Raw genomic sequence first — 144,179 nt, 5'->3', positions numbered from 1 at the left:
AGGGAAAGAGAGATTCTGGTACTCAAAATGTCAAAATACAACTTATTTTTACATGTTAGTGGGAAAAATTAAACATTACTGAAAAATTTTTAAAAGACACTATCCTGTATCAGAGCTAAAGAGATTATAAAGAGATTCTAAAGTACAGGCAAAGCAAGAATTCCTTAATCAATATTCATAACTATTAGATTTATTGATTCCATCAGATTATAGAAGCTATTTAGGATTGCATAAAATAAACACTGTTAGAACACTGGATTTATAGGCAGAAGGCATGGATTTGAATCTCAGTTATTCTATTTACTATCTTATAGGTAAGCCACTTAACATCTTTGACTCTGTTTCCTCATCTGTAAAATGTGTAGGTTGAGCTATTTGTTCCCTTAGACCCTTTCTATCCTTAAATTCTACAATTCCTCTGGATTATTCATAGAATATCGCACTCAAAAATACCCTGGTCAGCACCATCTCTATATAAAACTTTTGACATGGAAGACAAATAATTTGGCTTATTCAAAAACTAATTGCAAAAGGCATATCTTGCTCCAGGGCCAGAGGTTTTCTTGATTCTAATCGAAAGGGAGAAAAACATTCAAACCTACTTCCAAGTGTCCTTGATTGGATAAATTGCAGGTTAGTTAATCTGTCAGGCCCACCTTTCCAGAGAAACAAGAATTTCATTACTGAGTTCAGTAGTCACTATTTCCAGTAGGCAAATAACAAGACTCTTTGACAGGGGCAATTAATGCAGATTTGTTTATTGGGCTGTGAAATTATCATAGTGCGTGCTTCTCATTGTGTAGATATACTTTAAAAGTACAAACACAGAAACAGCCTTACTGGAATGAATGCTATCAGCATGAATTTCATAAATACAAAAATATTTAGAAAGTAATGAGTTTATAAGGACCTTTCATAGAATTCCTGTTCCTCTGCCTCGTCATTTTAATTATATGATGCTGTGTTCTTGAACACTATGACAGTAGCAAATAAGTTTCAGTTGGCTCTAATTTGGAAAGTATTTAGGTTTCAAGACCACAATAGATTATATCCACTATGCAAAGACCATTTTACTGTAGTTCAGAGACATTTAATTCAGTTGCACATGGACACTGGGTCATGGTGCTTTTGCTGGTGAGAAATATAAAACACATGTAAAAAGAATGGTCCTCAATCCTGTGCAGACTCTTTCTGTTTCTTCTTTGACAAAATAATAGAAAAGGAAAAAAGGCTCTAAAATCACATTTCTTAGCCCGTTTGCAAACAGCAATTTACCAGTTGGCACCCTAATGTGAAATTTTTCATTAATGAAGAATTGGTGAATATATCAGGAAAAGACTGATCACGTCTATATAGATGTACTCATAAATGAAAACATAAGAAGTAAAAAATACCTTACCTAACTGGCAGTATCACATAGATTCATCTTAAAGAAATGAATAAGGGAGTTGATGAAGTTTGTATACCCACATGCACAAAGGCAATCAGTAATATTGCAGGGACATTTGATCAACTTACTTGTTATAATGCCCACTGACAAACAAAAATAGTCAATAGCATTTGTTAAGTGTTTATTATGTGCCAAATCGTATCCCTGGATGAGAACTAGACCAGTTATTTCATTAAGGTAATGAGCTTCCATATAAAAGAAATATCTCCACCAATGCAGACTTTTTTTTCCTGTCATTTATAAACTTATAGTTTCATAGAACACTAGGTCATTAAGTGATTTTCCCAAAGTCACACAATCAGAATATATGAAAGGCAGTATTTGAATTCAGGTCTTCTGGCCATTTTTCTAGCCACTAAATCATGCTGCTGCTACTTATTAGCCATGAACATAATTACAGTTTATATACCAGTGCCTTTTGTAATGAATGAATCAATGAAAAAATACAATGAAAATTTTCTAAGGTAATAATAACTAGCAGAGGTAGGTACTTTGGGTATTACTGTCATCTCTGTTAATGAAAGGGAGATTCAAAAAACTTAAATGATTTGTCCATGATCAAAAACTGCATAAGTGTTGGAATTATAATGTCCTGATAATAATAATAATAAATCAGCCTGATCACAAATCTAGCACTCTGGATGAAAATTTGACAAAACAAAGATATAAGATGTAGTGTTCTATATTGGATAGAAATCAAGAAAGATAGGGAGATCTGAAGTTAAATTTTTCTACTGATCATAAGCAAGTAACTTCATTTTTTATTGTCCTTGGTAATTCTTTAAGGTTATAAATTGCAGAGAAGGTGTTGACATACATTGGATTCTGGAATTTTCTTACTATAGATGCTCTATATGAATAGGTCTGTCTGATCTGTAATAATGATAATAAAAATTGTATCTATATGCTATGTTTTGAAAATATTTCACATATACTATTTCAACTAAGTAATGAAAAGACTATGATTTAAGTACTTTAAATATTATTGTCCACATTTTATATATAAATGAATTTATGCTCAAAAAAACTAAATGATTTGCCTCAAGTAACACTGTCAAAAAGTGATGGCATTAGGATTTGAATACAGGTCTTTTTGAGTTTATGTATATAAATCTGTATATTGTATCAAACAGTTTCTTAAGAGTTTCAATTAAATCAACATATCAGCTTGGTACTCAGTATTTCATGTGAAGTTGAATATAGATATAATGATAAAAATATGTTGGAACATGTTATTAAAAGTAGAGAAATGTAAGGTCAAATACTTTCCATTTCCCTTCTAGGAAAAAAAAAACAGAAGGATACATGATGCATAGTTGAGACTTGTACCCTTCTTAAAAGTCTCAATTGTGCATCATGTATCCTTGTGAATATGAATATGAATAGAATATCATAGATAGACAGAGACAGAGACAGAGAGATGGAGAGAAGGAGAGAAAGAGAGAGAGGAAGAGAGAGAATTGACTGTATCTAAGCAGAAAAGACTAATTAACTATATGGGAATCATTTCAGAGTCAGCCAGCTGTGTGCATAGTCACAGCACTGTCTGGTTAGAACATAGGTTAAAATCAATAACAAATTAGGGAGAAAAGAAAACAATGAGCTGAAAATAATGTATAGAATTATACCTGCTTCAATCTGATGGGTTCAAATAAGTCATCAGTCTTGAAAGAAATGGGAAATGAGTAAAAGTAAAGAAATTACTTCCATCAACATTTCTTAGAGATATCTCATTCAAATGAGTCCTTATATTAGGAATTTGAAAGAGTCCAGGAACAAGTTGAGCCAGTAAATACATGTTCTATTTGTCAAGTAAAGATATTTTGTCAACTAAAATAACCACCTGTTTAAAGAAAAAGGTCATTTCCAAACATTTCAGAGGATGATGGAAATTTTGAGTGGTATTTCCTCAAAATACAATAAAAGGCAGTTATGAGGAAAATGACCCCATATACTTGATGTAAGACCCAACTAACATTGATTATCTATGTGGCAAAGAATCACACTGAACTAAGATACAGGAGAGACCACTATTCAAATTCAGTTCCCTCATAAAATGTTAGAACATACTTAAATACCTATCTCATGCTGTAAAGAAAGCACTTTGTTGACCTTAGATTGATAAATAAATGTGCTATTCTAATCTAAAGGGAATTTATAGATGTAACTAAAACAACAAAGAGCTGAGAAATGGAACAAACCTGTTATGGTTACTATAGTGATTATTTCTTTTGGTGATGATAACTGTATCTCTGCTTTTCTACCTAGGTGCTTGTTAAGGAAGATACAATTTCACTGAAGAATATGGTGTTAGAAAGGGTCACTAGACCTGACCAAACACATAAAAAGGTTCATTTTGAAGATGACACAATTTTAACAGTATTCAAGGATATGTTACCAAAATATTGTAAAGAGGAGAAGATTTCAAAGAATAGAAAAAGATTATAGACAGTATACTTTCAGGAGGGAAAATATAGCTGAGAAGACAGTTACAACTTCCCCATGAGCCTACTTTTTCATCTCTCTATTTTTTTAATGTTCTAGGAATAAAATAAGGCTATTCTTAAAAATAGGACAAGAGAATAAGGAAAAATTTCATTCGAAAATTTCTATGGAAGTTCATATCATTTAGTAATCAAACAAGTGATTGAGAGCTATAGAAAAGTGAAGAGACCTATGTCTATTTTTTACTTTAAAGAAAATCATTTGGGGGGCAGCTGGGTAGCTCAGTGGATTGAGAGCTAGCCCTAGAGACGGGAGGTCCTAGGTTCAAATCTGACCTCAGACACTTCCCAGCTATGTGACCCTGGGCAAGTCACTTGACCCCCATTGCCTAGCCCTTACCACTCTTCTGCCTTGGAGCCAATACACGGTATTGACTCCAAGACGGAAGGTAAGGGTTTAAAACAAAAAAAAAAAGAAAAACGAAAATCATTTGACTCAATAGACAAAGTGCATTATTACTATTTTTTCAAACAAGATGCACCTAAGTTATATCTTAAAAATCATCCAAGGTTCCATAATATACAACTACAGAGGTTAATTTTAATAATGTATTAAATATAAGCATTAAAAATGACAAGCAATGGAGGTATAAATTCACAAAGATAAGCATAAAGGAAGATTTCCTGAATAAAGACCAAATAGAGGAAAACTGATTCCTGACTGAAGAATATATGCTCTAAATACTATGTCAGATGAGAATTTGTTTGTTCCCTGAAACACTACTTATTAATGGAATCCATAGACTTTTAAATTTTGTGTTATATATATTTCCAGATTACACGCGGATACTTCCTCACCTTTGCTGGATAGACTAACAGGCCCCAAAATAAATAAATGACAAATGTTGGAGGGGATGTGGGAAAACTGGGACATTAATATGCTGTTGATGGAACCGTGAGCTGATAAAAAACAATTTGGAGAGCAATATGGAACCAGGCTCAACGGGCCACAAAACTATGAATATCTTTCGATCCACTAATAGAGATCAGAGATAAGGGAAAAGGATCTACCTATACTGAAATATTTTTAGCAGCTCTTTTTGTAGTGGCACAGAATTGGAAACTGAGGGGTTGTCTGTCACTTGGGAAATGAATGAACAAAGTTGTTGTATGTGATTGTATTGGAATATAAGTGTGGCATAAGGAATGATGAACAGCAAGGATTCATAAAACTCTGGAAAGACTTATATGATATGATGCAAAGTGAAGTGAGCATAACTAGGAGAACAATGTATACAACTGCATAAATATTATATGATGATGAATTGTGAAAACCATTATCAGCAAAGTAAGTCTGCAAGAGGGAGTCTTGATGAAAATGCTATTCACAATCAAAAAAGGGAACTATTGGAATCTGAAGATTCTTTGGCATGCCATCTTCTACTATATGTCCTACATGAGATTTTTATTATTTGTGATATGTGTCTTCTTTAATGATATATAAATATTTATGACACGAAAGTATGGTATAACCTATATCAGACTATTCACCACTTCATGGAGATAGACAAGGGAGGGAAGGAGAAAAATCTAAATTTTAAAATGACAAAAAATAATTTTCAAAAAACTGTTTCTACATATAACCAAAAAATTAAAAATGGGATAAATGTGTGAATGCAAAGTAAGCAGATACAAGCCATCTTTGAAAATATCAATCATAAATAGAACAGTAAGGGTATAAATATGTTGATGAAAATTCTTTTTGGCATAAGAAGTTGTACCTAATATATTTATTAGTCAATGTGGTTACTTCCCTCAATATAACTATCCCTTTTCTGTCTAAATATCCTCTTTCAAAAGGAAGTATTTATTCAGACTGTGTGAAATATCAAACATGTAATTGGATGAGATACATGTTGTATTAGGCTAATAGCACATATATATAATACATTCAAATAGTTATAGATTTGCTGTGATTGGTTCATGAACAACCTATTTATATTTTTATCTTCAGTCAAGTGAACATTGATTAAATTCTTAATATTGCCAACATCGCACTATGTTCTGGAGAATCAGATAAAAGCAAAAATTTGTCTGTTTTTTTTTTCCCCTCAAGGATCTTACATTATACCAAGGCCACAAAACATAAAAAGAAGCTGAAAACCAGGGGCATAGTAGTGAAAGAAGTTCAGAAAGTAAGAGTCATGCGTGGATATCAGAGAGGAATGAGGAAATGATATCTGGCTGTTCTAGATATTTCCTTAAAAAGGGAACATTCTGAGGAAATACCAACTAAGAGGAAGCAACTGTAAGAGTGGAACATCTTTGAGGATGGGAAATTCACAAGGGCAGAAGAATATTCTGGGCTAACTCCTCTCAGGAATAGTAGAGAAAGAAATCTAGACATAGTTAGTAGAGTGTAGAGGGAAGAGAAGGTGTGAACTGCTCTAATTTTGTCTATGTGGTCAGATAAAATCTTTGCAAGGTTCCACCAAAAATGTTGACAGCCTTTTTCCAGATCCCTTAATAGTGGCAAGAATTGAATGAAGTTCATATAATGTCAGCTAATTCTTCTTCATTACATGACTGTCTCACCTCTCACCTGCCTTTCTAATCATATAGTTGCATTTACATTATCTTTACACTACTGCACTTCAACAATCCTTCATTGAAAATATGCATCTGCTTGATCATTCCCATAAGAAATGTCTCTATTGTCATTTCAGTATCAATATTTATAAGAAATTCTCCCTTTTGGATACTTCAATAAATGTACTTCACAACAGTGACAAACATATGGTGAATCTTTATCCCCCTACAAGTATGTCTTTGATTTCATAGAAATAAAATGCGACTGAAAAAAATGCCTCTATTTCTATCATTCAAAGAATTTGTAAGATTTCAACATAATGATCTGTGAAGAAAAGTATTAAGTATTAAGGCAAAACTTACTATAATTTTTGTTATTTTATAATCCACAAATGCCGTGCACAGCAGCATCATTCATTGTCTATTACAGCTTCAGGTAATTTTGTAACTCTAAAGGTATATTCCACTCCAGATTATTATTTTGAAAACCTGTATTATTCCCTTCTCATATTATCATCAAGGATGCCTTCAGTATTTGAGTGAATTATTTCATATAGATGGAAGAGGAGGAAAGTAGTTATTGATATGGTAGTTACTGATATGTTCTCTTAATAAATAATACATCTGGTAGTTATTGATATAGTCTACTAAAGAATAGATTTATGTATATATTAGATAAAACAATGTATTATATGTCTGTATGCATGTGTGTGTGTGTGTATACAGTGTGAGGGAGAGAGAAAGACCCATTGATTCATAGAATATAGATTTTAATAGGCATTTCAGACAGACAGAGAGCTGTACTAAAATGAAGAAGGAAAGGAAATTAGGACAAATTGGGAGACTATGCTATATTTCAAAACTTCCAATATATTCACTGACACAAAAACCCACTACAATTTCCCTGATTCAATACAAAGCATATATTAATAGAGAAATGGTCTGTCAAGAGACCTGAATTCAAATCCCACTTCTACTTGTATGATCTTTGGGAAATAATTTAGCCTCTTAAAGCTCTAAGCAACTTTCTAATACTAGAAATTTCAAAGTATTTACCAATCTACATTGATAAAGGTTATTTCTTCATTAAAAGTTTATTTCAATAAAATAATTGATTAAATTCAAAAACTCCAATTATGTGTATGTATTGATGTGTAGAATATTATTTTATTCACATATGTGTTCATTAGATTTGGAGGCAGGCATTGTTGATAAAAAGCATGGAAGTCAGGAAATTCTGCCCTCAAATTTCTTTCCTGACATAGGCAGATTTTTGTGTACCTCAGCAAGGCTTTTATTCCAAAGGGCACCAGACAAATCAGTACTTTAAATGGTAAAGAAGATGTCCACTGGCATTGGTAAGGAAATATTTCTTACCCTGAACTTCCCTAAGGTAATGTCCTGAATATTTAATACTAAATTCAGACAAACAGAAACACACACACACACACATACATGCACACAAGAGAGAGTTTCAGAAGAGTCCATTTCTCAGACCACCCAAAAGGTCAACGGAAAGACACATAGCATTATCATGGAATTAGTTAATAAAAGAAATCACCAAGGACATGAAAGATACATGGGTTCATAATGCATTTTGAATTAAATATAATATATGAAAGTTTGAGAGTCATTCTCTTACCTACAAAATTTTCAAAGAACTAGGTGAAGACTGGCTAACTTTTGTGTAAAAATTCTGTGTAGGATTTGTGGGGAAAAACATGAAAAATTTGCACAGGAAAAAAAGAAGCATGGAGTAGTTATATTGTGTGCTTGCAAGGGAATATTAATGTAAATTAAATGAATCATAAATCAACACTCATTTATTAAATTTCTCTTATGTGGCAAACGCAGTCCTAGGTGCCGGGGATACAAGTACAAAAACTGAAACAATCTTAACTTGTAACTTCTATTCTAACAGGTCAACAAGAAATACATAGGCAAGCATCTATGGAGAAGAAATTAAGAAAAATAAATACAAAGAAGATAACTACAATTTTGTTTGGGAGGGAGAAAAATAACATTGAAAGGAATCCGTAAAGGCTTCAAGTAAAAAGTGTTGCTTGACTTGAGCTATGAAGGAAGAGAAGAATTTTATGAGTCAAAGATGAAGAGTGAAGACAAATTAATGCAGGGTGCTAGGTAGTGTGAGGTTCAAAATAAATAAGATATGGTTCCTGCCCTCAAGGAGTTCTTTATCAAATAGTGGATATAAAATAATAGCCAACATTAACATAGTTCTTACTATGTGTGAATAACTGTGCTAAGTATTTTACAAGTATTATCTCACAACTACCTTGGGAGGTAGTGCTATTATTACCCACTTTTTATAGATGAAGAAACTGAGGCAAAGCATGACTCAGCTAGTAAATATGTATATAAAATGTGTGTTTGATGGAACAGAAAGATCTGCAAAGCATTTTCCACTTATATGAGAAAAAGACTGGCATTTATTCTGTCGTTTACAAGGAAAGGGGGAGAGGCAGCTAAGTGGAAAAAATAAAGCAACTTTCTCCCCAAAGTTTCATAACTTGGTTCAAAGGACTCATTGAAATTCTATGAATAGGGATTGTCATTTTCACCCAGTCAGGCAATCTACTAAATAAAAATAAACATCACCTAGTTCTTTACCTGTTAAAATTTCATAATAATGTCCTTCCTGGAAATAGATGATGCTTCTGACCCAATTGCCTTCAAGATTCTATCTACTTTGATTTGCACAACACTCAAGTGAAGTAACAAAAGGTACCAAGAACCTCAGAACATGAAGATTTAAGATTTCTGGGAAAGATTTGCAGATGTGTGCAAGCTCCATAGCTACTGTTTCTATGGTTACCACAAACACTACTCAACCTGTTCACTTCTCTCCACTTGCCCTGTTTCTTTTCTTCTTAAGTATAATTTTGTTCAACAATAAAGATTAATAAATCTAAAACTTTTTTATGAACTTGTGATTCCTGTGGATGTATTTAACCTTTCTTCAGTGGTCATTTAGTATAACAATTACACAGTCACAGTTAGCTATCTCAGAAAAGCCAAGGAAGTTAATTATTACTCTTCTTTTTCTTATTAAGAAGGAGTCAATTAAGGGAAATGTTCAGCCATCACTTTTGTAAATTTACCCTAATCTTCACCCCTGCCTTATAGTCTCCCTAGCTTCTTTCAAAGCACAGATCAAGCACCTGTTCCTTCTTTGAATCTCCTTTCTAATTTGCTCAGCTACTATCCCCATCCAAATTATCTTCAGTCTGTGAATACATATATAGGTGTGTGCACACACACATATGTATATATAAATATATATGTAGTATTTGCTTATAATTATACATGTTTTCTCTCTTGATACAATGTAAGCTTCTTGATGGCCATGATGGTTTAAGATTTGTCTTTACAGCCTGATTATTGAACATAATTCTGAACACATTTATTAAGAGATTCACGATTTCATTAGTGTAGGAAGTTTCCAGTGAGAAATACCAGCCAATGCAAAAACATCATCTTAACAGTTTCCTGAAGCACTTTGAGTTGCCCATGATACGTAGCTAATATATGTCACAAATGTGACTTGAATCCAAGTTTTGCAGATTGCAGTCGACTCACTATCCACCAATCCTCCACTCCCCTTGTGACTGAAACATAATAGGCACTTACTAAAAGTTTGCTGATTAATTTATTTGGAGAATTCTTCTTGCTCAAATCACTCTAGTAATAAATTGGTTACACATTGCTTCTCATTTGAGGAGAAATGAGGACTGTGAGAAAGTGAATGATATCATTAATATGCCATCTTTCCTTAAGGGATCTTCAGAAGGCAACTATAACAACTGTTGTATAACTGTTGCTAAATTGGAGTTTTCTAGACAGATTTAAAAGAAAACTTACAGTATGTTGGTAGAAACATAATGCATGAACACCTTTTTAATTGCCACACAAGTCTTAATGGTCTTGTTAATGTTAGACATTTGCAAATCTTTAAAATGTAAAGTATGGACTATTTTCATTAAGGGTTAATTTCATTTGCTAATTGAAAAGGGTAGCTAAAGAAACCTTTGTTCAGCAAATGGAAACTCTCCACTGAGAGTCAAGAGATAGGAATTTTCAGTCTGTTACATAATCAGTGCTTACTAAATGTTTATTGATGTGATTGATTAATTTCAATTCCAGCACAAATTAACTCTATTATGACTTTGAAGAGCTCAAATCATTTCATTAATTCCCAGTTTCCTCCTCTGCAGATTTGGGATTGTTGCTCTGTCATTCAATCATTTCAAACTCTTTGTGACTCTCTGGACTATACTCCCCATGGGGCTTTCTTTTTGCAAAGATACTTGGAATAGTTTGTCATTTCTCCAGTAAGTTAAGGCAAACAGAGGTTCAGTGACTTTCCTAGGATCACAAAGCTAGTAAGTGTCTGAGATGAGATTTAAAATCAGGTCTTCCTGAGTCCAGATCTAGCACTCTATCCACTATAAAGCTGCCAAAATTTTGGATTCAATAATCTTTAAGGTCTATCCCACCACTAACATTTGAGTCTTTAACATGCCTTCATGGGAAGACCAACCATTTTATAGCACTAAAGTTAGATCACACAGGTAAAAAGCAGGATGATGAAATTGTCTTGAAGGGAGATCTGAATTCATATGTAATCTTGGGTATTAACAATTGTATGGACATGTACAACTCACTTAAGGTGTTTGAGTTACCATATCTACAAAATGGGAAAAGTAATAAAAATATCGGTATGGGTATGATGAGAATATGCACACACACACACACACATACATGTGTGTGCAAAGAGGGTCAATGAAATAATCTATGTAAAGTACTTTTAGGATGGTAAAGCATATAATATATATATACACATATCAGCTTTAATAATAATTCTTAGAACAACACTACATGAAATAGCCTATATTGCCAAGCCTCTCAAGTATAGGGAATTCTTTATGGGAAAAAAAAAAAAACTCCACTCTATAAGTTTACAGTGGACCAGAAAAACGAACCTTCTTAATCTTGTGTCTGCTATTTCAAAAGTTGACTAAACAAATACCGAATATATGCATTAGCTATATAGTGGATGATCAATAATGAAAAATGCTGGTTAAATGATTCTGATTTCCTAACATTTGGCTGACTTTCTGGTTTTCAGGAAGAATGAATATTCTTCCATTTATGAAAGCAGCACCATGGAAAACAATTTTCTAACTCAATTTCTCTCCTGTCTTCCCTCCCACCCCTGGAGGTGTAGCTTTCAAGGGCTTATTTGAAATATTGGACCTGATTCTCATTATCAGCTGCTAATTACCTACTGTGAAGAATGTGTTACCTGATAATGACACATTGTAAAACATCTATTCCAGCTTTCTTCAGCACACAAGGATAACAGTGTGAAAAATTTTGTTTTCAACTTTTAAAATTGGCACAATAACTTTGAGGAAAGTAGGACTGGGTGCTTCTAGTTATTTCTAGGAATAGCAAAGACAATCTACTACCTCTTACTTCCCCCCCAAAAAAAAATAATCTTCTACTATTAGGTCTTAGTGTGGCAAGAATTCTGAATTTGGAATCAAAAACATCTATCAGCAATGCAAGGATCCAGGAAAACTCCAAGGGACTCATGATGCAAAAACTGATGGAGTCTGAATGCACATTGAAGCATATCATTTTTTATTGTATTTATTCCATGAATTTTTCTCTAGTGTAAGCAATATGTGACGTTTTTCACAAATGACAAACATGGAAATAAGTGTTGAATGATAACACATGTACAACTAATTTTACCTGCCATTTGGGTAGGGGTGGGAGAGAACAAGGACTGAAAATGTCACAAAACTACTACTAAAAATATGAACATATTTGTGGGAAAATTAAAAGCTTAAAAAAAGAATAGAAAAACCTAGTTAACTATGTTCAAATCCTGTCTTGAATATTTATGGGGTGTATGGCACTAAGAAAGTCATTTAATCTCAAGTAAATGACCTTATTCAAGAGGTTACCTCTCTGCTCCTCACTTCATTTACTGGGTTAGAATCCTCGGAGGTCCTGTGATTCTAGAATCCTATGATTATCACTGCAAATCAGCTTCCTCATCTGTATAATAGAGATTATAATAGCACTGCAGAGTATAGTGATGAACAAATGAGATAATGTATACAATGCATGTAAAATGCTATATAAAAGTAAGTTATTGTTATTATCTAGAAATAAGGGATTGCTGTAGGAATTTTGTATTAAGCATATCCTTCAAGATAGTTATTAGACATATAAAAATATAAGAATCTGTTAAAAAAATTCCCAGTTAGAGTCTCATGGAACTTAAATAGGACACTATCCCCAAATATATGCATTGTATTTATGGATCTAAATTAGTATATTTCAATATTACAATGCATTTGTGAAAGCGGAGGTATGCAAATTCCATCTAATAGCATATCTCATTCTGTTAAACTCTGACTCATGATCTCCATATTAAGGGGATCCACCCAGAATTCTGAAGGATTTTCTGTCTCCTCAAGAATTATCAATCCAGTACACAGACTACTTGTTTGTTATTCCTTATTTCTCAACATGAATTGATTCACCTTTTTTATAATTTTTTCTTAAATAAGAAATTCGTCATATGCAATATGCTGAAATCAACTTACCCTAGCTATCATGCTTCCATTCATTGATTTTTTGGGAAATCCACCAACGCACTAAGAATTACACATTTTTGGACCATTCTTTATACTGAATAGGATAAGGAATAAGGAATAGACCTGAGATATTAATATAGAGAACTCTCAGATGAGGAAATTCCTTTGTCTAATTCAGTTCAGCACATTTTCTGAAAACTTATAGAGGATTCTTGAGCACTCAGAGGTTATAGACTCAACCTTGGTCAGTAAGTATCAGAAGCATAATTTGAATCCAGTTCTTCCTGGATCTAAGGTCAGGTCCCAATACCCTATAATACCCTACTTAAGCTTTAGGAAATCAAAATAGCAAATTTTCACCAGTAAGGACGCTGGCAGAATTCATTTGTTTAAATTTGTGCATGGCTACTGATTGATTCATCAAAAGGATTAATGCAATAGGCTATGGACTGGGAGTCAGAGATCTAGGTTTAAGAGTTAGGTTCACCATTTGTTAGCTATATGAATTTGGGCAGACATAAAGTTCTCTCATCTATGAAACAATGAGTCATACATAATTTTCCTACCAATCTCACAGGCTAAAATAATGAGACAAAATAAAAAAATATATTTTAAAAGATTATAGATAATTTATTGGAATACATAGAAGAGAATTTTCTAGAAAAAGAAGACAGGGAGTTGTCTTCATGAGTAGGGAGAACATTCTTAGTAATGAAATCATATAATCTCATCAACACTCTTCAGAATGTCATTTGACAATCAAATGATTTTATATATGTGAAAATATTTTATAACCACAAAAATGAAAAGTTAAAGATTGTGTTGCAATTACTTTGTTTCTTTGTTGTTGTTGTTTTTTATCTTGGTTTCACTCGTGTATAGCTCAATGAAATAAATATAGTAGATACTTTAAAATATCTGATGAATTAACTAGAATATAGTTTAATAAAGTACTAAAAGAAATACATAGAACACAAAGAAATATATAAATTATTTTCATTGTTTTCATTCATGAATATATAATTTAATATATATTTATATCATTTATTATTATGTTATATGGGGTCAGATCTTGAATATGTAATGCATAACTGATCTAATTTCTACAATAGTTTTATTAGCATCAGACATAAAGCAAATTTATTGTTTTAATGGTAAGATAAAATTACCAACAGAAAGCCTAACAGCACATGACTAAGTTTTATAGGATTACAGGATTCAAAACTGGAAATGGTATTAAAGCATCATCTTGACCAAATCCTCATTATAAAGATTATAAAACTGAAGTACAGAGGATTAAAATGACTTACCTAAGGTAATGTAGCTAATAAGTGACAGATGCAGCAGTGTGTGGGGAAACATTTAACAATGCCTATCTAGAAAAAAAGTATATATCTGGGCCTTTTAAATTTCATCTATATTATGAACACATTCTCCATCACTTTAAGTATAGTTATAAGTAAAAAAAAAGAAAGAAAATCAATTAAGCTCTGATTTCTAGCATTTGTTGATTTTTCAAGAGAAACATTTTTACTATAATTTTTTTAAGTTGGCTTTTCCTAATGTGAACAGATATAATCTGGCTATAATCCTTGGAGTTGAGATTTCAATCCAGGTCTCTAAATTCAAAATCATACCTAATTCCACTGATATGGAATCCACTCTGTCTTTAAAACTCTTTCCTCATGACATCACTATAATAAAGGTGATCCAATGTTAATAAATCCATTTTTCAAGTTAAACTATCAAGGTATAGAGAAGTTAAGGAATCTATATGAAATCAGGCCACCAATATGTAAGGGCAAGACCCAAACCTGTTTTTCTGCCTCTTAATCTAGTTCTTTATCCTCCCAAATATAATCTCTACTAAGAACACTGACAGTAAAGTTTATCGAATCTTAAATCTAAGAAATCATTTCAGGTACATTTCTAAAGACTTTTTTCCAGAGACATTTAAATGTCAAATATGTAAATTAAACTGACCAAATTTAATTATGTCAACATGAAAGAAAGAGTAATACTATAAAATTTAAAGGATTATTGGTATAAGCAAAATCTCCCAGGCATGAAGTAAATGCAAAGAATTACAGGAGAATACCCAAACAACTTGAGTTGGTGAATGATGACCTAAAAGCACAACGGTTCATAGCAAGTTGCTAGATATAACACTTTAGGAACACACAGAAGCTTATTGAGTTGTAATCACATAGGAAAGTGTGACTGTGAACATTTGAGAGACAGTAATCACAGATAGACCAAAAGATGCATAACCATGTAAGATGGGCAACTGAGCTGAAAGATGAGCGGGCTCAGAGACAAACAAGTTGAATACTGTAGCTGCCCTTTGAAATAGCAATTATTACCTTCACCTCTGTGACAATTGATTGAATTTTTAACACTTGCAAGTGATAGCTTGGTTCTCTGATTTGAATAGCAAAGAAACTCACGGAGACAGGAAATTACCACAAATAATTATTTAATATAAAAATTTTGTTCTTTTATTTAAAGATACAATTTTATGTACTTATTTTAGAGGCTTTAAATATGTTAGTTCATTGTAGTGCATTAACAGTCATGTGGGCATATTTCTTGCTTCCATGTGCTCTTTTCATCATTCACAACACTGCCAGATTACTGTTCCTATTTTGTTGCTGTTGTTCATTTGTTTCAGTTTTATCTGACTTTTCATTACCTTATTTTGAGGTTTACTTCGCAAGGATACTAGAGTGGCTTACCAATTCATTTGGCAGGTCATTTTACAGATGAAGAAACAGAGGCAAACAAGTGTAGGTGACTTGCCCAAGGTCATGCGATTAGCACATGTCTGAGATCATATTTGAACTCAGGAAGAGACTCTTCCTGATTTTATACCTAGCACTCTATCTACTATGCCACCTAGATGCACATTATTTCTATTTACATACATCTTTATTTTAGGTAATGTAATTTTAGGTAATGTAATTTTAGGTAATTCACATTTATGTACTTTACATAAATGATCTCTTGTCAGCCTCAAAATTTTTATAATTTTAATGTAATTAATTTGTCTATCAAAGTCCAAAATCTGAAATTTCAGGACCTCCAAAATTGGCATCCCTTAATATCTTCTATGCCTCGTGCTACACTACTCTTCTTGGTGTATTCAATATGCCAGCCAACCCTACAAAACAGCCTGCAATTTTGACCCTCCTTATCTTTTATCAAATCTGTCTGTACTCTTTATATGATATATAATAACTAACTCCATTACTGCTTTTTGACATTCTAGCTAAATACAGGCTCAAATAAAGTAGTATAATGTTCATGAAATTTTTCTTGATTCAAATTGGATGAGAAATCTTATCACATCGAACACCATAGCATCTTATTTTTACTTCTATAACTCATCACAAAATTTATATTATATTTTTGTATGTGTTCTTTATTAAAAATTAGAAAATTATGTATTTAGTGACAAGGATTATGAATTAATTCTTGTGTATCCTCAATGCTTAATAAATATTTGTTAAACAAATTGTTTAAATATATTAAAACCTTATGTGACTCTTAACCAAGATATTTTTGTTATAAGAGATTGATGGGACAACCGAAAATGTACTGGGCTTCAAATCAAATGACCCATGTTTGAGTCTTGATTATGATGCTTATAAATTGTGATGATATGAACAAGCTAATGAGTCTGAACTTCAGATTGTGCTCATGTCTGTGTGACTTTATCACAAATTGCGCACCCTTACTCTGTATGAAAACCTATCTTTATTAGTATCAGCCCCACCCCTTCACTATCTGTCATGCTGGCATCCTGGCATACAGAAAGGGTGTACATGGGTGCCACAATGGGTGGCATGGCAAAAATACAGGACTCAGACCAGGCTTAAATTAAGTTTGTCCAACAGAAAGTCCCAGGAAGAACAGTAAAAACTGGATTTATAAGGGAGGAGACAGAGGAAGCTCTCTCTCTATCTCAATGGACACTCCTTTCTCTGTCTCTCTCTCTGTCTCTCTCTCTCTCTCTGTCTCTCTCTCTCTCTCCCCCTCCCCTCTCTCTCTGTCTCTCTCTCTCTCTGTCTCTCTCTCTCTCTGTCTCTCTGTCTCTCTCTCTCTCTCTCTCTCTCTCTCTCTCTCTCTCTCTCTCTCTCTCCCCCCCCCCCCCCTCTCTCTCTCTCTCTCTCTCTCTCTCTGTCTCTCTCTCTCTGTCTCTGTCTCTCTCTCTCTCTCTCTCTCTCTGTCTCTCTCATCTCTAACAATAAATAATTATGAATTAATTTAGAGGGACCTTCCATTTCTGGATCCAAGATAATGAAGTAGAAGCAGGGAAGCCCAAAACCACCATGAGAATCCCTTCCAACCAATCTTAAAATAACACCACAAAATGAATGCAGGAGTGAAAGAACCAACAAGGAGACAGAGTGAAGCAACTTTCAAGAAAATGAAAGCCTAAAAGGTAGGCAGAGAACATCTAGGGCAATGGAGTGAGAGGGAAGCACAGCCAGTAAGAGGCTCCAGCAAGGAATAAGGAACAAGCCAAGAGCAAGCCTCCTCTGCCCCATCTCACATCTGCTCCACCAAATTCTGAACTTGAGCCCAAAGCAACAACACTGTGATCCTACATGGGTAGATAAAGGTTCAAATGAATGCACAGGTTCTAAGCAAACCTTCCATGGGGTCCAGAAGTTCAGCCCAGGGCAATCTGTACTAAAGCAGCCTGATCTGTGTGGACCCAGAGTGAGGCCAAGAGTCCAAATCAAAGCCTATGGCAAGGATATAGTACTAGTTTGGAGTAGTTGGTGGACACAAAGCTGGACCCTTTGGGCCTCTCTTCAAAGACTCAAGGGAAGGTCACTATGCAGTGTGCATGACCTGATCCAGCCCAGATTGAAGGGTTTAAAGTAGACAACTTTAACTAATCTATCACTCTTTGCAGATGATATGATGGTATATTTAAAAAATCCTAGAACAATTAACAACTATAGCAAAGTGGCAGGGTGCAAGATAAACACATAAATCATCAGCATTTCTATATATTTCTAACAAAATTCAGCAGCATGAGTCTGAAAGAGAAACTCCATTTAAAATCACTCAACAAAATAAAATATTTAGGAATCTATTTACCAAGACAAACACAGGAATGATATGAACACAACAACAACAACAACAACAAAAAAACACTTTTCACACAATTAAAACTAGATGTAAATAACTGGGAAAACATTAATTGCCCATGGTTAGGATGAGTTAAAATAACAACAATGACAATCTTATCCAAATCAATCTACTTATTCAGTGCCATATTTATCAAACTATGAAAAAATGTTTTAATAGATTTGGAAAAAATTATAACAAAGTTCAGCTGGAAGAACAAAAATAAAGAATATCAAGGGAAATAATGAAAAAAAATGTGAAGGATTGGGGCCTACCAGTACCAGATCTTTAATTGTTCTATAAAGCAGTGGTCATCAAAAAATTATGGTACTGACAAAGAGATAAAAGGGAGGATCAATGGAATAGACTTGAAAAGTAAATTACCTCAGCAAGATTGTGTTTGATAAAGTCAAAGATCCAAGCTTTTGGAACAAAAACTCTATTTGACATAAAGTGCCAGGAAAATTGGAAAAGCAGTATGAGAGGGACAAGGTTTAGATCAACATATCCCACCTTATATCAACATAAATTCAGAATGAGTAAATTACTTAAGTATAAAGAGTAAATAAATTAGGTGAACATAGAATAGTATATACCTGTCAGATGTGAGGGAAAAGAAGCAATTTAAGACCAAGCAAGAGAAAGAAAACATTACAAAATGTAAAATGAATGACTATGATTATATAAAATTAAAAGGGTTTTGTACACACAAAACCAATGCAACCAAAATTAGAAGAAATGCAACAAACTGGGAGAATATTTTTATAAGAAAACTCTCTTATAAAGTTTTAATTTCCCAAATATATAAGGAGCTAAGTCAAATTTACAAAAAAATCAAGCCATTTCCTAATCAACAAATGGTGATGGAACAGGAATATGCAGTTTTTACACGATGAAATAAAAATTATCACTAATCACATAAAAAAGTGTTGTAAATCTCTATTGATTGGAAAAATGCAAATCAATGGTGAGATACCACCTCACACCTAGCAGGTTGACCAATATGAAAGTAAAGGAAAATAATAAATGTTGGAGGGGATGTGGCAAAATTGGGACACTATTCCACTGCTTGTGGAGTTGTGAATTGATCCAAGCATTCTGGAAGGCAATTTGGAACTATGTGCAAAGGGCTTTAAAAGAATGCCTACCCTTTGACCCAGGCATACCACTGCTGGCTTTGTACCCCAAAGAGATAATAAGGAAAATAATTGGTATATATACATATATGTATATATACATGTACCAAATTGTGGTGTATGTTGGTGATGGAATACTATTGTACTGAAAGAAATAATGAACTGGAGGAATTCCATGTGAACTGGAACGACCTCCAGGAAGTGATGCAGAGCAAGAGGAGAAGAACCTAGAGAATATTGTACACAGAGATGGATACATTATGGCACAATTGAGTACTACTAGCAGCAATGAAATGATCCAGGACAATATAGAGGAACTTATGAGAAAGAACACTACTCACATCCAGAGAAAGAACTGGGGGAGCAGAAACACAGAAGAAAAACACATGATCGGTCACATGGTTCAATGGGAATATGATTAGGGTTATGTCAAAAGACCACTCTACTGAAAATATGAATAACATGGAAATGGGTTTTGAACAATGATACCTATATAATTCAGTGAAGTTATTTGTCAGCTCTGGGAGGGGAGAGTGAAGAATGGAGAATGGGGGCAAATCATGAATCATGGAAACATGAAAAATATTCTAACTTTTAAAAAATAAAAATAAAAATAAAAACAATAATAATTAATTAATTTGGAGTCTCCAGAAAAACATAAAGTCATAGAGGATGTTAATTAAATACTGTACACACCTCTTCTCTTAAAAATCCAAGGCTAGAAACTGTGTGTGAAGCAAATATAGAAAAGGACAAACAAAAAGAGAAGCACGAACCAAGTAGAAGGCATATTTCCAATGAAGCAGCAGAGGTTAAAAGATGTGGATTTTTTTTAAACTATTTTCCCATTTTAAGTCATGTGTTGTTAAATAATAAATGCATTTTAGCCTACCTATTAGTGGTGTTATGTGGGTTAATTGAGAAACTGTAGAATTTTTTCAAATATTTTCTTCTTTCCCTAAGGCAAGGGCAGAATTTCTGGATCATGAATTGTTTCATATGCACATTGCCACCTAATCCAATTTCATGAAACTAATGAATACTCTATTTCTGCTATTGCAAAAAATCTTTTTCTGGCAACATAACCCCAAATTCTTCTGCCCCTCTTATGGAAATAAGAGTTATAACCGAACCAAAGAATGGGCAAAAATTGGTGGCCATATATTCCTGAGAAAACTACTTATAATAGTAATAAACAATAATAAAAACATACCACTGCCCAATATAGTTCTTTGATTAATTAGCATAAATTAGAACCATGATAAGAATCCGTATCTGAAGATTTAATAGTGAGATAGAATGGAGAAAGTATTTCCATCATATTAATGCACAGCTATCTGCTACAAATCCATCACTGAGCATTTCTTTTTATTCTAAACTTAAATATTTTTCAAAAAGCACTTTCATATGTACAACAGAACACAAAAAGGGAATTCCACATGAAAATATATTTCCATCTCATGCTACTTGCTTTACATTTTAAAAAGGTATAAGATGGTCTTTGTTATTTTCTAAAAGTGATCTTGTCTATGTTCCTTATGAAATTCCTTCTGTTGCATTATGTGCATTAAAAAAATAAATTACCTTGTTTGGGAGGGAGCAGCGTTTCAAAACTCTTAATTCTTGATACTCTCCCAATTGAAAAAAAAGGAAGGAGGGAACAGAGGAAAGAAGGGGGGAGAGAGGAAGAGAGAAACGCAGAGAGAGAGGGAGGGAAGAAGAGTAGGAGGAAGGGAGAGCAAAAAGGAGGAAGGAAGGAAGGAAGGAAGGGAGTTCTTTTAAAAACTGGCACAGTCTAACAAAGTGAATTGACATGGTGGTCATGTCCAAAAAAAAGTTTTTGTCTCTGCAGACCTTGATTCCATAACCTTTCTATTCTAATATGTTTCATTTTTAATAGAAGCTGCCATATTTATGTAAAATTAATGAGAGTTTTGTTTTTCTTGAAGTGATCCATCTGGGATATTTATGCTATTTATTTATATTTATTTATTTTTTCTTATAATGGAGCTCTGGATCTTGGTTGTGACATTACTGGACTTTTTATCTATGAAAGATAAATACTGTATTCTTTCTATTTTTCCCTCCCTAGATATTAAAAATCAGGGCAGTTTTTTAGTTATGATCTCTTAAAATACTCCATGCCTTTTTTAAAGACCTGTATATTCCCAGTGTCAGTTGTTTATGGTATCAGATATCTTACACTTTCTCCTCCTTTTCAATTTTTTATTTTGTTTTAATGATTTAGGTTCTAGTATAATTGAAATTATAGAATTTAATTTTCTAATATATACTTTATGAAGTCATTGATTTCTGCATGTTCTAATCTAGATTAAAGGGTTATCTGTTTCTTAGGTAAGATTTACCACTTTTAACAAAATTTCCATTCTCTAAACTATTCTCCAATTCTTTAATCTAGAGCTTTTATTTAATTTTATTTTTTCTCGATCTATTGCTATCAGTTACTCAGTCATTATTACAACAGAGCCAGGTTGGTAGTTACTAAAGGCCTTCTGTTTTCTAAAGCCAGATTTGAACTCGGATATTTCTGCCTCAAAAGTAGTGATTATTAAGTCCCTGACCTGATACTTTCTGAAATATAATTTGCTGGAATTTTGAGATTACAGACATGTAAAAATATTGCAAATACATTTCAAGAGTTTTTGAGTTTTAAATTCAAAATATTTTGACTTTGTTGTGTATTGTTACTGAAGAAAACACCATGAAGAATTTTACTTTTTTAAAAAATTACATTTATTTGATTGAATTTTACCCAATTGCAAGTAAAACACTTGACATTAATTTTTTTTTAATTTTGAATCCCAAAACTCCCTCTCGCCCCTACCCTCACCAGACAAGGCAAACAATTTGATAGAGATTAAACATGTGAAATCATGCAAAACATATTTCCATATCAGCCATGTTACAAAATAAGAAATAATGAATCAAACTTTTTAAAAAAGCTTAAAAACATTCTTCAATATGCATTCAGAGTCCATTAATTCTCTCTTGAGATGGATTGCATTTTTCATTATGAGTCCTGTGGTACTGTCATGGATCATTATTGTGATCAGAGTACCTATGTCTTTCACAGATGATCATCCTTACAATATTGTTGTTATTGTGTATAATGTTCTTCTTGTTGTTTAATTAGTACCCCCTCAATTTCTGTATCTTCCCCACCACAAAAAATGCTATAAATATTTATGAATAAGTAGATTCTTCTGCTTTTTCTTAAATCTCTTTGGGCTATAAATCTAGCAGTAGTTTTACTTGATCAAGGCGCATGCCCGGTTGTATAGCCCTTCAGGAATTGTACTAAAATGTCCTCCATAATGGTTGGGTTAGTTCAAAACAGAACTAATAGCACAATAGTATAGAAGCAATTATGATTTTCCTTTTCTGTCATGTTAGACAATCTGATAAGTGTGAGGTGGTGTCATAGTTGTTGTTTTTTTAAGCCCTTACTTTCTGTCTTGGAATTGATACTCAATATTGGTTTCAAAAGGGAAAAGGAGTAAGGGCTAGGCAAATGTGACTTAACAATTTGCCCAAGGTCACACAGCTGGAACAGAAAGTTACTTTAATATCCATTTTCCAACCCAGTAGTGATTTAGAGCATTTTTCATGTTTTTTTCATGTTATTTACTGATAGCTTTGATTATTTTTTCTTAAAACTGCCTTTTCATATTCTTTGATTATCAACTCATTCCTATTTTTATGTTTGGCTCAGTTTCCTATGCATTTTAATACTCTATCAGAGAAATTTGCTGCAATTTCCCCCCAGTTTCCAGTTTTCCTACTATTTTTTGCTGCATTATTTTTGTTTGTTCTAAAGCTTTTAAATTTCCTGTAATCAAAATTATCTATTTTACTTCCTTGATCCTCCCTCTGTCTCTTATTTGGTTATAAACTCTTTTCCCTTGTAAACCTTAAAATTTCGCAGACCCTACTTTATAAGATTGGATTAAGACCACTCCCCATTTGGGCACTGATCTCTACTTAAAGCAGGAATGTGAGAATTCTACTTTACCTACTTGGGTCTGCCCTAGGGGAAGATAAAGTTGTAAACTCTTTTCTGAACAATGAAAAGTACTTAAACCCATACTTTTCTTAAGCTAAGTACCTATAAAGGTCAAGCAACTTGTGAATTTACAAGGAACAAAGAACTGGAAAACTTACTCAGAGCTTTCCTGGTGTGAATTACTCAAAAATCCACACCTTCTTAGGTGTGGACTAAGAATGGGCGGTCCTTTAGAAACATCTACAGTGATTGGTAAATCTAAGGACTTAGGGGAGGTGACAGAGAAGATTTTGCCCTTAAAAATAAGAGCTCAGGGAAGAGCTGGGAAAAAAAGTCATTCTGAAACATTCATATTGGAGAGACTCATTCTGAGGAGACTGATTCTGAAACATTCAGATGGAGGAGGGAGCTGGTGAAAGCAGCTGAGATGCTGCTGGCCTGGTGTCATTAGAAATACTTACTTAGATAGATCTTATGGTCAGTTATAAAAAACTGACTGATTTCTCTTTTAAGACTCAGGTCTAGGCCATATTGGCTTGAGGCCATTCATACTTATTCCTTTTTTTACTCTCCCTCTCTTTCTTTGATTACTCATTGTACTGTTAAATAAAAATCTCTATAAAACCCAATTGACTTGGGTATTTGAATAATTGGGAATATTTCCCTGGCGACCACCTTATATTTGATTTTAAACCCAAGACACTGTAGTGAAACATATTTCTGCGGTCAAATTTACTCACCCTCTCTTATATCTATCACAATTTATATCTTCCACTATTTTAATCACTACAATTTAAGACCTCAACCATCTTAAATCTCACACCCTCCTATAGATCTGATAGGTACATTTTTCCACATTCCCCTAATTTACCTTATCACCTTATATCTATAACATTTATCTATTTTGACTTTATCTTGGTATATGGTGTCATATGTTGGTTTATACCTAGTTTTGTACAAACTGTTTTGCAGTTTTCCAAGAATTTTTTGTAATTTTTTTCTATATTTTATATAAATAAATTGGAACTTTCCTCAACCCTTGAGTTTTCTCAAGAGATTCTTCTACTTATTGCCTTAGGACACAGACCCATACAGGTATATCCCTACATGTCTCTTGTCCCACTGGAAGTTTACCTTTTGATGGCATTGGTTTTCCTGATAATACTCTCATTTATTCCTTCCAGATTTTTACCTTACATCTTGTGCAGTTCTAGAATGGATTCAAAAACTTCTTTAAATTTCCCATTAGATTTCTTAATTATCCAGTCTGGAATGGATTTTAGATTTTTAAAAGAATAAGTATTTTGGAACTGGTATTTATCTTTTCCAGAAGTCTCCACAGAATTTTTTCTCAGTTTAACTTCTTTAGTTTTTCTTAAGTGCCATTGGCAACCAAGTAATACAATGAATACAGCACTGAATTTAGAGGCAGAAATATCTAAGTTCAAATCTACCCTCAGATATTTACCAGCTGTTTAAACCTCAGAAGTCATTTAACCTTTATCCATTTCCATCTATCAGTTGAAAAATGTGGGTAGTATCACATATATCCCAGGGCTCTTAGGAAGATAGAATGGCATAATATTTATAATGATAATATGTTTACCTTAAAAGTCTACATAAAAGCTAAATATCATTTCTCAGACAAAATGTAATCTTCTGAATATAGGGAATATTATTTTTTGCTTTTGTATCCCCAGAATATAGTATAGTGTAATACACTGAGTAGGTCCTTAACAATGATCTGTTGATTTAGCCCATAATATTTTTCATTATAGATTTTGTGGAAGTACATTAAATATGTTCCCAACTCTAATTATATGGCTTAATTGGATGACTTTTAGGTTTCTCTTCTGTGACATTTTCTCAAGCCACATCTAATAACTGAGTTTTCCCCTTCCAAGCTTAACTCCTCTCCCCCCCCCATTCTAAGTGCCAGTCACAGACAAGTAGTTGAGCTGTGACTCCCTCCTGTTTATAATTACCAGCAAAATAGAGAAAACCACAAGATCCTATATTTCCTACAGCGTTATTCAAGGAACACCTCAATCTTCAAAAGAAAAAAGTTTGCTGGAATTCAAAGCTAAAAAACATGTCAAGACACCATAAATACATTTCAAGACAGTTCTGATTTTAACTTCAAAATATTTAAAGTTTGTTGCATTTTCATTAGCATTGTTGCTGAGGGGAGTAGCTTGAAAATATTTTCTATAAACAAATATGGAACAAAGTGTTTATGCTCTCTATGGCATAAGGATTCTTTTTTTATGTTCCCCTGTATTAAGGGGAATAAGAAGCTTTTTAGAGAAGTACACAAATATTCTGATTCTGGATTGTGGTTGTATTTTTAAGACTGAAGAGTAAAACTAAAATATTTTGAATAGTGTAAGAATATGCTAATATTCTAATATTGACAAATAAAAACATTTTTCCTTTGGGATTTCTCTTTTCATTAAATGTTCAACTTATGAATTAAGAGAATGGATTTATTTTCTTGTTTGATATAGCTACTAAATTGAAAAATGACATACATAAATGGCTTTTTAGATTTCAGTAAAGCATTTGGCAGTTTTTCATACATTCTTCCTTTTGGAAAAAAATGGAAAGATGTGGAATAGGTAGATTCATCCACTTAAGTGATTAGACCAAATCATAATTATTAGTGGTTCAATGTCAGCTTAAAAGGGAGTCTTTTACAAAGTGTTCTGAAGTTTCTGTGCTTATTTCAATGCTATCTAATATTTAAATCAATGTTTTGGATAGATAAAATGTTTATGAATTTTTCAGATGATACAAAGATGATGCAAAGAGAAAGAAAGGAGGTGGGGAGGAAGAGGTAGAGAAGAACAAGAAGAGGATCAAGAAGATTTTTTATATTGAACTTATACTTTTTAAAAAATTATTTATTTAGACTATTTTCCCATGGTTATGTGATTTATGTTCTTTCCCTCCCTTCTTCTTTTCCCCCTCCCAGAGCTGATAAGTAATTCCATTGGGTTATGTATGTATCACTGTCCAAAATCTATTTCCATATTATTCATATTTGTAGTTCAGTGATCTTTTAATGCCAAAAACCCAATCATAATCTCCATTGAACCACATGATCAAGCATATGTTTTTATTTGGCTTTTCTACTCCCACAGTCCTTTCTGTGGCTGTGGCTAGCATTCTTTCTTATAAGCCCCTCAGAATTGTCCTGGATAAATGCATTATTACTAGTAGAAAAGTCTGTTACATTTGATTGTGCCACAATGTATCAGTCTCTGTGTACAATGTTCTCATGGTTCTGCTCCTCTCACTCTGCTTCAATTCCTGGAATTCATTCCAGTTCACATAGAAATACTCCAGTTCACCATTCCTTTCAGCACAATAGTATTCCATCACTATCATATACCACAATTTGTTCAGTCATTCCCCAACCGATGGACACCCCCTCACATTTTCAATTTTTTTGTCATCACAAAGAGCATGGCTGTAAATATTTTTGTACAAGTATTTTTCCTTATATTTTTGAGGTACAAACCCAGGAGTGTGTATGGCTAGATCAAAGGCCTGACAGTCTTGTAAAGCCCTTTGTGCAAAGTTCCAAATTGCGCTCCAGAACAGCTGGGTCAATTCACAACTCCACCAGCAATACATTAGTGTCCCAATTTTGCCACATCCCCTCCAACATTTATACTTTTCTTTGTTGCCATCTTGGCCAATCTAATAGGATAGAATTTATAATGTTTTAAAGTTTTCAGAATGCATCAAACATTCTCCCATTTGAACCTCACAACAGTTTTATAAGGCAGCTATATTATCTCCATTTTACTGATAAGGAAATTATGACTGACAGATGTTAAGTAACTTGCTAACGTTTACATAGTTGTAAATAGCAAAGGCAAGATTTTAGTCAGGTTTTCCTGACTCTAAGTCTTATATTCTAAGATTAGATAAAGATAATAATAAAATGAAATTGATATGAATTAATGTAAAATCTCAGAGTTGACATTTCTAAATGAGTTTTATAAGTACAAAAGAATGGATGTACATAACTATTATATCTTTTTAAAATCCAACAAGATCTTTTATACTGTGACTTTCATTAGAGGAATATGTGAAATAGAATCACTGGATTGTAGATTGGGAAGGATGTCAGATGCCATCTAGTCTGACCTCTACTTAACCAAGAATCCATATACTCAGTGAATTATCGGCTAGCCTTTACCTGAACACTTTCCAGAAGGTGAAAGGCTTTGGGACACTCTGAGTATTGAATTTCATTGAATAAAGTTGAAATCAGTCTTTCTGTAATTGTCACTCATTGCTTCTAATTCTCCATTACAGGTTTAATTAGATCAAGTTGAATTCCTCCTCCACGTGACACTTATTCACAACCAAAGTCTTCTTCTCTGAATTCTCTAATGAATATCAATAAAAATGCCATCATCTTATGATCATTCACAGGGCATATTTCTTCTTTTTCAATTTTCCTGGATCTCTCCAGCTTATCAATATTATTCTTAAAATATGGCACCCAGAATTGATAACAGTATTTCAGATGTAACTGTTCTGGCCAGGAAAAATTACCATAAACTTGTGAACTATGTTAATCAATATAAAGCAATAGATTATGTTGTTTTATGATTAATTTATCATATGCTGATTCATATTAAACTTGGGCTCCATAAAAAATATATGAACTGTGATTTGGGTGTGACTATCTTTAATGTATTACATGTGAGTCACTACCATGGATAAGTTGGAAACTGTGGACCAAATCTAAATTGCTATCGAGTCATTTGGCATTTAATATCTTTAGCAGTAGAAAGGGGCTTGTTACATTTCATTTTCTAAACATGTTCTAGGTACTGAGTTTGAAGTTCTTTGATATTTATGTTGATATATCAAAATGATTGTGGTAATCAGTAACGGTACTTGTTCCAATAGTTCCTGATTTTGAATTCTAGAATACCAGAGCAATGGTGAATGATCAATGTCTGACAAAGGATTCTTTTGTTTCTGTTCCTTCATTTGTTTGTCCAGAATGAATGAATGAATGAAAAATAATTCCTTAAGTATTACCAGATGCTTTTTAAAGTACTGAGAATAAAAAGCAAGCCAGGTAGTCCCTAGCCTCAAGAAACTTATATTTTAATCAAGAAAGATGATACCTACTGGAAATCTTGAGGTGGAGCTACAATTATGGTGGCATAATTTGAAAATGACAGAGAAGTTATGTGGTGACCCAGCTCTGAGCAAGAAAAGTTTTAACTTACTTCTCAGGGCTAAGATTCAAAGGCCATAGTCCAAGTTCCATAGGCAGTTTATTCTGCAAATAGCCTAGGGCTCTCACAGGATTAGAATGAGTCACAGATAATGTAATGTTTGCGTTTATGTCTTTTAGAGTGATCTTAGTAACATGAACAAACAGAAGTCCCAAAGTTATTCCAAATACCATGTCATTACCATGACATGCCAGCTTAATTTTTGAAATGCTTGAGTCATTTTCTAGCCCTTGTCCACTTTATATTAAAGGTTCTGAACATAAGCACTGTAACAATGAAAATCTTGTATATAGATGAAGTGAGACACACAGAAGCCATTCTAATCATATATAGGCTAAACACACAAATTAGAGTATATTGCAAATAGCTGGAAAATTTGGAGGTCTAGCAACTTTAAAGCTCAGAAATATATAAAAGCTTGATATATTCTAGTATATAAATGTGACAGTCTATATTGATGACATATATTAACTGAAGAACAAAGTCAATTTTCATATAATATCTCTATGAGCTGATGGATTTTAAAAATTAAAAACAAAGAAACAATAAAAATTAACAAAAACAAAAGGTACATTTGTGGTCTCTCTGAACCTGCCACATAAGACAAATGTCTAACTTTGCTTTTGCCTCAGGCTAGTCCTGCTTTCTGTCCACCACTCTCTCTGTTATAAATTATTTCCTGCTGCCTTCCATGTACAGATTTTTTTTTTATACAAGTGATTTACAAAACAGGAGGCAGAGGCTAAGGATTGTGTCTTAAGGAAGTTATGCAAAAGGGAGATGTTTTCTTTCACTTATCCATTCAAATGGATAGGCAAGGAATGGCCAAGGATAGGAAAGGCAATGAGGTTTTTCTGTGGCCAACATTCAAGTCATCTCATTTATCAATTATGTGCAGTCATAGAAGAAGTATATACTACTAATGGATAGAGAATTAGTTTCAAAGCTAGGAAGGTGTGGTGGGGTTTCAAGTCCTGTCTCTTTCATGAATTGCTATGTGAACCTAAGTAAGTCACAGACTCTCAGTGCTATAGGCAAGGAAGGTGACAATTTGCATTAGTAAAGGGAATTCCCTTATGGAGGAATTCCATTAAGCAGTGAATACAAGGTCTAATCTCTATCTCTTTTCTTTGGACTAAGCATTATGCAAAGGGTTCATGATATAAAATAGAAATTATATATCTAGCCTTTTGGCACTTAAATGGGAAGCAAAAAGATAAAAATAAATAAATATAACATTCTAGTATTGTGATAAGTGAAAAAGAAATATATTGACAATGAGGAGTCAGAGAAAAGGAAGATCATTGCCAGGAGAGTAAAGAGTGAGAGGGGTTTACTTAACCACAATTTTTATGTAATGTAGAAGGTGACATTATCTCTTGAAAGTAAGATGGGAGTAATGGAGTTGGTGGTTTTAAAGAAAGAATGTTTGAACAGTATCATGAAGCATGTGATAGCCAATAAAGGATGAGTAAAAGGATATCTGTTCATAATTGAAGATTTTATCTCAATCAGAAAGAGTATATATGTAGTGGATCCAGTCAGAAAAATCCCAATAGAAAATTATCCAATCAAGTTTAGGAACAGAGAAAGTTATTAAGCTTTAACTTAGAAGAAATGGTGACAAATTAATGAGGAGAACAATTTGATGTAAGAGGAGAGAATACTGTTACAGAGAATTACTACGGAGTTTGATTAGTTAGAAAAGAAAGGGAGATTAGATAAGAATTATGAAATTGGAAAAGTAGAAGAAAAACTGAGGGACTGGAGATCATGTTGCCTCAGATTAAGTAGACACTCTTTTATTCCCTAAACAAAGCCATGAGTACATTGTATCTATATCTTTATTTCTGTTACTCCCAATGTCATGAATACCTTCTCTCTCATTTATTGAATTCTTATGCATTATGTAAATCTCAATACATATGTTACCTCTAGGGACTCGTCCTTGATTCTAACAAATGACAATAGTCTCCTCCTCTTGGATCTACTGCACTTTGTTTTTCTGAATCTCTAACTATCATCTTGTAATATTATATAATATACTTATTTGTGTTTGTTTTATTTTCCTAACTAGGCTGTAATATCCATGAAGGTAGCAACCATATTTTACCTAAAATGTTATCTCTTCTAGTACATAGCACAATAGGTGTTTAATAAATGTTCAAAGTGTACATGCATGAATGATTGAAAGAATCATTATAGAAATTAATGGAATAGGAGGGTATAAAGGACAAATGATTGTAGTCAGAGTTATTTCCAAATCCTGGATCTTGAAGGAGATATATTGTTTGAAAATGGAATACTATAAGGAGAAATAGACCAGGCTATTGTTGAGTAGTGACTAGGGTCATAGAAATTAAAGAGTTCAGTTAATCATAAAAATGAGATATTAGAGGGACCATCAATGTGGACATTGCAATACTACAGAATGGTAGAGAAAATGACAAAGAGGAAGATAATTAACAAAGTGTTGAAAGTTTTACTTTATAATCCATAAGTCAGTCTTGGGGAAAATACTGAAGGGTTGAAACCAAAGAAAACAAAACACAAAGAAACTCCTACTAGGAGCATGGAACATCAGGACATTACTTGATAGAGAGAATACCCCAAGACCTGAGAGAAAAACAGCTCTAATTGGTAAAGAACTGGCGTGATATAACATCGACATCACAGCCTTAAGCAAAACACGCTTACCAGAAGAGGGATCACTCAGCGAACCCACCACTTAGAAGAATACACCTTCTTCTGGAAAGGTAGAGCCACAAGTGAAGACAGAATCCACGGTGTTGGCCTGGCTATCAAGACCAGTTTGCTCAAACAGCTGCCAGACTTGCCTGTGGGCATCAGCAAGAGGCTCATGAAGCTCCGTTTACCTCTCAGCAAAGACCGGTATGCCACAATCATCAGTGCATATGCCCCAACACTTACCAGCACAGAGGAGACCATTGAGCAGTTCTACTCTGACCTGAGTGCTGTCCTGCACTCAGTGCCCACAAATGACAAGCTGATACTACTGGGAGACTTTAATGCCCGCATTGGCCAGGACCATGAAAGATGGAAAGGAATGCTCGGCAAACACGGCGTGGGCAAAATGAACAACAATGGCCTACTGCTACTCAGCAAACACTCAGAGTTCAAACTCACCATCATGAACACTGTGTTCAGAATGGCGAACAAATATAAAACAACGTGGATGCATCCACGATCAAAACAGTGGCATCTCATTGACTACATCATTGTAAGCTGGTGAGACATCCAGGATGTACAGATCACCAGAGCCATGAGAGGAGCTGAATACTGGACAGACCACCGATTGGTTAGAGTGACTCTTCAAATACGTATTGTGCCTCACCATCCAAAACGCACCCAGACAGTTCACACATCTTGCAACGTGAGTCGTCTCAGAGATGCATTTTATCTGCAAACATTTCAGTCCTGCCTGGACGACAAGCTGTCTGCCAAGGGACCACTCATTGGAAGCCCAACCGAGAAATGGAACCAGTTCAGAGACTTGGTGAAGGAAACATCAAAGGCAGTCCTAGGCCCCAAACAATGCAACCACTAGGACTGGTTCGATGAAAACAACACTGCTATTGAATACCTATTGAACAAAAAGAACAAAGCCTTTATGGAGTGGCAAAATAACCCAAACTCTGATTATAAAAAGGACAGATTCAAGTCCCTCCTAGTTATGGTGCAGTGTGAGATCAGGAAGATGCAAGACCAATGGTGGGAAAAAAAGGCAGAAGAAATCCAGCGCTTTGCTGACACGAAAAACTATAAATAATTTTTCAGTGCCCTCAAGACTGTCTATGGGCCATTAAAATCCACCAACGCCCCCTTGCCCCGACAGTGACAAAAATGGCATTTGCAACAGGTGGAAAGAACACTTCAGATAGCTCTTCAACCTACCCTCCTCAGTCGACCAAAGGGCCCTTGACCAGATCCCCCAAAACTGCAACATGGAACAATTTGACATCCCTCCTTCATTAGAAGAAGTCTAAAAATCCATTAAACAAATGAGTGCAGGCAAGGCACCCGGTAAAGACGGGATCCCAACCAAGGTATACAAACCCTTAAAGGGAAAGGCACTTCAGGAATTCCATATAGTGCTGACCAGCATATGGGAAGAGGAAGACATGCCCCCAGAACTCAGAGATGCTTCCATTGTGGCCCTATACAAGAACAAATGTGCATGAGCAGCCTGTGACAACTACAGAGGCATCTCACTACTCTCCACTGCAGGAAAGATCCTTGCCCGTGTTATACTCAACAGACTCCTGTCATCTGTCTCAGAGCAGAACCTGCCTGAATCACAATGCGGCTTCTGACCAGATCACAGCACCATTGACATGGTATTCACAGTGAGGCAAATGCAGGGAAAATGCCTTGAGCAGAACCTGAGTCTCTACATTGTCTTCATAGACCTGATGAAGGCATTTGACACAGTGAACAGGGATGCATTGTGGTGTGGGTGATCCTCAGCAAGCTCGGTTGCCCAGCAAAATTTGTCAAACTGATCCAGCTCTTTCATGTCGACATGACAGGAGAAGTCCTATGTGGTGGAGAGACAATTGTTTCAAAATCTCCAATGGCGTGAAACAAGGCTGTGTCCTTGCTCCGGTACTATTCAACCTATACTTCACTCAAATATTACGACATGCTCTGATGGATCTAGACCTGGGCATCTACATCAAATACCGACTGGATGGCTCACTATTCAACCTTTGCCGCCTGATCGCAAAAACAAAGACAACAGAGAGACTTATCCTGGAAGCTCTCTTCACAGATGACTGTGCTCTCATGGCCCACCAAGAAAATCATCTCCAAACCATTGTGGACAGGTTCTCCACCACAACAAAACTGTTTGACCTGACTATCAGCCTCAGCAAAACAGAGGTGCTGTTCCAATCCACACCAGGGAGGCCAACTAACCAGCCATGCATAACTATCAATGGCACGCAGCTTTCTAACATCAACACTTTCAAGTACCTGGGAAGCACCATCACCAATGATGGGTCCCTAGACCATGAGATCAATGCCAGGATCCAAAAGGCCAGCCAGGCATTCGGGCAGCTGCACTCTAAAGTCCTCCAACACAGAGGTGTAAGCACTGCAAAGAAGCTCAAAGTGTATAACGCAGTGGTCCTCAGCTCACTCCTATATGGTTGTGAGACATGGACACTGTACCAGAAGCACATGAAACAGCTGGAGCAATTCCACCAACTCTCTCTCTGGTCAATCATGAGGATCCGATGGCAGGACCGAATCACCATCCAGGAAGTCCTCGACAGAGCCAACTCCACCAGCATCGAAGTCCTGGTCCTCCAAACCCAGCCACGATGGTCTGGACATGTCATCCACATGGACCCACAGCAAATACCAAGAAATATTCTATGGTGAACTGTCAGCTGGACTCAGGAAACCAGGTCGACCAAAGAAAAGATTCAAGGATCAGCTAAAGTCAAACTTGAAGTGGGCTGGCATTACACCAAAGCAACTAGAATTCGCTGCCTCTGACAGAAGCAGCCGGCGAACCCACATTAACCATGCTGCCACCACCTTTGAAGATGAACGACATTGACATCTTGCCGCTGCATGTGAACGCTGACACAAGGCCACAACCCCACCTCCTGTAACAACTGGTGTTCCCTGCCCCATGTGCCACAAACTTTGAGCCTCAGTCTTTGGACTTCATAGCCACATGAGGGTACATCAATAGATGATAATGTAAAAAGACAATTGTCATTCTCGGCTTCTGAGAAACTACTACTACTAATTTTTACATAACATTCATATGCATACATATCATATCATACATACATATCATTCCTTATCTTCACATATCCATATACATCATATGGTTATATATATATAATCATATACACCATATCATTGTAATCAGCTTACTTCTCCACCCTCTGAGTAAATCCCTTCTATCTTCTCTACTACTAAGAGTAATTTTTGAGAATTATAGAAATATTCTTTCCATATAAACATATAAACATTTTGACCAAAATGAATTCCTTAAATTTTCTTTTTCTTCTTTACCTTTTTGAGCTTCTCTTCTGTCTCAGGTTTAGATTTTATTTTCATGTCTGAGGATCTCTGGGCAATTATCTTTGATCATTTCTTGTATTATCTGTCCAAAATTTTTCTTCATCATATCTTTCAAGTAGTCCAGTAATTCTCAAATTGTCTCTCCTAGATCCATTTTCTGTCAGTTGTTTTTTCAATGAGATACCTTAAGTTTTCCTCTGTTTTTTTTCATTCCTTTAATTCTGCTTTATTGTTTCTTGATACTTCATGATATCATTAGCTTCTAGATGGGAAATTCTGATTTTTAAGCCCTGATTTTCATCTGTCTATTTTTTGGTTCTCCTTTTTCAATTGGTCCATTTCTTCTTACATCACTTTCATTTCTCTTCCTCACTTTTCTTCAACCTATCTTAATTGATTTTTGAAGTCCTTTTTGAAATCTTCCAGAATCTGTGTTCAAACCATATTTTTCTTTTGAGCTTTGGGTGTGATTCCTTTTCTTTCACTGTCCCCTTATTTATCTGTGCCTTGCTTTTTGTCTCCATAAAAAGTCTTTTCAGTTAGCTACTTTTTTTTGTTTTTGCTCATTTTTCCTATCTACTTATAGGTAGGCTTGGGGGTGATGACTTGATGGTCTGAAGGCTGAGATCTCTGAGAGTCCCCTTTCCCTGCTGGTTCAATGGACCCTTGAGATACTGATATCTTAAAGACTTACCTCAGGCTTAGGTGTAAGTTTTTGATCTCACTCCAGTCTTAATCAGATCAGAAGTTGTGTACTTGATCTAATCAGGCACACCCTTGATTGTCATATCTTAGAGCTCCTCCTTGAGATTTAGGAAAAGAGAAAAGTACTTAGTGCTTAGTATTTGGTACTATCAACAACCCCAAAATGTGAACTAAATCCTTATCTCAAGCCCAGACTAGAATTCCTTAGGATGGGGCTCTTTAATTCTCTATAGGTTTGAAATTTTAAGGAGTATGTATTGGCTTGTACCACTATTTGCCCATGCAGGATGTCAGGGTATGGATGTTGGATTGAGCATAGGCTCCCAAACCTTGGACAGCAAATGTAGGGATGTGGCTTGCTCTTGTTGTGCTCTTCCCTCCTTGCTACAGCTTCTTGCTGGCTCTGCTCTCCTCTCACCCTAGTGCCTTAAATGTTCTTTGCCTATCTTTGCCCTTTCTTTTCTTGAAAGTTGTTTCACTCTGTCTCCTTTTTGGTACTTTCACTCTTGTATTCATTTTGTGGTGATACTTTAATATTCGTCAGAGAGGATTTTCATGATGGCACAGAGCTGCTAAGGATTACTCCACCATCTTGGTTCCACCCCATGGATTCTTGTTTCTAATCCATTCTACTATCTGCTTCTATTTTATGCTCATCCCATTTTCATTCACAATTATGATTACTGTCTTTATTTCCCTCCACTGTTTTTTCTCCTAATTTTTTCTTACTTCTTTTCTCATTTCTCCTCAAAATTAAATATTTTTCTTCATACCACTTCTTCTGTTAATTTAGTCTCTTATCACCCGTCCTTTTATCTTAGCCTCTTCTCCTCTAATTTTTTTATTAGTTAGCATAGATTTCTGTACACAACTGAATAGGCATATACATTTTCTTTCCTCTTTGAACCTATTCCAATGAGAGGTTCTAATATTGCTATCTTCTTACCCATTTTTCTCCTTTATTGTAAAGACTCTTTATTGAGTGCCTCTTTTATATGAATTTTGGGGGGGTTTGCCATTTTACCTCTCTCTTCTGTGTTCTACCACTTCATACCTCTTTCTCACCCCTTGGACTTTTTGGAGATCATTCTTACATAATTAACTCACACTTATACTTTCTTCCTATGTAAGCCCTTTCTAACTGCTCTACTAATGATGAAGTTCTTTTGATAAATTATCTTCCCATAAAGGAATTTAAACATTTTAACTTAATGAATCCCTATGAGTACTCATTTATATTTGTCTTTTATGCTCCTCTTGAACCTTGTGTTTAAATTTGATCTTTTCAATTCATCTCTTGCCTTTTCTTTGGGAATGCTTTAAATTCTTCTGTTTCATTAAATGACACTTTTTTACCTGAATAAGTATGCTCAGTTTTGCTGGGTAGATTATTATTGGTTATAATTATCACTACTTTTCCTTCTATTGTATGATATTCCAAGCTTTCCATAATTATAAGTGGAAATCAATGAAAACTGTGTGATCTAGACTTTTAGCTCCATGATATTCAAAATGTTTCTGTCTGCTTGCAATATTTTCTCCTTTTATTATGAGCTCTGGAATTTGGCACAAATATTACTGGGAGTATTCCTTTGGGATTCTCATTTCTGAGGTGATTAATGGATTCTTTCAATTTCAATTGGGGTATATTTCCTTAATACTAGAGCAATTGTCCTTTATAATTTTTCGATATATGATAAAAAGTTCCTTTTTTCTCAAGACTTTCTGTAAGATCAATAATTTTTAAAATATATATATATATATATATATATATATATATATATCTTTGATCTATTTTCTAGGTCAATTGTTTTTCCAATATGAAATTTCATATTTTCTTCATTTTTAAAAATTTTTTATCTTTGTTTAATTGTTTCTTAATGCCACATGGAATCATTTGTTTCCATATGCTCAATTCTAATTTTTTAAGGGACTATTTTCTTTGGTGAGCTTTTTTATATCCTTTTTTCTATTTCACCAATTTAGCTTTGTAAGAGTTTTGGGCTCTTTTTAAACCCTTACCTTCCACCTTAGAATTAATACTGTGTATTGGTTCCAAGGCAGAAGAGTGGCAAGGGCTAGGCAATGGAGGTTATGTGACTTTCCCAGGGTCACACAGCTGGGAAGTGTCTGAGGCCATATTTGAACCTAGGACCTCCCATCTCTAGGCCTGGCTCTCAAACCACAGAGCTACCCAGATTTCCCCAGGAGTTTTTTGTTTGTTTGTTTGTTTTTAATGAATTTTAACCTCCTTTTCCATTTGACCTCTTCTGTTTTTAAGAGGTATTTTCTTCAGAATTATATTTCTTCTTTGACCATTAGTTCAGTTCTGTTTTTAAGTTATTTTTTCAGTATTTTTGTTTCTCTTTTGCCAAATTATTAATTCTCTTTCCACACTTTTCTTATAATGCTCTCATTTTCTTTTCCAATTGTTCATCTCCTACTCTTTCTTTAGCTTTCCAAAGAATTCTTTTTAGGCTTGTGTCAAAAATAGATTCTTTCTTTCAGGATTTGGTTGTAGTTACTTTTGCATTATTGTCTTTTGTTTTGTGTCTTGATCTTCTCTGTCATTATATTAGATTTCTATGGTTAGGTTCTTTTTTATTACTGTTTGTTACCTTTTCCAGTCTATTTCTTAACTTTGAACTTCATGTGTAAGTTGGATTTTGCCATAAACAAAATAGAAGAACATATAATAGTTTATCTATCAGGAAGAATTTATATCCAAACAAGACATAGAGGTCATTATGAGATGTAAAAAAAAAATAACTTTGACTACATTAAATTTAAAAGGTTTTACACAGACAATGCAATCAACATACCAAGAGAAATAACTAACTGGGAATAACATTTTATAGGAAATCTCTCTGAAAAATGACTCATTTTCAAATATATAAAGAACAGAATTAAATTATGAGAATACAAAGTATTCCCCAATTGACACATCTTCAGAGGACATGAACAAGTAATTCTCAGATGAAATTCAAACTATATTTATTCATATAAAATACTTTTCCAAACCACTATTAGAGAAATACAAATTAAAATAATCCTCAATTACCACCTCACACTTACCATACTGGCTAATAGGACAGCAAAATAAAATGATAAATGTTGGAGGTGAAATGGAAAAACTGGGACACTAATATTCTATTGATTCAGCTATGAATTGAAGTACCCCTTCTGGAGTTCAACTGGAAACATATTCAGTGCACCATAAAACTACATATACCCTTTGATGCAGTAATAATACTCCTTTGTCTATAGCCCAAGGGAATAATAGGGGGAATGGACCTATTTATACAAAAAAGATTTATACCATTTGTGGGAAATTAACATGAAAATGTAACCCTTTACCTACAAATATGAATTAAGATAGGCAATCATTAAGTCACTTAATTAAATTGCCAGGTGGCAATTCAGTCACTTCCCAATGGAAATTCTTGTGGGTAATGAGCCTGGAGACCATGGCTCAAGACCCAGACTGTTCAATCAGAAAGCCCCAGTAAGGGAGATGTCATTGGGCTTATAATGTTTTTTTTTTTCCTTGAGGGACCAGAGCTCTTCTCTCTCTGCTCAGCAATCTATTATTTTATATAGCCCTCTGCTGCTTGTGGATGGCAGCACTAGTCCCGCCTATACTTGGACGAAAACCTGGAACTGGAGAAACACAATGTGGTTTTGAGACTTTTCTTATCTAAGCCATGGTGATTTTATTTTTTCTCTCACTTTTAATAGATAATTATAATATACAGTCTCCAAGATTAATTTTAATCATTATACATCTCTTTTTTGAAATAACAAAGAACTGGAAACTGTAGGATGTCCATCAATTGGGGAAGTTTTATGGTAATGGAATATTATTTTGCCATAAGAAATGACAAACAACTTGGAAAGACTTAGATTAAGTGATATAAAGTGAGGTGACCAGATCCAGGAGAATATTGTGCATACTAACAGCCAAGAAAAGCTGTGAATAATGTAACTTTAATCAGCATTGCAAGTATACAGGACAACTCCAAAGAACTCATGATTGAATAGGCTTTCCACTTCCTTTAGAAGGAACTGATGCAGTGTGAATGCAGACTGAAGCATGCCATTTTTCACTTTATTTCCTCCATGATTTTTTTTCTTTATTGTAAGTGATAGGTTTTCCTTTACAACATAATGAATATGGAAATATGCATAGTATAATAAAACATGTACAACCCATATCACATTACTTGCCATTTTGGAGAAGGGCATAGGCTGGAAGGAAGGGAGAGAACATGGATCAGAAAATAGCAGAAAACAATCATTGAAAATTGTAGCAATATGTAATCTAAAAAAACCCAAACCTTTTAAAATTAGGCTTTGTTCACCTTGGGGTGGAGAATCACTGTATCAGGTTTCAGGCTTTTTTATTATGCTACTTTCAGAGTTAGTTCTGGGGATTTTCAAATTTTTGATGTTTTCAAGTTGATGTAATGCAGGTAATATTTGGTCACTGTTCTCCCAGTCTGTCCTCTCATCTTTACTCATGAAGGTCCCCTGTTCCTCTGCTGCTACAAGTATTAGGGCTCCTCTGGAAATGAGACCAGGGCTGTTACTCTCTAATGACTGACTGTAAATACTATTCTCTGCCCTAGCCTGCAACCCAGAACTGCATGTGAATGATAGAGCTGCCAATCAGGTCCAGTTGCACACAATGCCTACAAAGGATCCTCTCTCATCTCTTTCTGTGCCCTTTACTGTCTCTGGTCAGAGAGTTCCAGAAGCTGTCACTGCAGCCACGGTTGTTACTATTGCATGTGTACATTTGGGATAAGCCATCTTCCTTTTGTCACAAACCTCTCCTATGGACCTTTTCAGTTTCTTAGGCCAGAAAAATGTCTTGTCCACTCCTTTTTGTTGTCTCTACAACTCAAAAATTTCATTTGAGGTAATATTCTAAAGTTATTTGGAGGGAAATGGTGCAATATAAATATCATCTGGATTGATGGCTTTTATTGACTTTCTAGATCCTTCCATTTCTTTCCATTTTCTATTTCTTAAAGAAAAACAATGGTGCAGGTATTAGTGAATCATTATTAAGATTATTTTATTAGAATTTGGTGATTTCTTACTATCATCAAAACCATAGAATCTTAGACTTGTAGCTGGAAGAGGACTTAGAGATGAGATTTAGTTCAGCCATCTCATCTAAATGGCAAAGAAACCAACATTCAAGGAAGTTAAATGACTTGTCTGTGACCCCAAAGGTAGTAGGGGAGTATGTGTGATTTGAATTTGAGTCCTCTGATTCTAAATTCAATATTCTCTCTACTAAGTCAAGAATGAACATTTATTTAAGAGGTTCTCACTATGCCCTAAGTTCTACAGATACAAAGAAGTCTCTGCTCTTAATGAACTCACAATATAATGGAGAATGAATAAATGGAGATTTAATCATTATATACAAACATCTGGAAATAATCAACAAAAGAACCAACAAAAAATTACTAGAAATCAAGAGGTAAAAATAAGAGAACATTGTACACATGGGAGACAGTCAGTAGAATGGATTGGAAATGGCTTGTGTAAGGGGTAGAAATGTAAGGGGTTAATATAAAAGGTTGGACTAGATTATTTAGAAGAAGTGTCACCAGGAATTTAGTCAAATTCTAAAGAGATATATTTTGACAATTTATTTATAAAACATAGAAAGAGTGAAAGTAAAAAAAAATCAGAGAGAGGATAGGGTAAGATATCTAGCCTATGCACTATTTTGCTCCAGCCCCTGGCTCAACGCAGGCAGGGCTAATTAGTTCTTATCCAGAGGGTCCTCAGCCTTGAGCCAAGGACCTGGGGATGCAGGAAGTCTCTTTCAATAGGGTAGTTCTCTCCTGAGGCTGGTCCCTTCAGAAAATCAAGGAAAGGAGTCAGTCTTTTTCACTCACCCCAAGTGGTAGTTTTAAGGAAAGTAGAAGCAGTCTGAGATCTGAAATAGAAAATGATGATCTTTTGTGAACTATTTCTTGTTGCTACAATAGTATGCTGGCTTGTGACTAGAGAGATCTGCTACAAGTATGGGGACACACCTGCCTATTTGCAATGGGGATAGAGGTACTACAGAGATAGAGAGAAATGCTACAGGGGAATGCACTAGGGTTTGCCTACTGATCACTGTTTGGCTAATGGATCAATATTTTTCCTAACCTCCTCCTCCCTCTTCTTCCCTCACTCCCTCCCTTAACCACCCACTTCTTGAAGCCTTTTGGCTTCCTCCCTCTCCCCTGAGTGGACTATAAAGATAATCTTTTTTTTTTCTTTCTCAGGTAAGGGGTTTATTGGGAAGAAACAGGATAGGGATTAAGGTGAAGGAGATGAGGATATTCCTAACCTAAAATAAAAACTTGAGGGATTGGGAAATCAGTTCAGTCACAAACTGTGACAGAGAGACAGTTAGAGAGATGGATGGAGGACAACTGTTTAAAATCTTCTTTCTTCACAAAGCCATCAAGGTCTCTCAGTCTAATTTCAGAAGTCCTCCCTCCCCCACAAGGGTCCTTCATCCTGGGACAGAACTAACAAAGTTCAGGGTTTCTTCCCCTTCAGCCAGCCACCAAGAAAGTCTCTCCTTCATTCTGGCTTTCCTCCAACACTTGGTCAGTCAAATCTCAGAGAGAGAGAGAGAGAGAGAGAGAGAGAGAGAGAGAGAGAGAGAGAGAGAGAGAGAGAGAGAGAGAGAGAGAGAGAGAGAGAGAACAGAGGTTTCTCAGTTTCTCCTGTCCAGCTCAACTCCCAGAGCCAGAAACAGAGTCAGAAGTCCCAGTTTTTTCCCTGGTCAGCTTCAACTGCCTTTTCCTCCTGGGAACATTCCATTTGGAACCTTCTCCTTGATGTTGCACATAAGGTCCCCAGCTTGTTTCTTGCCTGCTTGGCTTACAAGTCCTCTCTCTCTCCATGCTTCTACCACAGATCCTCAGTCAGAGCTCCTCCAAAGTCAAGACCTCCAAAGACCACGTGGGTCATAAAGCTCCCCCACTCAAGTATAAGTGTAAATTTTAGATTTACTCCACCTTGATTAGTCTAACAAAACAGGAATGTCTACACCCCTGCTTAAGGATTAAGTATTGAGAAGGATGGCCTATGACAGACATGTGCTAGCAAATGACAAATCAGAAACAACTAACTGACCCCTGAACTGTAAGCTTAAGCTACCATTGGTACATGTGGGATGCAGGAAGTGATGTAAAAAATGGTCTATATATTTCACATCACTTCCTCTCTCAGCCTCTTTTCGCAGAGATGTGGCTCTAGTGGCAGCATGCTGAGCGTATTGGCATCTTGGCGTGGTTGCAGCTATTGTCAGGGTTTGGAGGTGAGTGTTCTCTTAGAGTTTAGGCTGATTCCTTTTTTCCTTTCCAAAACACTATCTTCTTAGGAAGCCTCTAATCTTCTGAGGAGACCTTTTGGCAGAGGTCCCTGAACTCCCCCTGGCACAGGCTAGGCTAGGAAAATCCTATACCCTTTTCCCTCTCTCTTCTTCTTAATTCCTTCCCTCTATATTAATTAAACCACCATAAAATTTCCAACTGACTTGAGTATTTTATTTGGGATTTTCCCTGGTGACCAATTACATTTATATTCAGTCACAACCCTAAATTTACCTTTACATAAGTGGAGTGAATATGCTTCTGGTGATTAAATCTAAATATGGGCAGAGAGGAGTTAATTTAATCTTCACACTAGGAAATGATAGGCCTAATTCTGATCAAGATGAGAAAAAGTTTCACCTATTGGAACCTTGGGTTTTTCTGGGGTCAGAGTCCAAATATAAACTCCTTAAAGGAGTAGCAAAAGGAAAAAAGGGGAGGAAGAGTAAGAAGGAAATGAGGAAGAGAAGGAAAGAAGCAAGAAGATAAGGGAAGAAGGAAGAGGAACAGGATGAATGATGGAAGAGGTTCTTATCTAATTGATATTTCTACTGATCCAGTTCTACAAAACTGAGTAAATAAAATTGAATTATAAAGGTTAACAGGGAACCATTAGAGTTCATTGAACAGATTAGTGACATTGTTGGGATTTTGCTTTAGAAATATAACTTTGTTAACTATGTGGAGAATGAATTAGAGAATAGAGAGTTTTGATGAAGGGAGGCCAATGAGGAAGTTATTGTAACAGCTCAGGAAAAATGTGATATTGTTCAAAACTAGCATTGTAATCATGTGAGTGAAGATACAGGGATGAAGGAAAGAAATCTGATACACAATCAACAAAAAGACCAGGCAACTGATGAGATATATGGAGTGAGAAAGAATATTTCAGGGTGACTTGTAGATGTTAAAACTGATTAACTAGAAAGATTGTACTGCCTTTAACAAAAGTAAGGAAGTTTTTTTAAAAAGGAGTGAGTTTTGGGGAGACTAAGTAGACTCTAGCAGAACCAATTTTTTGTCAAAGTGGAAAAGTCTTCATTTGAAAATTAGGAGAAACAATTCCTTGGACTCACAGCAAGCCAGATAAGTGAAGCCAAGGAAAATGGAAGCTATTCTATATGATGGACTCCATACATCATCAAAAGAACTGAGACAGTTTCTTTTTTGTTGGATGGTAGTATGGCCATTATATTGATGGCATTTACTTCAGATTTAAGCTTAGCATCTATAACATTCCAGGGTATTTTGATCAACGGGCAGATGTGCTGTCAGAGATAAAATTTAGATGTCCAATGGATTGGCCACATTGCCAAGTACTTATATAGTTCATAAATTGTGTAACAACTTATCTTTGGCTTTATCTACTCAATCTTGTCTGCCAATAGCATTCAGAACTCATCTGCATCCAGGCCCAGTTGCCATGATTTTATATTGGCATTCTTTCTGTACCCAAAAGAAGATCATTTCCCAAGGGTCTCCTGAACATCTGCTCACACCTGTTTCCCTCCTGGAGGAACTCATTTTGCACCAATTGGATTATGCCACATCAGCTTTAATACTTGCTGTGCAGGCTTATTAAAACCTCATGGGCATTGTCTGGGAATGCTGGCAATAGGACAGGCTGTATAATGTCTGTTAATAAGTTTATTCTTATAATAAGTTATATGTACAAATCTTCAGGAAACTAAAAATCTTGTAATCCTTGCTACTCCCCTTGACTATAAATATCAGCAATTCTGTACTTATGCATGAAAGGGAGCTTGTAGCCCTCTAATATAAGCCCTTCATTTTACAGATGATGAAGCTGTGTCCCAGATACTTAAAAGGTAGAGCTGAGATTTACATGTACTTCCTTTGATCCCAAACTCAGATCTCTTTCCACTATACCATTATGCCTCCAAGTGGGTATTCTATATGTGTGCTTTGCTATTTGTGAACTCAATTAATGCCCATTTTTCTTAATGATGCTTGGTATAATTGTAGGACATGATATTTTTTATCATATTTCAATATATAGCATTATTTTCACCTGATTGTCTCTTCTAAATGGTAAACATGGATGGGGGCTCTACTGAGCATCAAGTATATTGAGGACATGGATGTGTATGTGTGTGCATTTCAGTACAGATAAATATACCAAAAATCACATTTCATCTTCTCTATACTAAAGGTATAACAACATAGTAGAGGCTATAGAATACTCTGATCAAAATGGTTAACTCCCTCCATTTTGGTGAATCTTATTTTACTTGTGGTTATTCATGTTTTTCAAAATAATTAAATTGTTCCATTTCTACTTCTTGTTGAGGTTGACCTAGAACTTCTGGGTAATATGATTCATAGTCATACTGGTTAAAATTTACACTTTCAAAGCATATCTTTTTATAGGAAAATCAAATTAAGTACATTGACCAGAACCCTCTTACAGATATTACACAATAAATCATTAAGATGATTTAATGGACTATTCTCTTTATTAGAATTTTAGCACTATGATATGTTGCTACTAATTCTTCTATATCACTTACTCTTTTGTGCAAACTATTGTTTTCATCCATCTCATTCTGCAGATTTTACTCTCAGTGACTACTTGAGGAATTTGGTGGTGGTCTAGACTCAGCACACCATCTGGGCAGGTAAAATTTTATTTATTATTTTTGATAGTTTAAAACAGGAAATCAACTGATTTCTTACCTCTGTGATTCTGTGTGATAGAGACCAAGTTTGGTTACCTAGACAGAACCTTTTTTTACTCAAGGAATTTGGCAGACTGATTAATTAATCCTTTTTTCCCCAATGGAGACAGCAAACTTTTAAGTTCATTAATTTAGGTTTCTCTATTTAAATACATATATGCCCCATTTCTCAGGAGTACTCCTTGAGACAGATTCCCCTCAAACCTGAATTACACCTATTATGTTCACCCTTAACTATGTTAATTGTGAATTTACCATAGAAATAGAGAATCTGAGAGTTTGGGGATTCGTAGAGACAGCTGTGTTAGCTCTACTTCCTGATAGATTTAGGACTTTATATGTAAGGAAAAAAATGGAAATGCTTCTCCACCAAGCTAAATGCCCAGGATGTGGTAGACATATTTCACCAATGATATCCCACCCAAGACATTGCCTCAAGGTCCAGGAAGTCTGGGGATAGAGAAGTAATGTGTCCAGAATCAAAGTTGTATTGCTTTTAGTTAAGGCTGAGAGATTACTGCCAGAAAATTATTGTTAAGCAAAATGAGATAATAAAATAACATTGCCTCTGCCAGATTCTGAACATGAAATTAATCATCATTAGATGATGCCTCAAAGTACTCCTATTAAATATGTATGTATTTTGTCCTTGATACAGCTCTTTACAAGCCCCAGTACACTTCTCTCATCCTACCTGAACTTCAGCTTTGAATTTTTGTCCCAAACTCAGATCATGTTATCATTACTAGTTCTTTATAATTTGTTATCTTATGGCTGACTGATATTGATCTGTGAAATGCTTTATTGTTTGTCCTCTCTCTATCAATGATACCTAGGAACCATTTTCTTTTCCATCTGCCAACTTGATTTCTTGTAGGTTTTTTGTACCTCGATGAAAAGATTATTAAAAAACAATTAGGCAAGACTTGTTTTCTAATCCTATCTAATATACTTATGAGCCATGTGATAGTAGACAAGTCACTGAAACTTTCTGAAATTTAGTATCCTTATATGTAGAATGGGGATAGGAATACCCTTGTTTGTTGCTCACAAAACTTCGGTGAGCCTAGAATGTGTGTAAAGTCCTTCAACAACTTTAAAGTAGTCTGCAGATGTTAGCTCTTTTGTTATTTTTCTTACTATGATCAGTAGCCATTAACCCTCATTCATATTTGACTCAGAGCATGGATATAACAGTATTATATGGATATTAAGACAGTTTTAGGTAATAATACCTCCAAATCTTGCATAAATGAGTTATGTAATCCATTTAAGTATTTTAAAAAATAATTCATATATGCTGTTGCCATTGTTGCTGCTGATAATGATGAGAAGTAGAAGTAGAAGGAGGAGGAGTCTAAGGAGTTAGAAAGTGTAGCAGTTAAAATTTAGTTTTTCTGCTAGAAGTATTATATTTTTATGAGGTTTATTAAGATTGAAAATATAAATAAAATACAAATGTCCCACTCACTTACACTACATCATGAGAGATGTGTGTCCCTGGAAGCACAAGCAGGAAGACAGAGAGAGAAGAAGGTGGAGTCCATTTAAAAACCCCTTTCTCCTCGCGGCCCAGGTGATGACCTCACCTGAGATTATTGGGAACTCTGGGAGCTACCAAGGACTCCTGGGAATTGAAGTCCGGGGTTCAAATCTCCATTTTTATATTTCCCCATATGATCCTTGTTGGGAAAATGATTTTCCCCAAAAGGATCATGAAAACATTATCAACTTAAAGATTATAATAATTTGAGGATAGGAGGAAAAAAGAACAAAAACAATAATTGCTGGACACATTGACAAAAAGCCATTTAGGGGGCAGTCCCCTGTGGCATGAAAGTATAGATACAAATAAATGTTCAATCAACCACACCCAAAGTTCATTCTTGATCTTCTTGTGCAGCTTGTGGTCTGGAGGCTTCTTCATGGTGTCTTCTCCAAATAGTTCAGTTTCTGGATTCAGAGAGGTAGCATGTTTCTTGGCCTAAAATTCTCCTTAAAAGGAATTTGAACTTTGCAATCGAAAATAATAACATTTTTTACATTTTCCTGTTAAAAGGGTAATTGAAAAACACAGGATCACTTAGGGATGCATGACTGAGTTATGAGGTATATGAAGCAATTGGGAAGAGAACTTAAAAGGACATCAGAAAAACCCAAATAAAAAAGAAAATTTCTGGATGAAAATATAGACTATCAAAGTCTTATGTGTAAAAATTCTAACTAAAGGGAAAGTAAATCTATAACAGGTCCTTGAATCAGGGCCCAAGTAAAATGATCTAAGCAATGAGGCAATTACCCAGTGAGTAGCCAGAACTACAGAAAGTTTGCCACACTATGAAAGATAGAAAAGGGACCAGATTATAGGAGCCAAGTAGGAGCCAAGTTTGGGGATACTCGTCTGTATTTTCAGAGTGAGTGTGGACACAAGGAAGGCCTATGTATTAACACATGTTTAACATAGCAACCATAAGTCTTCACACTAGGTTCACGTCCTTTGTATTGGCTTGGAAGTGCATCAATCTGTCCTGGATTGGTTTAGCTTTGGCCCTATGCAATGGCTCTTTTGTGTATATCTTGTCATGGAATCAGACAGAATTATTAAGCAAAGTCCTATAATTTTTTTTAAATAATTAGTGGCATCATTTTTATAGTCTCAAGCTTTTGGGGAATGCATTGACATTATAGCAACTGTATTTTAAACTTATATTACTGCAAAATCAAAAAAGATAAAGAAAATCTTAATACTGGTGACATGGGCTTCAAATATAAAAAGGATAGAAAAAAACTGAAATAGTATATTGCACATGCAAGAAAAATATAATGATAAAAGAGTTTTAAAAATTCAAAAATGTAGCTTATAATCATTGACACACTGTGTCAGCTAAGAAAATATAGACTACAAGGCTTTCTAACAAAAATGAGATCCATTTTCTCTTCATATCTGGACATGATCCACTGTGAATTTCACAAGGTAACAATTATTTTTTTTAATATAAAGAACAGTAGTATAAATATATAGATATCAATATCCACAAAATTCTCACTATTCCAGTTAGTTACAATAACAAACAAACCCACTATTATATTTCACATAAGTTACTGTATGACATTGAAAGAAATTGGATACTTGTCACAAGTTTTTACATTCATAGCAAATCTTTCAACCTTGGTAAACATAATTTTAAACAAAGTAAAACTTATTTTGGGTTTAGAAGAACATCATCAAGATATCTAGATATCATTCTGGTGGAAGTTAAGTAGTGATCTGAAGATTTATAAATGAGGGATGCTCCTTTTTGGAGGCTTCTAGGGGTACATGCCCTGGGATTAACTGCCCAACTTCCATTCACATTTTTAGAAATGCGGGAGTTGGGGATTAGATTTGTATTTCACTTCAGCTACTAGAATGGGCCTTGTTAGGGGCAGGCAAAAATGACCAGAGATTGTTAAGAAAAATTCTAAAAATGATGTCTAAAGAACCCTTAAAATCAAATTGAGATATTTAGAAACAAAATAAAACTCATTAAATGTTCCAAAGGTTGTTATAGCAATTTTCTGATGGAGTGCATCTATTTTCTATGTGACAACTTACAAAGTCAAAAATAGAAAAGCTGTTTGTTTTTTTTTTTAATATGGGCTAACACAATGTTTGTTCATTATGGTTATAGGGGAAAAGCAACAGAATTTAACAGTAGTTAAAACTCAGTACATTAAAATGATTCAGTGTAACAGAATAGTACGGAATGCAGTAATATATGAACTTAAAACCACAAATTTAAACCTTAAACAAAGCAATCAGCAAAATGCAATAGAATATAGAGATATTTTTAATAAAGCATGGAGTCTGAAATGCCTTAAAAATATAACCTCCAGGCACTTTAAAGTTCCTTGGGTTTTTTTTTTTTTACCCATTTAGATGCCTACTGTCAGAAGGCAGATTGGTAATGGTTAGGAAAAGGGGTTTAAATGACCTCAAGTGACTTGCCCAGGGTCTGTGTGAAGTGTCTGAGGCCAGATCCGAACCCAGAACCTCCCGTCTCTAGGTCTGGCTCTCAATCCACTGAGATACCCAGCTTCCCCCATAGTGAGGAATCTCATATTTGGCTAAAGAGTTGCAAGGAGCTGAATTTTGCCCTTGGATCACATGTGAGGTAAATGAAAGAATCAATATAGTTAAAAGATATCCTTTTAAAGTAGCCATGCTTTCAGTTCCTGTTTGGAAAAGCCTCTACCATCTTTCCCTTTCTTTCTCCTCTCCTGTGATCCCTTGCCCCCAGTTCACCTGGAGGCTAATCATAGCCTAAGGAAAAATTCATCATCCTGTTTTTACCAGTGAGTCCTGGGCCTGGGGTGATGAGTCAGAATTGCTGGGCCTGGCAGTTCATCTGGGTTGGGATTGCAGGCAGCAGGCCAGGCAGGCTGGGCCTGGGCCTGGGGCGATGAGCGGTCTTGTCCAAGGCTAGAGTTTTCTGGGGCGGGCAGGCAGGTTACCAGGTGATCGAGATCTGGGTCAAACAGGTCCAGACACTGGGAACAGGAGCTGAGCCAGCTGGATGGAGAGGAAGGGCTCAAGAAAGTCCGAAGCGGATGGCTGCAGGCCAGAGCTGATCAAGATGGCTTTCTAAAAAAGCATCTTGGAGAAATTTGGACTACATCATGAGAGAAGCGTCTGCTGAGAAGCGAAAGTAGGAAGAGAGACAGAGAAGAAGGTGGAGTCCGTTTAAAAACCCCTCACTCCTTGCGGCCCAGGTGATGACCTCACCTGAGATTATGGGGAACTCTGGGAGCTACCAAGGACTCCTGGGAATTGAAGTCTGGGGTTCAAATCTCCATTTTTACAAAAGAAAGCCAAAAGAGCAGAGTGTCTACTTGAAGAGAAGGCATTCAAATAAGGAAGATTGGAATAAAAGATTTGATTAGAATAAAAGCACCTCTATCACCTCATGAACAATTATTAGGTATAGACTGGAATAAATTCTCTTATGGACAGAATTTTCAAAGGATTTCTTTTGAAATGCTACTTTCTTAAAAGCATTTTCTGTGAATGTTTGCCAATCTGCTTCTGTGACGATGTTCCTTAATTCTTCTACTTTGCTTAGACATTTCTGCAACATTCTCCCTTCATCTTGGAAATTTCTATACTGTTCTGTTTTATTAGTTGAATTGTTTTTGTTGTTATTGTTGTTGTTGTTTTAATGGCCAAGTGCCATTCTGAGTATATAGTCAAGGGGATATTTGATTATATAAATTCAAGAGTGCACTAAAATCACATCAGTATTATTCAATTGTGTCCTAATTCAAAAAGAACTTTTAGAGCCTACTATGTGCTGAACACTGTTTTTGTTAGCATCTTTGGCAATTATTCTTTTTTTAAGTATAGATAAATATCAATATTCTCAAGAAGTTCACAGCATCTGGGGGACATGACTCATACAAATGACACAATTAGAAAATAATAACAGATGAGAATGATGTCATGAATTAAATACGATGAAGTGTATGTTTCACTGTGTCATGGATGGTCAAAAATTCAAAAAATTCAAACATTCATTAAGGGCCTATTATTTGCAAGTGATTGTAAGATGGAAACAAAAAAGAAGAAATTTAATATTTGAATTAAATGGACTCTGAAATCTCTTTCCGAAGTTCTGTGATGACAAGAAGAAGAAAAATCATCATTTGTCTTGATTTTTAAAAGCTTATATCTGAGAATCTTATGCTTGCTTTTTTGGTTTTAATTTGCATATTTATAAACATTAGACAGGTAAAAGAAGAATGAGTGTATTTCTAATAAAAAAAAAACAGGATAATGCTATAGTTTGATGAGATATTTCCTTATTTAAAAAAAGGAAATATTTCTTTGAAGGGAAATAAAGTTTGTCAGAAATGTTAGTCCAGAAAGAAAAATCAAGATTCAATTCCTCGAATATAATAAATATTGATCCAGTGATTTTGCTTTTTATTTGTTTCAGTTGTGGCTCACTCTTCATGAGTCCATTTGGAGTTTTCTTGGCTGAAATATTGCAGAGGTTTTCTCTTTACTTCTCCAATTCATTTTAAAGATGAGAAAATGTAAGCAAATAGTGACTTAAGTGACTTGTGAAGAGTTACACAGCTACTATGTTTACGAGGTCAGATTTAACTCAGGAAGAAGAGTCTTCCTATCTTTAGGCTCAGAACTCTACCACTACACCATTTTTCTGGCTTCATCAAGGGCAAGGTGTGAAGAGAGAATTTATTAGTTAAATGGGTATTTTGGGAACCAAGAAGACCTACATTCAATCCTGACTCTGCCGCATACTGTATGACCACTGGATAAATACTTAACTTCTTTAAAGCATAGGACAAATTGTTAAGGATAAAATTTAGCAACAAGTTGCAGATCTGTATTAGAGATGAAAAATTTCTCATGCAGTTTCCCATTTTGATGAAATCATAGATCTAGATAAATGCATTGAACAGGAACTAAAGAGAAAAATAAAGTCATGTATGCCCTAAATAAATTTTCACTCTACTGAGGATAAAAGTAAGAAAAGAGACATAACAAAGTAACAAATAATTTACTACAATTAAAATAACATAGGGGAATGCTACTTAATTAAAAGTTGTATGCAAAACATCATAATTGGGGATTTGATTAATTTCATTTTATTAAACAATAGAAAATAACTTATTAATGGACAGACATGGTAAGAACACATCTATAATCCCTGCTCCTGGGTAATCTAAGGCTGCTGATGGATCACCTAAGCTAAGGAATTCAGAGTTTTAGTAGACAAGGCAATCAGGTTCACTTTAGACTGGTCAAGAGAGTTTCTCTGTCTCTCTCTTATATATATGTATTTGTATATACATATATATGTATAACTACATGTATGCACATATATCTAGGTATGTGTATATGTTATGAATGTATTGTGTGAACTTTAGATACTCCACCCTACTTAGTCTAAGACAATCAGGAATATCTACACCCATACTTAAGGATTAAATATTTTAGAGGATGGCCTATGACAGACATGTGCTAGCAAATATCAAATCAGAAACAACTGACAGACCCCTGGGCTGTCCTAAGTCAAGTCTAAGATATGATTGGTACATCTGAGATGCAGGAATGTGATGTAAAACCATGTATATATTTCTCATCACTTCCTCTCTCCAGGCTCTTAGACAGTGGAAATGTAGCTGGCAGCAGCTGGCTGAGCATGTCAGTATCTTAGTGTGGCAGCTGCTATTGTCCAGTTTTTAGTGGTAAGTTTTCCTTGATATCATACTGGAGGAAGCCTAGTAACCTAGTTCAGTGAGATGTCTTCTCTGAGATCTCTCGGACTTTTAGGCTGATTCTTTCTCTTTTACCTTTCAAACACTATCCACTTAGAAGCCTCTAATCTTCAGAAACCTTATGGTGGAGTATTTTAAACTCTCCCTGGCACAGGCTAGGCGGGAAAAATCCTATACCCTCTATACTCTCTTCTCCTTGACTTCTTCCCTATATATTGACTAAACCACCATATATTTCCAAATTGACTTGGTTATTTTTCTTTAGAATATCCCCTGGCGACCAAAAATTAAATTTAGATTAGGTTATGACCCTAAATTATCCTTACAATTGCCTACATGTGTATTCATATTTAAATAATATATGTGTATACATATGTGGAAACTATTTGTACACATATTAATTAAATGTGCATATATTAATAAAATGTATATACATATAATGCCTGTATACATGTATTATATCTCCATGAGTATGTGTCTATTTATGTATATTTAGGCACATACAATGTATGTATGTGTACACACATCTACCCACACAATTCCTATTATACTAGGTAATATACAATAAATCTGGAACTTTACCTAGAAAATAAATCTGGTGTTTGTGGAAGTGTTGGACACTTTGGAGTTATGGTGAAACAGTGAGTTTTTCTGGATTCTTAGTATTTCCTGAAGATGAAAAAGAGTCTAAGCAAGTTTGAGTTTTATTTTTGTGCCAAAATTATTCTTTAATATCTCAATCATGTTGGAATAATTTCACTTTTTCAAAATAAGCATTATAGCAGAAATTATTTTAGCTTTTTATGATATGAATTAAATGGGTATAGTAATTGTTTGAAAAAAGACTTTTCTTAAGGATCTTCCAGTTATTTCCTTTTTTTTTAGTGGGGAAGGATCATGGGATTGATGATTTTGTAATTTCATCAGTGCATGGAATTCCCAGTATGAAAAACCCATTCACTGAAGCAAATATACAACTAGGCAAAGATATTAGAAAAAAACAAAACAAAATCTGAGATAGTAAGGAGAATATATTGCAAGCATGAAGAAGAACTTGAGCAAAGGAAAGGAGATGAGTAGAATAGATTAGGATGCAAATTTGAGGGGGGCAGTAGAGTTTGACAAAACCAAGTACATGAGGATCACAATGTGAGATAAACCTACTAAGTTAGGTTGGTATCAGATTGTTTGGAGACAGCCTTGAATGCCGGAATCAATAGTGTTTATCTAAACTCTCAAGCAATGGACAGAGAAGCACCGAAGTTTAAAATTATGCATTTGCAAGATGATTCAGAAAGGTGTGCAAAGGCTGGAATAGAGGCAGAGAGACCACTAGTAAGCTAGGGACTAATTATGAACATCTAGCCAAGAAGAAAATGGATGGCTCTAGAGCAATCAACACTGGAACTAGAAAAGAAAGACAGGCCAAGAAAAGACACTTTTGGTAAAAATGAATAAAAGGGATGTAAGAAAAAAGATATAAAAGGTAAAGTAATTTCAGCTTCTCTATATATAAATTGCAATTGCTTTGGAAAGAAGAAACAGATGATTTTACATATGTAAATCCAGAATTCTGCAATAAGCATCTCTTAAGAAGGAAAATCATTCTGTTCCCTGATTGCAAAAATCAACTATCACCTTGTTTGAATGGTTTGTTTCAGGAACAGGAAGAAATGACCTCATGTAAATTTTCAGGGCCCCACACCTAATATAGAATGGAAGGAGGGCAAAATATAAATGTTCCTTCTGAGAGAATTCTAAAAAATGCCTTATATTCAGTCAAGATGAGTCATAAATTACTATTCTTGCCAATCACAGGATTTTTTTCTTTTACTAGCTATTTTGGAAAAAAAAAATCTAAATTTAGAGAAAATGTATTTTTTTTAAAATTCCCTCAGTGATTACTATAAGAAATAAATAGATAATATTTCACCTACCTACAATTCATGTTTTTTAAATCCTTACCTTCTGTCTTGGAATCAATACTGTGTATTGGCTCCAAGGCAGAAGAGTGGTAAGGGCTAGGCAATGGGGGTCAAATGACTTGCCCAGGGTCACACAGCTGAGAAGTGTCTGAGGCCAGATTTGAACCTAGGACCTCCAGTCTCTAGGGCTAGCTCTCAATCCACTGAGCTACCCAGCTGCCCCCTACAATTCATTTTTTAAAAAAGAATTAGCTATCCTAATTTAGCTTTAAGTTTTCTGATATTGAATGATGTTTTTGCATGGGTCTATGATTCTTGGACATATATATGCAAAAGAGCTGCCCCGCTGTCATAAAGGTTTATAGCTAAATTAGCATGGTGCAATTTTTTTAAAAAAATGAGTAGCTTATAGATACTAGAGTATCAATTTACCTCCCACTGCTTCTTGTAGACTGAATCATTTGACCTTCACTGTAGAATTTGTCTTGATTAAAACCATTTTAAATACCTCTTCTCTTAGACAGAATTCTTAAAAGACAATTACTTTGTTAATGAAAGAAAACAGATGTAGCCCATATTTAGGTGAGCTCCTGATAACTAGTTGCAGTAACCTAGGTTTCAAAGAATCTGTTTAGCTACCCAGGATGAGTTTTCAGAATTTGTGTGACGACTGAAAGACTTTCCAAATACATTAGATGTAAAAAATGGAAAGTCCTTTATTTATGGTTTTATCATCACAATTTATTTAATCTCATTTAATAGCCAAAGAAATATTTTATGAATATAGAATGTTTAGTGGTAAGTTCACAAATATTAAATTGACTATATCAATCACTGCTGCTTAACAATCTTCCCAATGGAATAGATACCTAATGAGCTAAGGAAAAAATAATCAATGTAACTTTTACTGTGTAATTGTGGTATTGAGTTGGAATCTGAGTCACAGAAATATGATAAATAAATGTCATCCACAAGTGTTACACATTGCACATATTTTCAGATATTTTTGATGTATCAATCAATGATACTGACCTTTTCCTTATTTTTCTTTAAAAATTCTATTTGTTATATGGGGTGATCTCTGAATAGGAGAAAAATGGATTATAGGGGAAACTATAATGATTTAAAAAAAACAGACTCCAATAAGACATTTTAAAGTGGAAAAGATAATAAAAATGAGAGATATTAAACATTATGATTATAAAAACCAAGAACAATTACACTCCTAAGGAAGTTATTTGAACGAGAGCAGTGGGGTTGAGATACATGCAGGTATATAGCAAAGTCCTATCCAATCAGAATTTGGACATGTTAGAATATTCTTAAAAATAAATCTAGACTTGGGGGGCAGAGCCAAGATAGAGGAGTAGAGCAAAGATGCTCAAGGTCACCATGAGAATCCCCTACAACCAATATTAGAATAATGCCACAAAAAGAATATGGGAGTAAAAGAAGCAACAAAGAGGCAGAGAGAAACAACTTTCAAGAAAAGAAAGACTCAAAAGGTGGACTGAGGATATCTGGGTCACTGGAGTGATAAGAGAGCACAGTCAGCAACAGCAGGGAGTGAAGAGCAAGATATGAGCAAGCCAAACAGCCCAAACCCACATCTGCTGTGCCAGGTTTGGAACTTGAGCCCAAACCAACATTAAAACTCTGAGACCCTGCCTGGAAAATAGAATTCCAAGCCAATACACATCCCTTGAAGTTCCAAACCTGTGGTAAAGTGTGGTATCCTAGCCCAGAGCAGTCTGTGCTGAAACGCTGTTCTGTGTGTGTCCAGAGCAAAGCCAGCAGTCCCAGTATAGGTCTGTGGGGAGGACAAAGATACCAATTTGGGGTCGTTGACTGAGCCAAAAGAGGGGTTTGTATATTTTTACCAGGGGCTCAGAGCAGAGTTCCGGGACAGGGTAATCAACTATGTGCCAGATTAGATCAAGGACACAGTGAGACCAAAAACTTGCACCTAAACCTGGAGCTAGAATTTGAGAAGCCCCTGATCTGATCAAGTTCAGAGTGTTACAAAAAGCTTATGTTCAAGCCTGAAGTAAGTCTTTAAGGTATCAGCATCTCAAGGATTGACTGAATTAGTAGTGGGAAGAGGCCCTCAGAGCTCACAGAACTCAGGTCACTATACTATCTCCAAAGAACTAAAACTGGCAGAAATTTGTAAAATAAGCTAAGAGCAACATCAAAGGAGGACTGAAGTTTAAGAGGGTACCCTAACCTCCCAGAAAAAAGAGCCTCCTTATTCAAAGGTATATGAGCAAATAGCAGCAACAACAACAAAAAGACCTAATTATGGAGAATTTTTATGGAGAAAGAGTAAGGCACAGACACAGAAGAGTCAGCAAAAGCAAAGCAAACACATGCAAAGTCCAAAAAAATATATGGATTGGGCACAGATTCTGGAAGAGCTGAATAAAAGACTTCCAAAACCAATTAAGGGAAGCAGAGGAAAAGTGGGGAAGAGAAATAGAAGAAATGGAAAAGAAGACCCAAAAGCTGATGAAGGAAAATTAGGGCTTAAAAATTAAAATGTGCAGCTAGAAAAAATGATTTCATGAAAAATTAAGAAATAATAAAACAAAAACAAAAGGATGAAAATAAGAAGAAAACATGAAGTTGCTTACTGACAAAATAAATAACTGGAAAAATAGATCAAGTAGAGACAATTTGAGAATCATTGGACTACCTGAAAGGCATGACCAAAAAAAAAAAAAACCTTGGATATCATAACACAAGAAATTATCAAAGATAACTGCCCTGATATTGCTGAACAAAAAAATTAAATTGAAATTGAAGTAATTCACATATTACCTCCAGAAAGAAATCCTCAAATGACAATTTCAAGGAATATAATAGCTAACTTCAAGAGCCACCATGCCAAGGATAAAATAATGCAAACACTATTGAGCTACAATCAGGATCACATAGGACCTAGTGACTTCTACCTTAAAGGATCAGAAAACATGGAATACAATATTCATAAAAGGTAAAAAATCTAGGTTTGCAACCCAGAGTCACCTATCTAACAAAACTAAATCAATATTCTTTTGGGGGGAAAATGGACATTAACTAAGGTAGAAGATGAATTGAAATCCAAACATGAGACCAAAGAGAAGCCTAAAAAAGTAAATATGAAAGAGAAAATTTAAGGGACTCATTAAGGTCAAATTTTATGTATCTCTACATAGAAAGAGGTTATCTGTAATTCTCAAAAATTACTCTTTTTTTTTTTTTTTAAACCCTTACCTTCTGTCTTGGAGTCAATACTGTGTATTGGCTCCAAGGCAGAAGAGTGGTAAGGGCTAGGCAATGGGGGTCAAGTGACTTGCCCAGGGTCACACGGCTAGGAAGTGGCTGAGGCCAGATTTGAACCTAGGACCTCCCATCTCTAGGCCTGGCTCTCAATCCACTGAGCTACCCAGCTGCCCCCAAAAATTACTCTTAGTAGTAGAGCAGATAGAAGTAATATACTTAGAAAGAGGGTAAGGAAGTAAGTTGGTTACGATGATATGATGTATATGATGATGTATAAAGATATGAGGTATATGTAAATGTGATAATATAAAATGATATGTATAATACATTACATATGTATATGACATATATAAAATAAATCAAGTATTGAAAAAGAGGTTTGCAATGAGATAAAAGGAAGGAAGGGACAAAATGGGATAAATTATATAACTTAAAGAGGCATGAAAAACCATTAAGGAGAAAGTTGACTAATGGTGGTGATAGGCAATGCTTAAAAAGCACTCTTGTAACTGGATCAAAGTAGGAAAAACAAATATATTCATTAGGGTTTAGAATTATATCAAGAAGTAGAAGGAGAATAGGACAAGGGAAGGGGGGGAGTAATTGCAAGGACAGAGTGGGGGATGATAAGCAAAATACTGGTGAGAAGGGGAAGAGAATGAAAGGGAATAGAGCAGGACATAAAGGGGAAAATAATATGAAGGTCAATAAACAGTAATCATAACTCTGAATGTGAATGGGATGAACTCACCCATAAAATGGAAGTAGATAGAAGAGTAGATTAAAAAAAACAGAATCCTACTAGATGTTGTTTAAAAGAAATACATTTTAGGTAGGGTGACACACACAAATTCAAGGTAAAAGACTGGAGCAGAATTTGTTATGCATCATCTAAAGTAAAAAAAAAAAGCAAGAGTAGCAATAATGATATCAGTCAAATTTAAAGTAGAAATTGATCTGATTTAAAGAGATAAGGAAGGAAATCCCATTCTGTTAAAGGGGACTATAAACAATGAAGTAATATCATTACTAAACATTTGTGCACCAAATGGCATAACATCTAGATTTTTAAAGGAAAAATTAAAGAAGCTCATGTAGGAAATAGAGTATGATGATATTAGTAGGGGATCTCAAATTTCCCCTTTCAGAACTAGATTAATAAAATTGAAAAATAAAAAAGAATAAAGTTAGGTAAATGAATGAAATGGTAGAAAAATTAGAGTTAATGTATATCTGGAGAAAACCAAATAGGAATAAAAAGGAATATACTTCTTCTAAGCAGTATATGGTACATATATAAAGATTGACCATGTTATAGGGCATAGAAATATTTCAAATGAATGCAGAAAACAAAAATAATAAATGCAAGTTTTTCAGATTATGTTATAAAAATTATACTTAACAAGGGTCCATGGAAAGGCAAATTTAAAATTAATTGGAAACTAAAAAAATCTAATTCTTTAAAATTGGTGGGTCAAAAAAGAAATCATAGAAACAATTACAGACTTCATTAAAGAGAATGATGTGGAGGAGACATTATATAAAAACCTATGCGATACAGTCAAAGCAGTGTGACCCTGGCCAAGACAAAACCCAAGTTGCCTCAGTTTCCTCATCTATAAAATGTATCTGAGAAGGGAATTATAAACCACTCTAATGTCTTTGCCCAGAAAACTTCAAATGGTATCATGAAGAATAAGACATAATTTAGAATCGACTAAACAACTTGCATATTAAAGATACTTAATAGTTGTTCATTAACTAACAAAGCCTATATGAAAGTCAATTCATGGAGAGTTTCATGTTAACAGACAAATATGAGAATATGAGACATATAAGTAACTCTCATATCAACTAATTAACAGAGGTGAGAACTTCTAAGAAGGTCAGAACTTACATTGAACTTTTGGTGAATGGAATTTCATCATTTTTGATGATTGCAGTATTTCAGGGCCATCATTTTTAACCATGTAAAATTACAGAGGGAAAAGATGACACATCATAATATAAGAAAAAGAGAGCTGTTTCTCATCCTTCCTTTGACTCAGACTACGTGAGTAAATCCCAAAAAACTACTCCTCTTAGACTTAGTATATTCTTCAGTAATATAACAGGTTGAGATTAGAGGGTTTAAAAGTCTAATTCCAACCTATGCTAAAGCACAGACCTAATGATGTGCCCTACTTTTGAGTAAATGATTTCCAATGCCAATGATAGTTTCATTCACCTAAAGTTACTATAGGCATAGTGGGACCCTTGCCATATAGATATTTGCATTTTTGAGGGAGTAAAGTTTTATAAATGTAAATAAATAATTCACTCCTAATAGAATTTGAGGTACTTAACTAACTCCAGTAACTTCCTATTTCTTTAAGGATAAAATATAAGCTCTGCTATTTAGCTTTTTAAAACCCCACACAATATCACACCAACATACTTTTCTATCCAAATTATATATTGTTCTCCATCTGGTATTCTGCAGTCAACCCAAATTTGCCTTTTTTCTGTGCTCTGTATATGATTTGCTGTCTGCCATCTCTTTAGCTATGCCTTTTCACTGGCGATCTCATATGATCAGTGCCTCTGGCTCATATAATTCTGTCCCATATAACTCTCTCATTTCCTTTAATATACATCCCATGCTAGAGATTCTGCATGAATCCTCTGATGATTTCTATTGCTTCTAAATCCCCCAGAAAACAATTTTAAAATAATACTTCAAAATGAATTCTAGAGTAGCAGAATCCACAAGAGGACAGAGCAGAAAAAAAAAATTCCTGCCCAACACAACTTAGAAAGTTGGCAGGAAAGGCCTGCCATACTGAGGTGAGAGTTGAGAGCAGTTGAGCTCTCTACTTATGAGAGGTCATAAGCATAGGCAAACTAGTGAAGATATTTGGGGTAACTAAACAAGCAGTAGTGGCTCCCAGAATTCTTGGCCTATAGACAATAACAGGGTTAGACAGTTGGTCAGAAGGAAATTACAGTGGACCCTTTGTTGGCATTAGGTACAGAATTGTGTTGAGTTGCCCATAAACAGATCCTGGTTATAGCAATAGGTCATTGTACTGGAGTAAGGAGGAACACAAGTATATCAGATATTGTGGTTAAAGGGGAGTAAGGACTGAAGTCACTGTTTTGGTCCCAAGCCAAAAAAACAATGCCTGGGAAATCTTAAAAAAAGGGAAAAAAACAAATGGGAAAGACAGAGGAAAATTAGGTGAAGAAATGAGAGGAATACAAGAAAAACATGAAGAAATATTTAAAAATGTGGTGAGAAAAACTCAGAAAGTACTAAAGAAAATAATACCTTTAAAATAGTTCAAATGGTAAAAAAGGAACAAAAATCTACTGAAAAGAAGACCTTTTAAAAAAGAAGAATTGACCAAATGGAAAAAGGCATACGAAAATGCACTGCCTCACTGCACAGAACTTCTTAAAAAGCAGAATTGGCCAAATGGAATAGGAGATACAAAAGCTCACTGAAGAAAAACACTTTTCTAAAAATTAGAATTGAACACATGTAAACTAATGATTGATTCCACGAGGCATCAAGAAAGAATAAAAATAAAATGAATACAATGGGAAAAAATAAAAGAAAATGTGAAATGTCTCCTTGGAAAAACAACTGATCTGGAAAACATATCAAGAAGAAATACTTTAAGAATTATAAGACTACCTGAAAGCCAAGATCAAAGCAAAAAATTCTAGACATAATCTTTCAAGATTTTTCACGGACAATTATCTTGATATTGTAGAATCAGAGGGTAACAGAAATTGAAATAATTTCTGAAAGAGATCACAAAATGAAACTCTAAGGAATAGAATTACCAGTTTTCAGGACTCTTTGGTCAAAGATAAAATGTTGCAAGCAGTCAAAAAAAAAAAAGAAATATTTAAAATATCATGGAGCCACAATCAGGATAACAAAATATTTAGCAGTTTTTTCATTAAAGGGGCAGTGGGCTTCAGATATTATATTCCTGATGGGTGAAGTAAAACTATCTGGGGAACCTCCATCCCAGATTTAATGCTGTGCACTTGAACACAGTCATGCATTTGATGCCAGCATTCCAGTTCAGTCCTGGTGTGATGGGCATGATGTATGAAGGCTGTTGAACTATCAAAGAATCTGGAAAGATCTGGGGATGGGCCTTAGATGGAGGTTTGAAAAGCCAGCATGAGAAGTGGAGTCAGTCTCTTGGCTTCTGTAGCTGCCTCTGAGCTGACTCTTGGTTTGCCTTTTCCCTGAGCTATTATCTAATCTTGCAATGTCTGGCAAGCAGTTCAGGTGGAAAGGATTATGCCAGGCTGGAATCTGGGATCTGGTTTTTACCTTAAGTTAGAAAGGCTGAAAACTTTATTTCTATCTTTCTTTCTTTGGTACGAATAAATGCTTATAAATCTAGCAATAAGCTTATAAGATTATTTATAACCCAGAGAGCAATGAAGCCAAGATTCTAGGATTACAACTAAGAATCACTTTCCCCCAAAATGAGTAAAATTCCTCAGAGGAGGAAATGCATATTTAATCAAGGAGATTATTTCAAGTATTCCTGATGAAAAGAACAGAGATGAATTTTAAAAATGACTTTCAAATACAAAACTCAAAAGAAACATAAAAAAGACAAAAAGGAAAGAGAAATCTAAGGGATACAATGAGATTAAACTGTTCTTATTCCCTCACAGGAAGACAATACCTTTAAATCCTAAGATGTTAAACATTATTAGATCAGATAGGAGTAAATATAAATGGAGGACACAAGTGTCAGTTGAAAGTGGTATGTTGATATCTAAAAATAACAAAATTAGGGGATAAGGAAGAATAATTCACTAGAAGAAGGGGGAGAGAGAGGTATATGGAGAAATTGTCTCACATAAAAGAGGCATAAACGAATTTTTATAGTGGAGGGTAGAGGAGATAAAAGGAGAGGTGTATCGGGGCAGGTTACTTGAACCTAACTCTCATCAGTATTAGTTCAAAGAGGGAATAACACACACTCAGCAGAAAATTGAGAGATAACAGGAAAAAACAAGGGAGATTCATAAAAGAGAGGATGGATTGGGGAAGATGGTGGTAAAAAACATTTTTAAATGCGGATAGTGTGAAAGCAGAAAGAGAGTGGCATAAATAGGGAAGAATATAGGAAGAAGAGAAATACAAAGGACTCATGACTGTGAAAAAATTTCTAGCAAAATTCTCTGACAACGCTTACTTTCTCAGATATAGAGAATTAAGCCAAAAAGTATAAGAATATTAATTATTCCCCCATTGTAAGTGGTAAAAGGATATGAATTGGAACTTTTCAGACAAAGTAATCACAGCTATCTATAGTCTTGTGAAAAATATTTTAGCAGCTCTTTTTGTGGTGACAAATAATTATTAATTGAGGGGATGCTCACCACCTGGGGATTTGCCAAATAAATTGTGTTTCATTATTTTGATGGATTATTATTGTGCTTTAAGAAATGATGAAAGAGATGATTTCAGAAAAAACAACAACAACAACCTAGAAAGACTAACAGGAACTGATGCAAAGTAAATTGAGCAGAACCAAGAGAACAGTATATACAGTAACAGAAATATTGTATGGACGATCAACTGTGAAAGACTAAAAGATTATCTGCAGCACAAGGTTCCAATATAACCTCAAGTGACTTGTGATAAAAAATGCTAACCAGAATCAAAGAAAGAACTATTGGAATCTTACTGCAGATCAAAGCAAGCCATCTTTCACTTTATTTTCTACTTGAGTGTTTTATTGTATGAGTGATAAGTGGGATAATCTATAGGATTATATAATGGCCATACCCCAATTTCAACCTCAGGACATTAAAAATGAGGAAATGAGAGGCTTGTGGATGGTCACAAAAACAGTGTCAGAGACAGGAAATAAACTTGAATCTTACTGACTCTGAAATGAATGAATTAGCTGTCTGCAACATGTATTCCTTTGACAAAAATGAAATACTAGATAGTAAATTGGTGTTAGAGTCTTAAAGAGCTGAATTCAAACCTTAGCTCTTCCTGAAACTATGAATTTCTCCCAAAACTTAATAATTCAGTGCCCCGGGCAATTTTCTAAGTCTCATTTGTAGAAGGAATTTCCTCAGATCCCTACAAAAATAAAATTTGTACAAACATTGGATATGTGTGTCCTTTATACTAAAAAAAAGATGAGTTTGAAGTTTATTCTCCAAGTGTACAAATGTAGTTGAAAAAGATTATATAACCAAAATTCTTTACTTCTCTGACTATATGTACCTACTGTGTTTTATTTTGGAAGCACAAATTTAAAAAATCGAAATAGTGTTCAATTTCCAATTAATTATAAATTCAGATCTATAGTTTAAAAATTCTATATATTTTTTTAATTTTTTAGTTGCATGTAAAAACAGTTTTTGACAATTGTTTCTTGACATTTTAGAAGACAAGTTTCTCTCTCCCTACCTTTTCTCTTCACCAGTTATGAATAGTCTTAAACAGGTTATATTCATACTTTTATGAAATATATATTTCCATTTTGCTCATATTATGATAGAAGACATATGTCTCATAAAATACAAATCTCATGAAGGTAATATAGTGAAAGATGGTATACTTTGATCTCCACTAAGATTCCAAAAGTTACTTTTTTGGTGGTGGATAGCATTTTTTTTATCATAAGTATCTTTTGTTGTCCTGGAGACTTGCCTTGCTCATAATTCTTTAGTCTTTCACAGTTAATAATCATTTAGTATTTCTATTATTGTAGACACTATTTTCTAGGTTCTACTCACTTCCCTTTGTATCAGTTCATATGTCTTTACACATTTTTTCCTGAATTTATCCTGTTTATTGTTTCTTATAACACAACAGTATTCCATTACAAGCTTATACCACAACTTGTTCATTTCCTTTTATAGTGGCAAAGGACTGAAAATTTATGGGTTGTCCATTGTTCTATTGAATGGCTCTATCAGTTCACCAACAGTGTATTAATGTGACAATTTTTGCACAACTCTAACATTTAGCATTTTCCTTTTTGGTTAAAGTCAATCTGGTAGATGTAAGGTAGTATCTCAAAATTTTAAATTTCATTTTTCTAATCAAAAATTATTTGGCCCAATTTTTATATGACTATGGTTAGTTTTAATTTCTTCCTCTCAGTACTGCCTATCCATATCCTTTGACCATTTTTCAGTTGGGGAATGCTTTGTATCATTATAAATTTGATTCAATTCTCTCTGTCTTTGAGAGATTAGTCTTTTGTCAGAGATACTTGCTTTAAGATATTTTCCAAATTTGTTGTTTCCATTCTAATCTTGTTGCATTGGTTTTATTAGTATAAAACCTTTTAAATTTAATGAAGTCAAAATTATCTATCATTTTTCATAATGTTCTCTATGTTTTATTTGATCATAAATTCTCCCCTCGTCCATAAGCCTGATAGGTAAATTTTTCCACATTCCACTAATTGGTTTATGATGTCACCTTTTACTTCTAGATCAAGCATCCATTTTGACTTCATCCTGGTGTATGGTTTGAGATTTTAGTCCATGCTTAGCCTCTGCCATACTACTTTCCAGTTTTCCTAGAAGTTTTTGTCAAATAAAGAGGTTTTTCCCCCAAAATTTGGATCTTTAGGTTTATTGAACATTAAGTTGCTATGGACATTTACTGCCATGAATTGATTACTTAATCTATTCCATAAATCCACCACTCTATTTCTTCTCCCACTACTAGATTGATTTGATGACTACCACTTTATCATATAGAATTTGAATTTCTAGATTTTTTTCTAGAATTTCTAGAATTTTTTAGAATTTCTAGAATAGTCAGAACTCTTTCTTCAATGTTGCTTTCATTAATACTCTTGATATTCTTGGCTTTTTGTTCTTCCAGATGAATTTTCTTGTTTTTTTTCTAGTTCTATGGAATAATTTTGGGTAGTTTGTTTGCTATGGCACTGAATAGGTAAATTAATTTAGGTTAAATTGTCATTTTTGCTATATTGATTTGAAGCATTCGCAATCAATTGATGATTTTTTTCTGGTTGTTTAGGTTTCTATGAAGTGTTTTGTAACTGGGTTAATATAGTTGCTGGGTTTGTTTTGGTAGGTATATACTCGGGTTTTTTACACTGTCTAGAATTATTTTAATATAATTTTTTCTACCTCTCACTGCTAAATTTTGTTGGTGGCAAATAGAAAGATGATTTATGTGGGTTTATTTTGCATCCATTGGTTTTACTGAAGTTTTTATTTTTTTCCATTATCATCAGCAAAGGATGATAATTTTGTTTCTTTGTTGCATATTTTAATTCCTTCAATTTCTTTTTCTGCTCTCATTTCTATAGCTATAATTTCTAATAGAATATTAAATAATAGAGGTAATAATGAGAATCCTTACTTTACCCCTGATATTATTGGGAAGGGCATGAGTTTATCTCAATTATGTGGAAGAGGCATGAAGAGAGAGGACTGACAAGCCAAGCATGCAAGAAACAAGCTGGGGACCTGATCTGTCAATCAGGTGAAGATTCCAAATGGAATATTCCCAGGAGGAGGTAGTTGAAACTGACCAGGGAGCGAGGAACTGATTCTCTCTCTCTGTCTCTGGGGTGGACTGACCAAGAAAGGACAGAAAAACCTCTGCTCTGATTTTTCTGACCAAGGGAGGCAATCCTGGCTGAAGGGGGAAGAACTGATCTTATTCGCTTCTGTCCCAGGCTGAAGGACCCTTGAGGAGAGCTTCTGAAATTAGGCTGAGACCTTGGTGATTTTGTGAATTGAAAGAAGAAAAGGAGATTTTAAACAGTTGCTTTCCAACTCTCTGGCTGTCTTGGAGTCACAGCTGTGACTGGACTGATTTCCCAAATTCTTCCTATCCCTCATTATAGATTAGAGAAACCCTCATCCCTCTCACCTCAGTTTCCTGTCCTGTTGTTTCCCAATAAACCCCTTACCTAAGAAGGAAAAACAGTATCTTTATAGTCGACTCAGGGGGGAGGGTGGAAGCCAAAAGCTTCAAGAAGTGGGTGGTTAAGGGAGGGAGTGAGGAAGGAAGAGGGTAGGAGAAATATATTGATCCATTAGCCATCAAATAGTGATCAGTAAGCAAACACCAGAGCAGTCCCCAGTAGCAGCATCCCTCTATCTCAAGCAGTTATCTCTCACCTATCCCCATTTTAACTAGGTAGCCCTCAAGTGTCCCCATACTAGCAGCTCTCTCTAGTCACAAGCCAGAGTATCCAGTTACAGCAACAAGAAATATTTTGCTCAGATTATCCATCTATTACAATTACAAATAATGCTTGCTGGTGCTTTCAGATAAATGTTATTTATTACCTTAAGAAAGGTTCCCCTTATTCCAATGTATTCTAATGTTTTTATAAGGAATGGGTATTGTATTTTGCCGAATGCTTTTTCTGCATCTAATGAAATAATCATATGGTTTCTGATGCTTTGTTACTGATATTGTCAATTGTCCTGATGGTTTTCCTAATATTGAATCATTCCTGCATTCCTGGTAAAATCCACCTCACCATGGTTATATCTTATGATATAACAGTGTAATCTCCTTGTTAGTGTTTTAATTAACGTTTTTGTTTCAATGTTCATTAATGGCTCAAGGAGAGAAGAACATGTACAAATCTATTTTACCCTCTAGAAAAGTAGAGGGGAAGGAGTTAAGAGAAGTGGGGTGGGGCTGATAGAAAAGAGGGCAAATTGGGGAATGTGGCATTCAAAAACTAAACAGGGGGAAATAGGAGGAAATGTAATATTGGCACCAAAAAAAGTTATGTCTCTATAATGAAGCCTTCATTTCCCGAGTATATAAAAAAATATATGATATCAATCATTCTCCTATTGATAAATGGTCAAGGATGTAAACAACAGTTCTCAGACAAAGACTCTTCATGTCCAACCAAAAAGTTCTATGCCATTATTAGAGAAATATAAATTAAAACAACTCTGAGGTATTAATCCACAATTATCAAATTGGCTATTATGACAAAAAAGGAAAATGACAACACTTAGAGAATATGTGGCAAAATGGAGATGCAAATGCTGTATTGACAGAATTATGAAATGACATAATCTCTAGGGAGAGCAGTGCTCAGAATACTGTAAAATAATGTATATCTACAAAAATATTTAAAGTAGCTCTTTTTGTGAGGCAAAGAAACTGAAAAGTGAGGGGGTACTTAATGTGTGTGATTGTAATGGAATATTACTGTCCTCTAAGAAATGTCAAGCAGGAGGAACTCAGAAAATCCTGAAAACACTTATATGAACTGAAACAAAGTAAAATAAGCAGAACCAGAGCATTGCACACAGTGACAGGAATATTGTGTTATGAAAAACTTAGCTATTGTCAGCAATACAATCCAAAATAATCCCAAAGAACTCATGATAGAAAAAAAAATGCCGTATGCTTCCAGAGGAAAAAATAGATACAGTCTGAATTTACACAAAAGCAAACTTTTCTCACTTTCTTATTTTTTTTGCTCAAGTTTTCTTGCACAAAGGATTAATGTGGAAAAAAATATTTTGCATGAGTCTATATGTAAATTCTTTTTCAAATTGCTTACTATCTCAGGGAGATGAGGGGTAGAATTAGAGATTCAAAATTCATTTTAAAATATAGAAACTATTTTTACATCCAACTGATGGAAATTAAATTAAATTTTAAAGGAAAAAAAGAAATAAGAATCCAACAATATGTCATTTATAAGAGACACACTTGGAACAGTTAAAATAAGAGTTGAAGCAGAATTTAGTATATTTTTACTGAAGTAAAAAAGGGAATGGTAATAAGCATAATCTCTGATAACGTGAAAACAAAAGTAAACCTAATTAAAAGAATAATCAGGGAAACTACAACTTGTTACAAGGAACCACAGACAATGAGGTAACATTAATACTAAACATATATGCAAATGACATGGCATTTACATTTTTACAGGAAAAATTAATGAACTATAGGAGAAAATAAACAGTAAAACTATACTAGTGTAGAACCTTGAATTTCCCTACTCAGAGTTAGATAAATGCAACAATAAAATAATTAAAAAGAAAGTTAAGGAGCTCAATAGAATCTTAGAAAAGTTAGATATAACAGAGACTGATAAACTGTGGCACAACTGAATACAAAGGACTTCTCTACTAGCAGCAATGCAATGACCCAGGACAATTCTGAGGGACTTATGAGAAAGAACACTATCCACATCCAGAGAAAAAACCGTAAGAGCAGAAATGTAGAAGAAAAACATATGATTGATCACATGGTTTGGTGGGGATGTTGACTTTAAATTCTATTGTAAATAGCAATAATATGGAAATAGGTTTTGAACAGACTTCCAAGAACTGATGCAGAGCAAAAGGAGCAGAACCAGAACATTTTACACAGAGAATGATACATTATGACACAACTGAATGTAATGGACTTCTCTTGTGGAAGAGACATGAAGAAGGGGAGGATTTGCAGGACAAGCCAGGCATGCAGACCTAGGTGAAGGACTTGATCTGTCTGTCAATCAAGGTAAAGATTCCAAATAGAATGTTCCCAGGAGGAGGTAGTTGAAGCTGGCCAGAGGGAGATGAACTGAGATTTTCTCTCTCTCTGGAGGTGACTGACCAAGAGAAAACTCTCTTCTCTGGGTTCCTGATCAAAAGAGATTGGCATTTTCTTGATCTACACAGAGAGAGAGACCTTTGTGGTTTTTTTGACAGAGTCTGGACTTGAATTACTCAAGCAGAGATTATCTGATTGAAGAAGAAAGATTTAACAGTTGTCCTCCATCTCTCTGGCTGTCTCTGTGTCACAATTGTGACTAGACTGACATTTCCTAAAACCTTCCTTATTCTCCTTGTAGTTTAGGGACAAATCTCATCTCTCTTCCATCAATCCCCATTCTGTTTGTTACCAATAAACCCCTTTACCTGAGAAAAGAAGAGTAAAGAATATTTCTCTGAAATATCATAGTTCCCCTGGGTTACTTAGAAGGTGGCTAACTAAGATCAGGGGAGGGGAAAGGGAGGTGTGGTGGGGACTGGGAGGTGAAGGGTAGAGGGTAGGAAATAGTTTGGCTTATCAGCCATTAGTGATCAATAGGCAGCTCCAGAGCACCCCTCTAGCAGTATTAATATCTCTAGCAGCATCTCTCATCTATCTCTATTAAAACTAGGCAGCCTCAGGTGTCCCCTAGAAGCTCTCCAGTCAGTCAGAGTATATCTCAGTTATCACAACCAGCAATAGTTCCTCACAGATCATCATTTATTACACTCTATTAGCAGTAATGCAATGGTCCACGACAATCCAAAGGAACTTATGAGAAAGAACACTATCCGCATCCTGAGAAAGAACAGTGGGAGTAGAAACGCCAAAGAAAAACATATGATTGATCACGTGGTTCAGGGTTTTGGCATTAAATGATCACTGTATTGCAAATATCAATACAGGGAAATATCTTTTGAACAATGATACTTGTACAACCCAGTGGAATTGCTTGTCAGCTCTGGGGGGTGGGGGTGGGGTGGGGTGGGAAATTTTATGAATCATGAAACCATGGAAAAATATTCTAAATAAATAAATAAGACTGATTAGGAAATATATTTTCCATAACTGTACATATATAATCAATTTATATCAAAGTGCTAGCTTTCTCAAGGATAGGAGAAGAGAGGAAGGGAGGAAGGAAATTTGGAACTCAAATATTATAAAAATGAATGTTAAAAATTATTTTTATATGTAATTGAGAAAAAAATTAATGAAAACGAAGTCCTAAGAATTAAGAATTCTATCATAAACCTGTCTTTATGTCCATAGTCTTCCACAGAAAAAGCTTTTTTCTGTTGAATAGAGGAGGAATTGGGAAGTATAATGGTCATAATGACCAGTAAGGTGGCGAGTTTCATACTTTAGGAACAAAAAAAAAAAAGCAAAAAAATCTTTTCTGTGTGGTTCCATCCCAAAATACAAAAGAAATGTGTTCAGGCCAAATGCCTTGAACATAGCAGAATCTATAACCAAAGGGGTTTGCACAAGTACACAAACTATACCAAGGTAGACAGGTCTGACAGAGAAAATATATCATCCATCATAGTCCTGGAATATAATCAAAGGCTCATTCATCTAAAGCTAGAAGAGACCTCAGAGACTGTCTGGTCCAAATCTATCAGTTTACAGGTGAAGAAAATGAAACCAACATATCTTAGGCACTTTTCTCAAGGTCATACAGGCAGTAAACATCATGGATAGGATTTGAATCCATTACTTCTGATATCCCATCCAGGGCTCTGAATAAAGTTTTATAGCTTCTATAAAATTCATTTTTCCCTAAGTAAAAGGCAATGTCTTATGCCAGATATGGCTGGGATGGAGGAATAATAGATTCAAAGTCAGAAGATTTATATACCAGTCTGGATCTGAGTCTTCTTGTCTTATTCAATTGCTTAATTTTAGAAACTCTATTTTATCCATTATTAAATGTAGATAATATGACCTATACTTAGGGATCTCCCAGATCAGCTATGATATGAAATCACTAGATAAATATGAAGTGCAAGATATATTTGAAGATGAATCTTTCAAAGCTCTTCTATCTTGCCATTATAGTCCAGGTATATAAATCTATGAGACATTAATATACTGGTACTCAGGTCAGAAGAAAAGGTTAGGTGTCAAAAGATGAGAGGCAACCCTCAAGGACCAATTTTGCGTTCATCCCATTTGGAAAGTATCACAATGAAAAATTTGTTTTGTCCTCCAGTATATATTTATATAGGATTATTCAGTTCCAATATTGTTTGATATGCTAGAATCTTAATTCTCTGGATTTATCCTAACTTGCTCTGTTGGCCTGATTTCTAACTTCATAGTAAAAATGAGAAGCAAAAGCCATTGAGAGGAATTGGATAGGATGCCAATAAGATATGACTCTAAGTTGGTCTATCATAATTAATACTTAGCTTGATTGAACCACATAAATTTGTGGCTGGCCTATGTAAGATTAAAATTAATATCCAATAACACCAAGTATTATATTTTATAAAGTTTATTAATAATCACTTGAAGTAGAAGAAATAAAAAGAACAAAAGTAAAAACCTGAGTAAAAAAACCTGAATAAAATTCTCCTGCCTCTCACCTCACCCTATGTCCACCAACTGAATGTCTGGGAGAAGAGCACAAGGGCAGAGCTACACCAAACTTATATCCTCCCTACATTAGCATGTAATGTGAGAAGGAACATGGGAAGCTGGGAAAGAGTTCTGGAGAGTAAGTTTCTAATTGCACAGCAGTCACCATAGTTTTCTGTGCTTTTGTTTGAATAGTAGTACCAGACAATTCTCTCAGACTATTAGTTGTAGAGTGTCTATCCAGTAGAAGAAAGGTTTCTTTTTTCTTACATCAGTAAATTTGCAGATCCAGATAAAGAGAAGTAGAGAAAAGATTGCTGAGGTTTTCTAGGGTTAGAAATTGCCTTTGACAAGTCAGACATAACAGGATATCAAGAAGATAACAAATTCTACAATGTTAGTGAGGAGAAGAATAAGTTTGACCCAATTATTAATAATTATTATATAATTATATTCAAACAAGATAGAAGGAAGAAAATACAATTTTAAAAAAAAAGATTGGGGAAATAAAGAGGGTTTAAGAAATGGGGAAAGTGGCATAAGCAGGCCTAAATGGTTTAAAACAGGAATTTTAAAACTTTTTATCTCATGGATCTTTGATAATCTGGTAAAGCTTATGAGCTCCTTATCGTCACTCAGTCATCAAACATGTATTGAACCCTGACAATGTACCAGACACTGTTCTAACTGCAACACAAAGAAAAGTAAGATAATCATTGCTCTTAAACTGTTCATACTCTAATAAGGGAGATAACATCTAAGCAACTATGTATAAATAAACTATATGTAGAATAAAACAGAAATAATTAACAAGGGTAAGATATTAGAATTAAGGGAGATAAGGAAAATTTTTGCCAGAATTATGTTTTCAAAATGTACATAATATAAAGGAAAAGGACTTATTCATACAAAAAAAAATGTTTACAGCAGTTCTTTTTGAGATGATAGAAAATTGGAAATTGAGGAGAACTCTTATCAATTGGGGAATGGCTAAACAAGTCGTGGTATATGATTGTAATGGAAAATTATTGTGCTATAAGAAACAATAAGCACAATGATTTTTTAAAAAGCTGGAAAGACCTACATGTACTAAAGTAAAGTGAAGTGAGTGGAACCTAGAGAGCATTTTCACAATAATAGCAATATTATATGATGATCAACTATGAATGGTTTAGGTATTCCCAGCAATAAAATGATCCAAGATAATTCCAAAGGACTCCTGATGAAAAAAAGTTCTCCTCCTCCAGAGAAAGAACTGATGGAGTTTCAATGAAGAAAAAATCATACTATTTTCTACTTTTTTTTCTTTGGGTTTTTAGTTGGTTGGTTTTATAGGTCTTCTTTCACAATATAACCAATGTGAAAATGTTTTGGATGTTCTTATATGTATTACCTAGATCAAATTAATTACCATCTCAAGGAAGGGAGAGGAGTGAAAAACAAAAGAATTTGGAACTTATATTTTTGGAAAACAAATGTTTAAAATTGCTATTATACATAATTGGGGGGAAATCCTACCAACATAAAAAATGAACAAAACAAAATATGTAGGGTGACAAAGGAAAAATTATATTGAAATACAATCATAATTTTTTTTTAGAGTCCACAGACCCCAGGTTAAGATTTCTTTGTCTTGAAATACCAGAATGAACAAAAACTGTGATGTAATAAATAGAATCTTAGCATCCTTAGGTAAGTCATTTGTTCTCTCTGGGTCTTTTATGTTCTCATGGTACTTCTTAGCCACTAAGATTCATTTCAAATCAACTAATTTTGTTTTTTTTTTAAAAATGAATGAAGGTTGTTGTTGCTTTTGAAATTAACTCCCCTAAAGTTTTTTGGAGATGACAGTTTGGTCTTGGAGTTGACCAGGAGTATTGAAAGCTTAAGTGGTTTACTAAAAAGCCCACAGATAACATGTGTTGAAGGGAAGACTTGAATCAGTCTCCCTCAAACCATTTTAATCATTTAAACCATTTAATATCCATTTTAATGTTGCTTTTGATCAATCAAAAAGCACTTCTGACATTGTTTTAAGCATTCTGGAGATATGAAGTAAATGAAAAAAACCTACTCTCAAGATGCTTAAATTCTAATGAGGGAGGCCACTTATATGAATTTTAAAATATAAAGTAAATTCAGTCAATGGAAGAAAAGTAATTGGAATATAAGGACTCAGTAGTACAAAACTCCTTCTAACAGGTTTGTAATAAAATAATGTCACAACAGTGTTAAAGTCAAGAAGTTTGTTTTTTTCTACATTTCCTAAAATGAATAGAAAGTGAAAATATACAAAGAGAAAATAATAACATATGCTCCAAATGTGTGGTAATGATCTACTTGACTTAGCACCTTGGGCTTTGCCCCAAGCCCTTTACAATACAGTCACTTATGAATCTCTCAAATCTATTGCTGCACATTTTAACTAGACTAAGTATACACTTAGGAAAAGCAAATATTATAATTTTATTTTTAATTTTCACATTGCTAAAATCACACCCTTTGCTCATAATTCAATTATAATTTAGAATGTGGTAGTGTACCTGTCACTGAGAAATCAACACTTGTGAGGATATTTTATCCACATCTGCAATGATTTCTAGAATTTTTATTTTACAGCTAAAAACTTTGCAAGCTGAAGTCATTTTATAAAAGCTGCTGAATGTGTTTAGGTGTCTTATGATCAAGATGTACCTTCATCTTGTTTGTGAATAAATGAATTGCCTTCTCCCTAGCCTTACAAAAAGAGCACTCAGCTAAAAACCAAATCAAAGAACATGAGTCAGAAGGGAGCAGTTCAACCCATATCCGAATTATAATCCCCTCTACAACAATCCTGACAAATAGATATCCAATCTATCCTCTAGTGCAGGAACCCTAGAGTTAGGGAAAGCACTATTTCCTAAACTATACAATTCCATTTTTGAAAAGCTCTAATTATTAGGAAAATTTTCTTCTTATTGTTCCTAAGCCTGACTCTCTTTCCAATTATGTTAGCAATTCAGTGTCCAGGAGAACAAGTTAAACCCTTCTTCCACATAGTCCCTCAAAAACACAAAGATATTTATTTTGTCCCTCCTATTCATTCATTCATTCATTCAATGAAAAATTTTTATGTGCCAGTTACATGTTAGTTATGCACCATTTACCTTCAAATCTCCATTGCTTTCAATCAGTCCTCTTTTGGAATGGTTTCCATTCTACTAAATATCTTTGTTTCTCTTCCCTGGAAAAAAACAAGTCATTTATATAGAAATCTAAAGTGCAGAATCATTTATATATAATATCTATATGCTCTAATTTGTCAAAAGCCATTCTAAAATGTTGTACTGGTTCAGATGTGGTCTTATCAAAGCATAGCATAAGACCACAGTCCTTTGTGTTTCTTTGTATGCATGCACATGTGCAAATATGTTTACATACATATATGTGTAAACATTTACTTCTGTATACAATGCATGATATATGCATGTATATGTATATATAAGGTACAAGAGTTTAAGCAAGGCATTGAAAAAGTCAGTGAAATTTAAAACTTTTTAATTATACATATATAAATAATGTGTATTATATATGTAAGAACTTATTTTAATGTGTTTATATATACATCTATATATTAAAATTATATATCATAAGTGTACTTACACATATGTACATATGGGTGCATACCTAATAATAAATATTTCAAAATAATTAATATATGCCAGGAATTAAACTAAATACTTTTTAATTATTATGTCATTTCATCCTCATACCACCAAGAAAAGTAAGTGCTATTATTATTCTCCTTTTAAAGATGATGAAACTGAGGCAAATAGAGGGGAAAGTGTCTTGAGTCTGAATTTGAAGTCAGGTCTTTTTGACTCAAGGTCTGGTACTCTAACTATTGCATCACTTATCTGCTTACCTTTACATTCTTTTGATAATGCAGAGATAGGGTGCCATAGTGATAGACAATTGGCCTAAGGACCCAGAAGGTTCAAGTTCAATCTTTGTTAGAACATACTGGCTTTGTGTTCCTAGTTAAGTCATTTAACTTCTCAGGCCCCACTGCCACTTTTAAGATCATCATTTCCAGAGGTTCTGACCTGCACTGGTAGAGAGTATCCTCACTAAATAATGCCAATAGCAATGAGCTCACAGGTCTGTAGAGAAAACAATAATAATTTAAAAAATTAAGTCCAAATGTGAGTTTGTTTGTTTTTTTTTTCTGTATGCCATCTTACATTATTGCCCCACATTTAACTCATAATTTAATAGGAACCCTAAATATTTTTCACTTCAAGAATTATGTGGCCAGCCTTCCCCTATATGATATTTGTGATTTTTATGATTTATTTTTTTAACCCCCAGTATAGGACTTTATATTTATCAGACCCTATAGACTCAGTCTAATAGTCTAGATCCATGATGGCAAACCTATGGTATGCATGCCAAAGATGGCACACAGAGACTTCTCTGTGGGCAAGTGTACCATCCCTAGCAGAGTTAGTTACTATAAAGATAGAGAGATTCTGGTGAAGCAGCTCCCTTCTCCTTCTCCATCTCATCTCCCTGCACCTCAACACTTACTCCCTCCTCTCAGGAGAGTGCTCAGGCCACTCCCCTCCTTCTCTGGTTCCCCTCTCTGGGGTGAGGTGGCAGGGGTGGGATGGGGTGGGGCACAGCACATAGTCTCTGAAAAGTTCTAAAAGTTTCACCATCACTGGTCTAGATTGTTGAGGACATTTTAGATGCTTAATTTGTTATCTGATGTTTTAACTGTCCATTCTAGCTTTGTGTCATCTAAAAATCAATTATATTTTCTATATAGAGTTGGGAAAAATTGAATAAGAATCCTTCAATGACTTACTAGTAGTATGACCTGGTATAAATCACTCTACTAAATCTCTCTAAAGCTCTATATAATGGTGATTTTTAAAAAATAGCACTTATTTCATAGGATTATCAAAAATATGAAATGAAATAGCATGTGTAAAATAATTCACCAGAGTTAAACCCTAAATAAATATTAGCTAGTGTCTGTACCTTCAAGTTATTATGAAAAAATAAATTAAACAGCACACAATCTAACACAAATTTATGGAAAACTCTACTGAAGACATTCAAATTGTTTTAATGTTATTAATTTCTATTCTTTATGCTATTCAACTACTTTTCTACCTGCCTAACTGAACCATTATCTAGCCCACCTTTCATCTCTTTGTCCACTACAGGAGAAAGAGAGACTTTTCAAAATCTTTGCTGAAAACCTGATATACTATTACTATAATCTGGGGGGGGGGGGGGAGGGTGATCTGTTTTTTTTTTTTTCCTGATCTAATCTTTCTCAGTCCAAAATCCTATTTCTTGGTTATGTTTTCTCTTCCTTCCTCAACACCTCTTCCTTTTGCTGTTCTCTAAGGTCTCCATACCTAGAATTATCTAATAAATACTGAAAAAAAAACTTTTGGTTTCCCAAACTGACTGTAGTTTCCCTTTTTATGATCTCAGGGTTAGAAACTAATTAAACTGCCTGTCACCCAACAGGTTCCCTCCTCTCCATATAAAACAGCTAAGAAGTTCTGATCTCAGAAGCAATGACCCATTAAATGAACTGTTCTAAAACAGAGATCCAACAGGTCAAAGAGCTCACGGATTTCCTCTTACTAGAGGAATCTTTCCCTCTTCCCACTCCAGCCTTAAAGGTGGGCAAAGTTAATATTAATTTGTATAGCTTTTTGGTTCCCAAAATATCCTTTTGATTTTAAAGCTAAAAAATATTTGTATCTCCCTCAGCCCATAGGAGGAATCTTCCTTCCTTTTGTCTATGTCTTTTGTCTTTGATAAATGCTGGCTTGGTTGGTGGAGATAAGCGTTTTGTTTTATCTATAAACAGGGATTCTCTCAGGTAATGAAGTCAGTCAATTAGCAACCCTACTGGGGAACACATGAATTGTGAGACCATTTAAATGCTGCCTGCTTACTTCTTATATCCAGAAGACCCACTTCTTTTCCAGACTGAGGTCTGAGTCTCCAAGAGACATTACAAAAAAAACAAAAACTAAAAAAAAAAACTAAATTGATGGAAAGGGCAGGAAGTCAGTCCTTTTTCCTGGAATCACAGACTTAGGAGGAATATAGTCTGACTCTCATATAATGTCAAAGAAAAGGCCAATTACCTACAATATTGATTGGTTTATTTAATTCTTCTTCAAAATTATTTTAGTTCCACTGAAGAAAATGTATTTCAATTAGAAACTCTGGGAACTTGAAAAAGTGATTTCAACCTCTCTAGAACTCAGTTTCACCATCTATAAAACTAAGAAGCTGAATTTGATCTAGAAAGTAGAGTCCAGCTCTAAACCTGGGACATTATCAACCTAGAAAACCTATCTGTAATAAGTGCTTCATCTATTAACCAAGCGATCCCGTCCTAACAGGAACCCTATAAAACAATTAACCCAATACTAATGCTTTTGATGTAATTTAGCTCCAACCAAATAGACTTACTCCTTTTTTTTTTTAAGACCTTCTGTTTTTATATCAACGCTAAGACAGAAAAGCAACAAGGGATAGACAATCGGGTTAAGGGTCTTGCCCAAGGTCACAAAGATAGGAAATGTCTGAGGCCAGATTTGAATCCCAAGTCCCAATGATTCCACACCTAGAACTTTAGCCACTGTGCTATTCTAGCTTCCCCTCAGTCCTACTTTCTGAACAGTGTATCTGACTTATTTTTGGTCAATCTTATCTATATAGATAATCACTACTCACTAACACCAAGGGAAATTGGGAATAAGGAATCCCTTCAGAACTGGCATATGTAGACTATTCAGTGGTCCCCATATAGGAATTATATGAATTATATGAATTCCATTTATGTCAGACATATTCTTTAGGAAAAGCAAATTGATAGCTTAGTAGAGGATGGACCAGAATGGGAATAATTGAGGCAGGGATACCAACCAGAAGATTATTCCAAGTCTAGGAGGTGAAATGATTAAAATAAAAACTCTTTTATCTGACTAATGAAAGAAGAAAAAAATGGAGTTGCCCTCAGCTAAAATTAATTAAATCTGCTAAACTCTGAATCTCATTAGATTCAAAGTCCCCCCTAGTAGGTGCAGGATTGGTCCTTATATATACCAATCCCATGCCAGAAAGTAGGGAGGTGTGGCTCCTTCCTAGCATGGGATTGGTCCATTCAAGACCAATCCCATGCCAGTAAGTAAGGAGGAGAGATGCCTGAGGCACTCTGGGGGATGCAGTCCAACACACACACACACACACACACACACACACACACACACACACACACACTTTAAAACCCACAGAGGTATTGAAGAGAGAATGAGACACGTTTGAGAGATAATGATTAGGGTCCTATTTTATCCCTATTTTATAAATGATGAAACTTAAGCAAACATGTTAAGCAACTTCTACAGAGTCCCATAGCTAGGAAGCATATGAAAGTGAATTTGAATGCAGGTCTTCCTGACTCCAGGTTCAACATTCTCTCCATTAAGCCACTAGCTACTAGATATATATTATCATTTCAGCCATATAGTTTCCTTGAGTCTCTTGAACATACTACTGATAAGTAAGTCAAGCCATTACAGGAGAATTATTTATATTTTATCATGAGCTGAATTTTGAAGTTAGGAAAACACAAAATTAGATCAAGGGCCTAAGCCTCATAGATTGGTATCAATTGAGTCTTTAGGATGATTTCAATTCCTTTTTGATGAATTTAGTCTAAATGGCAAATATTTCTTATGTTATAAATAAAAATTAATCTGGAATCTTATTACCAGATTTATAAGCATTTATTAGTAAAGAATGAGAAAGATAAGAAAAAGGGGTTTTAGTTTTTCTAACTTTAGGTAAAAGTCCAATCCCTCCATTGCCATCAGCCTCTATGCTGTAGCAGAGAGAGTGGCACCAGCTCAGGGAGTGAGTTAGTTCCAGAGCCTGGTCTAGAGAAAAAGGAGTTCTCAGCTTCTTGCATGGGCTTTTCAAACTCTATGTTCCTTCCAGCTCTGGATCATAGGTCAATGGCTTTCAAACATCATATGAAGTTATGCGCGCACACGATTGGGACACTGACCCTGGCATGATGAGGAATTCCGCGGTATCCCACCTTCGGGCGATTAGACACACCACATGACTGTTAGTCTTATGCTGAGTCTTTCTGAAATGAGCTGAGTTAGGGGTCCCCTAAATATTTACCTCACACACTAATACCACACCGTTGTTCCTAGAACAGCAATTTCTTATCTTTTATTGTTCCATAGACCCTTCCGAAAACTAGTGAAGTCCATGGACCTTTTCTCATAATAATATTTTTAAATACATAAAAATATAACTTAAAAAGGAAACCAATTATTTTGAAATATGTTTAGCAAAATGTTTGTTTTGTGGAAAATTAATATTGAATTGTGAAATTTTGGGGAGTCATTTTCCCCTTAAGTATATCAAGGTCAGGCTGAAGCAAGTTGCTTCCAAACTTGAGGCTACTCCCAAGTCCTCAACACAGGATATCAAAACAAATTCCTTGTTTTGTTAAGATCTTGAAAGCATTAAAGGCTTAGTAAACTTTGAATCATTCTGAAAAGAAAGTTGGTCCATCCATGGGCAGTGAGGAAAGGGTGTACTGGTATCTTCCTTGAATGAATAAGGCCTACCTGCCTCCACTGTGATGAAATGATGAGGGAGGAGTTGAGGTCTCTTAAAACAATCTTTCAAAATATCCACCAATGGGGATTGTCATGGGAGGTTGGTTCAAAGAGCAAAAATATTCGTTCTGTGTTAATGAAAATTGTATGCCTCATTAATAAATAATGTGATAATTAGAGAACTGTCCTCTTGTTGTTGTTGTTGTTAAAATTCAAATGCTATAGGTTTGGGGGACTCTGGTGAGACAGAGAATAAGATCTCCTTGTCTCAGAAGCTTGCCAGAAACCTCTTCTTCATCTATGGGTCCAAAATAAGCATCAAGTTGTTCCCAAAGAAAGAAAGTTCTGGTTGAGGGAGTCTGTGGTTGTAGACCAATTCTCTCCCAATAGACTCTAATCAGAACTTTTACAATAAATAGAAAAGAGTGAATGAATAATTGTATGTTTTCTGTCCTTGTTTCAAATTAGAACTTAAAATGCATTCACCCTCGATTTATGGGGGGCGGGGGAGGGAGTAAGTAAAAGAAGAGGGAAATATATTCTTAGGAGCTCTTTCATGTCCCTGTGTTTACATGCTTTCTTTTCCTTGTAGGATCCATGTTTTAAATTAGATTAGGATCCCACCTGTGTGACCCTGGGCAAGTCACTTGACCCCCATTGCCTAGCCCTTACCACTCTTCTGCCTTGGAGCCAATACACAGTATTGACTCCAAGATGGAAGGTAAGGGTTTTAAAAATAATAATTAGATTAGGAGATGTTTCCCTTTGAAGGAATTTCCAAAATCAGGCTTTTTAAGCCTCCAAAAGAATACCAACTCCCAACAAAGACTGTTGGTCAGGAATATGCAGCATGTAGCATTTTCTGAGTTTAAACAGTTGGGGAATTCTCAGAAAAGCTGCTATAAAAGCTGCCACATGGTCAGATAGAGCTGGGCTTCCAGAAAAACTGCCATGGGAACCATCATGTAACAAGTTATCCTAGAAGTATAACTGAGTTTCCATGACAGTCACATGGCTCCAGTTTCCACCTGGCCTTTGTTTCAGGAACTATTTAAACCTATTGATTTAAAAACTAGTGCTTCACTTTCACATGATTTAGATCTTAGAGACTTAGTTTCTATTTGTATTTTATTTCATATTTCTGAAGGCTGAGTAAATAGAATTTTTTTTGTTTGCAATAATAACTAAAGTTGCAGCTTTAAAACTGTAATGATAAAGTTCTTTGGAGACTATATATTAATTTATAATTAATTAGTGAGTGAGTAAAAGAGAGAGAGAGACAGAGACAGAGACAGAGAGACAGAGAGACAGAGACAGAGAGACAGAGAGGAGAGAGAGAGATGGAGAGAGAGATCACCAGGCTGTCCTAACTAAAAAATGTCCATGCTTCCTTGGCTCCGGAATCCAGCTACCCTCCTGTCCAGAAAGAGAGAGAGCCAGCACTTCTCCATTTGTTTATCTAGCCCATTTTCACCACAACTCCAGGGGCTCTCTGCCTAGACAGTTCATGTCCTGAGTCCTGAATTCTGGACACATCTTCTATCTTATGGGAACTTCCACTAGTCTGTCAGGCTTACACATGTGCTTCGGTCAACCTCTTCCAAGAAGCTAGTCTCATAATCTCTAGCATCCTGCTGTAATATGGATTAATTTATATTAAATTCACATAAAACTTTCTAATTATAGCTGGCAAGCACTTCTGTGGAAACTGTGTTTTATTTGTATAAGTCTTAAATTTTTTTTTTAATATTTGGCATAGATAATCCCAGGTGAACCTCTATAGGACTGTAAAAATGGAGTGAGAGAGAGAGAGAGAGTCAGAGAGAGAGAGAGAGAGAGAGAGAGTCAGAGAGAGAGAGAGAGAGAGAGAGTCAGAGAGAGAGAGAGAGAGAGAGAGTCAGAGAGAGAGAGAGAGAGAGAGTCAGAGAGAGAGAGAGAGAGTCAGAGAGAGAGAGAGAGAGAGAGAAGGGTATATTCATAAAATTTAGGGTATTTTGAGGTAATAGGTTCCCAAAATAAATTGGAGTGTGTGTGTGTGTGTGTGTGTTTGTGATTATCTTTTGAAGGCATATGCCTTTTAAGAGACATTTCCATCTTTTTGTTGTTGTTTCTTTGTAAAAATATAGGAAAATCCATATTTTGTATCTTGTTTAATGTTGCCTTAAAAGATTGGGAGGAATAAATGCAGCCAGCCAGAGAAGCTATTATGAAAACTTTAGTCAGTGAGTTTCAGCAGGAGACATCAATGAAAAAGGTTAATGCTCCTCCTTCCACACTGAAGCTAGACTATGACAACTGTGGAAGAGCATTAACCTTTTTTTTGGTTTTCTGAATTTTCCTGTGGTCTGAGCAAACAGAAGAAAAATAATACAAAACTTTCAAATATCCTGGAAAAGATGAATTAAGAATTAATAAGACTCAATTTGTCATTAAAAATTTTCCTATTTGAAAATTTTCTAAATTATGGAATAGAATTTTTTTTTCCCTTTGAATACGGTATAGAAATTTTTGACAGCTGATTCCAAAGTAAACAGAGGAGAGAGTTATGTTAGCAGTAATAAAACTTAAACATGATTTGCTTAAAATATCCTCAATTAAAAGTTTTCCCTCGTTAGGAAAATTATGGTGAAATAAAAGAAGGAATAGCCATTTCAAGTTACTATCCTTAGATTAACAGAGACTGGTGACCATTAAAGTGGGTGGGTATTGTAAAACTTAGTGCTAAGAAACCAAAAGATCTGATGCACATTTTTGAATAATAAAGGGCTGAAAATCACAGTAACATTCATATAATATTTGATATACATTATAATGCAAAGTCCTGAAACTAAGCAAAGTTCCTTATGAATGATTTTATATAATGTGCTGACTACAAGATGCTTATATGGCTTGGCCTACATTAGACTGAAGATGAATACAGCATGATTTCCTGGTTAGGGATCACACTAAATACAATTTAATAATGAAACCCCATCTATCTTAATAATTCTTATTGGCATGGATTGTCATATTTGTGTTAGGCTAATAAATTGGTAAATTGAGGTAATTTGGTTTCAGGAAATGAAGAATAACTTCCTTAAAGCTTTTATAAATAAGGATTTAAATATACATTGGTGATTACAAATCCAGATATAATTTCAGCACTGAAACTAATTCAGCACTGTGTTCTCATTAACAGTAAAGTGTGTTTTCCTATGGGGTTATAATTTTATTGAATCAAAACTCAATGCATTTATTATTTGGCAATTTTAAAAAATGATAAGTCTAGGAAATGAATGAATTAAAAAAAAACAAGTTAAAATCCAAATTGTGAAATTTTGCTACAAATAATAGGACCTAAAAGATTTTATACCCTGCTTGGTATATGGTAAGGACTATATATGTTAACTGTTATTTTTATTTCTTTGATTAAATATAATTACTTGATATTAGATAGTTTTATATAGGAGTTTGGCTATCACAAAACAATACAAAGAGTTGTAGAAAGGAAACAAGACTGACAGTTTGTGGGGGAAGGGCCCAACTGGGAGTGGCAGTTGGGTCTTGGGACTAGCACTTCCTTCCTGCGGGGGTGGTCTTGCTTTCTGGGGTTGGAGGAGAGTGGAGCTTGTTCAGCCCAATCTCGAGTGGCATACTCTTCTTGGTTCAGCCCAAAGACACAGGCTTCTAAAGGTTAGAATTGTTCTTGTTTGCTTTCTGCCTATTGCTAAGATTCTGAATTAGAACTATGAGAGTAGACGGAAGTGGGACAAACCCTCCGCCAGCCTCTAGGGCCTGGCCTCAGGTCTGAAACTGAGAAAAACGCCAATCCCAACTAGTTATTAAACTTTATGTTATTTGAATTCACAGTCAGATAAGTGGACTATCTTTTCTGGTTATAGAGGGAGCTGAACTTCAGTTTCAGTCATTCAAAGACAAACCGTCATTATTGGACCCCTGCTGTTTCCTCTCAGCAGGGGGCATCTCCCTCCCTTGCATCACCAAGCAATATTCCCTCTCTCCCTTCAACTCCTCCTTACCCCTATACAAACCTCCCATTATTCTCCATTTATCCCCTGTTTTCCAATTTTCCCATTTCCTTTCCCAATAAATATTACAGAGTTAAGCTTAAGCCTAATCAATATTAACTAAAGCTTTAAAGAATTTGAAATAAAATAATTTGGAAATTTTATAATAAGTTTTCGTTTTACATATTAAATCCCTGTTATTTATAAGGAAAATTTTAGTAAATTTGTAAATATACAATGTTAAAAATTATTTATCTTTAATTTGGAAGTTGTTAGATTATGATTTAAGCTTTTGAATGAAATTATAAATTTACATTTAGAAAACTGTATGTTATTTTATCAAGCTTGTTGTTAATGTGTTGTGATATTCTAATGCATTGTTGGTATTTTCTATTCACATTCTGAATCTGATTCTGAAGCATTGTTTTATTCTGACGTTATTTGGCTATTCTTTATGAAAAAGACAATTTTCAAAGCAAGTATCTGTTTCAGAGTGAAGCATAGGGCAAGAAGAAGTATAAGAAATGCAAAATCTCTAGTGCAGAGGTTCATAATTCTATGTGTTATATTAATAACGTTAGAATAATAAGGTTTGAGTAAGTTTTCATTATATGACTTGCTATTGGCAACCTAAAATTTTAATAACTGTGTTAAATCGTGTTAAATATCTTGCAACAAACTGTGAAAAAATCTTCATAGCAAGTCTCTCTGTTAAGGACTTAATACCTCAAGTATATAGAGAGTGAAGTCAAATTTATAAGAATACAAAACATTTTCCAATTGACAAATGGTCAAACGATATGAACAAGCAATACTCAGATGAAGAAATTAAAACTGTCTTTAGCCATATGAAAAAATGATCCAAATCACTATTGAATAGAGAAATGCACATAAAAGCAATTTTGAGGTACCACCTCATGCACAACAAACTGATAAGCATGACAGAAAAAGATAATGATAAATGTTGGAGAGGATGTAGAAAAAGTAGAACACTAACTAACATATGGCTGGTGTAGCTGTGCATTTCTGGAGAGCAATCTGGAATCATGCCCAATGGGTGAAAAAATTGCATACCTTTTGACCCAGCAATACGACTACTAGGTCTGAAACTCAGAGATTAAAAACAGGGGGAAAGACTCTACTTGTAAAAAATATGTATAGTATTTTTTTGTGGTGGCCAAAAAACCAAACAATCCTGTAAACAAAAGGTATGTCCATCAATTTGGGAATGACAGAGTGAGTTGGGTTAAATGATTGTAATTGAATACTATTTTGCCATAAGAAATGATAAACAAGAAGATCACAAACCAACCAACCAACCTGGAAAGTGTATAGTTGGAAAATCTTGAACACCAGGACTATGTTTCCCAGAATTCCTATTGTATCTCCCCAGCATTCCTTTTCCTGCATTCTCATGTCTATGCTGTTATGTGATTGGTTATAAGTTTACTGTAACTCCTCCCTCTTCCATTTTTTTTTCTCATGACTTAAATGAGTTAACTCCCTTTTAACTCTAGTTTTTTTTAATAAATCTTATAATACTTGAGTTATTGTATATTAATTTTAATTCTCACAAAAACATATAAAGTGATGCAAAATGATGTAAGCAGAACAAGGAGGTTGTACACAGTAACCACAATAATGTATGATGATAAACTGTGGAGCAGTGGATGACTTAACTATTGTCAACATGGCAAGGATCCAGGGTAACTCTTAGGCACGTGACAAATACGTATATATATATATATATATATATATATATATATATATATATATATATATATATATATATATATATACACCACCATAGAAGGAACAGAGTCAATGCAAATTGAAACATACCATTCTTTATCTTCTCCATTCTCATCAAACTTTTTTCTAGTATAGTCAATATATGTCCTCTTTCACAACAGAATGAACATGGAAATATATAGTAAGATAATACACACACACACACAACTTATATCATATTGCTTGTCTTCTTGGGGAAGAGAGAGTTGGGTGGAAGGGATAGAGAACGTGGATTTCAAAATGTCAAGAAAGCAAATATTTTGAAAATTGTATTGAAATATAATCTGGAAAACAATAAAAATTTATTATTAAAAATTTCTCATCCATCTCTTCCTGCCATAGGCCTTTTCTCTATGGCTACATCCCCTTCAGGAAGTTATAACTGAATCTGACAGATACCTGTGAAGGAAAAACCCTGACCTCACCCTCAAACATTCCTTGCCCTCCTTCCACGATCATCTCAAACACAGTCCAGGAGAGGTTCTGCACTCTTGGGCATAGGTACATGAGTAGCACAGGGTGAGCCGATATGATTATCTTTCCCCCAAAACTCATCCTTTTTCTGCATTTTTCTATTTTTATAGAAATGAACAAATGCTTCCTATCTACCTGGTCTTCTTCCTTCTTATCTTTGACTCCTCGCACCCAAATTAATCTACTCTTACAAGTCATCAATGAGAATGTCTTTATTATGAAATGTAATAGCCTTATTTATATAAACTGATGAAAAGTGAAGAGAGCAGAATCAGGAGAATACAATACACAGCAACATCATATTGTAGGATAATCAAACTATAAATGACTTAGCTATTCTCAGCAATAAATACAATGATCCAAGTTAATTCCAAAAGACTCATGTTGAAAAATGCTATCCACCATCAAAGAAAGAATTGATAGAGTCTAAAAGCAGAGTGAAGTATACCATTTTTCACTTTATTTTCTAATTACATGGGGTGATGCATGTTTTTTTAATTTATTTACATGTGTCTTCTCCCTCAGCATTACAAATATGAAAATATGTTTTACAAGATAGTACATGTATAGTTTTCATCAAATTGCTTACTGTTTCAGGTAGTGGGAGGAAAGAGAAGAAGAGATTTAGAACTCAAAACAGAAAAAGAAAGTTAAATATTGTTTTTTACATGTAACTGGGAAAGTAAATTATTACTGAACTAAAAAAATAAATGGACCTAAAGAAAAAAATGTATTAAGATCTCTTTATCAAGCAATTTTAGGCACAGATGTTAACAGGAAAAGTAGATCCACCAGAAAAACTGCTCTCAAGAAATAACATGATTCTAGAAAGCTGAAGAAGAGGAAGATGACAGCAATAAAAGATGTCTCCAGAAATCTGACAGCTTGCAATTTCTGAGTCCTTGGATATAATGGTCTAAATTATGGTGGTTAGGTTACTCATCCCCTTTGACCCTCCTCATGCACCAATATTTTGTTTGAAAAACCCTTGTACCAGAAGACAAGTGCCCCATAATGGCCCTTTATCAACACATCCATCAGTAATTTTTAATATCACATTAAAAAGCACCCAAATGTCATAGACCCTTTATGAAATGCAAAATACCTTTGGGTCCTTATGTATCCTGGTGAGACAATCCTGGAATGTTGGAATGTATACATAGTATATATGGAATGATTTCTTTGGGGTACTATGCCTTCCAAAAAAAAGTAGAGGGGGGAATAAGTAAATTAATATTGAATTGTGATATTGTGTGAAATCATTTTCCCCTTTAATTTTCAAAATCAGACTGAAACTGTCTGCTGATAAATTTGAGCCCACTCCCAAGTATTTTTCTCAGGACATAAAAGGTTTGCCACCTTTCTTTTGTCAAGATATTAAAAGGCTTAAAAGCCATTGTAAACTTAAATGCATTTTGAAAAGTAAGTTGGCCCAGCCATATGGCAGTGATGAAAGGGTGACCTGGTGTCTACCTTGTATGTATAAGACCCACCTCCCCTGTGATGAAATATTGAGGGAGGAATTTGGGGCTCTAAATTCATCTCCTCTTTTAAAATATCCACCAATAGGTACTGTTGGGGGAAGTCCAAAGGTTAAACTGTCAGACCAATCAGAAAGAGGAGACAAATCCCTTTATAAGCAAGTGTCAAGACTTACTCTTTTTTGGAAGGAGGCTGGCAAAAAGAGCTATTCTTTGTTAATTGGAATTGCATGTCTCATTGTGATTCTTAGACAAATGGCCTCATATTTTTTTTATTGGTTAAAATATGAATACCATAGTTTTTAATAAATTTGAAAGTTCCTAGGTCCAGAAAACATTTTTTTAAATCCAAGCACTTCAGAAATAGAGAAGAAGAAAAAAGATTTGGAATCTTTTTCAAGGTTATTTTGCCACTTGCTCAACTGATCCTCACAATTAGAATATCTTATCTGCTAACACACTTGTATGACTATAGCTTATTATGGTCAAGCTTTTTCCCTCTTTACTCCTTGTATCGCCCTTGAACTTAGAACTTTGTCTTAGTTTGCCTCTTTTTTATAGGATTGGTGGTGGTGGAGAAAAGGTATACATACTTGCATTTAGGTATGGGAAGAGGGAGGGTAAGCTTGCTATCTCAGTCCTACTCTCTAAGTCCCATAGAATCTCTACTTAACCACTTATTAAAAAGTAAACATGAAATATTTCTGTTGGATGCTTTAGAGATCACAAAATCCTTGCTTGCTTTCATCCATGTGTGGTTTAGCATTGAAATATTCTTTCACTTTGAGATGAAGAAATTTCCTCAATGGCTCAGCAGATCTTGAAAAGAGGTGACTTTCCCTCAGTTACTCTTTTTGTTTTTCTCCCAAGATAAGGAGCATATGAACACTCCTCTTGCCTCTAGCTAGAATATTGGTAGTGGAGCTGGTACCATTCCTTAATCCTGACATCTTAGACGTGGCAGCTACAGCCAAAGAACTTAACCATATGATGGACAGCAAGTGAATTTAACTAGCTAAACTTGAGCCTAGGCCCAAAGACGTCTTTTCAACTTTGTGTTTTGTTTTGTTTCTCCAATAGCTGATCAAATAACAATCTCCAGATAGGTGTGTCTAGGCTTGGAGTTGACTGTGTAAATTTGAGTGGGTCAGAATTCCTGGATCCATCAGATGAAGTTTAATGGTTGCAGGGAAAACTTTATATTGGCTAAGGTGACCAATGGCAAGAAGAGGAGTCTGATCTCTGACTTGTCTAACTTTCAATAATTGACTTTGGGGACAGTACAGAGGTCAGGTGAAATACTTAATTCAATAAGAATTTTTTTGAATAATATGATATCTGTTCAGTGATCTTGCAAATTATTTTCTGTATCTAGGACTTTTAAGTATCAACTAACTTGGAGAGAAAAATAGAGAAATAACAGTATCCTACTTTAAGTCTTTATGTCAAAGTAAGTAATCCTGACTCTGTGTGTGTGTATGAAACAAAACTGAAGTCTTATTTAATTTTTCCATAAGACTCTGGGTTGGGAGCCATAATAACTTAGAGTATCAAAAGAATAATCCTAACCCTACTCATTAGAAGGCAAACCTATTCTATATTCAATGACTTATCCAATGGAATGCATGAATCTCTGAAAGAATAAGTGTTCATACCCTCCTAGACCCATAAATATATATATTTTAATTTAATTTTTAAAAATTATTATAATTACTTTTATGTGAGATGGTATTGGACATATAATTCTGGACATCAAATTAGGAAAACTGAATTCAGTTACAACTGCTTCTTCATCATGCAAACCTGAGTGTCCCCTGGTAAATCATCTAATCTACCTGGTCTTCCGTTTCCACATCTAAAAATGAGGTTGGGACTAAATTCTTTCCAGTTCCTTTTGGTTCAAAATCGGTGATTCAGTCACCTTTCTCTCTTCACTGAACAGATCTTTTGTTTCCACTGTCCCCTGAGTGTGCTATTGTGTAAGCCTAAAATACTTTCCCTCCCCATTTATCTGTTGAATTACTCTCCATCTTTAAAGCTCATCTTACATCTTCTGCCTTCTGTGAAATCTTTCCTGATCCTCCTCTCATCTCTCTGATTAGCAAAAACTCCAGCACTGATGAGGACTTAAGTTATCAAGAATAGCCTGCTTATATTATACCCAGGGAAATAGGACTAGTGGTGAGTGAATTCTTTGTTCCGAGATGGTTCCCTTGTAATAAATAACTAATCATAAAAATAATATGCTTTTTTACTTTATTTTTTTTTTCAAATCTAAGTTTGATGAGCTGAGATGGATAGAACACAATGCTAATGAGACCAATCTAGTAATCTTGATTCTGACCCTAACCTTGGTGCCATCAGTACAGGCTACCTTTCAGACCCCAGCTATCACTCTCACATGCACATGTCATTAGTTGTAAATGGAAATGATAGAAGAATGTATATGGATCACATCAAATAAACCACCGGTTTTAGAAAAAATAAATCAAAAGAAACATCCTACCAATGATATCTTCCTACACTGATGGCAATGTTATATCATTTATCAAAATGCTGAGTATATGAGAAATTGCTACCAACATTTCTTTTCTCAATTCCTTTTAAGCCCATCTAAAAAATTAAATTCCTAGAAATAATATTGTCATAATAATACCTAATTTTAAGTTGTTTGAAAAATATATCATTAATATCCTTTTGAGTAACAATAAAATTATAATATGCTGAACAACTGTATATTGATAACCAAGTGTAAAGACTGATAAGTAAGCTTTACCATAGATCTAAATCCTTCCACTAAAAATGAGCAGAAAACCCAATTATGATGAATATTCTTGGGAGTAGGGAAGAACTAAAGCTGAAATTAAAATCAAATCACAAGGTACAATATATAAGAAACATTTCAAGAACCATGATTTAGTAGAAAAATACTATAGTATTATTATCGTCATCAGACAAGATGAAAATGAATTCATCAACAGAAGCTGTATAATTGGAAAGCAGAGGCTGAAACAGCTGGACAAAGTAATGAGAATCTTTCACACCAAAAAAGAAGAAAAGTTCTATAAAATGCAAAACACCTTGAAAATTTCATGCAGAATGTGAGATGTTAGTGGTACAGCATGCATAAATTAGCTACATCTATTTTTTTTGTGTGTGAGGGGAATGGGTAGGTAATATTCCAAGTCATGGATGAATGTGTAGATTATTAAACTTGAAGTTAAGAAAAACTGAGTTCTAATTCCATCATATGTACTTAGTACTTATGTTACCCTGGGAAAATCATATAAAAGTTTCAAATCTCAGTTACTTCATCTAAACAAAAGTTGGACACATTGACTTCAGTTTCATTTCAGCTCTAAATGTAACCTTTGATTTTATCAGTACAATGAATACCCTGTTTAGAAACTACATCTACTGATACAGACCAACAACTCATCTAATAAACAGTCATTTTTCTGAAGAAATTAAAACTATCTATAATCATAAGAAAAAAATGTTCCAAGACACTAGAGATTAGAGAAATGCAAATTAAAACAATTCTGGACTATCACCTTATACATATCAGATTTGGTAAAATTACCAAAAAAAAAAAGCAAATGATAAATGTTGGAAATATAGGAAAGTGAGAACACTAATACATTATTGGTGGAGCTATGAACTGATACAATGCAATCAACCGTTCTGGAGAGAAATTTGGAACCAAAACCAAAAGGCCATAAAACTGTGCATGTCCTTTGGCCCATGAATGTCATTATTAGATATAACAAGGTCAAAGAAAGAGTAAAAAGAACTACTTAAACAAAAATATAAATACCAACATTTTCTTTGGTTGCAAAGAATTGGAAAATGGGGGAATGTCCATCAATTGGGGAATGGCTGAACAGGCATTGGCATATAATTGTAATGGAATCCTATTGTGCCATAAGAAATGAAAAATGGGATGATCTCAAAAAAACCTGGAAAGACTGGCATGAACTGATGCAGAGTGCAGTGTGTACCATAAGGGGAACACCATGCACAGTAACATTAATGTTGTATCATGATCAACTGTGATTGACTTGACTATCAGCAATGCAAGGATACAAGTCAATTCCAATGGATTTGAGATGAAAAATGCTATTCACTGACATAAAAGGAACTAACGGAGTCTGAATGCAGATTGAAGCATACCAGCTTTCACTTTATTTCCCCCCAATACTATTTTTTATTTGTGTTATGTGTCTTCTTTCACAACATGAAGAATATGTTATTATTAATATTATTTGAGAGACAGGCTTTTGGGCATGAATATCAATTTATAGATTAGGCTATCATTATAACCAATAGATTGACAGGTCAGTGGTCCCCTCAAAGACTGAAGATCCAAAGGCTCTTCAGGCAAATACATAGAAAGAATTTTAGGAGCTCATTATTTAGCCCCTCTCTTGAACATCCCAAGACATCTCTAATTGGTAAATAGTTAATTAGGAGGGTATTCATCAAATTCTCAACCATTTCCCACACCATAGGAAAGCAATTCTTGGAAAGCAATTCTTGGAATTACAAAGGGTAAAGAAAACATAAAAAGCAGCAGACTTGAGGGAGCCCTTTTAATCCAGGACTCTGATATAGGAATTGATAGAGTCCTCACAAAAAAAAATTAATACAATACATAAAAAAATAAATATCTACATGCAGAAATATGTATTTCATAAGAGCATATGTATAACCTATGCTGCTTGCCACCTAAAGGAGGGAGGGAAAGAATTTGGATTACAAAATGGCAGAAAACAAATGTTAAAAATGATTTAGGCAAGCAGTTGGAAAAAATATATAAGGTGTTGTGGGGAAAAGAAAAGAAAACAATACAACTACAAAAACACTTTTTACACAATTAAAACTATATCTAAATAATTGGGAAAACCTTAATTACTCCTGGGTAGAATTAGCTCATATAATAAAAATGACAAATCTACCCAAATTAATCTACTTATTCAGTGCTATACCTATCAAATGAGCAAAAAACATTTTTCTAGAATTAGAAAAAAATTATAACAAAGTTCATCTAGAAGAACAAAAGATCAAGAATATCAAGGGAAATAATGAAAAAAATGTGAAGGACAGGGGCCTAACAATACCAGATCTTAAACTGTACTATAAAGCAGAAGTCATCAAAACAATATGGTACTGGCTAAGAGACTGAAGGGTGGATTAATGGAATAGACTAAGGGTAAATGACCTCAGCAAGCTAGTATTTGATAAACCTAAAGACCTCAGCTTTTGGGTCAAAAACTCACTATTTGATAAAAATTGCCAGGAAAACTGGAAAACAGCACTGGAGAGATTAGGTTTAGACCAACATCTTATACCATAAGCCAAGATAAATTCAAAATGGCTAAATGAATTAAATATAAAGAGTAAAATCATAAATAAATTAGGTGAACATAGAATAGTATATCTGTCAGATCTGTGGGAAAGGAAGGAATTTTAGGCCAAGCAAGAGATAGAGAACATTGCAAAATGTAAAATGAATGTTTTTGATTATATCAAATTTAAAAGTTTTGTACAAAAAAAAAACAATACAACCAAAATTAGAAGGAAAGCAATGGGAGAATATTTTTATGACAAAATGATTTTTTTTTATTTTTATGACAAAAAAAAGCCTCTCTGATGGAGGCTTAATTTCCCAAATATATAAAGAACTAAGTCAAATTTACACAAAATCAAGTCATTCCCCAATCGACAAATGGTCAAGGGACATGAATAGGTAGTTTTCACACACCGAAAACAAAATTATCAATAAGCACACGAAAAAGTGTTCTAAATCCCCCCTGATTAGGAAAATACAAATTAAAACCATTCTGAGGTATCACCTTACACCTAGCAGACAGGCCAATGTGGCAGCAAAGAAAAGTGATAAATGTTGGAGGGGATTGGGACACTAATGCACTGTTGGTGGAGTTGTGAATTGGTCTAACTATTCTGGAGGGCAATTTGGAACTATGCCCAAAGGGCTTTAAATGAATGCATACCTTTTGATCCAGCCATACCATTGATGAGTTTGTACTCCAAAGAGATAATAAGGAAAAAGACTTGTACAAAAATATTTTAGCCACTCTTATTGTGGCAAAAAATTGGAAAATGAGGGGATGCCCTTCAATTGGGGAACAGCTGAACAAAATGTGATATCTGATTGTGGTGACTATTGTGCTGAAAGGAATAATAAATTGAAGGAATTCCAAGTAAATTAGAACAACCTCCAGGAACTGATGCAGAGTAAGAGGAGCAGAAACAGGAGAACATTATATACTGAGACTGATACATTGTGGTACAATCCAATATAATGGATTTTTCTGCTAGCAGCAACACAGTGACCCAGGACACTCCAGAGGAACTTATGAGAAAGAGCACTATTCACATCCAGAGAAAGCACTATGGGAGCAGAAATGCAGATGAAAAAACTATGATTGATCACATACTTTGATATGGATATGATTAGGATTTTGATATTAAAATATCACTCTATTGCAAATATGAATAACATGGAAATAGGTTTTGAACAAAGATTGATGTATAACCCAGTGCAACTTCTTGTCAGTTCTGGGAGGAGGGAGTTAAGAATAGGAATGGGGGTGGGGGGGATCATGTAACCATGGACAAATATTCTAAATAAAAAAAAAAGGAAAAAAATTTTAAAAAGAAAACAGAGGAAAATTTATTCAGGTAGAGAAAGTTGTTGACAATATCAAATGTTATTATGAATTCAAGAAGTATGAGGATTGAGGAAAGAATATAAAGGGTTTTTTGGTTTCTTTTTTGCAATTAAGAATTGCTGGTAACTTGGGAGAGAGTCATTTCATTTGAGTGATAAAGGCCATATTAAAAAAGATTTAAGTAAAAAAAAATCAATTTATTATTTATTTACTTTTCAGTGATGTCATACTCAAATAGAAATGGATCCCCACAGAGTAGCATATTGACTTGAAAAATCACAAATTAACATCTTCCATGTTGTGTTGTATTTTCATTTATATTGCTAAAAATTCCATAATTATATTTTAATCTTGGTGAGAGTACTTCAGAGTTTTGCTGGCCATGAGTGTAATACCTCTTACTCATATTTACTCTTCTAGCACACTAAAAGGCTGAGTGATTTGTCCAGGGTCACAAAGCTGTTATGAGTCAGTCAGGGCTTAAAAACAGACGTTGCATCTCCAAAATTCCACCCACATCTCTTAAAATGTTTCTGATTTGCCATTTTATTGAAAGACTTCTGAATTACAGAAGTAACACTTTTGTCATGACTACATCTTACACATTCATGGATCTGCACCTAAAAGAAGGGTCAAGATCATTTTCTCAGGATCTGGCTTAAAGTGAATCACTCCTGATATTCCCAGAGATCTTTACATCAAACTTAGGTTAGATATAAGTCCTGTTATCTCCAAAAAGGAAGATGAGAAAGGGATTCAAAATGTAATTTACATTAGTTATGTGACAATTTCTTCTACTCTACAAAGGAAATACTTTATATGAAAAAGCCCTCACAAGACCAGATTAATAGAACTGTAAGTAGGAAAGCAATAATGACTATTGTGTGTAAAGAGTAAGACTCAAACTTTGAAATATGAGGCAGTTTTCAGGACTGTTGAATGGGCTTTTTGCATTTAATTCAAGCTCTACTGTCCAAAGAACAGCAGAGTTAACTCTACTGGTAAGTCAGGTCAGACAGGTGAGCTACTTCCTCTCAGTCAGTCAATAAAGATGATTACACATATACTACACTGGGATATTGAAAAGTTATCCTCCTCTGTGACAACGTAAGAAGGATGTCTGATGATTTATGGAGAAAAAGGAAGACGAGATAGCCAGTTCAAGCGTATTAATGACATCCATCAAATGATAATAGATACAAAGAAAGAATTCCAGAACAGTGTGTGTGTGTGTGTGTGTGTGTGTGTGTGGAGGGAAGGGAAGTACTTTTCTATTTAAGAAGCCATGAATTCACAGGGGATAAGGCATAGGTATCTGTCCATAATCTGCACAATTTAAATTCCCATCTCATTACCTCTCAAAATGATTGAAACAGCTTGTTAGTCAGTCATATTGCTAAAAGTCTGCCTCTGCTTCAGTCTATCCTCCACATAGCTGCCAAAGGAAATGGCAAACCACTCTAGTATCTTTGCAAAGGAAACCCCAAATTAGGTCACCAAGAGTTGGACACAACTGACTAGGGATGAAACAACAACAACAAAGACAAACATGGTGTTTCTCAGGGATGTGCCTTAGATCCAATTATTCAAAAAAATTCCCCACCCCTACTCAGGCCTCATGGAATGTGGCTCTTCCTTGAAGACAAAAATCAAGGATCACCTCATGCATGAAGTCATTTCAGATCTCCAACTAGACATGAAGGATAAGCAAGTACCCTGCAACAAGGCTCTTCCAAAGATGCTCTAAACATGGATGAGACTGAATTCTGGTGGAGAAGATCAAGACAAAAAAAAAGTGACAGTCACTTTTCTGGTCCAGGTAGCTTAGGAAAACTGAGAGTTCTGTGGGCCTTGGAGAGGGTTCTACCTCAAACCATGCCATGTAGGGCATCCCAGTGAAAGGGAGAGGCTGGGAGGAAATCTTAGGTCAATTCCAGATCACACACTGGAACACTGAATTTAAATAGGTAATGACTGTCAGTTTCATTATGCTACTGCCTAGTTCTGGGTCACAAATCCAGGGCAAACAGAAATGACTTCTGGGATAGGGAGCTATTGAAGACCTTGAACAATGTACTGAGAAGGATTAAATTCATAATATATTAAGCAGCACCAACATGACTCAAACAATGAGAGCAGAGTAATTTCACTTTCAACTTCTAGTTTATGATGAAGGCTGCAGAGGAATAACTAAGACAAGAACACTAGACCAAAAGGAAGGCTACAGCTCAGTAATGAGTTAGCAGAGATTCTTAGCTAACTGAGAGTGTTTAAATCTAATAATCTACTATTGATCATTCCTAAACTCAGGTAAGGGCTTTAGGAGCTCAGACCAGGAAAAGTCTACCTGCATCAGACCACTCTGGGAGCACTGAAAGCTTTGGTTCTGAGACCAATCTTTCTTTTACATCCTGAAAAAATAAAATACTCAGTATACCTAGAAAAGCAGTAGCAGGAAGAAACCAGAGCTTCCCTCCAGAAATGTGGAGAGGCCATTGAGAACAAGTCTGAAACCAGAAATTTGGCAAAGCAAGAATAAGAAGACAACAATAAAAAAGAGGAATTCCCCCCAACAAGAGTTGTTAGGGAGAAAGGGACACTCAAGAATAAAACCCAGAATAAAATAATGGTTTCAAAATCATATAAAAGCAAGACCTCAAAGAAAAACAACATGGATAAAAATTTAGCTAGTATTCTCAGAAGAAATGAAACAAATGTCTTTTTTTTAAATTTTCTTTAAATTATCATGGAAATGAGAGCACTAGCAGAAAAAGACATTAGAAATTAAACCATGAACACTATGGAAGAAAGAATTGGAGAGAAAATTAATAGCTTGACAAAAGAGGTAGAAAAATTTTTTTCTAAATAACAAACTCCATAAAAATTGCTACATGAGACAAAAGGAAATATTAAAACAAAGCCAAAAGGCTAGAAATAAATAAAAGACAATGCACTGATATGGATAACAGAATAAAAGAAAAAAAGTCGCTTAATTACCTGAACTCCCTGGTCAAAAAACAAAACCTCTATAGATGTGTTTCAAGGAAAACTTTAATGAAAACTGCCTAGCTCTCCTAGAACTAGAGGGCAAAGAAGAAATAGAAACAAACAAATAAAAACACTGCATACCTTCTCAAAGAAAATCTAGGATAACTAGATAAACTCCCAGAAAAATTACAGCCAAAATCTAAAGCATGCATGTCAAATTACAAAGTATTACTATCATCCAAAAAAGAATGTAAGTACCACAGAATCAGTCAGGATTATACATGCCAGAGCAGCCACCACAACTCCATAAAGGAACAAAGAGCCTTTGGAAAACAATATTCCAGATTTAACAATATAACCTAACAACCAAGAATAGCTTACCCAGCAAAATGGAAAATAGTCCTGAAAAAGGAAATATGGACTAAACATTCCTAATAAAAAAAAAAAATAAATGATAAATGTGCAGACACTTTGAAGTTCAAACACTACTTAAGAGAAACATTAAAAGGTAACCTTGGGGGAAGGTAAGTGACTTAGTGAATATAGAAACAGGCCAGAAGATGGGGAGGTCCTTAGAACCAATACTGGAAGGTAAGGACTTTGGGGGTTTTTTCTTTGTTTGTTTGTTTTTTTAAGGTAACCACTAAGGAACTAAACAAGGAATAACTATTTTCATTCAAATACGTGGAAATGATGGACCCTATCATCAGGCATTATAGGGGGAATGTAATAAGCCAATACCCAGAAGTTATCTAGATCATTTTAAGAAAAGAATAGAAAAAGAAGAAAACATTGGAGGGGGAGAAGGGAAAGATAGATTGAGGAAATCATCTCCCATCATCAGAGAAAACAAGTAGACATCCATACAATGAAGAGGTTGTGGGGCAGGACTGTTGACATTTGAATCTCCCTTTCACCTGCATTAGTCAAAGAAAAAGAGAATATATTCACATAATTGGATATGGAAATATGGTTCACTTAATAGAGACAAAGGAAGGAAAAAGGGAAGAGGCTAGAAGAGAAAAGAAAATCTAAGGAAAGGAGTAGTTCTAAACACAACAGCCTACTTAAGGATACATAAATATTCCCAGTTGGTTTTGAGATGTCCAAGAATGAAAATTTGAATGGTTGATCATAACTTGGGGGATAGTTGAACAACTTAGAGTATATGTGTGAATATAACATATACACACAGAGACACATACACATATATATTTATATTGATATAGATATATAATGGATATTCTATAGATGTATGGTTGTTGTAAAGCATCCCTTACTCAATCTAAAAATGTCTCGGGCACTTTTTCACACAAGCTTAAAGCATACATGTCAAAGGGGATTACTCCCAAATCCTGGTTGTTGGAAATCCTTTTCTTTCTTTTGTGGTGTAGTTGTGAAGTTCTCTTTAGGTATAATATAACTTTTTTTGCTTATAAAGACGGGATTGTATCATGAGTCTTTTTTAACTATATCATTGTTTCTATTAAACTATAGTTTCCTATCCAGGGAAATAATGAAAAAAAAAAGTACAAAGGAAGGGGGTCTTGCAGTCCCAGATCTCAGACTATATTATAAAGCAGCGGTCATCAAAACAATTTGGTACTGGCTAAGAGACAGAAAGGAGGATCAGTGGAATAGACTGGGGGCAAGCAACCTCAGCAAGACAGTATATGACAAACCCAAAGATCCCAGCTTTTGGGACAAAAATCCACTATTTCATAAAAACTGCTGGGAAAATTGGAGGACAGTGTGGGAAAGATTAGGTTTAGATCAACACCTCACACCCTACACCAAGATAAATTCAAAATGGGTGAATGACTTGAACATAAAGAAGGAAACTATAAGAAAATTAGGCAAACACAGAATAGTATACATGTCAGACCTTTGGGAAGGGAAAGACTTCAAAACCAAGCAAGAATTAGAAAGAGTTACAAAATGCAAAATAAATAATCTGGATTACATCAAATTAAAATGTTTTTGTACAAACAAAACCAATGTAACCAAAATCAGAAGGGTAGCAACAAATTGGGAAACAATCTTCATAAAAACCTCTGACAAAGGTTTAATTACTCAAATTTACAAAGAACTAAATCAATTATACAAAAAATCAAGCCATTCTTCAATTGACAAATGGGCAAGGGACATGAACAGGCAGTTCGAAGCCAAAGAAATCAAAACTATTAATAAGCACATGAAAAAGTGCTCTACATCTCTTATAATCAGAGAGATGCAAATCAAAACAACTCTGAGGTATCACCTCACACCTAGCAGATTGGCTAACATGACAGCTATGGAAAGTAATGAATGCTGGAGGGGATGTGGCAAAGTGGGGACATTAATTCATTGCTGGTGGAGTTGTGAATTGATCCAGCCATTCTGGAGGGCAATTTGGAACTATGCACAAAGGGCGATAAAAGAATGTCTACCCTTTGATCCAGCCATAGCACTGCTGGGTCTGTACCCCAAAGAGATAATAAGGAAAAAGACTTGTACAAGAATATTCATAGCTGCGCTCTTTGTGGTGGCCAAAAATTGGAAAATGAGGGGATGCCCATCAATTGGGGAATGGCTGAACAAACTGTGGTACATGTTGGTGATGGAATACTATTGTGCTAAAAGGAATAATAAAGTAGAGGAATTCCATGGAGACTGGAACAACCTCCAGGAAGTGATGCAAAGCGAAAGGAACAGAACCAGGAAAACATTGTACACAGAGACTGATACATTGTGATACAATCGAAGGTGATGGACTTCACTAATAAGAAAGGAACAGAACCAGGAAAACATTGTACACAGAGACTGATACATTGTGATACAATCGAAGGTGATGGACTTCTCCATTAGTGTCAATGCAATGTCCCTGAACAGTCTGCAGGGATCTTGGAGAAAAAACACTATCCACAAGCAGAGGACAAATTGTGGGAGTAAAAAGACAGAGGAAAAGCAACTGCTTGACTACAGGGTTGGAGGGGATATGACCGAGGAGAGACTCTAAATGAACACTCTAATGCAAATTCCAACAACAGGGAAATGGGTTCGAGTCAAGAACACATGTGATAACCAGTAGTATCGTGCATCGGCTATGGGAGAGGGAAAGGTCGTGGGAGGGGGGGAGGGGAGGAAAAGAAAATGATCTTTGTTTCCAGTGAATAATGTTTGGAAATGATCAAATAAAATAATGTTTAAAATTAAAAAAATAAACTATAGCTTCCTGTGTGGAGAATCTTATCTTTTCAAATGTATATGTATGTATATATATATCTATGTCTACCATATGTCTCCATGACCTACTTCCATAAACACCTAAAAAAAGTACTTTAATGATGATAGTCTTATTGATGGATATCCTATATGTCAGACTAAGAACCCACATATATACTGTTCTGTTTTTCTTTTCATGAACACAGTAGGATGCAAGTAATAATGGCTTCCATTTCTAACATATTTCAAGATTTATAAAGTTTTTCCTCATATCCACCTTTGTGAGATAAGGAGTGAAAGAACTACTGCCCACAACATACAGATGGGGAAAATAGAGGGAAAATATTAAGTGATTCACCTAATCACGAAATTAGAGTCAGAGCTGAGAAGTGAACGCAAGTCTTTTGATTCCAAAATCAACCACTTCATTACACCCCTTGACCATCAAAAAGATCTAGGCTCAAATCTTTCTTCTGAGGCTTACTACCTGTGTCATCTAGGACAAGTCACAATCTCCTTTGGCTTCATTTTTATCATCCATAAAATGAGGGATTTGGACTAGACAGCCTCTGAAATCTTTTACAGTTCTGCATCTAAGACCACATGATCCATCTGAGATCAAATTTCCAGCAACTAGGATCTATGAGTTATGCGTTTTGCTATTTGTAGTAAACTTGAATTTTCTTTTCCTTGAGTTCTGTATATACTTATGGGAGAATGTACCACAGACTTGTTTTTGAGAGTTGGGGAATGACATAGTCTATACTAACTAAACTGCCATAGCAAACACCTAGAAAAGCTAATTAAATCTGACTGAAATTTTTATATATCAAAGTGTGCAGGCACTTTTCCAAAATTTAATCACTTCCCTTCTTGTAGCAAGACAACAGCTACCCTGGAAATGAAGACAACTTCTTCCTGCTCCCTCCATCTTTGACCCATCTACCTTAGACCCAGAAGAAGACTTTAAATTTGTGGTTCAATGTATGAGAAAGAACCACTGGGTATCAGAGTTTAAATGAGCTAGATTTTGTCTCTGAAAAGAAGAAAGATATAGGTGCATAGTCATACCCAATAAAATCCCTTATTCTTCTTTCAGGGGAGAAGAATGCTAAAGAACTAATTAGAAACCAATTAACTGTGCATTGTTTTATCTGCTTGGAAAATTCTGAACTCAGATTCCCTCAGTTTATTTATCTCATTATTCTTTGTAAGGGGAGAAAATATGATATAAGACATTGTTTCTTTAACTGGAAATTTTCTTTGAACTCAAGAAATTACTCTATATGTCTCCATTAATTTATTTCTGTCCTCTGGGGATAATAAAAATGCAGTTGTCATAATATAATATTATATTATTCTATATTCTAACTATAATAATATAGTAATGTAATAATAGCTGATATTTAGACTACACTTTAAAGTTATTAAAAATAATGTTTACAGGAATTGCCTAACTTATTCCTCATGAGAAGCCAGTGAAGCAGGTCCAATTCTTATCCCTCTTTTACAGAAGTTAACATTGAGGAACAGAGAAATGAACTGACTTCCCTGGGGTTAAACAAATAATAAATATGTAAAGAGTGATTTGAAGAAAAGTCATCCTAGGCTTCTCATGCTACCAACTAAGCCAAATCATGGTCTTTTATATTGGAAAAGTCTTTAGCTTAAATCACATACATGTCATCTATTTAAAGGAGTAAACTGATACAACTCCTTTTTAAAATTTTCAGTAACAAAAGTTCAAGAAAAATTTCCTTACAAATTCTGTACATGTTGATATAATTCTAATAATAATTTTCTAAAATTTCATGATTCATATGTTCTTCCTTCCTCCTACCACTTCCACCCCCAGGACAGCAGAAAATATATGTTGTACATGTGTTGTCATACAATACATATTTCTGTGGAGTGGAACCAAGATGACAGAGTAAAGCAGAGATGTTCAGAGTTGTCATGAGAATCCTCTCCAACCAATGTTAAAATAATACCACAAAATGAATACAAGTGAGAATGAACCAACAAGACAGAGTGAAACAACTTTTAAGAAAAGAAAAACCCAAAACGTAGGCAGAGAACATCTGGGCCACTGGGGTAAGAGGGGAGCATAGTCAGCAGGAAACTATACTAAGGAGAGAAGAGCAAGTCATACACCCCAACCCCATATCTGTTGTCCCAGGTTTGAATCTTAGCTCAAACCAACATCCAGACCCTGAGACCCTACCTGGGCAAATAGAGGTCCAATCCACCCACACCCCTTGAAATTCTAAACCTGTGGGGAAGTCTAGAATTTCAGTCCAGGACAGTCTGTGCTAAAGTGGGCTGATCTATGTTGGCCCAGAGCAAAGCCAGGAGTCCCCGTCTGGGCTTGTTATGAGGATATAGATCCCAGTTTGGGGTAGTTGGTATAATAGAGGTGAATCTGGATATTTTTGTGGAAAGTTCAGGGTAGATCTCTAGGACAGGGCAATCAACTGTGTGCCTGATTAGATTAAGTTCACAGTGAGTCAAAAAAAAAAAACTTACACCTAAGCCTGAGGCTGGAATTTGAGCAATTTGTGACCAGATTAAGCTCAGAGTAAGACTAAAAGCTTATGCTAAAGCCCGAGACAAATATTTAAGCTATCAGTATCTCAAGGGTTAATTGAATCAGCAGTTGGAGGTAGCTCTTAGAGATCTCAGCTCTCAAACCAACAAAACTAGAAGAAACTCAGGAAAAAAGTTAAATGTGGCATCAAGGAAGGGCTGAAGTTTAAGAGGATATCCTGACCTTCCAGAAAACAAAGCCTACCTATAAAATGTTAGGGGGAATGAGCAAAAAAAAAAAGCACTTAACTCTAAAGAATTTTTATGGAATACAAAGAATAAGGTACTGTCACAGAAGGGGACAGTGAAAGCAAAGCAAACACATGCAAAGTCCAAAAGAAAAATATGGATTGGACACAGATTCTGGAAGAACTCAAAAAAGACTTCAAAAAACCAATTAAGAGAGGCAAAGGAAAAATGAGGAAGAGAAATGAAAAAGGAGACTCAAAAGCTGATGGAGGAAAATTAGGCTTTCAAAATTAGAATTGAGTGACTAGAAACAAATAATTTCATGAAAAATGAAGAAACAAACAAAACTAAAGAATGAAAAAAAAAAACAGAAGAAAACATGAAATATCTTATTGAAAAAATAACTAATCTGGGAAATAGATCCAGGAAAGACAATTTAAGAATTATTGGAATACCTGAAAGCTATGATCATGTAATACATATTCCCATAATTGTCATGTTGTAAAAAAAGATACATTTAACTTATTCTAGTGAAAAATTCATGTAGGGAATAAAATGAAGCACTGTATTCTTTAATCTATGCTCAGACTCCATCAGTTTCTTCATGAGACCCTTGCAATGCTCATTGTTCATTCATAGTTGATCACTGTATGTCATTGCTATTACTGTGTGCAGTTTCATTTTAACACAAGGAAATTTGTGTTCTCTCTAACTTTGGACTATTCATGCTCTCTTCCCCTCTCTCTAAGAATAGACAAGTTAAGACAAGTACTCCAAGTGAAATGTACGCCAAGTACACACAAAAAAAAAAATCAGGAAAACATTCTAAGTGAGTCTCTAAGTTGTGCAGTAGTAGGAAACCTACACTAATACAAAGAGTTTCCTCACTCAGGAGTTCCCTAAACTAATGAAATCATAGACCAGATTCTGGTAGTACTCTCTCGGTAACCGAGGATGACAATTGTCTGTGCGTTTTCCTCTATGGTGTATAGATGAGTGCACAAAGATACTTGTGCGTGAAGGAGATTTAAGTGGAAAAGTCGATGCACAGAGACAGTCCCACTCTCTCGGCATTGGAAGCCTGGGTGCAGTGGCACAAAAAATCATTATACCTGGAGACTTCCTCAGCTGCATTGGATGGCCTTGTTGTCCTTTGTGCTCCAACACGCCCTAAGCACTCCACAGTGCCTTGCTGCATTGCCATCTCAACCATTGAACCTTCTTATTGGTTTCTTCTGCCTGTTCAGCCGAAGCCGTCTTCACATGCTGGGTGAGCAAAGCCCTGGTTCACCAGGGGTCGACGACCCGATGGCTACCCTCACAAGGTTTAGCCGGCCTGTTGAAGCCGTTGCCCAGGGTGTGGCCACTGCTGCATGCTAGCAGCTACTGGGAGCCACAAGTGAGAGCTGGGTGTCAGGTGAGGGTCAGAGGTTGGAGAGCTGCCCTAGGAGGGCACGACAAGCCCTCCATACCAGAGATACTACCCCTCCCTGAGCACCCCATAGACCAGATTCTATCTACCATCTAAAAGCAATCATCACTGCACTTCCTCATTGGGAATAACAATGAGAATAGAATCCTTTTCCTGTCTCCCCAAACCATAGAATCTAAGAATCTCAAACATTCTGGACAAGCAAACAGAAAACTAAAATTATTTCTGACCCTCAAGGAACATAAATTTATAATAGAGGACTATACTGAATATCAGGCAATGGGTAACTTTGAAAGGAAGCTTTGGTTTAACCTATGTAGTCATAGACAGTATGAGAAAAGCAAACAACAAATACAGATTGCCAGGCCCTTTCAAGTGACAAATATGGTGTTGATATCATTATTGTTCCCTGCCCTTAGGTAGAAGGAATATGTGTGAGAGATCGCATACATATAATGACAGGGAGGATGACAAGATTGATGGAAAAATGAAATGAGACCTAACTCACTTATCCTCCAATCTGGGCAACTCCAACAGGAGGTGTATCTCAAAAATTAATGAACTGAGGGGCTGGTGATGGCTCAGTAAATAGAGAGTCTGGCCTGGAGATAGGAGATCCTTAGTTCAAATCTGTCCTCAGACACTTTCTAGCTTTGTGACCGTGAGCTAGTCACTTATCAGGCAAGAACCAATATATATTATTCATTCTATTTTAATGTATTAAGTATTAATTAATGTATTAAGTCTCAGTGCAGGAGGTGTTTGGGGGAATTAGTGAAAGAATAGGCTTCCTAGAGTCTGGATCAGAAGAATACAAAACAGAAGCTATCTGGTCTAATGTATACCTAAACAAGAATGCATTCTATGATATCTATTAAGTGGTCACCCAACCTTTATTCAAAGATTCCTAGAGAAAGAACCCCAGACTATACTCTAAAGTGACAAGATATACTTTCTGATAGTTCTAAATGTGAAGAATTTTCTTTTTTTTTCCTTTTACAGAAAGCCTAAATCTGACTTTATACATGATTTAATCATTATTCATACTTCTACATCCTGAGGCCAGCCTTCACGATTTCTTAGTATATCTCCTGACTAAATATATTCGTGGAAAAAGAAACTAATAATTGAAGATTCTTTTCCCTGATACATATGAAAAATAGTTCTTGAGTGTTTCCCTAGAGAGTCTCAAGGAATTAGAAAATCACTACACAGCCACAGAAGGGATATAGATATAATTTTTATGGCCAAATTCCTTACTTACTCTCTTCAAACAGCTAGGGGTTCTGTTGTAATCTGAGAAATCATGATAAAGTATTTTTTTCAAATAGAATTTCATGAAAAGAGTCCTATTTTTCAGAGTAAAAAGAGCTAAATTTAAGTCTCATTTTCACCGTCTTGTAAAAAATAGAAAGCAAAGAAGCTGAGCTGATTGGGATTAGGAAGAGAATAACTTGGCAATATTCCTGGAGCACAAACTGGGCTTCCTATATGGGAAAGATAGCTTTTTCACTGAAGTTTTTGGAAACTGATCTTGATCATGGTTCATGCTTGGTCATGTAGTTTTAGGGATGCAAACAATTCAAGAGGTAAATCAAAGTTTAGCAACTGCAGAAAACAGAACATCCTTAATTTTTTCCCCTTTGCACAAAATATTTCATTTTTTCTACTTTTGTTGTGAGAGTTGCCTTGATGGGAGATGGGAGATGATTTTATTATGTGCCTGGCTACCTGAAATTATTGAAGTCTGAGCAAAATGCCCCATTTTGGAATAATTTGTGATGAATTCTTACCATAGTATCAACAAAAATGGAATTTTGGAACTATCTTATATTTAACTATTTTAATTCACTCTATATTCATATTGTATACATTATATAGGGGCAGCTAGATAGTTCAGTGGGTAAATCAGTGGGCCTGAGCCTGAATCCTTATTTGGCCTGAGACACTTACTCCCTCTGTAACACTGGGTGAATCACTTAGTGTCTCTTTGCCTTAATCGACCAGAGAAGGAAATGGCACTTGGTAAATCTTTACCAAGAAAACTCAGTGGACAGAGTCAGAAAAAGTTAGACACAACTGAACGATGAAACAACAACAAAACATATATATATGGAATGAGGTCTATATACTTAGTGTGACTTCATTCCTTTTAGAATGCAATCCTCTTTCTAGTAGGAATTGTTTCCATCTTTACACTTAAATTCCTAGTGGCTGGCTTACATAAGGTGATTAACAAATGCATGATGTTTGATTGATTCAAACTTTCAGCATCTTCTAGCTCCACCCAATAAATATCATCAATAAAGTAACGTAATTGAAGCCTAGACATTAATGACTTAACTTGGCCAAAGTCATACAGAAAATAAGTGAAAAAAAATAATAGTAACTTTTCGATTCTGCTCTCCTACCACATATTGTGCGCAATTCTTCAAAGTCTTATGAAAGCTCCAAATGGTGTGATAGAGAGATGTTGCAATCATGTCAGCTGTATACACTATATGTGCAATATATGCATCCAATTGACTCTAAAGCTTATGATTCAGGGCTCAGAAACCAGTTCCAGTAATTGCATGGGGTGGCTCCTCACCAACTCACCAAGGACCTAGCAGAGCAAACAACTTAAGTGAATAGAGTGGACCAATATAAGGGAATGTGCTAGATCAATTGAAAATTTTTATTTAATCAATTAATTTAGACTTCTTCCATGATTACATGATTCATGTTCTTTCTCTCCTCCCCATTGAGAATGAGCAATTCCACAGTCATGTGGAACATCATGTCATTTGCATGTGTCATTTACATGTCTTTTGCTAGCTAAAAGAAGCTCCAAGCTGGGGAGTTATATGTGATTCAAGGCTGAACTTACAGAAAAATTTTGAGTTTCCTCCATTCCCATCCCACATGAAAACAGAGAAATACTGCCAAGAAAAAACACTGATTGACTATATCGAGAGATTTCATCAATAAAAATAAACAAACACTCGGGGATGTGAATAGTTAATATTACTATGTGTATATGTGTGTATAGATATATCTGTGATACATATATGCATACATATAGTTATTATATTTCTACAGTATATTATATTACATATATCAATCTATAGAAAACCTTATATAAATCCTCATCTAGCTCCTTATCTTTCTTTAACATATACAGACACACACATATCTTTTCTCTAAAGATTTTGTTTTAAGTGTTGGTCTCTTTTTCAGGGATAATACACACACACACACACACACACACACACAATAAGATAATGTTCTGGAATGCCAGGATCCCTTTCTTGAATATATCTAACTCCCCTGTCCCCAAGGCTAGGATAAAGGAGTTCTCAGTAACAGAATTAATAAAAATAAGACCTAGAAGGCTGTGGGGATCAGGGATGTTAGAATAAACAAAATCTCAAAATGTCAGAAGAATCTTGACTTTGCCAAGTTAGCCACTACAAGTACCATTACAGAATGCAGCCCTCCTTTTTCTTGGCAGAAAGACTTCATGAGAGTTTCTCTAAGCAGAATATTTAGATATTTAGATAGCTACATGGATAAATAGGTAGAGTCAGGGAGCCCTGAGTTTGAATTTGACCTCAAATTTTTACTAGGTATGTTACCCTCAACAAGTCATTTAATCTCTGTCTGCCTCAGTTTCCTCAACTGTAAAATGATAATAACAATAATAATAACACTTACTTCTCAGGGTTCTTGTGAGGATCAAATGAAATAATAATTTTAAAGTACTTAATAAAGTTTCTAAGACATAGTAAGAGCTATAAAAATGTTAGCTATCCCTTTTAAAAATATTAAATATTCTTAACATCAAGTCTAAAATTGCTCTTTTGTAACTTTTGCTCATCACTCCTGGTTCTGCCTCATGTAGACAAAAAGAATAAACCTAGCCTTTCTTCTACATGAGAGCTTTTCAAATACTTGAAGATGGCTATGGTCATGTCCCTTCTGAATTTTCTCTTCTCCAGGTTAAAAATCCCCACTTCCTTCAACATATCCTCGTGTAATAGGAGTTTGAGAACTTACTGACCTTTTGGAATATAGAGTTTGAATTGACACTAATTCCCATCTCAGTTCTGAGAACAATTTAGACTGTCATAATCTTTGACCCAGAAGTCTAAATAGTCACTCTTGATAGTTCTTTGAGAGAACACTCTAAAAGAAAAGACTTAGAGGCTGTATGATCCAAGTTGTAGGGAGATGCAACCCCAAATCCAGCTCAGAACTTCACAAACCAAACTGGAGAGATTAGACAAAGACAAAAGGAAAACCTGAAAAGGTCCTGAGACATGACAGAGAAGGGAGAAATTAAAGTGTGCCAAGAGGTTCCTGTAGGCATCTTTAAATGGAAAATGGCTTACTAAAATGGCATATTGTCTTCTCCTCTTCAAGGACTGAGGAAAGTTCCAGAAAGTCTACTTATCCTCCAAAGATATCCTTCCTTTTCCCTGACTAGAAACATATATTATAACATATTATTTTTGTTTCTTTTATGTATTTCTTACATCTTGATTTTTGTCTCAAAAATGAAAGAAAAGCATTAGCTAAAGATGTAAATAATTAAGTTAGTACAGAGAGCTTAACTGTTGGAATATTAAGACTTTTCCTAACTAAAAACTTTTAGCTCCTCAGATTAACTTTTGATCTGATATGAACTCCATAAAACTTCAGCTAAAATAAACACATATTTCCAGATTACCCATAGGGAAAAAGTGAGAAAGATTTTGTAACCAGTTATGTCTGATTAATTCTCTAGAGAAACTGGAAGGGGTAGGAGGATAGCATGCAAAAGGGAGTGGGTATAGTGCTCTAAAAAAAAAGAGAGACCACCACCTAAAACATTCTTTCAGAAAAAAGAGAGATAATCTAAGGATTTAATACTTCTATTCCAAAAGAGAGGAAATAGCAGAAAAGAGCTAATACCTTCCATAGTGACATCCAAAAGGCTTTTCACTCTTCTCTTTTATGATGTTCTCCAGTTTATCAATGTCTATTTTAAATTATATCATCCAAATCTGAAAGTAATGCTTTAGATGTGGCCACTGCAGAGTAGAAAGGGCTTATCTTCACCTCATTTTTGGAAGTTGTCTCTCTCTTAATGTAATTTATGCTTTTATTTTCTGTTGTGGTTGCTATATCATACTATTGAGTGCTGATGCAGTCTACTAAGAACAAAAAAATTTGTTGTGGTTGTTTCAGACAATCTAACCCATTGGTCTCACATATTTTTGATCATGCAAACCTAGCAGCAAAAATCATTTGAGTCTGTGCCTCCAGGATATACATAATTATTTTAAAAATTATATATTTGTATATTGTTCTAAATTGTCTATTTCAATTTTTGATTTTAGTAACTGTCATGACTGGAAAAAGATTCCTCAGGAAATTATATAGATCCAAATCAAAGAAGTCTATCATTTCCTGTTCTAACTAAATCAAGATACTAGTTCTTCAGTGCCAGCCACCAATTATACAAAGGTGTTTCGTTGAAACTTGACTAATAAAAATTTCCATCTACTCAAATATCAATCTGTTAATCTTTCCTTCTCAGATAAAGATGTGGCATTTTATTTAATTATTTATTTTGCAAATGTGCCAATACCTGTTGAAACTCTTCATTTTGAAGATTTTTAAACAGCTTAGAAAGTATAAATGTGCAGATAAGGTAATTTTTATAGGTGACCCACTTACTTTATTTTCAGTGACAAAATAACATAACAATAGAAACAGAATTTCCAAGGATTTATTTTCAAAATATTCTCTCTATAGTATGAGTATCTTTAAAAAGTACTTATTTTCCAGTTATTGTTAAAATGCTATCTTTGTTTCATATCCAAGATATACAGGTGACTAAAATAGATTAATAATATTAATATTCCCTGATTGATAAGAAAACAAAGCAAATATACAAAGACTTCTAAAAAGAAAGACTGAAAAGTAATAACATGAAGCCCTGTTCCAAACTGCTAATAAGCTGGAAAAATGCAAATAAAAATAACACTGGGGCTTCAGCTCAAATACAACAAATTGTCAAAAATGTCAAAAGATGGGTATAGTTTCTGCTGGAGGGTTCATAGCAAGACAGGCTAACTATAATACATTGTTAGTAAAGCTGTGAATTTGTCTAACCATTCTGAAAAGCAATTATTCTTTAGAAAGTGGCTAAACTATACATACTTGGTTCAGAGAGCTCAGTTATAAGTTTTATGCCCAATGGAAGTCAAGCACATAAAGAAAGCTCCCACATATAACAAAATACTTATAGTATAGCTTTTTGTATCAACAGAAAACTGCAAATAATTTAGATGTTCCTGGATTGGCAAATGTCTAAACAGAAAATGTGGTATATTCTAATGGCTAAAGAGAATCTTTGTGTACTATAAATTTGATGTGATGTTACTAGCAAACAGGAAGAAGGCAGAGAGACAGGGGAAGGCTGCATTTATGATTTTCAAATAAATTAAATGAACCAGGGAAACAATATAACAATGACTACAAAAATAAAAATGAGAAAAATAGGAAAGTAGACACTGAATGCTAAATAATTATAATGACCAAACTTCATCCTGAAGAAGAGAAGTTAATATTCTCCTGGTTCTGTTCCTTTCACTCTGCATCAGTTTCTGGAGGTTGTTCCATTTCACATGGAATCCCTCCAGTTCATTATTCCTTTCAGCACATTAGTATTCCATCACCATCAGATACCACAATTTGTTCAGCCATTCCCCAATTAAGGGGCATCCCCTCATTTTCCAATTTTTTGCCACCACAAAGAGCACAGCTATGAATATTCTTATACATGTCTTTTTATTAATCTTTTATTAAATAAATATTTTATTTATATATGTTATATATATAATAAATAAATAATCTTTTATTAAAAGAAGAGAAGTTAAAATGGATGTCTATCCTTTCTTTGCAGAGGTAAATAATTTTGTATGTGCATTATTATGGGACTTGATGCAATCAACACAAAGTTGGACATTAAAAGGAAGGCTTCATTTTTGGTGGACTTCAGAAAATGAAAGAAAGAACTAAGCAAATATGTTTTATTTTATATATATTTTTTAAAATATTTGTTACACAACATAGTACTGACAGTCATCTGACAATATATACACATATACAGACAGCTTGGTAGAGTGGAACATTTAAAAACAAATAAAATGCATGCTACTTTTGACAACTCACTAAAATACACTACCAGCAGCTAAACAGTGAACCTCTGTGAGAAAAAAAAAAAAGTTCATTTATGTGTTCTTTGGGAGGAGTAGGAAGAGATAGATAGTAAAGTTATTTTTTGGAAATTTCTCTTTGCTTGTTTTAGTAGCTCTAGTCAAATTAGCACTTGCTAATTAGTTCATGCAAAGATGAAGCTACTACTTAAACAAAGGTAAAATCACCAAAGGTCAAGTTCAACATAGACTCTTCTATACAGACCCATGGAGACATTGATCTGTAAAGGTAAGATGTTGGATTGAATCCAGGCTCTTTCATCTCCATTGCCTCTTAACACCTGGTAGATACATTGTAAGAATAACTGTGGATTTAAGTAATTTAGAGGAAATAATCTCTAAAATAGAAATAAATAAAATGCAAATTCCATTGAAAAGTATAGATTTAATTCAAAGGCAGCTCACTGGAACAGTGGTTAGAGTGCTACAGCTGCAGTCAGCAAGACTCATCTTTGTAAGTCTAAGTCCAGCCTGAGATACTAGCTCTGTGACCTGGGGCAAGTCATTTAACTTGTTTCCCTCCATTTCTGCTTCTGTAAAATGAGTTGAAGAAGGAAATGGTAATGGAATACTATTTTATGATAAGGAATTGCTTGATTTCTATAGAACCTGAAAAGAAAAGAAAAAGAAAAAGAAAAAGAAACTAGAAAGACTTCCATGAACTGATGCAGAGTGAAATAAGGAGAACCAGGAGAATATTGTACACAGAAACTGAAACATTGTGGGATGATCAAATGTAATAAATAGACTTTGCTACTAATAGCAAAGCAATGATCCAGGACAATCCTGAAGAACTTATGAGAAAGAATGCTCACCACCTCAAGAGAAAGAAGTGTAGGAGCAGAAATGCAGAAGAAAAACATAGGATTTATCACTTTTTCATAAGGGTATAAGATTTGGGGTTTCAGTTTTAAAAGATTACTCTCTTACAAGAATAAATAATATGGCAATAAGTTTTGAGTGATAATATAGGGATTTTCCAGGGAAATATAATCCAGGGAATTGCTTGTCAGCTCTGAGGGGGGGTGAGGTAAAAGGGGAGGTAGAGGACACGAATCATGTAACCATGGAAAAAGAAAAAAAGAAAAAGAAAACTCCAAATGTGGTCACAAAGAGTCAGACTTGACTGAATTGTTTGAACATTTTTAATAACAAATAATACAGAGTATTACTATGCTATATGGTTAACAAGGTGTGATGTTAGCTCTGTATCTTGGATTTCTCCTTCATAAAAAGAATTTTAACTGACATATATCACATTATCATTCATAATATGCTTTATTCCTTATCTAACTTAATAAATTACTCTCATTTGTATCATCAGCATTTCACAAAAGAGAAGGCAGAAATACAGTTTAATTAAAAAGATGAAAGTAGTAAGTGTCAGGAAAGGATTTGAACTGAGATCTTATCACTGCCAAATTGATTCTAAAACAAAGGAAAGAGACAAACTGATCTTTTGATCATTTCCTACTCTAAAATGGCAAACCAACAACTTTGACCCAGCAATACCCAGTTTAATCATGGGTGATTATTGATGTAATCTATCCACAATTTAAATGTTTGTCTTTCATGAAAATAGCTTATTTCAGAAAGCAATTCTCTAGAGAAACAGAATAGTTGTTTTGTTTTGTTTTTTCATAATTTGAGATCATGTAATCTCTAAGTGAGTTATAACCCCAGATATTTAATCAGAAAATATCTTCCCTGAACAAAGTTTTGTTATCAATATGTAAATGAATGTTCTGTAAGGTAAATGACATCTTTCCTCAAACCACATTCAATTAACATACCAATAACTCTGGTGAGTCTGATATACTCAGAATTAGTGTTGAATAGGACAGATTTTTAACACTTTCTAGATTGTGGAAATAAAGAATCTGAATTTCTCATTTATTGTCATGGTTTTAAATGACAAAAAAAAAGAAAAATAGTGGTCCATAATAAAAAAAATGCAATATCAATCAGTTAAAACAAGCTTGTTCCAATATCTACAATAATCAGTGAATTATAAATCCATTTAATGAATGTGATGGCAATCTAATGGACATTATTAATAATACTTTTCAGCATGTAGATTTTAGAAATGATCAAATCCAGTAAAACCAATGAAACAAATGTAAATATTGTACCAGGAGCAGCACAGGAAAAGGAGGAAACTATTTGAAATCAACTCAACTGAGAATCCTGAAAGAACTGTTTCTCCAAATTAAGGCCACAACTAGGGGAATCAGAAGTGTGTTCTCTTTTTAAGTGCACAGGGATTTTCTATTGCCTGGAAGCACATTACAAATTGATGTTTGTGGCTAAAGGAGGAACAAAATGAATTCTTACAGACCATCACAGTTAATCGTGTCAAAATCTCCTTTGAATCAAAATACCAATACAGTTGTTTTAGCTTTCCAGTTGTCTGTTGCTTGTTCATTTGAAATTTTTAGTAAACATAATAAAGTTCTGTTCAGTATTGTTAGTCACTTATTAATTAGTTGACTGGCTACCCAATCTCTAACATATTCCTAATCCCTGCATGTTTAGAGAGTTGGTCTTCTCTAAGTTACTGACAGTTGAATACATAGCTTTTCATTGATTCTCAAAATATACCTACAAAGCAGGGAACCCCAAGGAATTATGCTCTTTTTGGATGGATATCATAAGGCAGTTTTGCGGGATTGGAAATGCAAAATTTGCAAAGATCCATCATTGTACCTGAAATAAAATACAAACTTAATAAAATCAGTAATTATTTTAAAATCTTTGCCTGAGGTATCCATTTAGTATTAAGCACACATAACATTTTTGGGATGCTGTGAGTCCTGTATCACATTGCAAATGTTGACGAATATAGATTATTTTCAAAGCCCACATTCTCACTGAATAAACTGCAAGGAAATAAATATTTAATTTTTATCTGTTACCAGTGGTGTTGATACAAGGTGGGAGAGAAGAATTCAGTTCTAGGACCCCCCCAGGCTCTGCCACTGTGAAAATCTTTAAATAATATGCAAATGATTTCATTCAAATATAACTCAACCTAAATATTTTCCATTGCCATTAGGTCTCATTAATATTGAATTTGGAAGAATCCACAGAGGGGAATTGATGGGAGGTTGGGGGGAGATAATGATCAGTAGGTAAGGGAAAGGCAAGAGACTGGAGATAATGATGGACAGCTGAGTCTATTGGCTCCTAATGGAATTCTACAGTATGTACATGTCAGCTGTTTGCCAAGATACTTACTGTTTCCTGAGTAGTGTTTGTCCTGGTAATGGTGGCTCTGATCCAAATTGTGTAAAAAACACTATGATTCCCCTGCTGAACTCTTCTGAGGGCTGATAATTCAGGCATTAAATGAGTCAGGGAGCTGGTTTTCAATCAGAACTGGACTATATATCCATCTGTGTTTTAACATATTTCATATTTTACATATTTCATACTTTCAAGCATTAGCTAGGGGAATGTTTGATACTAAAATAATGTACAGTGGTGATTTTATTAGTCTGTAAAGTTCTTTTTCTCTTTTTTTCCCCTCTTTGTATTTTTTATCTCTTCAAAAAAAAAGTGTGGGGAGAGTATTTTTAATGAACCCACAGAAGGAAATCAAAGAGGTGCCTTAGCACAGGGTATAGAGATTAAGCCTGAATCCAGGAAGCCCTGAATTCAAGTCTCATCAATTCAGAATTATGAGAATGTGACACTGGGCAAATCTCTTACACCTGTGAATACTCAGTGAAAATTTCTAAAAATGTCAAGAAGGATTAAACTTGAATGGATAGGAGTTTCCCAATCCAGGAGCTCTCTGTAGCAGTGAAATCATAATTTCTTTCTATATTACTGCTTCTCCACACCCTCATTTCCCCCATTTCTATTTGTATTGGTTTCTCCCTGGTCCCTTCTTGGCTCTCTCACTTTCTCTGTCTCTCTATCAATAGGCATAATTGACATTCTTTGTTTTCATGCCCAATGATGGATCAACAACATAAAATTTCCACAGTTCCTATTGCAGCCCTAGTCTTTAATTACTTGTAAAAGGAATATTAATTTATTTCCCTAAGATCTGACTGATTTTTGGTGAACACTTACTATGAAAAATTCTGATGAGAGTTGAGGAAATACTCACTCCTCATGGAAAGGAAAGGTAAAGAGAAGAAAGAGGATTCTAAAGAGGATTCAAGAAAGGAGGGCTCCTCACCCAGAGGCAATAGAAATACAGGGAGGCTTTATTTCAAGGACCTTTTCCTTTTTTTCATTCCCCACTATGTTGTACTCCTGGACTAATCATCACCTTGCACTAATCTCACCTCATCAAAAATCAGAACTCCCTGCCCTTTGGACCCCTCCCTTCCTCTGACTGGAGCCTGTGGAGGATGTACTATCATAAAGCTCCTCCAAGATGCTCCATTTAAGGAGGATGCTCAGGGTCTAATTTCCCACCTGCTGCACTCCTCTGAATTTCATCAGGTCTGGGGCTAGTTACCCCTCTCATCTTCCTCAACTTCTTTTAATGATTTGTCTCCCCCATTAGACTGTGAGCCTCTTGAGAGCAAGAACTTATGCCTTCTCTGTGTCCTCAGAGTTTAGCATAGTGCCTGAAACATTGTAGGTGCTTAATAAATATTTATTGCCTGACTTATTGTAGTAAATGAAATGGAGAAACCAAAGCCCAATGTGAGCCACTGTCACAGGCTTCAAAAGTGAAGAAGTACACAATTATCTTGCTTCAAGATTCCATTAGTTTTGTTTCTCCGCCTCATCACCACCTGTCTGTCTCTCTGATTGCATAGGGGGATCATGAACTTCAAAACCTCTGTTTAAAGTAGAAAGACCAGGGCAGACTGTCTCCTCATTTCTCACTTTATTGCACTATTTTGGCACTCCACGATTCTTCCCCTTTACAGTTCACTTTCTGCTTTTCTTGTTGTAAACTTGTTGTAAACTTCTTGAGGTTCTATGCGTTTATATTTATGTATAGGTACATAGCCCCAACACTTAGAACAATACCTAGCAAACTGAATAAATGCTTATTGACTGACTAATTGGTTTCATGGTTTTTAGTCATTTGAATAGTTAATGTCACCAATGAAGATTTGATCGCACTAGAACAAATTCTTTGTGAGAACTACAAAGTCCTTTCACTCAAGACAAGGAGTTTATGAAGCCAAATTTGCCAAGAACATTACAAGACATATTCCTGTACACGTGCGCTGTTTTTCCATCTCAAGGACCACCAGGAAATGAATATCCCAATTCCTTTTCAAAGTAATTCTTGTTGCTACCTTTGTGACTTAAAACACGCAGAAGAATGAGAAAGTGTGAGTCACCTAAGTTGTTTTTTTTAACCCTTTGACTTAGCTTTGTAACCCTTATCTTCTGTTCTAGCTAAAGCTTTGGGGAATTGAAGTAAAATTAATTAACTTACATTAATTAACTTACATGAAATGAACCACTTGGGATAGTGAGATGTTTTAGTATTAATTCTTAGAGATTGAATCAGAATATGGAATGATGTATTTAGAACTCTAAAAGATCTCAGAAACAAGTAGTCCTCTCCCTGACACAGCTTACAGTGACAAGGGAGAGGGGCACAGAGTGAGAATCCTGTTTAGAGGTCCACAAATATTAAGTGACAGACCTGGAATTTTGACCCAGCTCTTCTGACTCCAAATGCAGCACAATTTCTACCACATTAGGGTTGCCATGGTGGATATATATGAATTATAAATTCATCATTGCTTATAATGCTTTATATTTACATACTGGGGATGTTAAAATGACAATTACTTCACTCTAGTTAAATAGGGGGTGGAGTTAACATCAAAAGGGCCTTCAAAATAGCACTCAACAATTTGTTTCTCCTATTTTTTTTTTGTCATCAATTCAGCAAATGTTTTCTTTTGCTTTTTTCTGTATCCAGTGCTAAGTCCTCTGGGGCATTATAGCTTTAGAAGGAGAACCAGCGCCTTTCCTTCAAAAGGCTTTGAATTTAAATGGAAATAGATATAAAATGAAGAAATGCTGTTAACAAAAATACACAATGGTGTGGAGGTGATCCCTCTTTCCCCAAGGACATGTTAACAAAGAATAAGTTTTAGCAGGTCCTATTGAGTTCCAAGTATTGTAAGTATGAGCCCATCCCAGGGCTGTTTTCTAAGAAATAGACTAGTTCAGTGAGAAGAGTCTCAATTTTAAAACCCTGACCTTTAGGTAAGGAAATCTTCGGCCACCAAAACTCACAAATCCTTGAAGAATAAAAGGGCTTGCAATCTACTCCAGCAGAAGTCTAACCTGCTTTCATAAAATTCCTCACCATTTGAAGTATTGCATTATTGTTGAATTCATACAATTTGAAGTATTGCATTATTGTTGAATTCTTACAATGACCTTCCCTATACATTTTAGAGATTTGGACTATTGGATAGTCACAGTATATTGGACCACTTTATTTTATCTATCTTTTAATTATTTTAGTGATTTTAATGATTTTTTTAATTTATTTTTTAAACTGAACTCTGCAATATTTTTAGTAATTCATCATTGCAAATGTCCTTTGCTGTTGTTGTAGATCTTATTTCTTTCAAAAAAACAATGATTCCTGTTTCTAGTCAGTCTTCATGAAATAAGTGGTAGACAGTGTGAAAGAAAAAAAAGGGGGGGCTTAAGAGGAAATATAAGTGAGGAGAAAGAAGAAGAATGAGGATAATCAAACACTTAATCCCATTATTGTTCAGTTGTTTAAATCTTGTCCAACTCTTTGTGACCAAATTTGTGGTTTTCTTGGCAAAGATACTAGAGTGGTTTCCCTATTTTCTTTTCAAATTCCTTTTACAGTTAGGGAAGCTGAAGTAAATACGGTTAAGTGACTTGCCCAGGGTCACATCCTTAGTAGGTGTTTGAGACCAAATTTCAACTTGAATGTTTCTAATTCCAGACCTGGTGCTCTTTCCACTAATCCACCTACCTACCCCAACTTTATCCCAGGGTTAAACAATTGTAAAGGACCTTAGATACTTCATTTTACAAAGAAGGATGTACCAAGAGAAAAATTGACTTAGCAAGGAATACAGCTCGTGTGATTTGATCACAATTCTCACTGAGACCCAACCAGTTACCTCATTCACTACTCCACAGTGCATCTCTACTAATTCTGTGTCTATGGACAACTCGTCCTACATTTTTAGTTTTCAATTTCCTCATCTGTTAAATAAAGGGTCTTGAAAAGATGGTCCCTAAGCTATAACATTAGATCTGACATTCAATTATTCTTTGACTTTTTAAGGGTAAATTCTGGGATAAGCCAGACAAACTGCAGAACTTCAGGTCATAGAAAAATTTTAATGGATCTAAAAAGAAATGGAACCATTTCTGTTTAAGATGACAATATTAGTAAGGATAGAAGAATCTTTTTTTTTCCCATGATCTCAAAAAATATCCAAAAATGTTCCCAGAAAAATTAAATGATAAATAAAACTGAAACAGAGTGGGCTCTGAATTGCAGTTGAGAACTGGGGAAAAAAATGGCCAGAGACTGATTGAGGGAAGGGAAGGGTTGCCCTACAGAAGCTAGTGTGAACCCTGGTAAATGGACCAGCAGTCTTCAGAGGCCAGAAGAAGAATAACCCCAGTGTAGACAGCAGGAGTTTCTGTAAACAGATCTAAAGTCAGGCAACAAACACTCTGAAAAGTGGGGTCACAATCCAATATGAAATCCAGAATATGGCTGCTTAAAACCAGATACAAGCCTTGAATATTCAGAAAAGAATCAGAGGATAAAGCCAGTTCCTACAGGGAGAGAAAATCCAGCTAGCTACTCCATAAAGCCCTGGGAGCTAGAGCAAGAAAAAAAGGAAACACATCCCCTGGGTGCCAATTTCATCAAGGCTATTGTGAAGTATGAATCAGACTTTCTTTGTTTAGCATCAGCAACCTTTAAATTAATCAACCAAAAAATGAAAACACCCCTACTTAACACTTTGTAAGCCATCAAGTAAGAGAATTCACAAGTCACTTACTTGGAGAGCTCTACCTTTTTAACCAGTCAATCAGAAACTTGTGAATTCTTTGGAGGGTGAGAAGTGGATCCCACAGACACTGCCCCCTGGGTACTGCTAGGCAGTTTGGAAGCTGTGATTGGCCCCTGTGAAGAGGGGAAAGGACAGGAAGTGACTATAAAAGTCCTGATCTTCTTCAGCTAGAGAGAGTCTTCAGTTTGAGTCTTCAAGTCTCATCGGTAGTTGTCTTTGACTGGTGACCTGCCTCTTGGAGGTAACTTGGGACTTGGACTGTCTCTTGGATGAGTGAGTAGCTGGCCTTCCTTTCCTGCTGTCTGGAGAGGGATTAGTTTTTCACTCTTTCCACTATTTTGTAAATAAAAGCTATTAAAAGTCATTTTGACCTGAGATATGATATTTTAAATTGGTGACCACCATATTATTTTAGAATTCTTACATATTTTAATCAAACCCTTAAATTTAATTCCTTCCACTATGAAGTAGCCCTGGCATCAGTGTGACCAGCAGCACTGTGTTAGGTCTGATGGTACAGATTTGGTAGGGGGAGAAATAATTATGAGTGGGGGATCATGCAAGGAAAGCAGCCAGCCAAGGAAAGAAAATGCTAGCACAATTATTATTTGATATAATTCTAGAAATGATCATTAAAACTTTACAATTGAAATAAAATAGAAATAGAAGTTGTAATTCATAATTTGTAAAAGCAAAGATCCAGTCCCTTTATTTTTCCCTTAATTGGTCTATAGATTACTCCATTCCAAAGATGAGAAGGAGGAAGAACTGTACAAAAGAAGGGGAGGGAAGGGAAGAAAGGAAGGAAAGGGAAACTGTATAAGTGAAAGAGTTGGTAGTGATGGTGGGAGGCAGGGTTAATGGTCCCCATTTTGCTTTTTCTAATATAGCTCACCTTGACTAAGAATCAATCAATCTCTCTCTGAGCCATCATCAGAGGGATCATTTTAGTAACAGATATGAGTATTTTAGAACTGAAAATGATGTAGCTATATTCTTATCAACTGACTGAGGCCTCACTTGAAGCACAGATTTATCAGTCCATTAGATGACTACTAACATAATTAATTATTATTCTCCCCTGACTGCAAATGAACAAAAATGCCTACATAAAAATATTATGCTTCATGACCAGTTTGGTTTTATATGAAGAATTCAGAATGGGTTTAATTTTAGAAAAAAAAACTGAAGACATTAGAGCATATTAATAAAAATAAAATGGAATCACCTGATGATAAAAAAAAACTTATAAAGCATTTGCTATGTTCTAGATACTGTGCTGAGGTCTTTGGATAGAAAATGAATAAAATAAGGCAATCCCATATTCTAAGAGGGAAAGACAAAACATAAAAAAGAGGCTGGAGATGTGTTTGGAGTGGTAATAGAATGACTGATTCAGAGGTACTCACACAGTAGTCAGTCAAGTGGTAGAATAGATCAGAAGAACATAAAGAGCAAAATGTGTTGGTAATCTAATGATTTGGAGGTTCCAAGTATGAATTTACTTATTACTGAGTCAGCCCAGGGTAGGTTGTCTTCAGGGGACCAAACAACTATTGAGGAGTTGAAGTATACAAGAAAATAAGCACAAAGGAGAATATGACATTAATTATATAAAAAGATAAAGGAAATGCCTCAATTGAAACATAATATTATTTTATATTTTTAAAAATATATAAAAAGGCAAATTGTGTCATTGAAAATCAGTAGTTAACATTATCTGTAATAGAGATTCACAAGAGGACTTTCTAGTAAAATAAGGAATAAAATAAGTATTTTCCCTATCACTATTATGATTTTATTTAGTCCTAGAAATGCTCATTATCACTGTAAAACTAGAAACAGAAATTATCTTAGGTAAAAAGGAAAGAAAATTATCCTTTTCTTTTACCCCAAATGACATGATGCTTCACTTAGAGAACTTTTTTTTAAGTCAACTAAAAATAACTGAAATAATATCTTTAAGAAACTAGTAGGATATAAAATAAACCTACAAAAACCAATAGCCCTTTTTTATATTACCAACAAAACCCAGATATGAAAGAATTCTATTGAAAGTAATATAGAACAGATTATAATTATAATTATAACTGGTAAAAATCCAACTGCCAAGACACAGAGAACTTGACATGATTTGTAGTTATGTGTATATATATATACCACTAACAAAAACACCTTACAGAAATACAGACCTAAATCATTTGAGTGATAATAAATGCTCATGTTTGTGCTGTGCCAATATTTTAAGAAATGACAATCTTCCTAATTTTGAACATCAATGGCAATACCACCTGCCATACCAGAAGCAGAACCAGGACCTGGGCAACTTTAGGATCCTGGTATGTGAACACTGTAAAGATTAAAATTTAGGGGAGACTGAGGCAGGTAGAAATTAGTTTCTCTCTATAAGGAGTATTATATTTTTAGAGGTTTATTAAAGATTAAGGATTAAAGAAAATACAGCATAAGAAAGCACGTTTCTAGGCCCAGGGGCCTAAACAACCTCACCTACATTATGAAAAGAGCCATGTCTGCTTCAAAACAGAAGTCCAAAAGAGGCCGAACCTATTCACAACCAGGTTTAAATACCCCCTCTCCCTCTCAGCCCAGGTGAGAATCCAGTGATTATTACAAAGCATTCTGGGGAAGTGGAGCAAGGAATTCTGGGGATTGAAGTCCTGGATTCGAGTCTATTTTTTACAACACCCAAGACCTACCCCGGAAGTCTCAGGCCCTGGGGGTTCAGAGCACCATTGCACTAGGTTAACTAAAGTCTGAGGCAGCAGTGAAGATAACCCTGCAAACCAGAAGCTAAAACAGACATGGCCAGCAACTTGCAGATCTCCTAGTCCTTGAGTGGGAAAATGAGCAGACAGCAGCAAAAACAACTTGACCCTCCAAAATTTCTATGGGAATAAAAAGCAAAAAACAGAAGCAAAAGGAAATGGCGAGAAAAAAGCAAACACATGCAAAATCTCAAAAAAAAAAAAAGGAAATTGGTAACAAGCTCTGGAAGAACTCAAAAAGGAGTTCGAAAATCAAATAAGACAAGTAGGAGAAAAATAGAAAAAAAAGATATAAAAGTAATGCAAAAAGAAAATAAGCTTAAAAAGCAAAATTAGTCAAATGGAAAAAGATGGAAATTAAATGAAGAAATGAGCAAATTAAAAGCCAAACTACTGGAACAGTCAAAAAATGTCTAATGAAGAAAAGGAAAATATCTTTGCAGCCAGTTTTTTGATAAATGTTTTTTATTTAAGATACTTAGAGAATTCATTCACATATACAGTGCCCCAAAAATCAAGGTACAAGCTTATGATACAATTAATAGGCAAATATTACAGAGATATCAACAAATTAGAGAAAGGAACCCTGTTTATGAACCCTAATTATGTTTACGTTAGAGGAGAGGGAGGGAGAGGGAGAAAGACAGTGAGACAGAGAGAGAAAGAGAAGAAGGGAGAGGGAGAGAAGGGGGAGAGACAGGCAGAGAGAGAGACAGAGACAGAGAGAGACAGAAAGTAGGAGAGGGAGAGAGACAGAGAGGGAGGGAAGGGGGGAGAGACACAGAGAGAGAGACACAGAGACAGAAAGAGACAGAAAGTAGGAGAGGGAGAGAGACTGAGAGACAGAGAGAGGGAAGAAGGGAGAGGGAGAGGGAGAGACAGAGAGAGACACAGAAAGGGAGAGAGACAGAGAGGGAGGGAAGGGGGGAGAGGCAGGGACAGAGACAGAGAGAGACAGAAAGTAGAAGAGAGACAGAGAGACAAAGAGACAGAGGAAGAGGGAGAGGGAAAAACAGCGAGAGACGGAGAGAGACAGAGAAACAGAGAGAGAAGGAGAGGGAGAGCCATTTTAATAAAATTGATTTGTTGTAAAATACAATCTATCATACATCTATCTAACACAGTTAAAAATAAGGTTCAGGTTAAAAAGTATTTTAGTTTTAAGAATTGTATTTGCTCTACATTATATATGTTACTGAAGACTTCACGTGTTATGAAGTTAATATTGTCTGAAATAAAAGTTAAGCTTGTTTAATTTTATATTTTCCCAATTATGTATCAACACCATTTTTAATAATCGTTTTCATTTTGCAATCTGTATTTTCTCCCTTCCTCTCATCCCCCCCCCCCCCAGAGACTGCAGTTAATGTGATATAGGTTGTCTATATTCTATAATGCAATATATTTCCAAGGGCTTCAAACTGTGGAACAAGAAACATATTGCTTATACTAGAGAAAAATTCATGAAGGAAATTAAAATTAAGAATGGTAAGATTCAATCTTCATTCTGATTATACCAGTTCCTTTTATGGAAGTGGATAACCTTTTTAGTCATGAGTCCCTTGGAATAGTTTGGGATCCTTATATTGCTGATAATAGTTGTTATTCACAGTTGATCATCATATATTGTTGTTGTTCCTATGTACAACATTCTCTTAATTCTGTTCATTTCACTTTGCATCACTAAATATGCTTTTCCAAAATTTCTTTTCATTTCATAAGTACTTTTTATTTCTTTGGTTTTGTGAATATTTTTATTTCTTACAATGTAAACCTTGAAATTTCTCAGACTTGTGAATGTTAAAAAATTTCCCATTGGACGGGGAACATTCCCCATTTTGATGAGAAAACTCCTTCCTATGGGAAGGACCTCCACTCCACCCATACTTAAGACTGCTTTAGGGGAGAAAACTCCTTGCTAAACAAAGAAAGTACTTGGACCCATGCTTATAAGAAGGCAAGGAGTTCTTTGAGCCATGCCTGTTTTTTAGAATTGATAATGTGAGATGCTAGGTACCTAAAAGGTTTGGGCAAGTTTTCTCTTAATGAGATTAGTTGACTCAGCTGTGTTTTCACTGGTTCAGATTTACTGAGGAGATTAGTCGACACAGCAGCATTTTTTCTGGTTTAGACTTACTGAGGAGATTTGTCGACTTAGCAAGAATTCAGATGGGCAGTGCTTTGGAAAACATCTACAGTGATTGGTAGATGTAAGGACTTAGGGGAGGTGACATAGGAGAAAAACCTACTATATAAGAAGCAGAATCTCTTGAGAAAAGAATCGAGGATCTCTGATGAGGATCACTTGGGAAGAATCTCTTGAGAGAGGCTCTGGAGAAGGGAAGCTCTTGGAGGACAATCTCTAAGCAGATCTTGTTGGAGCTCCTCTGAGGGGACTCTGTCCCTCTGGAGGCTCTGGAGAGAGGCCCTTTGGAACTCTCTCTGGTGAAGTCAGCTGAGATGGAGCTGGCCTGGTGTCACTAGAATCCTTGCTTAGACAGACCTTGTGGTGAGTGTTAAAAGACTGACTGACTGATCTCTCTCTCTTAAGACTCAGGTCTAGGTCATGTTGGCTTAAGGCCCTTCATACTTATTTCCCTTTTCTCTCTTTCTCTCTTTCTTTAATTCCACATTTGTATTAATTAAAATCTCTATAAACCCAGTTGACTTGGGTATTTGAATAATTGGGAAATTTCCCTGGCGACCACCTTATATTTGATTTAAAAACCAAGACACTGTAGTGAAACATATATTCTGCGGTCAAATTTACTCACCCTCTCTTATATCTATCACAATTTATATCTTCCAACATTTTAACTCACTACAGTTTACAACATCACTCTTTTAACTGTTACAGTTTAAGGCCTTCAACCATTTTAAATCTAACAACAACATTATACCATTCCATTCCAATCATATGCTACACTTGCTTGGTCATTCTGCAATAGATTGGGATCCCTTCAGTTTCCAATTCTGTCACCAAAAAAAGGGAGCTGTTCTATTTTTTTTTACAAGCAGGTTCTTTCCCTCTATTTCTATCCCTATGTTCCCTCATATTAGTAAAAAACTTATGGAATTCCAGGAAATTACTAGCAAAACTGTTTTTTTCATTTTACCAATTATATTTTGGGTATAATTTTTTGGGTAATTTCATCCTTCTTATGTGAAGAAATGAGGTTATTATCAGAATTAACATTATAAAGAATTTTAAAAGTGTGGTATTTTTTTCAATCAACTGTAATAAAAAATTATAGTTTGGGATGGTAGCAGGAAACCAATTCACTATTTACCAAAGGTTCAATGCATCAGCATTTCCATTTTTTACTGTTGCACCATTAAAAAACAAAAACAAACAAACAAAAAAAAACCTTTAACTTCCATCTTAGAATAAATACTGTGCATTTGTTCCAAAGCATAGTGGGAGTCAAGTGACTGGTTCAGGATAACATAGTTAGGAATAGCCTGAGGCTAGATTTGAATCCAGGGCCTCCCATCTCTAGGCCTGAATCTCAATCTCTTTGTCATGTAGCTACTCATATTGCACTATTTTCTAGGAATGTTACTTCTACTAAAGTTAAGATTGACTGTGTGTACAAACCTATTTTGTTGTAGTAAAGAAATTAAAATAACTAGGGAATGATTAAATGGATTATTGTTTATGAATCTAAGAGAACATTGACTAGCCAAAAGGAGAGAACATTGACTAGCCAAAAGGAATGACCAAGGAACAAATTCTAAAACACCTCAAAGAACCTGTATGATTTGGGGCATATTAAAGTAAGTAGAAATAATTTTAAAACTATAAAATACATAAGAATTAGGATTAACAAAATGACAAATTTTAACTCCAAAACTCCCCAAAATCATCATACTTTCCACCTGTAGGCTGGCTGTGGGTTTTAAGTGTTGTGGAGGGTGGGGGCAACTGCATCCCCCGGCATGCTTCAGAAGTCCCTCCCTACTACTTCCTGGCAAAGGATTGATCTTGAATTGGACCAATTCTGTGCTAGGGTGGGGCCACGCCCCCACTTCCCGGTACAGAATTGGTCTCTAGGAAAGAAAGCTTTGAATCTAACTAGATTCAAGGTTTAGGGAGTTAGTTTCATCTGGGGGAAACTCGGGTTTTTCTTACTTAAAGTTAATATTATAAAAAGAATTTTTTCTTATTTTAATCATTTCAAGACTGAAAGATGATATCCTAGGGGTTTAAGAATGGCATATACATTTTCAGATAAGAGCAGTATATAGATTTGTTTTGTGTGACTATTCTTATTTGTTAAAGGAAGATATTTTTGTTTGTTAGCTTTCCAAGGGAGAGAGAGAAAATTATCAGTGTGTTCATGGTGAAATGATACAAGAAATGAAAATAAACAATGAATGATCACAATCTAACATTTATATTGGTCTTTTTAATATATTATCTTATTTGATCCTCAGCAACCACCTTTGTTGTACCTTCTTTTATAGCCATTTTGTAGATAAGAAAACTAATTCTGAGAGAGTTTAAGCAACTTGTGCAGCACCATAATTCTAACTTTAAAAGTTTCTGCATTTTAGTTTTTTTGAGTCACTAAATATCTACTTTATTTCTCTCACCCTTCCAAGCCACTAATTATGGATGAAAGAAAAAAGCAAACTATCTGTTACAAACATCTATGATTTTAAGGAAAACAAATTTTCCACTAGCTAGCTAGAGCATATAAATGTATACGTATATATATATATATATATATTTATATTTATGTATAAATGTATTTATATGTGTATGTGTGTATAGATGTGTATGTATACATGTATGTACATATGTATAGAGATCTACACACATGAATATGGTTAGGAGTTTGTTTTTCATTAAATGTATAGATATATAGATATACAAATAATACACATCTCTCTAGGTATTACAAATGCATGTTATATATAAACATATATGTATATAAAATTTGTATGTTTGGATGATATGTGCAAGCATTATTCTGCCTTCTGGGTCTTTCAAAGAGGTAGATTACTATATGTTTCTGAGGCAAGTTTCAACTCCAGCTCTTCCTGTCTAAGTTTGGTACTCTATCTATTTTACAAGCTTGAACAAAGGAGATGAAAGTTCAGTTCCAGACAGAAACAAACAGAGTAGGGTTGGATGGAACTGCATTGGAAATTGGCTATTTTTTGTTGTTGTAGCAACTATTGTGGGTTTATTTGTGTTTCAAAGCTCTATGTGGGGAAGATTCCAAATTCTATATCAGTATTCTTTTTCTGTTCTTTTTTGTACACTAAATGTTTGTGTTTGTCAACTTCATAAAAAAGGTCATTTAAAAAAAGAAATATGGAATAAATCATGAAGAAATATTCATTACAACACTGTAAATAAGAGTTTGCCATACACATATATCAACGAAGAATCTAGGCTGTGTAGAAAGTGGGGCCGATGAAAAAGAGCTTAAGGCTAAGTGGACACCCTACTTTTTTCAGGCAATGAGTCAAAGCTTTCAATGAAGAAACCTCCCTCCACTCATACAGATTTCAACTCCCTTACAAATGAATATAGAGGCCTTAAGCATAATACTTTGTTTAAACATAAACTAAATAAATTAGCCTGGTTGCCTTCTCTCCCTGATCCTTAAAGAAGTTAATTCATCTACCCATCAGCAGTCTAACAGAGGATATATTTGATCCCAGGCTGCTCTTCATAACTTCAAGCATAGCACTCCATCTGCTCTGCCTTGATGCCTGTCAATTTTGTAGTCAAACAACCAAAGGATTCTCTTAGAGAAGGGTTGCCCTCATCCTTCAAACCTTTGCTTTTATACTCCCATTTCTCTCCCTCTCACAATAATCCATTTCATAACAAATGCATAGGCCTTGAATTGTTTTTCTTTTCATCATAGGAGAAACCATTACTCTGATGGGTTGAAAAGACTGTCCCCCATAAGCTTCAATTCTCTCACTCAGTGATGTTTTGCATTGTGTCTTGCTGTCAGTCATTTTTTTCAATAGTAATCTCCTATCAATTTCACCTCTCCTGTCAAGTGACTTTTATGGCATCTGAGATTTATGGGACCGGGCCTATTTGCAAGAGCAAAGCATCCATTCTGAAAACTCTTTACAGGGCTGAGATCCATCTCAATGTCATGCAAACCATGATTACTCTCAGTGCTATCAAGTAGGAGCTAGAAGGGTTTATGATTCAGAAGTGATTCTCTGCACACCATAAGCAAGATAACATAGTATGTTGGAAGAACAGTTAAGTAGCTCTATTCAACAATATCTAAAGATTCCCTTCTGCACCAGGAAATATAGAGAGATTAACAAGGTAAAACAATAGCCCTAAAATCTAGAATTCCAGAATTGAATTTTCATTGAATTCAAATTTTCCTTCTATACAAACAATGAGCAGAGAATGATAAGTTTACTCCTTCCAAGGGCAAATCAATCCACTTTTAAATTGTGAAGATGGTTTTGTTGTTGTTGTTGTTTTATGGTTCAGTCATTTTAGTTATGTCCAAGTCTTTATGACCCCAGTTAGCATTTTCTTGAGAAAAATACTAGTCGTTTGCCATTTCTTTCTTCAGCTCTATGGAAAGGAAACTAGATATAAATATAAATATAAATAAATATAAGCTCATTTTATAGATGAAGAAACCAAGGTAAACATGGTTAAATGACTTGCCCAGGGTCACATTTTTTTAAATGTCTGCAGTCACATTTGAACTCAGGTCTTCCTGATTTAAGGCTTGGTGCTCTATTTACTACACCAACTAGCTGATCATGTTTTTCCTTTCATTAAATCAAAAATTGTACCTTTTTCAATTTCTATCCATTGTTCCTCTCACTTGTGGCTCCTAGTAGCTGCTAGCATGCGGCAGCGGCCACACTCGGGGCAACGACAGGCCGGCCAAACCTTGTGAGGGTAGCCATCGAGTCGTCGACCCCTGGTGAACCAGGGCTTTGCTCACCCAGCATGTGAAGACTGTTTCGGCAGAACAGGCGGAAGAAACCAACAAGAAGGTTCAACAGCTGAGATGGCGATGCAGCAAGGCACTGTGGAGTGCTTAGGGCGTGTTGGAGCACAAAAGACAACACCGCCATCCAATGCAGCTGAGGAAGTCTCCAGGTGTAAAGACTTTTTGTGCCACTGGACCCAGACTTCTAACACCGAGAGAGTGGGACTGTCTCTGTGCACAGACTTTTCCACTTAAATATTCATGCACAAGTGTCTTTGTGCACAAAAACACACAAAGACAATTGTCATCCTTGGTTACCAAGAGACTACTACCATACCATCCATTGTTCCTAGTTTTTATTTTGTTTGTTTTCCTTATAAGGCAAAGTAAAATCATCCTAAAATATTGTTCTATCTATTACAACTTAGATACCAAAAGAAAGCTAAAATATGCCTTTACCACCATAGTCTTTGTTTTTTGGGTATTTCATACTTACACTCCCTAAGAGGGAGACAGGACTCCTAGACCATTCCCCTTTCAGGTAGCTAAGGTGACTATTTGTGTATAGCAATGAGCTCATGGATCTAGTTGAACCTTAAATGAGCCTTGTGCTCCTATCTTGCTATTTTGTATTTCTTTTGATGAATGCAGGTGACCAAATAGTGATCATAAGAGAAGTAATTGCCAAACCCAATAAAGTTAGAGTAATATTGACTCCTTCGATCAGAACTGACTGGCAGGAGGAGGAGTTGTTTTTTTTTTTTAATATATTCATTTAAATAAAGATAACTATCAAAAGGAGGATAAGCCCAAGTTATATATTGTTTTGTTGAAAGATCTTGAATCACTGGAAAAGTTCAGAGCCAAAGCAAAGTTGTTTTATCAATATAATCCTGATCCTTGTCTAGTCTAATATTTTAGGTTTGAGATTGGAACAAAATGAGATACCCATAGGTCGCTAAACATTTAACAAAAAGAGGTTTATTTAACAAGATAATGAAAAGCAACAAAGGATTAGCATTAATTCTATTCAGTGTGCCTAGCCTATGTAAAGTCTGAGAGATTCCTCAAATCATGTCCATTGTTTTTGAATTTAGGCAAATAGAAAGTTATATCATTGACTTAGGACAGTCCCCTGGATGAGTCAAGACACAAAGATGGTCTCCTCATTTGTATTATGATTTAAGTCTAAGTGAATTTCTGAGTATTTTTATATGTTAGAGTATATCTTTTGTAGTGGAGTAAATAAGTAGGTTTCCCATAACTTTTATCCTTTGTGCATTAAATATCTTTCTAATTTTTTGGGGAAGAATCTAGATTTGAACTAAATAAAAATTTTAAATATTTTCCCCTAGAATTCTAGGATGGGGTATAATGAACCAAAAAGAACAAGTAAAGCATCCAGAGTCCCCTCTTTAGAGGTCAGACTTCCCTAATATGCAACTTAATCTACATTTTAGCCCACCACTAGGGCCCCTCATTATTTGAATGAATTCATTTCCCATATCCCAAACACCATGAGACCTATTATAGACTTTTTTGTCTTTTTTTTGTAGGCAAAGAATTTGTGAATAATACAAAAACTCCAGGAAAAAATTATTCAATTCTTCTTTGGAAACATAATACAACTGATTCTGAAAAGGACAATGTCTACTAACACTATAAACAGATAATTTTAATGTTGTACCTTAAAGTTTACAAGAATACAATTAAATCAGACAATGATTAGAGTATTGGACTCAGTGTCAGAACACAAGTTTGGATCCATCTTCAAACTCTACTGGGTAGCTTTGGAAAAGTCACTTTCTTCTCTCAGCCTCAGTTTCCTCATCTTTAAAATGAGGAAAAGTAATAAATGTTGGAGGGATTGTAGTAAAATTGGGACACTAATGCATTGCTGGTGGAGTTGTAAATTGATCCAACCTTTCTGGAAGGCAATTTGGAACTATGTGCAAAGGGCTTTAAAGACTGCCTGCCCTTTGATCCAGTCATATCATTGCTGGTTTTGTACCCAAAAGAGATTATAAGGAAAATTTAATATATAGAAATATTCATAGCTGCTCTCTTTGTATTGGCAAAAAAATTGGAAAATGAGTGGATTGGAGAATGGCTAAACAAATTGTGGTCTATGTTGGTGATGGAATACTATTGTGCTCAAAGGAATAATGAACTGGAAGAATTCCATGTGAACTGGAAACACCTCCAGGAATTGATGTAGAGTGAAAGGAGCAGAACCAGGACATTATACACAGAGATGGATATATTGTGGCACAACTGAACATAATGAACTTCTCTACTAGCAGCAATGCGATGATTCAGGACAATTCTGAGGGACTTCAGAGAAAGAACACTATTCACACCCAGAGAAAGAACTGCAGGAGCAGAAACACAGAAGGAAAACATATGATTGATCACATGGTTCAATATGATTGGGGATGTTGACTTAAAATGATCACTATTGTAAATATTAATAATATGGAAATTGGTTTGAACAAACACATGCAAAACCCGGTGGAACTGCTTGTCAGTGCCAGGAATGGGGTGGGAGGAGGAGAGGGGAAAAACATGAATCATGTAACCATGGAAAAATATTCTAATTTAATTAATTAAATAAAAAATAAATAAAATGAGGACAAAATTAGCACTATTCTCCCAGAGTTGGGAAAAGAATTAGATGAGATCATATATGTAAAAGTTTTTAAAAACCTAAAAGTGCCTTCAAATGCTAATAATTTTCATTATTATTACTCTTGTTAACATAAAAAACATTACATTATTTTTATAAATATACATCTCATTTGATACTTAACACAAACCTGTGAGATAAGAAGTTTGGATATTATTTTTTGCATTTTAAGAGAAAGAAGCTGTCAGTGAATTCTGTCAGCATAAGATGCAGACAATCTGTTCTTAACCACCACCCCTTTTTTAATATTCTCTTACTCTTCTTAGGATTAACCAAAATGAATGGATAGATGAGTAGATACAGGAAGTAAAGATCCAATACCCTTAATTTTTTTCCCATTAAATGTCTAGAGGTTGCTCCATTTCAAAGAGGAGAAAGAATAATGACTATGCAAAGTGACTAGGGATGAGAAAGAGAGGGAAGAAAAGAGAGATGGAGGGAGGGAGAGCAGGGGTAAGGAAGAAAGGGAGGGAGGGAGAAAGGGAGAGATAAAGATTAGAAGGGAAAAGGGAAGGAAGGAAAGAGGAAGGAGAATCTGTAGAAGTGAAAGAATCATTAGTGATGGTGGGAAGCAGATCTAATATTCCCCATTTCTCTTTTTCTAATAGAGCTCACCTTGACTAAGGAGCAATCTATCTCTGAGCCACAACCAAAGGGATCATTTTAGTGTCAGATATGAGTACTATAAAACTGAAAATGATGTAGCTTTATTTTTATCAGCTGATTGAGCCCTTACTTGATATTATCTGTCACTTCATTAGCTGACTACTGATATGATTAATTAGTAAGTCTCCCCCTAAATGATCCTCAGGGATTGGAAGAGTCAGCCCCTGCATTTGGTGCCATTTCTGCGAACCTTCCACACAGGTGCCACTTCTTTTATTTTTACACAAAGCTTTCTCTAGCCACATGACTTGGCAAAGACTAATTAAAACCACTGAAGGAAATATGATCAGTCAGTTGAAGTAGAAAATAAATCTAAGGGGAAAAATCCATTTAAAAGCTTTTGCCTTTCTGTAATCAAAACATTTTTTAGATGGAGAAAGAAAATCTCACTAAAAATCATTAAATGAACCTAGGGTGACACACTCTTGGCCTTGCCTTTGAAGTATTTTATTTTGAATATACTTTCCCAAAAGAAAATTTTTGCATTATAAAAATGGCCAATATTTTTGAGGCTTTACTCTACATAGTCACAGTCAAGGGAATGGGCAATTGAAAAGGACTATACAGTCCTTTGATTGATTGAATGGATGCTATACCCTGAAGCCTCTTAGAAGGGAACCCATGGTTATTTTTCTCAAAATAAATTTCAAAATGGTGAGTGAGTTTAGGTCCAGAACCAGGGGAAAAAATCTATTTGGAACTGTTTCTTTTGAGGAAAGAATGCTTTGTGAAATATTATACTGACCTCCCACAAATATTTATATGAGAAAATTTAACTTTGACACCCTACCGCTGTCCCTTATAGAACTTCCAGAGCATCATTTTCCAGCATTCCAAGATGCCAGTGGATCTATGCATAACCTGAAGTGGGTATTCCCTCCAGTGATTTAAATCCCAACCTAGTCTATGTAAATTTTAAAAATTAATATTCAATACTCCAAGTATTATAGTTAATAAAATTTATTAATATTTAACTTGAAGCAAAGGGAAAGTAAAAGACTAGAGAAAATGAGAAAGGTCACCAGCTTTCCATATGAAAGAGAGAGAGAGAGAGAGAGAGAGAGAGAGAGAGAGAGAGAGAGAGAGAAGTTACAGCAAACTTAAATACAAATATGACCAAGCAACATGGTGGAGAGAGGAGATGAATTCTGGGAAATACTGAAGGACTTCTGGGGGATGAAGTCCAAGGGTTCAAAATTCCACTTATACACCATGACCACTCATTTTGGATACCCTTGTCTATGCTTTCCCATTAATTCACCATAGGCTCAAATGCGAGGCCGTCTTGAGATCTCTTGACATCGAATAAAAGCCAATTAAACATATTTGTCATTTAGTATTCTCTCATTCTTGTCAGTTAAATATCTCTGTGCATTTACATAAATGCATTTTTGTTCAAACTTCTGATTTCATAAGTGTAAGTTAGATCCCTGCCCCCCTCCCAACACACATAAGGAAAATCTTACTAAATACAGTTCTGCTACGATTCTACAAATTATACCTTCAGAAAGTTGCCTGGAAGTCATTGGAATTTAAATGCATTATTTGGAGTCTTATCACTATTGTACCTTGTGTGAGAGGCAGAATTTGCCTGCTAGTCTTCCTCATTCAGAGGCTAGCTTTCTGTCACTCACTAAAATATATATCAACACATGCACACACACATATGTACACCCACATGCATGCATCCCCATCCCCACAGGCTGATATATGTATGTATTCATATGTACATACTTGTGTGAAAGTATACATACCTGCATATATACTTATATATATAAATATGTGTATTATAAGCTGTGTGTATACTTATATTTTTTAAATCTTTGTAAGAAATAAAAGTCCTTTATTAGTTTTATCCTACACATACATATATAATTTATCAATTATTAAATTAATAATAATAAATAATAATTAAATAGATTATTAAAAAGCATAACTATATTGGTTATTTCATATATATGTACATATATATGTATATATATATATATATATATATACTATTAAATGGGGAGTTTGCCTTTTCTATAAATATATGCCCTCGCGATTTTTGGTATATACTCAGATCTCAATATGGCAGTATCTAACACAAAATTGATAGCATGTAAAATTAATAAATATTAAATAAGGGGTCAGCTGGGTGGCTCAGTGGATTGTCTTAGGTTTAAATCTGGCCTCAGACACTTCCCAGTCGGGTGATCCTGGGCAAGGCACTTCACCCCCATTGTCTAGCCCTTACTACTCTTCTGCCTTAGAACCTATACGCAGTATTAATTTTCAGATGGAAGTTAAGGGTTTAAAATAAAAATAATAAAAAGTAAACACTAAATAACTCTTTACTGATATTGACTGGTAGATAGCAAAGTGATCCTCTGGGTTAATGCTATATCCCTTCAGAAAACTGCTAATCCCTTCCCTTCACAACTCCTCCTAGACCTTGTAATAACCCAAGCAGATATATAGAACACTCAGAAAGCACCTGCTATGGTCCAGTTGCTGTGCCAAATGCTAGAGTTACAAATACAAGCAAGTCAAATATACCCTCTTCCCTCAAGGTACACTTCTGTTCAATAGAGGGAAGGAGCATAGAGAGGAGCATTGGACATTCTGAGGGGAGAGTCTTTTGAGAGTCATCTCTTATAGTATAAAACAAAAAGATGGGGGAAATATCATTTCAGCAAAACTAATGAACATGTAAACTAAGCCTAACAGTATAGATAATATAAACTTGCCTGGAGCAGTTTATCATTGCAAAGCAGCAAGAAGGAAAACTTAACTATTTCTCCTTCCAGATAGAGCTTGCTCATGATAATTACTCAGGAATCAAATTGGGGTGGTCAGCAAATACAATATCTTTCTTTTTTCTCAATTTTTAGTACATAGCAATATTTATATGATTCTCTAAATTCTTCATATATGTCATTTGTTAGAGAAAAGCAATATTTCAGTAGATTTGAATGTTATACTTTACCTATTCCTCAGTTGATGAACATTTATTTTTCTTCAATTTAATTTCTCCTATTGAAAATGATATTACCAATATTAAAGTATATATGACATTTATTTTATATCTGTGACCTCCCCAAGGCATAATGTAAATATATGGGATTTTTTAATAAAGATAAAAATTCTGGTCACTCTATAAAATTCAAAATTGATTAAAATAATTAGACCAATTCAGAGCCCTGTGTTATCAGAAACTCTTGAATCCTTGGACTCCATCTCCCAGAATCCTTTTCCTTTCATCCACATAGTGTCCTTGAGTATAGTTTATAAGTTTTGTAACTCTGTCTTTCTTCCTCTCTTCTCCAGTGTGTGCAGTCTAGGTAAGCCTCTCTTTATTGAAGGTTTTTTTTCTTTCCTCTACTTCAAATGATTATTAATAAATCTTATAAAATGTAATACTTGGAGTATTGGATATTAATTTTTACTCTTTTTTAGGATCTTAATAAATATTTATTGATTGATTTCTCATAATTTTAAATCCTACTCTTCTTTCTTTTTTTGGACATTATTTTTGAGAGTTACAAATACCATTTTTCCCATATATTAATATATATAATTTGATCTAATTGTAGCCCTTAAAGAAGAGAGTTTGAATGAAAAAAAAAATTTCCCCTTTTCCCTCTCTTTCTTATTTGCCTTTTCATGTTTCTCTTCATGTTTGTGTTTGGATATCAAACTTCCCACTTAGTTCTTGCATTTTATTTACAAATACTTGGAAATCTTCTATTTTTGTTGAATGCCCATACTTTCCCCTGAAAGTATATAATCAGTTTTGATGGATAGGTGATTCTTGGTTGAAGACCCAGTTCTATTGCCTTTCTGAATATCATGTCCAGGCCTTGCAGTCATTTAGTGTGGAAGATGTCAGGTCTTGTGTAATCCTGATTGGTGCTCCTTAGTATCTGAATTGTCCCTTTTTGGCTTTTTGGCTTCTTGTAGAATTTTCTCCTTAGCTTGAAAGCTTTGGAATTTGGCAATTACATTACTGGGAGTTGTCTTTTGGGGATTTAGTGTAGAGGGTGTTCTATGAACTCTTTCAATGCCTATTTTGGCCCCTTATTCAGGAACATCAGGGCAGTTTTCTTGGATGATTTCTTGTATTGTGATGTCAAGATTTCTGTTTATTTCTGGATTTTCAGGCAGTCCAATGATTCTCAAATTGTCTCTCCTTGCACTGTTTTCCTGATCTGTCACCTTGTCAGTGAGATATTTTATGTTTTCTTTTAATTTGTCAATCTTTTAACTTTGCTTTAATAATTCTTGCTGTTTTGCAAGATCATTGTCTTCCAGTTTCCTGATTCTGACCTTTAAAGACTGGTTTTCCTTTTCAGTTTGGTCTATCCTGCTTTTTGTGGCTTCCAGCTTTTTCTCCAATTGGAAGTTCTTGTCACTTAGACTGTTGTTTTCTCTTTGAATTATTTCCCACTTTTCGTGCCAGAAGGCTTCCATCTTTTTGATAAGCTACAATTTGAATTCTTCCAGAGCTTCTGGACAATTTCCATTTTTTTTTTGGAAAGTTTTGATTTTGCTCTTTTTCCTCTGTAGCCTGGGTTTTCCCACCATAAAAATTTTCCAAGGTCAATGCCTTCCTCCTGTTTTTCTTGGAGTGTGTTTGATGGTCCTGGGCACAATTAGCCATCTCTATGGTGTTTTTTCCTTCCCTTTTTAGTCAGAAATCTGAGTGAGATGGGTAGGTTCTATGTTTATGGAGTTAAGGGGCAAGGTTTTTTCCTGAGGCAAGCTCTCAAATCTCCGCAGCCTCTGCTGTTTGCGAGAGCGCCCATGGTCTGTGCTCCCCAGTGCTCAGGGGTTTCCAGTGTAACTGCTCTCAGGGGTATGTCCCTAGTGGTCTTAGTCAGCTCCCAAAGATACAGAGGTGCCCCTTGCTCACTCTAGAGGTGTCCCTCATTTACTTGCTGATTCTGGCACACACTGGCACTGATTCTGGCTCCATAGGTGGGGTGGGGGAGGGTATATCAGCTCACATTTGAGTGGGAGTTTTTCACCCTCTTATAGTGTAGAAATGCTCAAACCCCATGTACCTTCAATGCTGTGCCCCACTGTTGAGTCTCTCCACTCTTCTGAAATTGGTTTTTATGTTCTTTTGAGGTAGTCTATTTCGTTCAACAACTTTTGCTAGAAGTTTGACAAAGACATTGAAGAGAGCTTCATAAATCTGTGTCATGAAAGGTTTCTTAATTGCTAACCTTTGTTGCCTTTTCTCAGACCATTCAAACATACTGTCAACCATTCATAATACTAATTTAATTAGTTTTGTTGCAGTTTTAAATTATATTGATTTAAGTAGCAACAAAAGAATCAGTTTGTTATTAAAAGAAAAATCACTTATTGATGAGTGAATATAGGGTTAATATTAATTTGCTTTTACAATTACTGTCAATCAATTTAATTTAATGCAAATCAATAAATCCTCAAGCATTGTAAGAATGTCAGGAACTATGGAAAGTAGTAGGAATAAAAGATGGAAAAAAACACCGTCCCTTTCCTCAATAAGGCTTTAGTCTAAGAAGTGGATATATGTGTGTGTGTGTGTGTGTGTGTGTGTGTGTGTGTAACATGGGAATAAAGAAATATGACATAAGGCTAAGCATTAAAGAATCAATAGACAAACTTGAAGGACTCAAAGAAAATGTAGAATTCTTATCCGTTCTTTTTGTGGCAGAATAGAATTAAAAACTAGAGGGGATGTCCACCATTTGGGGAACAGCTAAACAAATAATGATGTATGAATGTGATAGAATAATATGGTGCTGTAAGAAATAATGAAAAAAATGGTTTCAGAAAAAATCTAAGAAGACATATGATCTGACGCAAATCGAAGTGAACATACAGGAGAATACTTTTCACAGTAACAACAATATTGTAACGATGACTATGAAAGACTTAGTAATTCTGATCAATAAAAATGCTGTACCACAATTGCAAAAGAATTGGGATGAAAAATGTTATATATTTTCTGAAAGAGAACTAATTGAGGGTAGATTAATAATCTACTTTTCTGCCCTTTTTTTTTGTAAGTTGGGGCATAGCTAACAGAAATAAACTTTGCATGATTGCTGGGAGCCATCAAAGACCATGCTGTTTGACATGGTCCATGTGGAAACTGAGGACTGCAAAGCAGCTCCAAGGAAGACTGGAAACACCCATTGAAACCTCCTATAAGTGACTTTCATTATTAACATCACCTTATTATTGGAATTGCCATGATTATTATTCTTACTTAGCCCCAGGAAAAATAGATGAGAGCAACATGCTTTCAGAGTTAATACAGATGTCCCACTCTGTCCCCCCCAGGATATTACCAGGAAAGTCTGCTTGCAAAATTAAACCTAAGGATTCTTGTATACCCACTTAGAGAGGACCCTCTTGTCTAGGCATAAAAAGTTCTGGCAAACCTGTACTCTGAATTCCCTAATCTATATCTGGGTTATGTTGATTCTACCCACTGATTGTACCCATAGCATCAATGTTTCCTTGACTATCTCCCTAGACTTCCTGTCTGTTGTTAGGTTCCATGGAAACATGTATGTTGAGAATGAAACTGTGCCAAGTAGATGGGTTATCATAAAGCCAGGCCTCAGCCAAAGTGGAGTAGTTTATCCTGTGAAAGCTGTGCTGCAGGTTGAAAAGAGAGCTGTGTCCCATTCATCATTCTGCCAAAACTGTCCCACCTCCAAGACCCCATCTCTTGTGGGAGACTGGCCCATCCCACAGCACATGATTTCAAATGTGTGCTGCCCATTACATTTCTTGCCTGCTCAAAGATTAGGGAAGGAGTGAAAAGAGGGAAAGATCTGGAACTAAAAATAAAATTAAAAACTAAAAAATTAGTAAGGATGTGATGTTATATTTAAAATAGTTTTGAGCATTAAATAGTTGTAGATAAGAGAGTGGGAGCCATAAACTGTGATAATTAAAATGTTTGGGAGCAAGGGAAATATATATATCAATTATGACTGCTGAACTATGTTTTCTACTGTGTCTTGGGTTTATATAAATATAAGATGGTAGCCAGGGAATATATTCCCAATTTATGAATATGCCCAAGCCAACTGGGTTTTATAGAGAAATTTAATTTATAATACACTGATTAATCAATAGAAAAAGAGAGAAAGTAAGAAAGGAATAAGAATGAAGGGTCTCAAGCCAATAAGGCCTAGACTTCAGTCCTAAGAGATAAATCAGTCAGTTGGTTTTATCACTCACCCAAGATCTCTCTAGGTAAGGCTTCTCATGCCAACCTCAGGCTCCACCTTCAAGAGAGCCTCCTTTCAAGAAATGTTTCCAGAGAATCCTCCTCCTGATTCCTCCTGAGTTCTCCTTCCACAGCCTCCTTCAAGACCTCTCCAGGAGCTCTCCCTCCAGGACCTCTCTCCTCTCAGACCTCCTTCAGAGCAAAAAACCTCCTCTCTTAGTCCCCAGACCCCTCTATCTTTAAGCAAACAATCTAAGTTCCCTCCCCTCAGTTCTCACATCTACCAATCACTGTCGATGTCTCCTCTGTGCCAGTGGTGGCTCTAGCTTAACCCAGGACCGCCCAGAGGTCTGCCCCCTTTGCACATGTCTATTGAAGGTCATATTCTGAAATAATTAAATCTTGATCTTTGCTGCAGCCCTTCCTAAATCCTGTTGCTCTAAGTAGGGTAGAGTGTAGTTTCCAAGACCTGGTTCTGTCATTCCAAGTATCTCTACTGTATCAATTCTAAAATCAATCATGACTCAAAGAACTTCCTGTTCTATGCTTAAGCATAGGTCAAAGCCCTTTCCATTGTTTAGCAAAAGGTTTCTGTCCTAAAGTAGTCTTAAGTAGGGATGAGAAGGACCCTCCCATGCCAAGGAGTTTCACATTCCAATAGAGTTCTTACTATCAGTAGGAAATTTTTTCAAGTATGAAATTTCCCAATGGGGAAACTTCCAACATTCATAAGTCTAAGAAATTTTAAGGTTTACAGTGATCACTTTTATTTTAGGGGTAGGTAAAATGTCAGAGAAAATTTTGGAAGTAGGAGCTCATTGATATAAACATTGAAAGAACAGAAACAGTTTAACAGGTGCAACATTGTTGAAGAGACTGTTTTCCAACCACCAAGGATAATCTACTGCACAAATTTGAGTGGAAAATTTTGGGGTAAGATCATGGAATAGTTAATGATAGATAGGTAGATATCTTTTTTTCCATTGTACATTAGAGGGAATAGTACAAACAAAGATGGAAGAGAACATTGGATTTCGAACAGAAATGACATTAAATGTCAAACTACAAAATATGGATTTACTTTTATTAAATAGGCACTGAAAGAGTTAATCAGGAGAATAACATAAATACTCCTGTTCCATAGGAAGATTATTCTGACAACTGTATTTTTTGGAAAAGAGAGAAAAAGGAGGGTCAAGAAACCAATAAGGAAGCTATTACATTAATCTAAATAAGAGTAATGAAAACCTGAGAGTATTGACAGTATGATTAAAAAGGAGAGAAATGGGAGAAATAGTGTTGAAATTGAACAAGCCTAGTTCATCGATTGGAAATAAAAGGTAAAAGAATAGAAAAACTAAATTATAACAATATTAGAACTGAGGTCACTGGTAGGATCATAGTGTTTTCAACTTAAGTGGGAAATTTGGAAGGAGGTAATTTTTGAGAGAAAATATGATAGACTCAATGTATGAAGAGAATAATGGATAAATCATCTATCAGACTATTATACACATGCCAGCACTCCATTTTGTTTCTCTTTCCTGTTATATGGAAACCTAATTTGTGCTGCTAGGGGTGTAGTAGATAGAGTGGTGTACCTGGAGTTAGGAGGACTCCTTTCACCAAGTCCAAATCTGGTTCTAGACAGAAGTTGTATGACTCTGGACAAATCACTTAAACCTATTTGCTTCTATTATCTCACTTGTAAATGAAGCTAGAGTAGGAAACAGCAAACTGCTCTAGTATCCTTTTCAAGAAAATCTCAAAATGGAGTCATAAATAGTCAGACATGGCTGAAAAAAAAAAAACAAATCAAATTAAACAAAAAAAAAACAAAAATTACCAAAAGGAACAATAAAATTTGAGCTCAAACTTGTTTCAGGTAAATTCAGCTCAATTAAATTTGTTTCAGGAATCAATTATCAAACACTTAATATATTCATAGAATTCTGAATATACATATTTTAAAAATGCTTTGGCTCCAAAAGGCTTATATTCAAGACATCCTAATATGGTCATTTGACCCTCTCCACAATCCAGAAAAAAGAGACTTTCTTTCTTCCGGTGTAGGTATACATCCCTGATGAGTTCACCACTCATTCCTAAACATCCTGAGATATTTCTAATTAACCAGTAGCCATTGAGGAGGTGGACTTAGAGACCTCAACTCTTCCCTTCTTACTTCTTCACATGAAGAGTGTGTCTTTTCTAGAAGTTACCAGTATATTCTGCCATTTTGCCAGGCCACTGTATTTTAAGGGAGTTCAAGATAGCTTCTCCTTTAATCAAGGTTCAACCTTGGCAGTTTAGTCATATCTTTAATTCTTTTTTTTTCCTTAAGAAAGGCAAGAGATTTCAACCCATTTTCATAGCCTGGAGGAGAGACTGGGCATACCCTCAGTTTAGAACCAGACTGACCTGAGCGAGTGGTTAAGGAGAAAATTATTTCACAAAAATATCAGAATTCAATATCAATTTTCCACAATACATAGTTATGGGAGTCATCTACCTAGAAGCTATAATTGAACCAAAGGAGGAGATGTGGTTATCAAAAATGAGAAAAAGATAGAAGAGATCTCAGAACTGAATGAACTTCCACACTTTGACTAAGAAGGAATAATAAAGCATAAAGGGGAGAAGTGAGACATTGTGGTATCCCAGAAGTCAAGCAGGGAAAAAATATACAGAATAATGTATAAAATCATATAAATGGATAAAACAATGTTAAAAAAAACTGCAGAGAAGGTCAAGGAATGACCAAATTTCATTAGAGTTAGTGGTTAAATTGGCATTCATGTGTAATTTTGGAAAGAAGTACTAGTAAAAATGGAAACAAGATTCAAAGGGATTCAAAAGTGAGTCAGAGATACAGCTGTGGATATAATGAGCAAAGATAATATATTTAAGAATTTGACTGTAAAAAGTACTTGTTGAGGTATCAGATAAGTACATATGAG

This window comes from Monodelphis domestica, chromosome 5, assembly GCF_027887165.1.
Source record: "Monodelphis domestica isolate mMonDom1 chromosome 5, mMonDom1.pri, whole genome shotgun sequence".
Classification (NCBI taxonomy): domain Eukaryota; kingdom Metazoa; phylum Chordata; class Mammalia; order Didelphimorphia; family Didelphidae; genus Monodelphis; species Monodelphis domestica.
Note: the sequence above shows the minus strand (reverse complement) of the source record.